The following is a 144,179-nucleotide window of genomic DNA, read 5'->3' on the forward strand; positions in this document are numbered from 1 at the left end:
CGTGCCTATTTCGCTCTTGCAACTTGGCAACCTGCATCCAAAGAAAATTTTGTAAGTTTGGGGAGGGGGTTGATTCGCGTTGACTTGGGGATCTGGCTCTTGCGCTTCGTGCCTCCAGCTTCGTATGAACTTGTAACCTCCGCTCATTTTAAGTCTTGGCCGACTAGTAAACAGTCTGATTAGAATCACATTATTTCGAGAAAATAGACATAGTAAACTATATGTATGGTGATAAATAATTTTGCTGAACTCGAAACTGTGACACATTGTGAAACAAAGCGAATGCCCCTTTTCCGAAGTTTTCTTCTGCCCGACGACTCTGTCGAACAATATTCTCCCGAGTTTGTCGATGTTGTCTTACGGTGATCCCTTTTAAAAAAAATTGTCCCAGTTTCTGGCGCAAGGGGTGTTGATCTTTTCAAAATGGCGAGACCGAGCCTACACAGGCTGCCTACGTATCCCACTAGGGGAATCAGGTCGAGCGTAGTTCAAATTACAAGCGGAAATGCAATTGGGGAGAATAAAATGATGTGACCGAGGCCTATGCGGGCCGCCTACGTATCCCCCATGGGAATCAGGTCAGGCGTAGTTCATAATACAAAAAGGATATTGAGGTTTTGTGAGAATGTGACCGAGGCCTATGCGGGCCGCCTACGTATCCCCCGTGGGAATCAGGTCAAGCGTAGTTCATATTACAAGCGAAAATAAAATTGGAATTTTGAAGTGATGTGACCGAGGCCTATGCGGGCCGCCTACGTATCCCCCATGGGAATCAGGTCAGGCGTAGTTCATATATTACAAGCAAAAATAAAATTGAGAGAATTTTGAAATGATGTGACCGAGGCCTATGCGTATCCCCCATGGGAATCAGGTCAAGCGTAGTTCATAACACAAGCGGAAAAAATATTTGAGAGAAATTCTATCTTAAAGACCTAACCCGATATAGGTTTGTCATGCGTCCCGCTACGGGAGAGTAGTGCTATTACATGGAAAAGTGTTGAAGAATATTTCATGCAAATAAAAGAAGGTTTCTAAATATAATATCTCTTGACGGCATCTGCGTTGATAGCTTTCGGCCAAATTTCGCCATCCATTTCTGCTAGGATTAATGCTCCTCCAGTCAATACCCGATGAACCATATAAGGTCCCTGCCAGTTAGGTGCAAATTTTCCTTTGGCTTCATCTTGACATGGGAATATGCGTTTCAGTACCAATTGCCCTGTTTTGAATTGCCTCGGTCTTACCTTCTTGTTGAAAGCTTTGGCCATTCTATTCTGATAAAGCTGTCCATGGCAAACGGCATTCAATCTCTTTCCGTCAATGAGCATCAATTGTTCGTATCGATTCTGCATCCACTTAGCGTCACTTAACTCAGCTTCTTGGATGATTCTCAAAGATGGTATTTCTACCTCAGCAGGTAACACCGCCTCTGTCCCATAGACCAAAAGATAAGGTGCTGCCCCCGTTGAAGTTCTCACAGTAATGCGATAACCGAGGAGAGCTAACGGCAGTTTTTCATGCCAATGCCTGTAATTATCGATCATCTTCCTCAGTATTCTTTTGATGTTTTTGTTGGCTGCTTCGACTGCCCCATTCATCTGAGGGCGATAAGGAGTGGAATTGCGATGAGTAATCTTAAATGTCTCGCAAATCTCCTGCATTAGATCACTGTTAAGATTAGCTCCATTATCTGTTATAATTGACTCTGGGATTCCGAATCGGCAAATAATGTTGCTCCGAATGAAATCTGCTACCACTTTCTTTGTTACCGACTTGTGCGAAGATGCTTCCACCCACTTTGTGAAATAATCAATGGCTACCAAAATGAACCTGTGTCCATTCGACGCGGCTGGCTCGATAGGACCAATGACATCCATACCCCAAGCTGCGAAAGGCCACGGAGAACTTGTCACATTTAATTCATTTGGCGGAACCCGAATCAAATCACCATGAATCTGACATCGATGACATTTCTGCACAAAACGGATACAATCTGATTCCATAGTCATCCAGAAATAGCCTGCGCGAAGGATTTTCTTGGCCAGATTAAAGCCATTCATATGAGGCCCACATGTACCGCCATGCACTTCTTCAATCAACCGAGTCGCTTCTTTAGCATCAACACATCTTAATAATCCTAAATCCGGAGTCCTCCTATACAGGATTTCTCCACTTAGGAAGAAATGGTTTGCTAATCTCCGAAGCGTTTTCTTCTGAACACTGGTTATGCCTTCCGGATAGTCTCTTGTCTTAAGATATTTGTTAATGTCGTAGTACCAAGGTTCTCCATCAGGCTCCTCATCTACATAGAAGCAATGTGCCTGTTGATCGTGCACATTTATCTTGATAGGATCTATGCGGTTCTTGTCCGGGTGCTGAATCATAGAAGACAGAGTGGCCAAAGCATCATCGAACTCGTTCTGTGTTCTTGGAACGTGTTTGAATTCCACCCTGATGAATCTCTTACACAAATCTTTCACGCAGCGCAAGTACGGAAGTATCTTCCCGTTCTTAGTGGTCCATTCGCCTCGTACTTGATGAACCAGTAAGTCTGAATCGCCTATAACCAAAAGTTCCTGTATATGCATATCAGCGGCCATTCTGAGGCCAAGAATACAAGCCTCATATTCTGCCATATTATTAGTACACGGGAACTTGATTTTGGCTGAAATGGGATAGTGCTGGCCTGACTCTGAAATCAAAACTGCTCCAATGCCGACCCCTTTAGCATTTGCCGCCCCATCGAAAAACAGTCTCCACCCTGGGTACTCTTCTGCGATATCTTCCCCGATGAACAACACTTCTTCATCCGGGAAATAGGTTTTAAGGGGTATGTATTCCTCGCCCACAGGATTTTCTGCAAGATGATCAGCTATCGCCTGCCCTTTGACAGCCTTTTGAGTAACATACACAATATCAAACTCGCTCAACAACATTTGCCACTTAGCTAGCTTCCCCGTAGGCATAGGCTTCTGGAAGATGTACTTGAGTGGGTCCATCCTTGAGATGAGGTAAGTAGTATATGCAGACAAATAATGTCTCAACTTCTGTGCAACCCAAGTCAAAGCACAACAGGTGCGTTCCAATAACGTATACCGTGCCTCGTAAGGTGTGAACTTTTTGCTCAAGTAATATATTGCTCGCTCTTTCCTTCCTGTTTCGTCATGTTGACCTAATACACATCCAAACGCGTTCTCCGATACGGACAAATACAATAGCAAAGGTCTTCCAGCTTCTGGAGGCACCAAAACAGGCGGGCTAGACAAATATTCTTTGATTTTGTCAAAGGCTCTTTGGCAATCTTCAGTCCATTTGGTAGGAGCGTCCTTCCTCAACAACTTAATTATTGGTTCGCATATCACCGTTGATTGCGCTATAAATCGACTGATGTAGTTGAGACGCCCGAGGAAACTCATCACATCTTTTCGACTTTTTGGGGCAGGCAACTCCTGAATAGCCTTTATCTTCGAGGGGTCTAACTCTATGCCTCTCCTGCTCACAATAAAACCCAACAACTTCCCTGCAGGAACACCGAATGCACATTTTGCGGGGTTCAACTTCAGATTGTATCGCCTCAACCTGTCGAAGAACTTTCTCAAATCCGTCAGATGGTCTGAGATCTTTCGCGACTTGATGATGATATCATCCACATAGACTTCAATCTCTTTATGGATCATATCATGAAAGATGGTGGTCATGGCTCTCATGTACGTGGCCCCTGCGTTTTTTAGCCCGAAAGGCATCACCCGATAATAATACACCCCCCAAGGTGTGATGAATGCTGTTTTCTCTGCATCTTCCTCGTCCATCAGGATTTGGTGATATCCCGCGTAGCAGTCAACGAAAGACTGCAACTCATGCTTTGCACAATTATCAATGAGCATATGGATATTTGGAAGGGGAAAGTCATCTTTTGGACTGGCTTTGTTGAGATCCCGATAATCCACGCATACCCTAACTTTGCCATCCTTCTTTGGCACGGGAACGATATTGGCTAGCCAAGTGGGGTACATCGTAGTTCGAATAACCTTCGCATCAAATTGTTTGGAGATCTCTTCCTTGATTTTTAAGCTCAAGTCTGATTTAATGTTCCTTTTCTTTTGCTTTATCGGAGGACAGGATGGATCAAGAGACAACTTATGCGAAACAATGTCAGTGCTCAATCCGGGCATATCATCGTAAGACCAAGCGAACACATCTATATATTCCTTCAGGAGTTTGATCAATTCTTCTTTCTGCGACGGGGTGAAATGGACACTGATTCTCACTTCCATCATGATTTTTGAATTACTCAAATTTATAATTTCCGTTTCATCCAAATTTGGTTTCGGCTTATTTTCAAAGTATTCAAAATCCTTAGTTAATCCCTCGGGTTGCATATCTCCTTCATATTCTTCAGAATCTTGCTCGGCATTTCCTACGGGCTTGCTTGTTTCATTTTGTGTCACATTCACAGTATCGGCAGATTTGTTAATTTGATTGCTGAAAAATAAAAGAAAATTAATTAAGGAAAGACTGAAAAAAATATAAATAAAAGCATGGCTTGAAAATTGCATTTGAACTTCAAAGTTTAGAGGCAAAAATAACAAAAGCATAGACACGATTCAGGCCTCAATTTCAAATCGTGTCTGTTTCATCAAATGCTGAATACAATTAGTCTACCAAGACTCCCGGAGGAACGGGGGCGGGTTACAAATCCAATTGTTCAAACGACATCCTGGCTCTGCATCCCGGATAGTCGGGTCTTCAGAATACCCATCCGAAACCATACTGCATTCAGTTTCTTCTTCGGTGATGAATAAGTGTTTAAAACTTTCCAGGAGGTTGTCTTCAAGCGTTTCCTCTGGTGCTTGGGCAGCGGAAGCCTTAAGAAATGACTGATTCAGGCAAGGAACAGGCTTTGGCAAGGGAATGTCACTTCTTCTTTTGAGACTAGCCGAAGCAATCTCTTCGGGGGTGGGCTCATATCCGAGACCGAAAGTATGCTTGTGCCCGGGCAGTTGAATTGGTTCCACAATTCCATTCAAGTTCGGACCAAGGCCTTGACCGGGTCGGAAGCCATTCTTCAGCATCTCCCACGCCACCATCATAAGTACTTGTGGCAATTCCATTCTCTTCGCTTGAGCAGCGCACACATTTTCCTTAATATGAAAAACCGATCCGTCTAGCCTTTCCACACTTTGAATAGGAGGAATTGAACATTCCGGGTATAAAGAATTGTTGCCTTCTCCGTGGATCACTATTTCTTGGTGATTCCACACAAACTTCAGGCTCTGATGCAAAGTGGAAGGAATCGCGCCAGCCATGTGGATCCATGGTCTCCCGATCAGCAGGTTGTAACAAGTAGATATGTCCATCACTTGGAACTTCACAATGAACTCCACAGGCCCAATCTCCAGAAACAAATCGATCTCTCCAACAACATCTCTTTGGGCTCCAGTCAAATCCTTTGACACTGACTTGACTGTCAGCGGAGTTTCCCGACGTCTATCCCTAATGCTCGTAGAGTAGCGACAGGACATATATTCACAGCTGAACCTCCGTCGATCAATACTTTGGAGATGAACTTATCCCTGCATCTGATGGTGATGTTCAATGCTCTGTTATGCCCCAAACCTTCAGGCTGGCAACTCGTCGTTATGAAAAGAGACCCGGTGGGCCTCAAGGATCTCCCCTACCATAGCTGATAAGTTTCTCACTGGAAGTCTGGGCCGGAACAGTAGGCTTCATTCAGTATTTTCACTAGAGCACTCCTATGAGCTTCAGAACTCATCAATAATGCGAATAAGGAAATCTGAGCTGGTGTTTTCTTCAGTTGTTCTACAACAGAGTATCTCTTCGTCGGCATTTTTCTCCAGAATTCTTCCACTTCAGCTTCCGTAACAGTTTCTTCGAGCCATTCTCCTTACTTGGCGCCCCTCGTGCTACCTCTTCGGGGGCATAGCATCGTCCAGACCTAGTCATTCCGGTGGCAATGGTTTCCACGACTACTCTTCCTTTCCCTTTGTCTCTTTCACCAGATTGATAATCCCAGGGGACTGCTTTGGTGTTGCGAGAAGGTGTTGGGGCAACAAAAGCCGTGATCCTGGGCCTTGGGGTGAGTACTTCAAATGGGGCCCTCTTTTGAACCGTGATTATTGGAGCAACACAAGCCGACGATTCAACCTCCTCCCTTTCTTTAATTGGCACGATAGTCCCCTCCAGATTGCAATCCTCGTCAACAGGTGATCATGTGCACATTTGCATCGCCGTGATTCGGCAGTGGATTGTTGTTTATGTTCGGGGGAGCTTCCTTAAGCTGTATGACCCCTTCCTTGATTAATGCCTCAACTCTATCCTTGAGAGCAAAACAGTTTCCGGTATCATGCCCTGCAATTCCTGAATGATATGCACAATGTTTAGTCCCGTCATACCATCCCTGGGATGGGATCAGGAGTTCTTCCTTGAATCGGTTGGAGTATCCCATGCCATTTTCAGCCTCTCGTACAGTTGGGCTAAAGGTTCGGCTAATGGTGTATAGTTCTGGTTGGTCTTCTTTCGACATTTGGGCGTGGTCTAGGGGTGTTTTGTAGGGCGGTTTGGTGAATGGTACTGGGGTTGCGTTGCGTAGGTTGGACGGTGTTGTGGTGGGTTTTGGTAGGAAGGTGACCGGGGTGAGTAGTATGTTGGTTGAGTATGATAGACCGGAAGGGGGGTAGGTGGGGGTTGGTAATAAGGCTGAGGTATTTGGGTGTACTGGCTGTAGTGCGAGGGCTGGGATGAAGAATATTGGCGGGTTGATTTCGGGGTGGGTCTTTGATCTTGGATGGCCATGACCGGGGATACTCCGTCTCTCTTCTTCTTAGTAGGGTCCGCCTGAATGGCCTTACTTGTGGCTTGCAAGGCCGCAAGATTTGTAACTCTTCCTGTTTTTATCCCTTCTTCTATGAAGTCCCCCATCCTGATGACTTCAGCAAACTTCTGCCCAATGACACTTAACATTCTCTCATAATATGTGGGGTTCTTTAGAGATTGTACGAAAAGCATCGTCATTTCACTCTCTGCCATTGGAGGCTGGACTTTTGCCTGCTTCTGCTCTCCAGCGCATAGCGTATTCCCGGAAAGTTTCTGTTGATTTTCTCTCCAGCTTCATCAAATAAAACCGGTCCGGGATAGTCTCAGTGTTGAACCTGAATCTGTCCATGAATTCCTGGGCCATATCTCCCCAACTGTGCCACCTCTGCGGGTCTTGGTATGTGTACCAATCGAGTGCCTCTCCAGTTAAGCTCCTTATAAATAGTTTCATTCTGATAGCTTGATTTTTACCCACTCCGACAAACTTATCGCAATATGATCTCAAATGAGCCCGAGGGTTTCCCTTCCCGTCGAACATGTCAAACTTCGGCACCTTATATCCAGCAGGTAACTCAATGTCCGGGTGAATGCACAGATCTTCATATTCAAGTCCTTCACATCCCCTGTTGGTTTGGATGTTCCTGACTGCTTCCCTCAGACTGCGAAGCTCTTTTGCCACATCTTCGTCCGCTCTTGCCCTAGCTTCCCTTTCCAACTCTTCATAGGGGTCAACTTCTGGATGTTGCAAGGCCTGTGCCTGGGTAGTGAAAGGATGAGCTTCTGCCGCATACTGTGTGTTATGGCTGGCAATATGCGCCAATGGTGTATGGTGAACTGCTTGGTAGTTTTGGGTATGTGGGTTAATTTGGGTAACTGCAGGTTGAGGAATGTAAGGAGTAGCGAAAGGTTGTGAATTGGTTTGTTGGAAGTTAATTTGCTGGAGGTTGGCTTGTTGCTAGGTCATTTGGTTGTGAAGTAGTTTGTTGTATGTTGGCTTGTTGCGGGATGGTTTGTTGTTGGATAGTTTGTTGCGGGATGGTTGGTTGCGGGTGGATCTGGTGTGGAATGGTTTGTTGTGGATTTGACTGTTGTGAGGCGGATTGTTGGTTAGTTTGTTGGGGGTTGGAGGTATTTGGATGGACTGTGTAAAGCGGAGGGTTTGAGGGAGAAGGTTGTGGAGCGGGTGAATCGACAGGCGAAAAGGATGGTGGAATTGTTGTGTTTGTTCTTTGCTCAGGGTGAGGGAGCGTTCAAGGTGATGGACAGATTGGTGAGATTCCGCAGTCGCTCAATTTCGGTCTGCATATTGGCCATTTGCTGCAACAATTGGGCAATGAATTCATCATTTCCCCCTCCTGAAGCCTCAGGTTCCTCTCTTGGAAGAGTGACGAGTCCCAAGCCAGTCTGTTCTGATGCCCCTGAATCATTCATATTGCCGGACGTTCGTGCTTTTGATCTCGTGAAGTATGGGTGGTCTGCCAGTTCACAGTCAACGCGAATCAACCTCTGGGGGATAGTAAAAAATAAACCTTTTAAGAATGAAGAAAGCTGTGTTAGTATGGTCCGAATGATTGCTGTTTAAAATAATATGGAGATTTAGCAGATAACGTTGAAATAAGCACGTGTTGCATAGCAAATAAGCACATATTGCGTAGCAAACATACATTGAATAGCAAACAAAACATATTGCAAACAAACATATATTGAATAGCAAACAAAACATATCGGAAGGAAATCAATGCGTCCTATTATGCAAGGGACCTTTGTGCCAAAGGTAGGCCTAGCGTGAATTTGAAGGATAACATATGTAGTCATGTGTCATTCCAGTGTGCTATTAATTGAAAACCCAAAACGAATACAATCCCAATGCAAAAGAAATTATTACAATCGCTATTGAACAAGTTAACTAAAATGAAGATGGCCCTTCGTCGCTCTTGAACCTCTTGGTTGCCCGAATTGACTGATCGATCTTTCGGCGATTTTGGGCAAGGTATGACATAGCTAGAACACCCCCTGTTTTGATGCCTTCTTTGATACAAGTATCGCCCTGTTCAGCCAGAAGTGTATCCAACTCTTGCATACTTTGCTCGTAACTAAGTGCTTGCTGCTTCCAATTCTCTGCTTCCCTTTCCTTTTCCTTAAGTTGCGCATGATGCTCGGCTTCAGAAACAAGACTTTTCTTACGCAATTGTCGGAGTAATATGCATGCTTCGGCTTCCCCATCCTTAATCCGATCTTTCAAACTAACACCGGGTTTGATTGATTCCTCCAAATCAGCGGCCAGCCATTCCACATAGTTGTCCTCGCACCCAGCTTGGTATCTATTTGGCTCAACTGAATCTGTTTTTGTGGTCTCTTTCAATTTCCACATGCGAATAACCTCTTTTGCAAAAGGAATTTTCCCTTCTTTGTAGTCAACACAGTAATGACTCATATCTGCCACTAAAGGTATGTTTTGCTTCCTCCCTGATTGTCTCAAAACTCTCAGCGGGGCGTAAGGCTGCAAACCTCGAAGTCCTATCAAGACCAAAAATGGTACGATCTTCGTTCGAAACACCAAAACCTCAGACGGAAACCAACTGAACATCCGTTGCATCGAGTCATCGTTCAAATGGCTAAGAAATTCTACCCACTCTTTCACACACTTTGGTTTCTCAAATGATTTTGCTGTCAAGATAGCGCCTGGAACATGACCCAGAATGTGATTCTCACCCGTCGGCTTCTGGAATGCTAGACCCCCGTTGACTTTCTGAAGATGTTTCATCAACCAAATTTGCAGAAGCAAGTTGCATCCTTCGAAATGTTTATACCCGTGTTTACAACGACCTAATGCTCGGTAGATATCTGCCACGACCATAGGGACCAGAGTGTAGTGTTTCCCGTCGATGCCACCAAAAAGAGCCTTAGTTACAATAACAAGATGTGTGTGAATGTCTTTTGTGGTTCCTTTAGGAAATACTATAGTCCCTAAAAAACATACTGCGAAAGCGAAGCACCGTTTCTGCTTCCAAGAGTCATATGAGAAGAATTCATCCTGATGATCGACGAAACTCCTTTGATAACCGAATCTGTGATACAAATACTCGAGTGGTATCATAGACTTCTGCAAACATTCCACACCTTTACCCTCTCTGAACCCGAAGCTGTCAGCAAATTCTTTTGGTAAAGGTTGCCTTGGAATAATCATGCCACAGTTCTGCCATTTTCTCGGTTTACGTAATAATGCCACATTTTCTATATAGCCTCCTATTTCCTCTAACAACGGAGTCATCTCAATGTTGCCAAATCTAAACACGACCCTCTTTTCATCCCAAAACACGGTTGCAGCCTCGATGATGTCTCTGCAAGGCTGGATATCCATCAAAGACGGTAAGTGTCCCAATGCTCCACGTACAACCCGCTGTCCGTAATCCCCCAAATCAACCCACCATGCTGTTAGTTGGGAAGGGACGCTCAAAACCATGCTGAATCTCGGGTAGGTATTGTGTTGACTCATGGTCACCTGCGTTCACAAATGGTTAGTTCTACCTAAATAGCATATGGTCCACATAACGCACATTCATCCTTCAAATCAATGCACATAACGTGATAACCGTCGCTCGGGGTCGTAGACCCACCTGGACATTTGGAAGAGGTTGACTAATGGACTTAATACACCCTGGGTATTAAGCCTCCTAGGTTCGTGCATGCCCTTAAAGGGTTTTGGCTTAGCTCTATCTTAGGCTGAGTAGGAGTTGTTTTCTTATGACGCAAGGCTCCCCCAAGCGGACAACTTGGGAGTGGAAAGTCCGTGGCCGTCGACTGCACCGCTGATCGACTAAATCCACTAGACCAATCCAACTAAAGGGGTAATTTAGTAGTGCACGGGCGCAAACTGCGAAGCCGCTTTAAGTGTGTGAATATGTGTGAGTTTTCCAGGAATGGAAGAAATATGAGCGGAATGCCAATTTAAGGAAAGCAATAACATACATATTACATAGGAAATTTGCATAATAAAACAATCACTTAAAAGAACATAAAAAATAAAGAAGCAATAAAGGCAAAAAATAAAGAAAACAACCAAACATCCAACAAATTTAATTATTAACCTAAGTTGTTATGGTTAAGAACCTAAACGTTCCCCAGCGGAGTCGCCAAGCTGTTATACCCCCTTTTAACCGGGTTAGAGCGGAGTATAACATATTGGTGATTCCTAAATTGCTTTGTTTTAAGGAGTCGCCACCTAATTAATTTTAACGGTGAATTAGGACACCTAGATATTAACTAAGGTAAAGTTAAAACTAAACCTCTGCTAATGATCTGCTTAACCAATGTGATTCTAGGTAAGAGTTCTATATTATCCTAAAGGGAAGGGGTTAGGCATCCTTTAGAATCCGCTAACTTACGGTTGTCCGGCCAAACTTAAGTTAATTAATTAATGTTAGATATAGTATTAAAGATTTAAAAAAAAATATAGCTTATAACTATTACTAAAGTTTTGAAGGAAATAATACTTAATAAGATATACAACAAATAGTATAAAAGAACTTTAAAATACGATTTATAAAAGTTGTTAAGATTTTGAAGAAAGAATATAAGAATGCTATTTAGGTAGAACTTGCAGAATAATTTGCACAAAAGAGGTTTCGAGTGCTATCTTAAAAATAAACTATGAATATTGCTAATATAATGTTATTTTTTTTATTGATTCGATACATAATGATTTGCATTATATGTAGAAGCTTTGAAAGAAGGTTTGGCCAATTTAAACTTGGAATGAAAAAGATTTGAAGTTATTTTTTTTTTTTTTTATAAATATCATGCAAAAGGTGATAGAGTTTCTTATTAACTCATTTAGCTACATTTATCTTAAGATGTGTATAGTTTAATGAACCTAAAATATTTATGAAAGTATACTTGAGTTTATTCTTGCGTATCAGTGATGTTGGAAACGTTTATGATGAAAGTATGATTTCTTTTATTTAAAATATATAGGCGCGCTATTTTGCAAATCAACTATTCCAATTAAAACATGAAAAAGCAAGACGATAATTTACGGAATTGACGATTAGTCTTCTTTAAAACTAAACTACCCCTCACTAAACTAAACTTACTAATCAATAGGATTTATATAACTAATAAAAAAAAAAAAAAAAACAAAGAATTAGTCGCACAATATAAATTAACGCACAGAAATATATAAAGGAGGAGATATTTCGAAATGGGCTCGGCCCATTTTAAAAGGGCTGCTGTCAAATGGGTCTGGCCCATCTGGACCATTGCTGCAATCTTTCCCGCCCCTGGGCTTCGGCCCAGAAACTTTAAATGCAGTCTCAAGTGGGCTGCAGCTCTGCTTTGGCTATATAAGTCTCGGCCCAAAATTCTTATTTTGCTGCAGATGGATTTGAATGAGGGATGACTCGAGAAGATTTCGTTGGGCTTTTAGCCCAACAACGCATGCAGGAGAAGAACGAGCCCCCTCGGACTCGTATGCGAGTTTCATGCGAAAGATAAAAGGGAAGAGATTAGTGTACGCCCAACGAATATGGTAAAGCATGTAAAAAAATATAAGCTCAAAATAGATTAATAGATGATATACGATATGTATATTTAAGTATATTTCATGTATGCACAATTCAGCCACTATATATTTATAACATGGGAAAGCAGGGCAACACTCAAAACGTAAGCAGCAGTATAATCGATAAGGTAACACATATAAAGTATAAATTCAAAACAATTCTGTAGGTTATATATATACTATGTATATCTAGGTATATGTCATGTATACATATTTACAAGAATGTATAGGAGGAACAAATCTAAAATTTAATGCCGGCGAGATAAAGGATTTAGAAATTAGAAACAAGACCAACAAAACAAGAAGAGGACCAAACCAAATATAAGCTATGATAGTGCAACATCCACAGTTGACATAAAATGCTTAAAACACTCAAACTGAACATACACATGTTGCATTTAACTCATTTTAGGCATGCATGGGGTATGGAAATCAGGTTCCTATTCTAAGGTATTCATTCATGCTTCTTTTATGCTTCTAGGACTCAGAACTCAATCTCAAAAGAATCATATAAGTATCAAGAGGCCAAAATTATTTGGGGATAAGGAAAGGTTTATACTGGACACACAATCCGCACAGAGATATGGGGACAAAATTCAAGGGCTGTAAGGAGATCTAGGTAATTCAACAGGGGGCAAACATGCTAAACAGTAGCATAGACAAACAAAGACCATCTCTTAAGTCGGCCAGATGCGACACAAAAAAAAGGGAACTTAGCAAAACTGTAGAAAGAACAAAGAGAAAATCTGCAGGGGTTCCTTCAATTCATGGCATTAAAGAAAACTCAAATCTTTTAGTTGCAATAGAATATTTTTTCAAAGACTGAGTTTAATATTCGCAGGGAGATTGTCCTAGGATAGGGACTGATCTCTAAGGTCTGCCAGGTAGAACATCACAATGGTGGTTGGCAAAACCAAAAGAAACATGCTAAACATGCCACACATAGCATATTTGATCAATACTGGAAAGGAATTTAGGCTGCATATTAGCATCATTTCAAACAGAAGCCGACACCACTGTCAATCGAACCAAACAATGACCTTAATACAGCACAGCTAAACTGACCAGAATAATAAGAATTAATGGTCGACACCAAAGTGTACAGCCTTGACTATAACACGTCAAATACATCACAATTGAAATAGGATCAAGCCATGTTAACATACTCTTCAATCAACAATTTGGGATCATGCTTAACAAGGATAAATTGCACAATGCTTTCATGCATATTTAAACTAACAGGTCGGCTATAAGTATAAAGTAAACTTAAAATTTAAAGTGAACTAACATATAATGCAGGCAAACTAACAACAGACAACTACATGAGGCAATGAAACTACATTTCATACGCATTTAAATACATCCTGGAGACACGTTGGGCTAAACAGCAAATCGAGCATAGAAATAGATTACATACCAGAATTGAAAGATAAAAAAAATGAAGTTACTGATATTTGCCTAAACCTTATCTGCAACACCCTAACAGACAGATTCTGATTTTTAGAATCTGAAGTAAAAAAAATGAATTTTGCCGAGCATGGTGCTTTATAACCTAAGCAAGACTCGGTTTGTTTTCTTTCCTTGTTCTCAAAAGATATGACAAAACTCAAGTAGTTTACTTAGTAAACCAGGATCTACTTGGTAAATCAAACTTAAGACAAACTTAGGCAATTGACGTCTTTTAACTTCGAAACCACACTACCAAAGCTATGCATCACAAAATTAGTAACTCAGCATACTTATTCGAACTAAACTAATCTAACCATAGGTTAAGGGCATTTGACACACGCAGATAATGAATCTCCAATACACATCGAAGATCAAATCGAACTAAAAGGGAGGAAAAAGATGATCGCACTAACCTTTTGCGAGTGCAGCGAAATGAGGTTTGAGTTTCCGATCTACCTCGAACTGCCAGATCCGAGTTTGCGAAGCTCGAATTCACAACAACAACGAAAAAAAAAAAACAGACAAAAGAAATTGTTTGAATATATTTTTTTTGATTCGGTATTTTTTGAACCGTCACAACAAGTTGCAAGTTCGATGTTTTTTTAAAACTTTAGATCCCTCCTCGATCGGTCCCCTCCTCTCCTTTTTCCGAACTTATTTTTTCTTTCTCTCTCAACTCTATGATTTCTCAGTTCGCAAGGGATTTTCAGGGGGGTTTGAGGAACACGAACTTGTTTTAGCGAGGCGATTTTGGTTTTTCTCCCCTTTCTCCTCCTGTTTTCGTTGTTCTTATACTAAAAAGGGAAGGAGGAGCGGGGGAGAGAGAGACAAGTGGGAGACAGGGGTGAGTGGGAAGCGGAGAAGAAGGTGGGAAAGGGGGAAGTGGGAGCGGCGTGAGGCGAAAGAAAAAGAGAGGGGCGGCTAGGGTTTGGAGGAAAATGAAGGAGAAGGGGAGAGGAAATGGAGCGGGCGGCGGAAGGAAAATGTGAAGGGAAACCCTAAAAGGGTTTCCCTTATTTCGCTGAGGAATGAATTGGACCCGGTCTATTTGTGGACCGGGTCAAATTTTAGACTGCGCATTTAAAAGAATGGGCTATTAAATTAAACATGGACTGATCTAAAAAATTGAGGTAAAAAATATGGTCTAGTCCAAAATATTGGGAATTAATCGGACTTTGATTTGGGGTTTGGTAAATCAAAATACGGACTGAGTGCAAGAAATAGTTTGGCTTCTAAATTTGAATAAGAGACGCATTTTGATTAACGATGTACTAAGGGTGCCAGAATATCACCTAATATAGAAATATGTAATTATAAAAAGACCCGGGTAAAAATTATATGATGTCGCAAATGACCGTGCAATAATATTTAATAACAAACGCTATCATTAAAATGTGCGAAGTAAATGCGATGCGTATGCGGAAGTTGGTAGAAACGTTGAGAAATGCAAGTTTGAATAATACTAAATAATGGCAGCAAATAAATAACGGTAGTAATACTGCTAATAACAATAATGATAATGGTAATAATGATAATATTGATGATAATGGTGATAAAAAATAATAATAGATATAATAATAATAGTAATAACAAATATTGATAATTAAAAATGATAATAATTAATAATAATAAAGATGATAATAATTAATAATAAAATAATGATAATAAATAACAATTATTGATAGTGGCAAAATGTTAATAAATTAATAATAATAACAATAATAGTGGTAATAATAAGATAATAATGATAATAATAAGAAATAATAATGATGATAATAATAATAATAAATAACAATTATTGATAAAACAATGATAATAATTATTAATAAAATAACGATGATAATGATGATTAATAATTGATAACAAAATAACGCTGATAATAATGATTAGTAATTAATAATAATAATAATAATAATAATAATAATAATAATAATAATAATAATAATAATAATAATAATAATAATAACTGTAGCGGAATAATAAAACGCGGGTGTTAATAAAAGACTAATAATTATAGTAAAATTTAAATGCATATTTTTTAATTTCTCAAAACACTAGAAGTATTAATAGGTATTTCGGGGGAGAGGCGGGACAAAATTGGGTGTCAACAAGGGGCAAATTTAGGTCATTCTGCGTAGCTCAAGGAAAAATCTGATGATTTTTCCTTGTGAAAAAGGCCCATGTGTTAGAATGCTTCCGCCATTAGTGAACAAGGACACATTTGGACCAACCTTATAATGAAAAAGGTATATTTGACTTCAACTACTAACAGAGGGTAAAGTTAGACTACTTCACAAAATTTAGAAGCGAATTTGGACTTTTCCCAAATTTAAAAGTGAGAGTGGATCTTCTATAATTTAGGAGATTCTAATATCTTTCCTTAAGTTTTTGTAATTATAATCCTTCACAAGATCATTTAATTACCAAAGACTTGGTCTATTCCTCCAAAATTTGGGTGTTTAAGCCCCAATTGAGTTTTTAGCCAAAATTGTTCCTTATCTATGGGAGTAAGACTATTGTGGTCCTTTAAATATGACTTTGAGCAGCTTTAGTCCCTTAAATTTGCTAATGTGGAGCACCTTTGGTCCAACTAACAAAATAGACTTAAAAACTTACGGTGTCTACCAAAACCACAACAAGGTCTATCGGAAAAAACCCACCGTCTTTCAAACCGACGGGAAAACCGATAGACTCAATCATTGTGATCCAAAAAGAAAAAAAATAAAACCAATTTTTTTTGAATTTTTAATAAAACTCGATTGGTTTTGTTTGCGCTAAAAATTGAGAAAATAAAAAATCAACTAAGCTTGATCGTTTAAATATTCTGCAAAAATATTTTTAGTCCAACCGACTGGGCTCGGTCGATTTTATTTAAAAATGAAAAAATTAATTTCGAGAAACCGACCGAGCTCAATCAATATTTTGGATAAAATTCCGATCAAAAGTTTTAAATAAACTGACTGAAGAACCGATCGAGCTCAGTCAGTTAATTTTTTATTTAAAATAATCTGTTTTCATCTTGGTCTATTTTTTTATTTTCTCCTTTTTTGGCATAAAAAAAAACCGATTGAGCTTGGTCAGTCAGTTTTTTCTGGTTGATTTTTGCCTTGTGTTTAGTACTTTTTTTTCCTGGTAATCCCCGTTAGTTTTTTTTAAGTCTATTTTGTTCGTTGGGCCAAAGGTGCTCTACTTTCACAAACTTAAGAGATTAAAATGCCCAGGGTCATATTTAAAGGACCAAAATAAACCTTGAAGGCACAGTTTTGGTCAAAAACTCTGCCCCAATCAGATAGAATCTTGTGTACTTGTAGCATCCGGGGCAACTACTTCACATTATGGCTACTCGCCTAAAAAGATTAGGTTCCATTAGTACACTTTCCTCTATAGTTGGACGAATCTGTAGAAAAACTCACACAAGGAACGTTGAAAATATGTTAGCCCCAAGAGTTGTATCAGAAATTATTTCTTCACATTGTTTCTCTATAGGCCAAACATCTTTGTATAAATTTATATAATTTTGTTTAACAGTATAACAATGTATATAAACACCTCTTATACATAAATATACACTTTTATACAAGATGGAGACATTGTTTACCGTAAGTGTATCATGTTGTATACTGTGTATAAGCACTATTGTGAAAAAAAATGGTTATGCAAATGTAAACTGAAATATGACTATCTAAGTGTAATATATTATGTTGGGTTGTATATTTTTGTAAAAATCTCTTAATTTTATACATGAATAACTTATCTTCTAAACAATTACCAAATGTGGTACTCCATCCGTTTCAATATATTTGTCTTACTTTTCTTTGCAGTCCATTTAAAATAGATATTTTTTTCCATTTCTGACAACTCTTTGATTCTAATTTTTCACATGACATGTTTAAAATCACAAGATTAAAAGACATTTTGATACATTTTACACATCTTTAAATTTAAAAACACAAGATTCAAAAGTGTATTTACTTTTTCTTATATTTCCTGTCACGTCAAAATCAGACAAATATTTTAAAACCGAACAAATATCACTTATGCATAATTTAATATGTCAATAACTTGTCTGCTAATTACTAGCTACCAAACAGACCCCTTATTTAATTACCAAATACTTGGTCAAGCCCCTTTTTTCTTTTTTCAAAATTTGGGTGTTCCCTAAGGCTGTCAACCGGTTCCAACCGGAACCGGACCGGGAACCGGTTAGGAAACCGGTCGGTTCCGGTTCCAAAACCGGAACCGCCTAACCGGTTCCGGTTTAACCGGTTCCGGTTAACCGGTTTTAAGATCCAAACCGGAACCGGTCCGGTTTGGATTCGTTAAAATATTTTTTTTTTTTGTTTTTTGTATTATATATATATATTATAGTATTTATTTGTATATTGTAGGTATATTTACATATGTTATACAATTTTATAATTAAAGTTTAAATATTTACTGACTAACAGCAAGTCAGCAATACAGAATAGTGCTTTTCGTACACATATATATGTATAACTTACATATACTTATATACTATATATACTTATATATATGTATAACTTAATATATATACTATATATATGTATAACTTAATGTATATACTAAATATATGTATAACTTAATATATATACTATATATATGTACTATATACTATATATAGGATAGCTTAATATATATATAGGTATAACTTAATATATATACTATATATACATATCTACTATATATACAATATATACTTAATATATATACTATATATATTTATATAATATATATACTATATATATTTATATAATATATATACTTATATACTATATATACTTATATATGTGTATAACTTAATATATATAGTATATATATATACTTACTTATATACTATATATAAGTAAGTATATATAGTAAGTATATATAGTATACTTACTTACTTATATATGTGTATAACTTAATATATATATAGTATATATACTATATATACTTGTATATATGTACTATATACTATATATACTTACTTATATACTATATATACTTACTTATATACTATATATACTATTTTTTCTATATATACTATTTTTTCTATATATACTATATATACTTATATACTATATATACTATTTTTTCTATATATACTTATATATGTTTAAGTATACTATATAACTTAAGTATATTCTTAGTATATTTTAGGTATATTCCTAACTTAATAAAAGTAAAAATATAAACACAAGTAAATAGAAGAAAGCTCAATGAGCCATATATTTTATTCATTCTTGGATAACATTTATTTGCAAGTTGTATTTTTTTTTAACTTGCAAATAATACATGAGTTATACAAAAATAGTAGAATAATAAAATCACCAATTTTGAACCATTTCGTTAATTTCCCCCACATCATATTCGGTCATGGAAATATCTTCAAAGTCTTCCATTTGGTCCGGTCCACTAGCTATCAAATCTTCAATTTCTTCCTCTTCGCCTTGCTCCGCTTCTGAGTTTTGGTTGTGTCGCTCCGATCTAATCCAATCTCGAATGCACACTAGTACTTGTAAGCTAAAGCCGGATAATGAATGTCTATGGTCTCCAATTTGCTGTCTTCCTTGGCTAAATGCGCTCTCCGAAGCCACGGTTGATACTTGAACCGTAAGGATATCTCGAGCCATTCTTGAAAGTATCGGATAACTTGCCTTGTACTTCTTCCACCATGCTAAGACGTCCACCTCATCCAGTTGGCTGATATCCACATTTGGCTGCATCAAATAAAAGTTAAATTCATCAAAGTTTGCAGTAGAAGAAGATGTAGGCTGTGAATGTAAAACTTTTAAACCCGACAAGCCCTTTTTGCTACTATGAGAAGTAGTAGGGCGTGGAGCAACTGGTGTAGCACGTTCTTCCAAACTAGAATAATGAGTAAAAACTCTTCTAAACTCATCATCAATAGCGAGATCGGCTTCAGCTAAAGATGGTTGAACTCCCTCTTCAATTTCTAAAAATGTATAAATTTGACTAACCAAATTTTTAGTATAAGACACTTTTAAACAAGGATTTAAAAGGGAACCCAATATAAATAAAGTTGGGATGGGAAAAAAATACTTCTTAAATTTGATTATCATTTCAAAAATAGCCACTTGATAATCGGGTTTATATTTATACTCTTGTAAAACTCTAGCTATTTCCGCTAAGTAGGCTAAAATTCCGGTTACCGTGGGATAGAATTGTCTAGAAAAAGCAAGAGTTGCATTATAAAAATTTTCTAAGAGTTCAATACATTCTTTAACATCTTCCCAATGCCTATAAGTTAACCAATCCTCACTATCAATATTATATTTGTTGTGAACTTGTTGTATGGGAATCCTATACTCATATGCTTGTTGTAGCATAATGTAAGTGTAGTTCCACCTAGCATATTGCAAAGTAACTATAATTGAGAGATTGAGATTTGAGAGAAAGATGAAGAAGAGTGAATTGAAATGAAAATGAAGAAGGGTTTATATAGGGGTGGGGGAGGGGTTAAAGTGTTAAAAAAAAATAATTTGGGGGCCAAAAATTAAGAAAATGACCGTTTGGCAACGGCCATTTTTGCAAATGGACCGTTGCCAACGGTCCGCGAGGCCCAACGGCTCTTTACTATTTTTTTTTTTTTTTTTTTTTATTTTAACCGGTTTAACCGGTCCGGTTCCGGTTAAAAAAAATTTGGAACCGGACCGGTTAACTAATATCCGGTTAACCGGAACCGGTTAACCGGTTATACCGGTTCCGGTTTAACCGGTCCGGTTACCGGTTAAAACCGGTTACACGGAACCGGTTGACACGTTTAGTGTTCCCCGAACTCCTATAATAAGTAAATGTTATTGCAAAACAGTGATTTGCTTAGACTATTACAAAACTTGTTTACTGGTGGATTAAGGTTAAACCTGGTAATTAGCCACTTCACATTATGGCTATTAGCTTAAAAAGATTAGCTTCCATTGGTACCTTTTCCTCAATATCTGGACTAATCTGTAACAAATCTCAAACAAGTAAGGTTGAAAATATGTTAGCCCCAAGACACGTGTCAGCAATTGCTTCTTCTCATTGTTCCTCTATAGGATAAAAAGCTTCAAAGCATAGCTCTACTGAGCCAGGTTAGCCCCAAGACACGTGTCAGCAATTGCTTCTTCTCATTGTTCCTTTATAGGATAAAAAGCTTCAAAGCATAGCTCTACTGAGCCAGGTAAGTTTGCCAGGTGTCATTTTCTGAATGTCGTTTTAAGCAGCTCAGGTGTTTGTGAAAATGCCGCTTAGACTTTGTTACTTGGAGTGTTAAATTGGTCGGGTCAAGAATTTGTATGGATGGGGTCCTAAATGAATTTAAATATTGATTTTCAATTTTTTCAATTTTTTTTTTCTTTCTAAAAATTTATACCGAAAATTGCAGTTCCAGTTAAAATGGCCATAGAAGCTAATTAAGCAAAGTTAATGACCGTAGTGATCGATTACTAAAAGTTGAGTGATCATAACTCTTCTTTTTCACGACTAATTTGTGTGTTATGGCGTAAATAAACAATAATAACTACGTCTCAGTTCTAAATATGTTGGGATTCGGAATCCCGGCTTCTTTATTTAAAAGTGAAAAATAAGTTAATTTTAGAATTTCTCTAACAAGTCTAAAACATATCCTTAGCTACTACCTGCCGTCCATTTTACTTATCATGTTTTTTTTTTTTCCACGCCCTTTATCATTTGATCTCAATTTAATACTACTTTCTTTTTCACTATATAAATTTCTCTCCACATTTATTGACTAAGGGCAAAGACGAAACTAATGGTTAATTATATCTTGGTTATCTTGGTTTTTGTAAAGTGACAATTATTTTAACCCTCAGGGTTTGGCCTGGTGGTAATTGGCTTGAGCCTTGGATGCTCCCTTTCAAGGTCTCAAGTTCGAAACCCACTGGGTGCAAACAATTTCTGAGGGCCATCGGACTGGGGTAAAACCCTGAATTACCCGTGGTGCACTTGCGGGAAACTCCTTGCCGAGGGCCTGTGCACCCCCGGGATTAGTCGGGGCTCAAAGAGACCCGGACACCCGGTGCTTAATCAAAAAAAAAGTGACAATTATTTTAGACCATCTGTTTTTAGCGAGGACTACAAGTAAAATGGATGGAGACAATAGCGGAGCCAGCATTTTCACCTATGGGGTTCAAAAATATAAAGAAGTAAATACATGAAGAAGGTAAGAGTTCAACATCTACTATATATACTTAAGAAAATAATTTTAACCTTATATATACACTATAATTTTTCGCCGAAGGGGTTCGGATGAACCCACTGGAGCCTACCTAGCTCCGCCCCTGGATGGAGGGAGTAGTAGTTATAGTTACCTATATGAATCTTTTTCTTTGATTGTGTCCTATTTTTAGCTAAGTCTGCATGGCATAAATGCTTTCTGGGAAAATGTCTCCCCTTTTTACCATGGTGGATATGTTGATTTTGTTGCCTTTCATAGTCAGAAGTATCATAAGAACACTGTCCTTGTTTGTTGTGGTCCATCTATTAAGCTTACACCATGTCACCTGCTTATACACCCAATAAATCATGAAAAATGAACAAAAGGTGATATTCAAGACTAAACATTTTTCTTGGAGAATATTTTCCTTCATAGTGTTGATTGTTTAACAATGATGATTCATATAGCAAACACCAACTTACTTGGGATTGAGGTGTAGTAATAGTAGTAGTAGTTGTTGTTGTTGTAGTGTTGGTTGTGGAAAATCATGTCCATCAATCACATGTTGATACTGCTTTTGTTCTGTTTCCTTTGTGGAAAGAAATGAGCTGTTATGATCTGAGTTCTCTTTTCTGGTTTAATATTTAGTGTAATTTTACATTCAAGATGACATTTTCCAGGTTCCATCAGGTACCACAGTGCACCTTAAATGTGCTTTGGATTCAAGACTTGAGAATGGTAGTGTGGATGACCAACAAGATTATCGCAGATGGGGCAATGGTGGTGGGACTTTTCACAAGTCGGCTAGCATTGATCCCTCGGCCTTTGTAGAAATTGGTGCTGCAGTACATTCAGAATGTGCAGTAGGTGCAGATTGTCACATTGGCTCTGGAGCAATCATTGGACCTACTGTCACAATAGGTCAATCGACGAAAATACGGTACATCATTTTGTCTATGTTGAAGGCAGTTGTTATTTGGCTTCATTTTGATGGGATATCTCTAGTAGGTAGCAACAAGACTTTGTTCTAAATATTGAGTTGAAATAAGTCTTGTCTTGCTCGGACTAACAAAAGGGCAGAGGTATAGTTAAAAAGATAATTGTTATTTCATTTCAGTTGGCAAAATAGTATCATTCTTCCTAGCACAATCTCATCAGGCTGTCTCTCATGATAATATCCGAAATTTATCAATTACCTATGCTTAAGCCTTTTCTCAATTAGTTAGGATGTTTGAGTTTTGTGCTGGATTCTCCTAAAGAAAAAAATCCAACTGTTTGGATTTGAAAAGGGTGGGTCGAATGCAGTAGCCGGGGGGGGGGGGGGGGGGGGGGGTAAAAGTTATACTCCCTCCGTTTCAATTTGTTTGTCTTACTTTGATTGGGGCACGGAGTTTAAAAAAGTAAAAAAGACGTTTGAATCTTTTGGTTGTTAACTAAATGTATGTAAAATGTACTAGATAGAGGCATTCTTTTTGACATGGACTAAAAAGGAAAGCAAGACAAACAGATTGAAATGGAGGGAGTATAAGAAGGCTATTGAAATGCAAGATGACCTATGTACTTTCTCGGCTGTTGGCAGTCTCAGATGGACTTGTTTTTGCAGCCTGAATTATATTCTGCACCATTTCTTACAAATGACTTTTGCTCTATGAATTATCTGCAAGTTATCTTCAACTGCAATGCTGCATTGGCTAATTGCATGATTGGTGACTTTTGCGTTATCCACAGCGGTGCATTGGTCAAGATGGAAAGGATGACTCTCACATGAAATTTTCCTTTTTTCAGTTGATTAAAAAGAAAACCAAGACTATTCCTTGTTTCTGGTGCATGTTTCGGAGTACCTGTCACTGACCTACTTTTTACTTTACATATCACTGCTAGTGTCAGATTTTAAATTAGCAGTATGGTGAAAAAGCCTCAAGTTAGTCAATACTATTTATCTAAGAGATAAAATTGTTACTTTTGTTTTTTATGATCGAGAAATCCGTCTAGGACCAACCCCTAGGACGAAACACAGTCGTTTCCTACCCTTCTCCACTTAATACCAGGCTTAGTTCGCATGGCTCGAACCTGTGACCTAAGTGAGAAGTCCTTCAACCTTTTCCACTTGTACTAAGCCCTGGGGCAAGAGATAAGATTGTTACTTATGATCCTTGGAATCATTTCTTTTACACCAGAATGTGTTTTTTATTTCTTTGTGGTTGTGGCCAATTCAGGAGTCAGGACCCCTAAATATTTTGGGGTCTTCATTGCAAGTGAGCAAGAGTATACAAGCAAAAAAAAAAAAGTAAGAGCGACCAGAGCTACCAAATGAGCTCCTCAGTGAAGTGAGCTAAAGTTTGAATAATTCTGGTAATAGTTAGAGTGCTACAATTAAGTCTGTTGTAATGCTAGTGGGTTGTGAAAATGTGCGAAATAGATAGTTAAATTAGAATTTGACTGAAAAAAATTTAAATATTCGTTAATCTTATATTGTTTGACAAGCAAAGTGTCAACGTTTGTGCTAGCCCATCACTTCACTTCTGCACAACATTTATATGTTCATATTACTTGTAAGTTCTCTTTCTCATTTCAGTATTTTTGGTCCTTCAAAATATCAGAATTAGAAGCTGGCCCCAAGGGATTGCTGATGTAGATATAGTAAAATGCTATATGGACCTGATACGCTAATCAGAAAAATGTCCTTGAGTTTGGTCCATGGTCATTTATGCTAATGGCTCATTTTTTGGCCTGAAGCTCAGTAAGCACTTGAGCCTAATTTAAATGTTTGGCCTATGCTCAGGCTAAACCGTTCTCTGGATGAAATCAAAGTTACTCGGACTCTTCACTTTTGGTGCCGCACCCATGTCGACACGACATGGGCGTGGGCGTGGGTGTGGAATCCGTACCTGATCTGGTCAATCGATTTTAGGTACTTTGACTAAAATCGACGGAGAAATTCCAAACGGATTCATGATTTGTCTAATCAAAACAAAAGCTAAGGTGAAATTGAAGAAAATGGAATACCTAGTACATAGAAATTTCTCTGTCACTCATTTCCTTTTATCTCCTTCTAGGGTTTCTTTCTTGATCAATATTTTCTTCTCAAGTGTTCCACATTATATCTCATAATTTAGGTTTTATAGCTCTATTTTTAGATATTTGAATTATTTTTAGCCAAATCCCCGCACCCGTATCCATACTTAGATCCGTATCCCCGAATCTTAAAATTTAGATCATGAAGGATCCGACCTCTAGATCCGCACCCGTATCGGACACCCGCACCCGAGTCCGAGCAACTTAGGGCCTGAGTGAACTTGAGCTAAAAGTTGTTAGTGTAAACCTAGGGTTGTCTTTCATTGTTATACTAGATCAACTACCTATAATTTGTTTTTTTAACAAAAAGAAGTTGATAGCAGATCAATTACATAAGCTTATCCTGAATTCTTCTTCATATAGTTGATGTTTTATGAGCTACAACTTTTTGTAATCTTCCAAGACTATTAATCCTTTTTTTTTTTTTGTACCTTCATATGCAGACCCTGAAGGTGAATAGAAAACCATGTAGAAATAGGTGCAAATATATGTATCGATAGGGGCAGGTGAGATCCGTGCTGTTTTTGAATTCTTCATTGCGGTTGTCTTATGTCTTTCCAAATTAAATCTCCTGCCCTAATGTTTCTGAGCTTAAACGTAAATTCCACATCATTCAGGGGCCATGCAGTTGGAGAACATACAAAGATAATTTGGTTCAAGTACTTCCCTACTTCTGAATTTTTGGAGAAAAAGTTGGTTTCGAGACGGTTCTTATGATCTGCGGTACAGATAGGCCACAATGTGGTGAGTGAGAGAAGCTTCCTCATTTGTGGACAAGTCAGCGTTGCGGGTTCAGTGACGTATGTTATCCTTTTTAACCCTGCTTTGATAAAGAATAGAAGTAAAAACACCTTTTTGGATTTGATCACCATTTTATTTAACTTTCTAGTTCAGTGAACTTTTGCCTTTCAAGATTATATATTTGTCCTTATTTGGATTAATCTACATATCTGTCCCTTTGTTTTCTTGGCATAGGTGACTATGTAACTTTAGGAGGAAGAGTTGGGATCCGTGAACCGTGATCATGTAAACATTGCCTCAAAGATATAATTTTCTATTTAACTGGCGATCTGTTCATTGACTAGCACCATTTGGTGTCATTCTATGTTAAACGCTTACTCCATAAAATACGTATCATTATGTTTTTGTTGATTTTATAGTAATTGGATATGATATTGCTCGGACCAAAATGCAAATCCTAGAACACTTTACTTCCACGCAACTGCGCAAGAAGAGAGCACGTGTTACCACTATATGCATCATAAGTTCTATTTGGCCCTGCTTTAGCTTGTCATTATCATGGTAATCCACTGGCTGGTCTTAATCTTGATGGACAAAGTTGATAAGCCAGAAATGATACGAACAAGATGGTTATAATAATTAATAAAAGGTTGCATTTTTGTGTACCTTTTCCTTTGCTTCAAGTTTGTACCTTTTCCCTATAGGGCTTGAGCTAACTGATATCAGAGATGAGAAAATGGTGGAGTAAACCATAGGTGTAGAATTCTATGGTCATACATCTTATTTTAGTTTGCTTGACAATGCTGCTTATTATCCTCTTAACTTTCTCCCAACATTAATCAGAATCAGAAAGTTATTACACTTTTTGGAGAAAAACCACAATGTTATTGTACATTCTATGCTTGTCATAGAATTCCTGTAGCATGTTCTCTGTTCATAAAGTCAATAGGTCTCCTTGTTTCTACTTCCAATGCCATCATTTTTGCTGTCCTAATTTGATGTGCCTCCACTCGGGATAAAGGATATTTTCAACATAATTGAGTTATTGGAATTAAAATTGGCTCCATATAGCTCTTGCAGTACTATACCATTAAAAAATAATGAATATGAAAGGGAAAATTTCCTGTTAAAGGAAAGCAGATGCATATTTTTGGGAGAAACTGAAAAGTAAAACAAGAGGACCTCTCTATAAAGCAAAGGGAATATTCTATTCTATTAAAAGTATATTAGTACTTTATTATAGTGTAATGTAAAGCTTTTCTAAGACAGAGGATAAGCCATAAAGTATTTGACTTATAATGAATCTGGATATTAAATTTCTCCCTGCATACACGTTCTATGTGATTATGCTTCTATTGATCAGGTTGTTATTTTATCTTGACCATCTATATATAACTATGCATGTAATTAATAATCAAACTAAGTAATAGCATTTGATGCTACAGGTAAGCTTAGCAGCTAATAGCTGTGTCAAGAAGGATATTAGTGAACCTGGAGATTATGGCGGCTTTCCTGCTGTAAGGACTCTACCGTTGTTCATGGTGTTACCTAGTCTCTTCCAAAAAATTCTGTTTTTTTTTTTTTCACAATAGTTTGATAATTCCCGTGGGTAACCGCAGATTCGTGCACGCAATTGGCGAAGGAAAATTGCTATACATCGTCGAGCCTTGAAGTAAGAATTCTGTTTGGATGCTAATCTTATCCAGGAACTCAAGATTTGAACAATTTATTCAAGACTTGAAGTAAGAATTCTGTTTGGATGCATGCCATTTGATGTGCACCCGGAGGACCATCTCAGGAACTATTGATTACTTAAATCTTCAACACCTACTGTTGTTTGTTGAATGAAATACTTAATAAATGCATCATGAACTAAGACTCCAATCGCATGGTAAATATAACCCTCTTAGCTAGTCTCATTCAGTCATCTTATTCCTCTATATTACATATAGAATATAAGACAACAATAACATACCCAGTGTAATTCCACAAAGTGGGAGCTGGAGAGGCTAGAGTGTACGCAGACCTTACATCTACCTTGAGAAGGCAGAGAGGTTGTTTCCAGAGAGACCCTTGGCTCAAAAAAAGAAGAAAAAGAAGCAGATATAGAATATAGACATTATATAAATTTCTTACACCATCAGTTTAAGTTGACCCATGTTAGGAGGTCCCACTAGATGGTAAACTTAAACTCCATCATCGTATCTATCTTGGCTCCAATTCTGTAATGGATACTTCATTCATGGACAATGGAACTGACTTGCTAGTAGATTGATCTGACTCTAGCCCATTTGGTGTCATCTTTAATCGACCACGAAAAACGAATGCCGGTTGTTGAGGTGCTCGCATGTTACGCGCTCTCATGGTGACAGAGTAAATGCTAAGCATGAGCACCACAAATGCCATTGTAGGTCTTTCATTAACATCTTCTTGAACACATAACAATCCGATATGTATGCATTGTATCACTTCATTACTAGAGTATGCCTCTCCACATGTTGGATCCATTATGTTCAATGGTGTGCCGTCCCTCTAATTCTTCCAAACCTACAAGATTTATGCATCAATGATCCAAAATTAGCATTAGTACAAATTTATCTAGCAAGAGCTGAATTTATAATAGTGAAAAAGTCCAAACATGCCCTTAAAATTTGCGATTTATCTTATACATGCCCCCGGTTTACCTTTCGACTAATAGCTTCCCCACTGTTACTTCTTCTCAAATATGCCCCTCCTAATAACGGTTTTCCATTGTGGAAAAGTTACTTGATTTGGCCAATATGGTGGAAATACATAGGACTATATTTGGACATTTTTAAATGTTTAGGGGTATAATTTTTTATCATTTTCAATTGTTCAAGGGCACGCTTCAAATGATTGTTGAAAGTATATTGAAAACAAGTAGACAATTTCTGGATAAACTTAGATATTTTATTTGTCGACGTGGCTCCACCGTGACAAATATTAGAGCCAAGCAGGACAACCGTTAGATGAAGGGGCAAATATGAGAAGAGATTAAGGATGTGGCGCTTTCATGGACCAAAAAGTAATAGAGGGAAAATGTACGTCAAATCAAATACCTTAGGAATAAATTTTAAACTTTTCCCTTTATAATAAGAATAATATGAGATAAAAGTTATAATCTAATGTAAACTTACATAGCTAAGAAGGTCCTCAGCACCATCTGATTGGTAAAATGAACTATTCTTCTTTCCACTTATTATCTCCAAATGCATAACACCAAAGCTGAAAACATCAAATTAAACAGAGTATTGTCCGTGCATATCATAATCCGATGACATGCAACCACTATAAAATAAGAAGGAAGCAGGAATGTTAGCGAGAAAAAAAGGAAAAAAGTCATTACAGCTTTCAAACTCTATATAGAAGTGTGCATATATTGAATTGATTCAATGGACAACACTAGATAATAGGATATATCAATATAGGTTTAAAACTTACTATGTCCCAGCAATCCTGTTTGTTATTTCGTCACTTTGATCAGTCCCAAATATTCTTACCATTCCAAAATCTGATATTTTGGGGTTCATTTGTGCATCTAATAGTATATTATTTGCTTTGAGATCACGGTGTATAATTCTAAAGCGAAAATCCTCGTGAAGGTAAAGTAGTCCACGCGCAGTCCCTCCAATAATCTTGTAACATCTCGACCAATCTAGCAGCTGTTGCTTTTCAGGATCTAAAAGTTTGTATGGATCATGGTTTTATTTAGGCAAAAAAGGTGTGAAATCCAACTTTATAAATATGGGAATTAACAAAATATGCAATGACAACTTGAACGGCCTCTTAAGGATTATTAAAACCCCCTCTATGTAAACTGTAATATGTAAGTTGCAGAAGTTAGGTATTCAATAGATTAAGAAAATGCCTATTTGTATAGGCTAAAAAACAGAAGCAGTCATGTATACTAAGCACCCACTATGTGCGCAGTCCAAGCACGGAAAGAGCTATACTCGTCCAAGGAGTCAGTTGACATCCTTTCGCTGGAATTGCATGGTATAGATAGGTCAAAAACGTTTCTTTAATGTTTAAATAATATATGTTGAATCCCCCTAACACTATGTATATATACTTGTTTATAGTTTGACTCTTCTTAGGAAATATTCTGGCTCTGCCACTAGTCTAAGAAAGGGCCGGACCACATATTGGATCTATTGTGTGCAACCTTACCTAGCATTTCTTCAAGAGTTGTTTCGACATAGGCAGTTATAAAAATAAGAAAAATATATAAAATGAATATTATCAGCTTTTGTCTTCATTGTATGCTGTTTTGGACCTCCGTTTTTTTTATTAGTAGAAAATAACCCCTCAGAGTTTTAATTTTTTTTAAAATGAAATATTTACAGATTGGAACAAACCAAATAAGAAATAGTCGAGGTTTTGTTAGGGACAAATTCATAGACAGGTATCTTTTCCTCTTCTCCAAAGCAGTATCCTAGTAGTCTCACTAAATTTCTGTGTTGAAACTTGGCGATCAATAGGATCTCATTCTTAAATTCTTCTACACCTTGTCCTGAGTTTCTTGATAGCCTCTTCACAGCTATCTCTTGTCCATTAGGAAGTTTACCCTCAGGACAATAAGATATATTAATACGAGTTAAGAATATAGTGGAAGATGGACTGAACTTAAGGGTGTGTTTGATACGGGGTAAATTGACTAAATAACCCTCTACAAAATATAACAGATCGCCTCTATGTTATTTCATAACCGTCCACGTATACAGAGGGTCATATACCTCTATTCATTTTTGTAAAAGAAATTAGTTTAAAGGGGTCTTTGCAAAAATGAATAGAGTATATGACCCTCTAAATACATGGACGATTATGAAATTACACAGAGGCGATCTGCTATATTTTGTAGAGGGTCATTTAATCAATTCACCCTCATTTTCCATGAAAAATGTTTTCCTGAAAAAGAGAATATTTTCCTTGAAAATGTTTCTGATACTTGGTGTGTCAGAAATATTTTTGAGAGTGTTTTAATTAAATGTATGGGTCCTAAAGACTAATAATAACGTCTCGGGATGTGTTTAGTACAAAGGAAAATGTTTTCAAGAAAATATTTTCAAGAAAATATTTTCTAGGAAAATAAGTGATTTTCCTGCTTATTTTCTTGTGTTTGGTACGCATGTTGGAAAATATCATTTTAAGAGCATTAACATATACTCAAAGAAAAACCAATGTGAAGTTTTTAAATTCGGTGCCACTTTTGGTGGTCAGAGTACACGGGGAGGGGGAGGGGGTGCTGGATGGTGTAAAATCCAAAAAACAATTTAGAAAAAATTAAAAACTTTTTTGGAGGGGTTGGTTTGGGGGGGGGGGGGGGGGGGGAATAAAAATCTGTTTCTTAAAAAATATTTGGAGGTGGTGTTGGAGGGGGGGGGGGGCGTGGGTTGGGTGGTAAGGAATTTTTTTTCGATTTCTTATAAAAATTTATAAAAGTAAAATAAAATGTATAAAAGGAAAATTCGGAGAGAGGAGGAGGTGGTGGAAGGTAGGGGTGGAGTGGAGTTTGGGATGGGTGTGTGGGTGGCTTGGGGAGGGGTGCGGTGGGGTTGGGGTGGTCGGTGGATTGGTGGGGTGGGGATGGGGGTGGGGGGGTATATAGCGCTGGGTTTGTTCTGTGCAGGGGTAGAGTTGGGGTGGTGGGGTGGGGTGTGTGGGGGTGGATTGAGGAATGCGTTTGTGTGTTTTTGTTAATCTGGAAAATGTTTTCCCTCAAATTTCTATGGAAAACATTTTCTTCTATTTGAAGGAAAACATTTTCCAAGATTTAAGTGCAACCAAACAAGAGAAAATAGGAAAAAAAATTCCATCATACCAAACACATCAGTGTTGGTAGGACAAGGAAGATGAGATTATAAGTTAAATATAGTACTTGTAAGAAAAATAAAGTCCACCAATAAGCGAGGGAACTCATTATCCCCCTTTTTACCTGGTAACCTGATAAGTTATACTGTGATTTTTATTGTTTTGATGATTTGACAAATATGTATAAAGAACCAGATACACTAGCAAGGGGAATATAGTTGTCTAGTTATTTCAGACTTTGTGGTATCATGAGAGATCAAGTCAGAGACCAGGTAAGGGATCAGATCTCTATCCGTACAAAGGTCAACATTACAGTTGTAAAGCTGTTGGCATAGCAACAACAGTATAGCAACGCAACAGCAGAGTTGCTGCGTCTTGACCAATGATCCAAGGTTTATGACTTATCACTCTCACCTTGCCTCTCCTCTTATATACACAACATATCCCAAGGGGAAAACGATTCTTGCAACATCCCAAAATTGTTCAGATCTTGAGTGCAAGTCTCCACTTATCAAGGTGCGTTCAAGAACAAAGCTTCAACTAATCCAAGGACCTATTCCCTACAATTGAAGATGTGTTAAGTCTTAGGAGTGTTAAGTCTTTTATTCCTTTGTGCTATAATTTGTAAACCTACTCTTCTCAAAAGGAAGTCGTGTGTAGGTAGCTTGAATTCTCAAAAGTTGTTAGTAGGCTATTTACCTACTTAAGCTCTTGAGTGGTGCAGTTTTCAATAGGAAGTCAAGGTGTATTAGTTGGTTTGGCTAGAGGTAGTCAAACTTTGTTGAGTGCTTGGCTAGAGGTAGTCAAGAGTTGTAGCTTACAATAGAGGTATTGTAAGGGTGAGGGATTAAGAGGTAAATTCCTAGGCTACAATAGGTTGTAATCTGAAAGTTGCTCAGCGTAGTAGAGTTTGAAATCCTATGTGGTAGGTCGTCGTTTTTAATCCCTTGAGTAAGGAGTTTTTCACGTAAATATTCTATGTCATTTACTTTCTGCACTGTATAAGGGAACTGGTAGATAACCAGGTCCCTTCATACATTGTTTGGTGGACGCATAGCTTCTAACATTACCTAATACTAAAAAATGACTTTCTCGTGGAAAACGTTTTCTTGCAAAGCAACTTCTGGCATATCAAACACACACACATCCCTTGTGTCTTAAAAACTGACTTCACCTTGTAGACAACACCAAATCCGCCTTTACCAATTTTGTTGTCAGATGAGAAGTTAGTCATGGCAGCTCAAATAATGTTCAATTGATATTGCGAGGATTCAGTAGTTGAAATTTCATCTGCATTTAGACAACAAAGAAACTCCGAAAGTTTCAGCAGATGCTACGCTAATACTATTGGTGACAATAACTTAGAAGTAATCAAATGAAAAATGCTTCCTTCTTTTTTTCTTTTCTTGTTGTAGTTATGGCACTTTACCTGTTATCTCTTCCATAACATTGAGTTCGCGCAAAGCTCTACTTCTTAGCCAACAGAAACCAAAAACGAAGAGTAAAATTGAAACAACAATTGGAACAAGTATGACAACAATTATACCATATGCAATTCCCCCTTTTCCTGCATCAGTTAAACAAAAAGTGTTTTCTGGACAGAAAAATACAGGGCTATAAGATATATCTTGGCCATAAATCAGGCTGAAAAAGAAAATTATACGACATAACAAAATATTGAAGTAGTTAAACATCATGGTATGCTAAAATCGTTGTTTAGTTTTTTGAATTATGTGACATCTTCTGATTATTATTTCTTTTGTTATTTAACAGAGTCATGTGTGAAGAAAGACTAAGAAGACTTAGTTGTTTCCAGTCAAGATTTGAACCTTTAGGCTTTATGAGGCAACAAATGTTTTGTTGAGAAGTAATGGCATACAGCGTGATTGGTCAAATTTTTAAAATTTGCCTGTTTAAAAAGTAATTTATTTCAAAAATGTTTTTCAAAAAAATATTTTTGCAAGGTAGCAGTTTGTGTTGCGCTACTCAATTCAAAAAGCACTTCTACAATATTAAAACAATAATTTGTCTTTGTCAAGGTTCCAGAAGTGCTTCGTTATATAAGCTATTTTTTCAGCTTTTGAAACTTTTGAAAAATAACTTCTGTTGCTATGTAAAAGCATTTATATTTCCCATAAAAGCTTGATCAAACTCCTAATCTTTCTAAAATGAGCATTTTTAGTTTCCGAAAAGCTTGCATAAACAGGCTTAGTATTGTCACATAGATTTAAACTTGGGTAAATTACGCATATATAAATATTAAGGAGAAATATTTACGAAACGTGACGATAGTTTTTTATTTACAAAACATAACATCACAATTCACAAACCCTATAACAAACATACTTTTTTTTTTCACTCAAAAATTTATGTATGAAAATTGTATGAAATGTGTATATCTCGCTCAAGGCTTAAAAAGTTCACTCAAAATTTAGTATATGAAAACTGTATGAAATGTGTATATCTCGTTCATGGCTTAAAAAATCACCTTAAAATTGTATGTATGAAAACGGTATGAAATTTGTATCTCGCTTAAGGCTTAGAATTTTGCTCACATTTTCGTGTATAAAGTTCATGTTAGATTTCTCTAAAATTAATACAACTACAACAACATTGTATACAACTTTGATACAACATTTAAGACTTAAAATGGTCGCTTAAATTTTTATATATGAAATGTGTATATCTTGCTCAAGACTTAAAAAATTCGCTCAAATTTTGTACATGAAAAACGTATGAATGTGTATATCTCGATCAAGACTTAAACATTACGCTAAAATTTTTAAGTATGGTATGAAATGTGTTTATCTCGCTCAAGACTTAGAATTTCATTCACATTTTGTGTATGAAAAACTATATTAAAAATTTCGCTTACACATACACATTTCATACATTTTTCATACAGCTTTCATACATAAAAATTTGAGGCAATTTTTTAAGCCTTTGAGCTAAAAAAAATTTAAAAAATTAATTTTTTTAAAAATATAATTTTTTTTTTAAATTTAAAATTATTATTTTAAATATTTTTTTAAAAAAATATTTTCTGAAAATAAAATTAAAAAACGAAAAATATATGAAAATCCATCATGTTTTGTCAAATATCGTTATGTTTTGCAAAAAAGAAAAATTATCGTCACATTTCGTAAATATATCTCCTTAACATATATATCCGTAGCTTTCCCTTTAAACTTTATGGATTCTCCATTCCGTGACCTCAAGTGCTAGTACTTAGATTCTGCATTATTATTTTTATATATTTAATAGATATCTTAATACATATACAAAATTTAGATCACGATTACTGAATTTTATTGACTCCATATTGTAAAAGCTATGTCCATGCGTAGGTATTTACGATCACGAGAGTGAGACGACGGCGATTTACTTGGAACTTTCCCTTGTACTTTTTTCCACCTTTAATTTTCCAAAACAATGGCCCACCTCTTCACAACTCACACCTTGTTGACTTTTATCATATATGTATACTAGTTATGTGAGGCTCGGGCTTACCCAAACTCAAGATATAAAAATAGATATTTTAACTAAAGAAATATAATTTGTGTTAGTACAAGTGTACAACAACAACAACAACAACCATATACCCGTTATAATCCCACAAGTGGGTAGTTATATGAAAGTAAAATTTTCATTTCACTCCTTTAATATTTTAACTTCCATTTTGATGAAATTATTTACTTCAAATCAAATGTGGAGCCAGAATTTGACATTTATAACTTATGTATCCTAATTTTTTGAAGTTATTTAGTTCTAAATAAATAATCTATACATAGTTAGTGAACTTTTAAGACAAATACATAATTTAACTTGTGCAGCGGATGGAGCTGCTCCTCTCTTAATTAGGAACTAGTATACGTACCCGCGCGATGCGCAGATTGTTTCAAAGGAAAAAAGAAGGGAGACATAGTAGAAACATATAAAATAATGATCTTATTACAAACATTTTATATGGTATGTATAACTGCTATTGCTTCATTACAAACCATTTCGTCAAACAGTATACAAACTTTTAGGTCAATTGACTAAATGGAAATAACAAAACAAATTGAATTAGAGACAATATCATTGATTATAATTCTACGCACTCATTAAACAACGTTTTAAGGTAAGGAAAAAAATTGAACATGAAAATAATATCTTGCATTTAGCTATCCAGACCCCAGAGGATATAAAAAAATGGAAAAAGCATAATAATTTTTTTATAATGAAATTACCTATTATATATGAAAGATTTAGAGGGAATACAAAACAAAAAAAGTAGAGTTCAAAAGGAGATTTGTAAACTTTTTTTTTTTTAAACTATGAAGGGTACATTCCACAACGTTTGCTTCGTTCTGCATTGATCTCCTGGCCAAGCTCTCAACTTGCACATAAATGGATTAGAATATAATGGAATTCTGATTAGTGTAGGCGCTTATTTTTAGGACAAAGTTGGAAGATGAAAATGATTTTTTTTACTTTTTATTTTAGAATTTTGCATGTAAATTTCAATAAATTTTCTCATCTGAAATTAAATTGGACTTACTATCTATATTTTTATGCTCAACATTTTTTTATTTTTTTTTGCGTTTCTTGTTCTTTAAATAAAGTCACTATCAAAATTGACATAAATACATTTTTTTAAAAAAAATTTAGCATGTGGAATTCAGATTTATCATCAAGCATCTCAAATTTTGATTTTTAATTTCTATTTTTTTGTTTCATTTTCTTTTAGAAAAAATTAATACTAAATTAAGTTTGGGAATCAAGAGAAGAGACTTCAAATTGATCCTTTCTTGGTGATCCAAAGCCAAATTAGTAAGGAGGAAATGCATTAGAAATATTTAACAATTTTAAAGCAATAAACTCACTTTTTTTAAACTCTAAAAATCAACGTTCTTGTGTCCTAGGAAGGAAAGGAAAAGAAAAGAATGTTGAGTAGATAGCTAAATTCATTTCTATTAGGTCTAAACCATTAGTATCATCTATGACTGTAAATAAATTATTTCTTTTATCCACTTCATCTATTTAAATCTCAATCACCATTTAGTACTGAATTTTCAACCTTGATGAAAAGAAACTTGACTATTCAACTTACATTAAACCTACAGAACATAAGCATAAAAAATTATCACTGAGGCCTAACCAAAACACTAACTACAACTCAAAAAGATTTATTTGCTATTCGGAAACCACCTGAAAACTATTGTAGCCTAATGGTAGGAATTAGGAGAAAGGCATCAACTCTCATTATAATTACAATAAGCTAAAAAAATACTTTAGGTTTTATCTTGAAACTAATACCTAACTTCAATTTAGATTCCAAAATTTTAATTATTCCACTATTAATTATTTTACCCCAATAGACACTTCCTAAATATCCTTCTCCCTGCCTTTTTTCGTAATAAAATCATTTGTCGCTGCATACGACTCCTTGTTTGTGGATATTAAGTATGAGTTGCCACCAACTACTTATTTTCTTGGCCTATAAAATTCCAATCGATTAAAACATAGTGTGATTCGTACAAAAATGTTTTTCAAGCACTAATAGGAAAAAAATTGGGAATGTTGCTTTTTTTTTTTTAAACCAAACTAAAATTATTTCATCAAAAAGTAAAAATATAAGAAACGTGCACACTTAATCTTATTTAATTATGACATGAGATTGTTGATATAAATCAAAGTGGGAGGAACCATGACAAGCGGTAAATAAATCAAAACTTTAAACCTGCTAAAAGTTGTTCCTTCATGATACTATATAAAAAAAAAATTATATATATATATACACACACAAAACAAACTTTCTTGGAAAAAAGATGAAACATTAAACATACCATAGGAGCCTTCCTTACGGACAAAAGTTTCCAAGTCCTACCGGTAAGGAATTGGATCTCCATATCTAGTATATACCTGCACAAAGAAATCAGATGAATAATCTTTAAATTAAATTAAATAAATAACTTCACATCTATAAGAAAACTATTTGTTGAACACCAACTTTCAGTATTGATGATGAGACTATAAATTTCAGACATATAAGAGAATTACCTGCCAAAACTTCGTGTAGTTTCCCCTTTGTATTTCCTTCTCTGAATTCTTTGAATAGCTCATCATTAATCTCAGCAGAGTTACGTTGTTGTGCCACAAATTTAAGCCTTCCACACGTATGACTTCTAAATTTGCCATAGAAGTGAAATTTAGTGCATATTACATATTTCTACTGTTTAAAAAATTCACAAGGAGGAAAGGATACATTATACACAACCTGATCCAACATCCAAGATCAAGATAAAGACAAGAAACAAATAGAAAATGAGGCAATAATCAGGGTGTAGAAGAAAGAAAACTCACGAAATGCCATCGGCAATTGTTTCAAAATCAGTATATGATTTTGGTTCACACGAATCTATGAACATCTTCCCAGCCACACCCACCAAAACTCACAAATTAAATTTTAAAAAAGGAGAAGTCCCAGTCCTGACTCTGCATGCACTCGCCAAGTATCTTCATTCTTTTTCTTTTCTTTTTTAATATGAGAAAGTGCAATGAGCAGTTGTGATTAGAAAATTAGAATATACTTCTCAAAAGTGAGGAGTGGGGGACGTGTATGTGAAAATGGGGAACGTGAATGTGCATTTGCATTTTTTCAGAAAAATTCGAATTCGCATTTTTCCTAATAACAATTAGGGCTCAATATATATCTTTTAGCCTAAATTCAAATAAGTTAGTTAGTTAGAATTTACATTTTGATTAAATAGTTAATTTAAAAAATCTGGTAACTTCCAAAAAAAAAAAAAAGTCCTAAAACGTGCCTTAAATTTAAATTATGGCTGCACGGTTTTAGGGGTCCATTGTGCATAAATAGAGCAGTTGTTTTAACCGTATTTTTCCTAAAAAATATAAGATATTTAATTATTTTTACTTCAAATTAAAAAATAGTACTAACTAATTATTAACTAATTAACTATTATTTGTCCTAAAACTGCCACTTGTCACAATCTTAGGCCAAACTATCCTCTTTTTAATAATATATAGATTGGCCTTTCCTAATTTGCTATCAAGCTGATATCTTTTTGTGTGATTGCTAGTTTACTGTATTCCTTATTTGCTTTTTCGTGGAAATTTTGAGTTTACTCGTAAAGGGCTTGTGTACATTTGTGGAGAGTTCATTTGAAAAGTCTGTAGAAAATAGAAAATAATTTAATTAAGAAGCAGGTTGCCAGTTTATTGTTCTTATTTGGTTTTTATGTTTATGTTTTCAGGCTTCAAACAGGCCAATTTCCCCAAGGTTCAGACCATCTTCCTCATCCAAATATTGAAACCCATCGCGACGCTGATCATGCTATTCAACGTGGATTTTGCTTGTGATGTCTTTTAGTTGCTTATTTTATTAATAGTGAATTTTGTTTTCCTAGAATCACGAAGTACAAATCAATACATTTGTTGAAAGTTTGAATGTTGTATTTTATCTGAATGTGCGAACTGGTTGAATACTTTGAAAAGTTTTTTTGCTATTTAATTGCTTTGTTGCTAAAGGTTGGAATATGTTAAAATTACTTTTTTCAATAGTGCTTGAAATGCAGCTAGAATAAATAGCTAGCAAATTCATTAAAAGAATTGGGTTAAACTAATGCGAATTGAAATACAAACTGCCTCGGTTGTATTTTCTATTTTACAGGTTAAACAGCCGTAAATGAACATAAATCGTTGCTAAGCAAGTGCTGTTAGATGGGGGTAAAAGCGTCGCTAAATGAAAAAAATTGTTATTAGAGAGGATTCTTGGTTAGAGCTTTAAGAAATTTTTGGTCAAATACAAATAGCCATTAAATAAAATTGAACCGCCTCGAATTTGCAGTGGTTATTCCAGCGGTTTTTCTAAACCGTCTGGAAACGGTTTAACAACAGCTTATCAAGCGACAGGTCTAAATTGTCGCTAATTTTATACTGCGGCAGTTCACGCAAAGAAGGAACCAACCGCCATAAATAAACGTTTTTTGTGTAGCGAGGCTCTTCTGCTGAGTGAAGCAGTGATAACACTTCTAAATATATGTTTTCATTGATGTAGATTTAGATAGATTTGCCACCAGCAAACCATCCAACAGAATTTAAATCTTCAATGCCTACTACTGTTTGTTGAATGAAATACTTAATAAATGGATCATGAACTAATTCCAATCGCATGGGAAATTAGGAATATAACCCTCTTACCTAGTCTCATTCAATCACCTTATTCCTCTATATTACATATAGAATATAAGACATATATAAATTTCTTACACCATCAGGTCAAGTTGACCCGTATCACTAGGTGTTCCCACTAGATGGTAAACTTAAACTCCATCATTGTATCCATCTATCTTGGCTCCAATTCTGTAATGGATACGTCATTCTCGGACAATGGAATTGACTTGCTTGTAGATTGATCTGATTTTAGCCCTTTTGGTATCATCTCTGATCGTCTATGAAAAAAGAATGCAGGCTGTTGAGGCGCTGGCATGGTAACAGAATAACTACTAAGCATGAGCACCACAGATGCCATTGTAGGTCTTTCATTAGCATCTTCTTGAACACATAACAATCCAATATGTATACACTGTATGACTTCATTTTTTGAGTATGATTCTCCAAATGTTGGATCCATTATATTCAATGGCGTGCCGTCCCTCCAATGCTTCCAAACCTACAAATTTTTTCCATCAATGACTCAAAAAAAGCATCAACAAGGACTTACCTTTTAGCAAGATACATCTAGTGTTTGCAGTTTATCTCATATATGCCCTCCAGTTAGCTTTCAACTCATAGGAGTCCTACTATTATCTTTCATCTCAAATAAGCTCCTCCCAGTAACGGTTTCTATTGTGCTAAAATTGGCAGGATTTGGGAGATATGGTGGAAGTCTCATAGAGGTATATTTGGAACTTTTCAATAATATTCAATGGCACGCCTCAAATTATTGCAGAGGGATATATAAACCAAGCTAATAGTTTAGGGTATATTCAGACATTTTGTTTGTCTACATGGCTCCACCATAAAATAAAAGTCAAGAGTTAAGCTGGAAAGATATTAAAGGGAGGGGCTAATATATGGAGGATCGAATTCTTCAAGGAGAAATTCGAACCTTTTCCCTCTATGGCATGACAAACATGACAAAAATTGAGGACCTTTTTTATTTTTAATAAAACGCCGCTAGACAATATGTCTAGAGGGAAAAAAAAAGAAGATAAAAATAGTATTTATAAATGTAAAGGCAAAAGACATAAATTGATCCTTAAACTATACCCCAAAATTCATTTTCACACTTAAACTATGCTGGCGACCCATTACACACCTGATATATTTAAAAGTGATATTTTTTACTCCCCGATACAATATGACCAGTTGCACTAGGGGAGAGTGTACACACTCTCTCCCCACATCAATGCCACGTTAGTCTACGTCAGTGCCACGTCGAAAAATTCTCTAATTTTTAATTTTATATTTTTTTCCTTTCCCCTCCTCCCGCACCCTCCCTTTCTTCTTCATCCCTACTCCCTTTCTTATTGTATAACCACCATTGTTTCCAATGAGCTTTAATATTTTCCGGTAAAATAAATTTTATTATTTTTTATTATGTGTGATATTAAACTCATCAAGCTATTTTCAAAGAAACAAAAATAAAAAAAAAAGAAAAAAAAGAGAATGGCGCTGCTCTGCAAGGAGGAACCACTGCTCCGCCTACACTACTCTTTTTTATTTTTTTTAATTGTTATGTATCCTTTTTTTTTTTTTAATATGGTGGCTGCTGGGTTTATGAAATGAAAACGAAGAAGAAGAATAAGGGTTTTGGGGGGTGGGGGTGGCGTGAAGGCGGTGATGGTGACGGTGAAATGAAGAAGAAAAAAGGTTTGGGAAGTGGGGATAGGGGTGGAGGTGGCGTGAAAGTGGCAGAAGAGAGGGGTGGGGTGGCAGTGAGAGGAGGAAGAAGAAGGGTTTTGGGGGCCGGCGGGAAGGTGGAGGAGAAGGGGGTGGGGTTGGGGGTGGTCGAATAAAGAGTGGAGGAGAAGGAGGAGGGGTTGGGGGGGTGGTCGAATAAAGAAGAAGAAGTTGCAATTTTGTTTTTAATAATAATTTTAAAAAAAAATTGACCTCACTCTCCTATTATTTAAATATAATTATTTTTTATGCCACATCAGCTCTGGAGGGGTAAAAAATATCACTTTTAAATATATTAGGTGTGTAATGGGTCGCTAGAATAGTTTAAGTGTGAAAATGAATTTTGGGGTATGATTTAAGGGTCAATTTATGTCTTTTGCCTAAATGTAAACTTACATAGCTAAGAAGGTCTTCAGCACTATCTGATTGGTAAAATGAACTATTCTTCTTTCCACTTATGATCTCCAGGAGTAGAACACCAAAGCTGAAAACATCAGATTTAACAGAGTATCGTCCATGCATAGCATACTCCGGTGCCATATAACCGCTATAAAACAACAAACAAGCACGAAGGTTAGCTAGAAAAAAAAGATAATTTTTAACGAAAATGATAGTTAATAGCTTTCAGATTCTAAGTAGAAGTCTCAAGTGTGACTATATTGAGTGATTTAATGGACAAGTTGTAACAGTTGAGGCCCAACTATCAAGGTATTGTCCGCTTTGACCTAACATTTAAAGTCTCATAGTTTTGTCTCCTTGAACTTTTACCTAAAATGTCACCTCAAAAGTTGAATATTGAACCAAACCTTTTATAGCTCCTGACATTTCCTTCCCATATCGATGAGGGAATCTCGCCTAAGGCAAACTTCATAGAGAATTCCCTTTCAAATTCAATCGCTAGACAGTAATGGTACATGAGCTATTACACTTACCTCCCTTAAGGACTCAACATTCTTGCTATGATTTATCGTACAACCATTTTAGTGGAAATGGGGATTTTGGGGGTGGGGGTGGGATGGGTTTACCTGCTCGCTACCACTTCCAATGGCCTAGGTACAACTATAAAGGTATTGTCCGCTCTAGCCAACCTTTGAGGTCTCACAATTTTGTCACATTGCAACTCAATAGTTGAATCCTAAACTCATTCTTTTATGGCCCCATTCAAGTTCATCCCAATAGTCCATAGATTGTTAGAAATTTAGAACATAACATGTGTAAAGGTGAAAATGTGGAAAATAAAAGAGGAAAAGGGGGAAATAGACATTAGTACAATATGTGTAACTGAGGTCAACCAAGACAAGAATTTAAGATATATCGACACAGATCCAAAACTTACCAAGTCCCAACAATCCTTCTTGTAATTTCTGAAGTTTGATCACCAAATAGTCTTGCCATTCCAAAATCTGATATTTTGGGATTCATTTCTGCATCCAACAGTATGTTGCTTTCTTTGAGATCACGGTGTATAATTCTTAGACGAGAATCCTCGTGGAGGTAAAGTAGTCCCCGCGCAATTCCTCCTATAATCTTGTAACGTCTCGACCAATCCAGTAGTTGTTGCTTTTCAGGATCTAAAAATTTATCAAAAAGAGAGTTTAATAAATTATAGTCAATTATAGCAACAAGAACAATAAAATGAATAAAGTTTAGCAGATTGAAACCAACCAAATAAGAAATAGTCAAGGCTTTTGTTGGGGACAAATTCATAGACAAGTATCTTTTCGTCTCCTTCAAAGCAGTATCCCAATAGTCTCACTAAATTTCTGTGTTGAAGCTTCGCGATCAATACGATCTCGTTCTTAAATTCCTCTCTACCTTGCCCTGAGCTTCCTGATAGCCTCTTCACAGCTATGTCTTGCCCATCAGGAAGTATACCCTGAGAATTTAGTAAGATATCAATGCAAGTCAACAACACATGGGAATATGACTAGAAATGTACCGTCAAACTTCTCTAAAACAGCCTCTTTTCTTCTGACATTTTCTTGGCTTTTATAGCGATTCACTGTTGTACACCTATAACAACATTTGACGTTTATATTTTCTTTGGCTGTTAAAGATACTTGGTATCCAATAGCTTTCCCTTGAAGGAACTCTAAGAGCTTAACAATTGAATTTCTATATCAGTTCAAGTAGTCGTAGGCATTCTTTGTAAGTATTATTTAAATCTTGAATTTTATTTTAGATGGAAAACTTCTGCCAAATGGAATAAAAATATGTGTGCATATCTTTTAACGGAATAAAATCTTTAATTAAGGAAGTCTGTACTCACGTAATGTTCTTTGTCATAAGTGGTGTATCAAAAGTTTCAAAATATTTGTCAAAATCTTTAGATGTATTATCAGTTATCTTAGAGATTCTATTTCCATAAAGATGGTTGTCATAGAGGGATAATTTTACAAATAATGTATTGTTATAAAGATGGATGTTATTGTTATAGGTAAAAGTTGTTATGAGAGGTGTGACTGTACGACATCTATTTTGTTCTTTTGGCAACTGAGAAATTTCCGTGGCCAGTGGCGCAAGGTTAAGAACTCACTAGGTAACCCCTCTACCCTTCTCTACTTAAATACTAGGTTTTTGTATGTGACAGGGCTCGAACCTGTGATATGCACATTAGCGACACATAACGCGTTGGACTCTTACCACTAGACTTGAGCCCGCGGCAAATTGTGCAACATCTTGCATTCTCTTAAATTAAACTTTACCTTGTAGACAACACCAAATCCACCTTCAGCAATTCTGTTGTCAGTAGAGAAGTTTGTCGTGGCAGCTCGAATAGTGTTCAAGTGATATTGCAAGGATTCAACTGTTGAAATCTCATCTGCATCTAGACAACGAATAAAGTCCGAAAGTTTCAGCAGCTTCTACTTGAATACTATTTTTGGCAATAACTTAAGAAGTATTTAACTCGAATAATGTTTGAGTTATGGAAGGCATAATATTTAATAGACCCTCAAACTTGACCTCAGCGGGCAAGTATGCCCTCCAACTTTTGGTGTGCATAGGGAGGCACCTCAACTTGTCTCCACTTTGTCAATTGAACACTCCAACTTACAAAATGATCATCTAGACACTTTCAAAATACATGTGCCACATTAGGATTTTTGTTTACCTGTGCAACTTTATACAAGTCGAGGTGTCTACTTGTGCACACCCGAAGTTGGAGGGCATACTTGCCAGCTAAGGCCAAATTTAAGGGCCTTCTTATGTATGATGCCGTTATGGAAATTTATAATCTTTACCTGTGATCTCTTCTACTACATTGAGTTCTTGCGAAGCTCTACTTCTTATCCAGCAAAAACCAAAAATGAACAGGAGAATTGAAACAGCAATTGGAACAACTATGGAAATGATTGCTCCAGATGCAATTCCCCTTTTTCCTGCATCAGTTGAACATTGTGTTGTTCAAAAACATTAAAGTGGAGAAAATACTCAAAATACCCCCCAACGTTTGACCAAAATCCCAACTACACACCTAACCTTTGCGGGGGCCCTATTACCCCCCTGGACAAATTTTTTCACTATCAAAATGCCCCTTTTTTGCTGATGTGGCAGTCCAATATGACAACCCCAATTTAGGACAGGCGCTTGTCTACACGCGCCTGGCCCACCTGCCACGTCATCATCGTCTTCATTAGGAGTTGAAAAAAAAAATCACACCAAATCAACTCAAAAAAAAAAATCTCTCAATTTTCCATACTCCATTTTTAGTAAGGATCCGAAAACCCATACCTAATTCTCCTTCATCTTCATCAACATTATCATCATCATCTTTATTAGGAGTTGAAAAAAAAAAAATCACACCAACTTCCTCAAATCTAATCCAAACAAACCCAAATGTGAAATGAAGTTTCCTAACACCAAATAGAACAAAGTTCATCCATTAATTTGATCAAACAATCAAGAATTTAAAGAAACTCATTTGGTGACATAGCTTTCTCCAAATTCCTAGCAATGGAGTTTAATTTTCTCTTCAAATCAACTCAAAAAATTAGTGCTTAAACAACTCCAACCAAGCAACAAGTAGCAACTCCAAACAAGTAACTTCCAAACATATTTTCTTTAACAAGATTAGATTTTTCAACCTTGTTTTTTTTTCCAGATTTTTCATTTTTTTTCTTCAAATTTTTCATTTTTTTTCTTCAGATTTTCGTTTTTTGTTTAACAAGATTAGATTTTCGTGGGGGGGTATTATTTTTTATGTTTTATGAATTTATAATGGATATTATGTTGACAAAAAAAAATGGGGGTGGGTATTAAATAGGGTGAAGAAGAAGAAGAAGTAGCCTAAAAATGGAGGGAGTTCAAAATTAATCCATGTGGCATCTATGTGGCAGCTGAGTTGGCGCTCAAAAACACCTCAAATGCTATTTTTTAAAGGCTGTCACGCGCCACTGGGCGGTGCAGTCACGCTCTCTGCCACATCAGCAAAAAAGGGCCATTTTGACACTGAAAAAATTTGTCCAGGGGGGTAATAGGACCCCCGCAAAGGTTAGGTGTGTAGTTGGGATTTTGGTCAAACGTTGGGGGGTATTTTGAGTATTTACTCCATTAAAGTGTGAATATATTTTCTAGTCATTTTGATTTTATGAGAATATAGGGATAGTTAGTATAACTTGTTACAACATTTAGGGTTTATTATTTTGCTGGAAAGACCCATAGTTTGATGACCATCCGTGGAATTAACTTGGTCCACCCAGGAACGGAGCTAGGGGGCAAGGGTTCATCTAAACCCCGGCCCCCACCCTGGAAAATCACACTATATATATAAGGTCATTTCTTCATATATATATGGTATATGTTGAACCCACTTAGTGAAAATTCTGTCTCCGACATTGTTTAACATATTCATTGCTTTCTATTCGAATATATATATTTGGGCATGTGTATTTTTTCTTTTTCTTCTGAGCCGAAGGTCTATTGGAAATAACATCTTTAACCCACAAAGGTTGGATTAAGGGTTGCGTATACTTTACCCTCTCCAGACCTCACTTATGGAAGTACACTGGGTGTGTTGCTTTTGTTGGTGGCGGTGGTGGTGTTGTGGTATGCTAATTTAAAAAAATAAAAATAGTATGGACTTATTACAAATACTTGTCACAAAGTAGTGGATAGTGGTACTAGCCTAATAGACTGAAAAATATTAACCTTTGAGAACAAAACTATTACCACAGGTAACTCACTAAATGTTTCAAAAGCAAATTGAGTTCAACCAGTCAATTAGAGAACAGCATGCAAAGAAATTACCTCTATCGTTGCTTGTCGAATTGGACATTGAAGAAGGAGGAGGAGAACGGAGAACTGGTGGTGGAGGTGGTGGCGCGACAGCAGTAATGTTATAAAAAGGGTACATCTCATAACGAATATTACAGCTCGGTAAGATAACCCTACCGCCTTTCCTGCCATTACTCTGTAAATTCCCAATCGCAAATCTCAGGCAAGTATAACAAGAAAATTCAGAGAGATCCGGAGTGCACTGCGCAAGTGAATAAACTCTCTCAAGTGACGAAAAATTGGCTTCTTTAGTAGCAAACTTTTTCCCTGAACGATCATTTTCCTTTGCAGCCACAGTTGCTATTTCATCCATCGTGTTTCCGAGTAGTGGCAAGAACCTCTTCGGTTCACTAACATTTTGCATGTTGTACAAAGTTTTTACAACTGATTCATCCACAGTGCCAAAAATAGATCGATTTGAGCAAAGATCAAATATTTAACAAACTCTGGCCAGTGTATTTAAAGAGTCATGAAAATAAAAGATTTAACTAAAAATATCAGGAAATCTCAGAACTCGACACTAAAAATGCACTCCCTCCATCCCAAAAAAAATTATCATTCTTTACTTTTTAATATGTTACAAAAAGATTGACACATTTTTAAATTTAGTAATCCTCCTACTTTTGAGTTCCATCCTTTCCTTTTAAAAACTGACATGACCCATAAAAACTTAAAGTAAACAATGTGGGGTTATTATATTAGATTGATAAGTCCATTGTTAAAAAGTAAATGGAATTGTCAAACCTTTTTGACTATTCTTTTATTTTAACGTGTTTTCCATTCAATGCTAATCAGTGGGCCCTTGAGGGTATAATTGAAACTTTGTTTATATTTGTATGATATGGCAAAAGTCTTCTACCAAAAATTAAACTCAGTATCAAATTAAATTAGGATAATTTTTTTGGATGGAGGGAGTAACAAACGCCAGAAATAGACCAAAATATAACAAACACCGTGTTGGGATCAGAACAAAAAGTGTCATGTTGAAGCTAACAGAGCAAACCTTAAACAACCATACTAAAAGAAGCATAATATTTTTTTAGGGCAAAGGTGCATTTATACCCCTTAATTTTGCGATTTAGGACGAAAGCTAACACACTGCAGCTCAAAAAGCTACGCCAAACTACTGAAATAGACATATAATAGCAGAAACAACGGTACAAAATGGATCCACCTGATACATCCTCTGTGGCAAAGATGGATCGATTCGAGTAACGCAACAAGCATTCGTCGTAACAAATGACAGCAATTTTTCTTTTTGGACATCTTTCCAAGATATCTTTAACAGCTCTTGACACACAATTTTGACAAACATCAGGGGAAAGATCTCCTTTGCATAAAAACAGGCCATAAGCTACATCAGACCCCGTGTGACCAGCTGTTGAGTTGTAAAATCCACTAGGCCTAGAAGCATTAGAGGACAAAGATGATAGGAGAACTTTGAGATTAGAGTTGTAAGTGCTGTTGGGACTGTAAGAAGTTGTGCTTGGGCAGATATATTGAAGGGGAGTAGTAATAACTTGGCTGAAAATCAAGAAGATATTGCCACATATTACTAGAAGAAATATGAGAATATTGAAGTTCATCACCATGGTATGTTAGTATAACTGGGGAACAAGCTCGGATTATTTATTTATTTATTATTTAACGGAGGCACAGAGCCATGTGAAGATACGGTATTGACAAAGTTGGTGTAACAAAGGGTAAGAAGACTTGGTTTTTCCAAGTCAACAGATTGTGTTTATGAGGTTGAGAAGTAATGGTGTATTGATGATGATGATGGCTGAAGTGAGATGGCGACCATTGTTACCGTTCACTTTTACGCATTTACATAAAAGCTACTAATAGTTTGTTTGGTCAAGCTTTTAAAATCAGCTTATTTTAAAAAGTACTTTTTTTTTTAAAATACTTTTCAAAAAAGCACTTTTAACGAAAATCACTATTAATTAATTAATAGTGTTTGACCAATTAATTAAAAAAATACTTTTGAGCAGTCATTAGTGTTTGGCCAAGCTTTTAAAGAGTGCTTCTATTTGTATTTTTCTCAAAAGTACTTTTCAAAAAAGTGCTTTTTGGGCAAAAATTATTTTTTTTAGCTTCTGAAAAACTGCTTCTGCTACTTCCCCAAAGTACTTATTTTCTCCCAAAAGCTTGGCTAAACACCTCGCTTTTTTTTTCAAATAAGCACTTATTAAAAAAAAAAAAAACTTTTTTGGGGAAAAATAAGCTTAGCCAAACAGGCTATAAGAGGTTGTTGGTGCTCTAATTGGATTTTATGTTTTTAGAGTCGCCACCTAATTTTATAATAGAAATTAGAAAAACTGGGTAAAAAGAGTTTATCAAAACAAGAGAAAAAACCTTTTTAAACCAGAGTTCGAAGTAAGGGTTCTGGTGATCCCCTATGGAAGATTTTAAACACCATAGTATTAAGGATTCGCAGAATACAGTTGACTTACGAGTTTCAATGTGTGATTATTGTATTTATTTGCGAAAAAATGTTTCTTTCTTGCAAAAAGTATCATGCTTATCATCAATCCTATTTTTTTTTTGGCAAAAATGTCCCTTTTAAAAAATGATTTAGTTTAAAATGCTTATAAGGGTTATGTCACTTCATTTGCGGACCAAAGCACACTCGGGATTTCTCTCAAGTAGAGTTGCTACTAACTTGGTCCTAATGATATGAGTTTAGTTCTATAAGTTTTTATTACTTATATAGAAAATAAATGGAGTATATCCCCTTTATAGTAATATCATAGGTATGGAAAAAAAGAGTTTATTGTTTTCATTTCTTTAGTCCATTGAAGCTCATATGTTTAACCATATTCTAACACCAAAGCCAGCTTATCTCAAATTTGGTCCAAGTTATTTCCTCTTGTTTTTAGCCCAGAAATGAGAAAATTATTAAGTCCAATTCATTTTTTAGAAGTGTTCAGATTATACTTGTAAAAGAATCTGAGTTTTTGTTTCAAATTTGTACTCCAAATCAGTCTTAAGTCCTTTTCAAAACAAAAACATTTCTAGTCCAAATTGTCCAAATCTTTTGAAACAGAACAATTTGTTTTTCTAGTCTTAAAGTGGGCTTGTGGCCCAAACAAAAATCTTTGTTTCTTTCCAGATTCCTTGCCAAGGGCGTGAGGCCCAAAAAATAATCTTTGTTTCTTTCCAGATTCCTAGCCAAGAGCGTGAGGCCCAAATCACCTCAAATTTGATTTCCAAAGTCCCTTTATATTAACCATATTATCAATTCCAGTTTTTAACTTTGAAAAGATTTATAACATATTCAAATTTACCAGTTTCATGCTCGTGATAAGAATTAACCGAGTTTGAAAATCAGTTGAGGCGATTACCTAACGACTACGCGTATTTCTTAAGTTCTAATCATATAGGGTCAATATTTACAAGTGTATTTACATATACTTACAAATTATACAAATATATACATGAAAGTGAAGAAAAGATTAGGCTAGTGGGCCTACCTAAGCCCACTAGTTATCATTTTCACCCATGGTTAGGTCTTCAAACATCTCTATCATTGCACGGACTCAATCAAGAAGAAGGTTGGGCCTCAGGCCCAATAACTTTAAATGGAGGAAAACGGCCCAAGAGGCCACGGTATTTTCACATGCAAACGCAAAGGGGAAAAAGGAAATTTATGGTTAGAGGGTATCTAGAACTTAATTACTTGTTCAACATAGACTAATTACACACATATACCAATTATGTACACAAACATGCCAAAAAAAAACATACTTATGCAGTTAACATATACAAAGAAATGCCTAGCTCAAATTATAAATATAAAGAAAGGACTTGAACAGGCAGGCCCAGATTTGAAGTAAAATGGCGAGAGATGCAGCCCAAATATAAACCAACTCACAACATACAAAGGAAAGGCCCAACACATCAAACAAACAAAGAACCAGGCCCAAATCAATACTATTATGATGCACAAGCTGGCAATTCTAAGCCCACATAGATGATATATCATATTTATACCAAATATACAAGTTCATATATACCTAAGGTATATAGAGATTGTATATGCCTAGTATATTTAAGTATGACATCAGTGTGCCCAACTTATTCTTAAGCAAGATAAGCACTCATTCAGAGATACTACATATCTACAGGTGACTGCAGTTAAATTCAGATTCTCATTAACCCTATTTAGACTTATCAGACCCCATTTGAAACTTATTTAGCTAAGTGAATCAGGTAAGCTCATACTAATGCCAACACTTGTCAAAATTAACTCATAAATCAAACAGGGACCTTAGTGATATCATATTAGGCTAAAATGGACAAACTTTGTTATTTAAAGTCATTAATTATTCCATTTTAATCAACTAAGCCATATTTAGGTATGAACTCATATCTAAAGGGTGCAAACGGTATAGACACAAGTTGACATTTTAATTAAAATCAAGGGATGCACACAGACAAGTTCTTATACCTGTCTTAGACATGATGAACTTATGCTAGGTTTAATAAAGAATTTCAAGCAGCAAATTGATATCATATTAACAGTAAACCAAATAGGCAAACAAAAGGCTGAATGAATTTCCTAGGCATACCACACTACAAACCAAACTAAACCATTCAGAATGTCACTAACAACATGATTTGATCAATAAGAGCAATACTGGTCCCATTAAACTAAGCAAGATCCAACAATAAGTGAAACATATGCTATATCAGGCTATTACTAACAAGGCATTAACTAGACAGTAAGCAAAGACACTATAATCATGTTGAGCCACTATTAACAGGAAATAAACTAAAGCAACTTATGAAAAGCATACTAAGCCATATGATGTTAATACTAACAAGCAACTAACCTAAAACAAGTAGTTTAAAGAACCTAATCATGCTAAATTACTAACAACTAGAAATTTAGCTAATAATAGCTACTAATGCCTATTAATCATGCTTAAGTCATTATTAACATAAAAGGTAACTAGAAATAGCAACTAATGCATATTAATTATGCTTAAACTATCATTAATAGGAAATTAAACTAAACAACAACCAAAACATACAACAAATTAACTACAACAACTAAGGCATGACAGAAACTAACAACTAAGACTAAACAGAAAGAAAAACAACTAAAGGAAGAAAATTTACCTTTCTTTGGTGTAGCCTGGTCAAGAATGGATTCAAGAAGACCTCCTTGCTCCCCCACACTCAAGCACAAACAAAGAACAATTAAAATTTTAACTACAAAAACTCGAATAAGTAAAGGTCTTTAGCTAAAATAACAGAAAACCCTAGTTAATTCGATTTTGTGAGTATATCTGATATTCAGTATTCTCAAGGTCTGTGTAACAATGTAAATAATAGAACCCCCAAAAATCCCAAACCCTAGCTCATTTTCAATATGGGAGTTTTGCAATTCTCAGAATTGCATCTCTCAATACCACATCTAATGATTGAGATTCAGTATAAATAAGCAAGCAAAGGTCGGATTTGACCCAATGTTATACCCCATTTTAACCGGGTCAAAGCGGAGTACAACATATTGGTAATTCCTAATTATTTAACTTAAGGAGTCGCCACCTAATTATTTTAACGGTGAATTAGGACACCTATTTTAACTAAGTAAATGCCTAAAATAAACTCCAATTTTAAAGGTCTTACTAACCTAATAAATTCTAGGTAAGGGTTCTAAATATCCTAATGGGAAGGTTTTAGGCATCCATTAGAATCTATTAAATACGGTTACAGACCAACCTTAGGTTAATTAATCTAAAGCCGATTATACGAGAGTTATATAAAGTATATAAAACTATAATATATAAAATGAATAGTACTTCTTCAGCTAAATTAGGACAGTAGTTAAACATTACTTTCAAAAGTAATCAGTCATGAATGAGTTTGAAAATCAGAGTTGCATTTAAACGAAAATTAATTCTAGCTAGCAAAATGTCATTTTAAAGATTGCTTCCCATACTGCTTAGAAAAGAAAATCTCGAGTACATATTTACGTGAAAATAATTAGGACTACAAGTATTCACTAGAACACTAGTTTTAAAGCCTTTAAAGAAAAAGGGTACCATATTATACGTGATGTAGATTACTAATAGCTAAACATAATTTCATTACTAATCTAGTGGCCAAACTTTAGATTAATACGAAATGGTGTTAGTGATGAATTGATTAAAAACCAAATGACTCACAAATATTATTATTTTTGAAAAAAAAACTCACATTTACAAATGCTTAAGACGTCTTTATACTCCCCTTTTTTTATTTTTTAAAAGGAAACCATGTATCAAGTTATGATTGAAATTTTGATCTTTTTAAACAATGTGAAAAGGACTAACTAAATTATTGGTTGAAAGTTAGGCCAAACAAAATCACTTTCTGGACATTGAGATCGTCTTTAAACTTGAGACCAAGAATTCCATGCTAGTTTAAATTATGAATGCAAAATGTGACTTAAATCACCTATGAGAAAATCTTCCGAACTTGTCTAAAGAGCTAAACGAATACATGTAGAATAGGTGATACTAACTAATTAATTCCTTATAACCTCTAAATGATTAAGCTCTTGAATTATATCTTAACTGTAACAATAATTCTAGGTGAACAGACTGTGAATAAGCTACCCACTACACACTCAAAGGTCCCATAACAGACAAGGCAAATAAAGCAATTAAAAGAGATCGAAACAAAGTTGCAGGAAGGCCTTTGTATAGGCTGTCCCAAAATAAGAGCCTTGGATATCTAAGATGTGATCCATTAGAGACACGAATTTGAACACAAGAGGAAATGCAGTGGTTGTGTCCCGATATAGCGGCCTCGTCAAGTCTCTCGTGAGACTCTTCATTGCTCCGATAATTCATGCCAGATAGAAAAAGGAGAAAATAATGAGTTAGAAGATATTCTATTACCCCTCAATAGTAGCGAGATGTCAAAAATATAACAGCAAATCCGTAAGCATTCATGATACAATTTTACAAATCCTCTAATAGAGTGCATAAATATTTTCTTCACTTGAAGTATAAATATTCTCCTTAGAACTACTATGTATTTCAAAGATTCCATTACTTAAAATAAAAATAAAAATCATAACCAGGATCTTCCATGAGAATAAAGTAAACAAAAACACATGATAGAATTATATTATTGGCTAACAGTAAAGATTTAACACCCTATTATGGCAAGCTCTAAACAATGCATCACCCCCCCCGCCCCCCCCCCCCCCCCCCCCACCTTTTTTTTTCACTAATAATAACATAGACATTTTAAGCCACAAGTACACAACATATATATAAGGGATAACAACCATTAGTGCAATATTAAAGTAGCTTGCAGGGAATTAGAAAAATATAAGAATTTAAGATAGAACTTGTAATACGAGTAGAAATCAAAATGGGATTCAATTTCATTTCTTGCCACGAAGATCACAGATATAGCTTTTTCATCATCTTGTTGTTATTTTCTTCATTTTCACCAATTAACTTAGAAATGCCCCATGCAGCAAAAGCCACACCAACTGCAACAACATCTAATGTTGTTACTATTTCACTTGTTTTCTCATTTTCTTCTTTTTCTAACACTTGCTTGTTCTTTGACGACCAAGAATCGTCGCCTTCTTTGCTCATTTTGTGTTAACAATTTTTTTTCTGAGTAGGATTTTTTTTTTTGCCAAAAAGTATATGAAATCAGTCTTCAGGTACATTTATGATCTTATTTCTAGTTCTTCTTTATTTTACTTCACTTAAATTGTACACACATTCAAGCAGGTAGGAAAGTCGCATATTTTAACATATTCAACGACGAAACAAATCCCAAATTATACTCATCTCGAACAAAGAACAAATAAACAAGAATAGCAGGAAACGAATATATCTAACGTGAGCTTCCGTAAAAGAAAATAACAGCCCATACTTTGAGTTAATCTTCTTAGATTAAAATCATTTTGAAGAGATAAAAGGTACCTAAAGTTGTAAATGATTCATGCCTTGCAACTTCACACACCAGAATCAAAGTTAAGCTAAAATACTTAGAAAATGACATCAACTAAGCCATGTTGCACTTTGAACAAAGCAGAAAGCAGAGCCACAAATATTAAGCACAGAGAACAGCAACATAACAAAAAAAATAGAAAGACTAAGCGAATTACTAAACATAAAAGCCACATCTCTAGTAGTGAAAAAATAATAATTTCAATCGCATAAACAGAGACGAAAAGGATCAGATTTTACCTGCTTTAGGTGCAGTAAACTAAGGCTTTTAAGTCTTCAGATCTACTCCTCTTTGAACGAGATGGAAACGGACAGACCAAAACTAAACTAAAGAGAAACTAGGATTTCAACTTTTGAGTAAAAAAAAAAAAAATAAGATTGACCAAGGTTAAAGAAGTGACTTTCAGATGCGACTAAAAACTTAGGGTAAAGAGGAGGCGGCTCTCCAAGAAAACTTGTTCAAATGAACTCCAAATGCTAGTATATATAGGACGAAAATAGGGTTTTAGATTTTTGAGCGGGATTTTGAAACGTTAAGGTTGGGAAATTCAAACAAAAATTTTGACCTCTTCTGCTAAGGCCAGCGACGATTACAGAAATATTCACCAAAAAGGTGGAGCAAACTTTGGCAATTTTGATTTTATCTATCAAACTAGCATGAGAAGTTTGAAAAAGTCAAGGCTGTTGGAATAGTCCAAAACTCTTGACAGTGGGTTAAATAAGAATGGAATGGAATTCAGAGAGTGAATTGGAGCTTTAGGAACCTTACTCGTAATGGTGGGAGAGCGATGAAGATATTGCACCGAAATGAAGTAGTAATTCTGACTTTGAAAATATTGAGGGAAGGTCTTTATCAAAAATGGAGGAAGGTTGCTGAACGACGTCTTTTGTGGAGACAAATACGCTTAGTTATAGTCTTAATTCAAGAGAAAGAATTAAATGGGCTAATTTGGTTGATGGGCTGGTCATTTGAGTTGGGCTAGCCGAATTTGAATGGAGGCAGATGGGCCGTTTTTTTAAGGGTTGAAATTTGAATAGGTAAAGCTTATTGGCCTTTGCTGCATTCTTCCTTTAATTTCTAGGCCTCTAAATTTAAAAATAAAAAGATGCTCTCTAGTACACTATACATTAACGCGTGCTAAAATATTACTTAATATAAAAATATATTACTAATACTCAAATAAAAATAAAATTATATGATATCGTAATGATTGCGCGATAACATTTATAAAGTTTAGAAGTAAGTAAATGCTATCGTCTAATTGTATAAAATAAATGCGATGCATAAGATGTTAAAAGTAATCATGACAATTATAATTAAGTGATGGCAAAATAATAATAATAAAAAATAATAACGGTAATAATAATGATAATAGGCAGTGACTATAGTTGGATAATGAAAAATGACGATATTAATAGAAAGCAAATAATTGTAATAAAATATAAATAAATATTTTGGAAGAAAGGCGGGACAAAATTTGGTGTCAACAACTTGTCCCTCTTTGGCCGGTAATGATGAAAGAATTTTCGGGCAAAGAAGTTGACTTAGTAGCCTATTTTGTCCTGACTAAAAGAATTTGGGAGACTATAAGGATAAAGAAAATTTAAGAGAATTGTGGCCGAACTCCAGTCTCCGAGTTGCCTATATATCCCGGGTTGCACGAGAATCAGGCCGTGTGTGGTTCTAGAAAAACTATGACACCTATGAATAACGAGTCACGATTGGTGCGAATATTTGAAAAATATTGTCCCAGTGTCGAATTATAATGACACTGGGTATTATGATCGAGGAATATATCAGACTTGAGAATTCTGAAATATGAATATGAGTGAACTCGATGATCGGGTTATGGATGTAAGCAGAATATTCGGGGGTAGAGACGGGCGTTCGAGGTAGACCCTTGACCTTTGTCGGGAAGTCTAATTATCCTTCCCAACAAATTGCCCCAGTTCACTGCCGAAGAAATAGTTCCACGTTGCACTAAAGCTCATGCGAAACTTGAGCTAGATAAAAAGTTAATACATAAATATTGAAGGCAAAGCGATGTAAAATAAACGCGTGAAAATGACACATCTCAAGTTTTAACTTACGAGAATGCAGCCATGTGAGATGCAATGATTTAATAAAATGATAGCCTTAGCTAAGACTAATCCAAATGAGGTTTTAGGCATATGATTCATGAGAATGATGCCCTTGGGTGATGATTAATGAAAATGAGGCCTCAAACCGGATATGAAGATGAGGCTATTTAAGCCAAATGATTTATGAAAATTAGGCTTTCTAAGCCGGCATAATGAGGTTTTTCTTTAAAACCCAATGATTAATGTAACATTCCAGTATTGTTCCAAGTGTCTCGAATTACTTCCTTATTCATAGTTTATTTAATTTTAGCGGTCTTATACCAAAGCAGATAATTATGAAATATATTCATATAATATATATGTAGATATATTTAGTTGTATATATAATTTATAGGATATATTTTATGAAAAGACAGTTAAGTGAATAAGTGGGTTAGGCCATTACTTTGGTTGCTGGCCACGTTAATAATAGAGAAGACAAGAAAAGTTTAGATGTGAGTTAATAATTCCCCAATGGTTAGAGGGACCCACGATTATGATTAGTGGTAGATTGATTGATGGTGGGATTTTAAATAAGACAAGATAGGGTTTAAGTGGGAAAAAAAGTGGGGCAAGCCCACTCCCTTTTTCTTCTGTCACGTCTTAGACTGTTACTAGGTATTAATATAATATTCTGATATTGAGGGGAATAACATGAAACATCAGACGAGAGGTTTTGCTGTGAAAGTGAGGAAGATTAGAATTTCCAACCGTCAAGTTCAGGTACTGCACTTAGTTCCTTCTATATCCATGTTTCATGAATTGAATTAGGATCTGTAGCACAATTTGTTCTTTATGAGATAATGACGAGAATTCATCTTTGGGGACGTAATGATTATGGGTGTCATGATTGTGTTCATTAGGCTTTGGGAGTAGAAATATTATTTAATAATAAACAATACCTTTTTAGATCTTATTTCAACATTGTACAGAGGAATTTGCACCAAATTTTTCAACCCACAAAGCATATGCTTCTGTTAACTTTTTTTTTTCTTTCCTTGATCGGATAAAGAATTGCCATTTAGTTCTACTCTCTTCTAGTTTTAATGATAAGAGAAGATTTATAAATTATAACATTAACAGCATAGTGGAAACGTTTTTCAACCAATTGAGTTGTGGAACATAATGGTGATTAAAGGGATTAGTCTACTAATAGCGTGATAGTTATTGGACTTTGACCCAGGGTTATCTAAAATTATGGAATCAGTTCCCTAGACTAATTTGAACCCATTATTTATGTTATTAAATAGATTGAGGCTATTGGAGATCGTTTGAAGAGAATTTGGCGTTTCAAGAGAGGTTTGCATTCCGGTTATAAGGCAAGTGAGGCTTAAACTCTTAGTTTACTTGCTTTTCATAAAAAGCATATGGTTTGTGTTGTATGTATGCATTTAAACCATTTAGTTCTTGTGAGTGGGCAAGCATGATCTAAATTGGATAATTTCTAAGTTTCTAAAGTAATGACCGTATGAGTCCTTTAGCGTAATTTCGCTTAAATAGATACTATTTATATAAATGTAAAGTTTAGAAGTGGTATTGATTAGATGTATGTTCCACTTATCATATCTTCATAGGGGCATACTTCCACAGGTCCCATTGATGTTCGGTGAGAGATAGATGCTAGAATTTTAAGTAACCCGGGTAAGATGGGGGTAAATAATGCCCTCTCCGGAAGACGGGGTAAGACATAGACAAATACGTACTATGTCCCGTGAGCATACATTCAGATTCAGTGTATTTCATGTATTGCTCGTCCGGGTAAGATGGGGGTAAATAATGCCCTCTCCGGAAAACGGGGTAAGACATAGATAAATACGTACTATGTCCTGTGAGCATAGATTCAGATTTAGAGTATTTCATGTTTTGCTTGGTTGTGCTCCATGATTTTAGGTTAGCTTCAGTGTTTGTATATATTTAATATACTTGTACTGTGTAATTGCTTTTATGCATTATCAGGGATTTCAAAGACTTGCCCCAAGGGTAAGCTGAGAGTGTCGATGATCTTGCTGGGTCTTTTAGACTCACACTTGTCGATGTTGTATGTGTGCAGGTGTGGTTAACGGTGACCAGGTAGCCGATACTTGATTCATTCCAGCTTTGTTCAGTCCAGTTCAGTAGAGGTGAGCCACCAGTAGATCATGGCGGCCTCTTCTTCTTTAGTTGACTTAGTAGTATTTCGAGCTTTGTCGCGTACTTTTCTATTCAGACTAGTAGTTCCATGACTTAGACATTTTATGGGGTTTATGGGCAAGACTCAGTATTTGTATATCGCTTCCGCACTTTTCGTTATATTATGAGACTTTGCGTATTATTCATTTTATTCGTTAATTTTCGCATGATTTGCTTAGAGGGTTCGCCTTATGGGTAGAAGCTCGTCAGGTGCCCGGTCACGGCCTGAGTGTCAGATTTGGGGTGTGACAATTAATGAAAACGAGATTTTTCAAACCAACATGATTCATGGTGTAAAGCATTTATGCAGTGCATTTTAAAGCATTTGTGCGGTGCATGTGCGTTTGAAAGCATTTACGCGAAACGGTTGAAAGCATTTGTGCAGTGCGTGTGCAGTGTTTCTTAAACCGGGCATGCAAGGCATTTGAAAGTAGTTATGCAATGCATGTGCAGTGCATTTGAAAGCAGTATTGCAATACATGTGCGGTGCATTTGAAAGCATTTATGCAGAGCATTTGAAAGTAGTGGTGCAATGCATGTGCAGTGCATTTGGAAGCATTTATGCAGAGCATTTGAAAGCGATAGTGCAATGCATGTGCAGTGCATTTGAAAGCATTTATGCAGAGCATTTGAAAGCAGTAGTGTGATTCATGTGCAGCGCGTTTGAAAGCATTTATGCAGAGCATTTGAAAGCAGTAGTGCGATGCATGTGCAGTGCATTTGAAAGCATTTATGCGGAGCATTTGAAAGCAGTAGAAAATATTTGTGCATCGATACATTTGAAAATCTTTGTAAGACTTAAGAATTAATTTATCGTAAATTGACACTTGAGAGGCATAATTTCTCTTAAATGTTACAAGAAAACTCAAACCGTTCAATGCATAGTCCTTGCAAGGCTGTAAACATTACAGATTTTCAGTTTCCGCAATTTTAAAAACCTGCACTCAAAGAAAATTTGTAAGTTTCGGGGGTGGTTGATTCGCATTGACTTTGAAGATCCAGTTCTTGATGCTTCGTGCTTCCCGCTTTGTCTGGACTTGTAACCTCCGCCTATTTCTAAGTCTTGGCCAATTAATAAAACTATTTGATTAAAAATCATATTATTTCAAAACGAAATATGCATAAATTTATGGTAAATATGTATATAGTGATAAATAATTTCTGCCGAACTTTGAACCGTGACACGCTGTGAAACAAAGCGAACGTCCTTTCTCCAAAGTCTTTCCTTTGTCTGATGACTCTGTTGACCATATACTCTTTCATGTCTCTCGATATCGTTTTGCAATGATGCCCTTAAAAAATGTTCCAGTTTCTGGCATAGGAGGATATTGAACTTTCATCATGACGAGACCGAGCCTTATATAGGCTTCCTACGTATCCCACCAAGGGAATTAGGTCAAGCGTAGTTCAAAACATACAAGGCAATATAAAATTGAAATTTTCTAATAATGTGAACGAAGCCGATGTAGGCCGCCTACGTATCCCACCACGGGAATCAGGTCAGGCGTAGTTCATGTTACAAGCAAATGGAAATTTTAGAAATTTCTATCTTAAAGAGATCAAACCTGATATAGGTTTCTTACGTATCCCACCGAGGGAACGTAGTTTTCATTACATAGAAAGACATTACAAGATATTACATATAAAATAAACGAAAAGCTCCTAAAGGTAGTATCTCTTGATGGCATCTGCATTGATAGCTTTCGGCCACACTTCGCCATCCATTTCTGCTAGAATTAGTGCTCCTCCAGTCAGTACTCGGTGAACCATGTAAGGCCCTTGCCAGTTAAGTGTAAATTTTCCCTTAGCTTCATTTTGGTGTGGGAATATGCGCTTCAACACCAATTGCCCCGGTTTGAATTGTCTCGGTCTTACCTTCTTGTTGAAAGTTTTGGCCATTCTGTTCTGATAAAGTTGTACATGACAAACTGCATTCATCCTCTTTTCATCAATGAGCATCAATTGTTCATATCGATTTTGTATCCACTTGACATCACTCAACTCAGCTTCTTAGATAATTCTCAAGGATGGTATCTCTACCTCTGCTGGTAACATAGCCTCTGTTCCATAGACCAAAAGATAAGGCGTTACCCCGGTTGAAGTCCTAACAATGGTGCGATAGCCGAGAAGGGCTAATGGCAATTTTTTTTGCCAATGTCTGTAATTATCAATCATCTTCCGCAATATTCTCTTGATGTTTTTGTTGGTTGCTTCAACTGCTCCATTCATCTGAGGTCGATAAGGGGTGGAATTGCGGTGAGTAATCTTAAATGTTTCGCATATCTCACGCATCAGACCACTATTAAGATTAGCCCCATTATCTATTATAATTGACTCAGGGATTCCGAATCGACAAATGATATTATTGCGAACAAAGTCTATCACTACCTTCTTCGTCACTGACTTATACGAAGATGCTTCTACCCATTTTGTGAAGTAGTCGATGGCTAACAAAATGAACCTATGTCCATTGACGGGGCCGGCTCAATAGGACCAATGACATTCGTGCCCCAAGCTGCAAATGGCCAAGGAGAACTCGTCACATTTAACTCATTTTGTGGGACTCGAATCAAATCGCCATGAATCTGACATTGGTGACATTTTTGCACAAAACGAATGCAGTCTGTTTCCATAGTCATCTAGAAATAGCCAGCTCGTAGAATATTCTTAGCCAGAGTGAAGCCAGTCATATGAGGCCCGCATGTACCGCCATGTACTTCTTCAATCAGCTTGACCGCCACTTTGGCATCAACACACCTTAACAATCCTAAATCTGGAGTCCTCCTATAAAGGATTTCTCCATTTAGGAAAAAGTGGTTTTCTAATCTTCGAAGTGTTCTCTTCTGGACACTGGTTATGCCTTCTGGATAGTCTCTTGCCTTGAGATACTTCTTAATGTCGTAGTACCAAGGTTCTCCATCCGGCTTTTCATCTACATGGAAATAATAGACTTGTTGATCTTACACATTCACCTTGATAGGATCTACGTAATTCTTGTCCGGGTGCTGAATCATAGAGGACAAGGTTGCCAAAGCATCAGCGAACTCATTTTGAGCCCTTGGGACATGTTTGAATTCCACCTTGATAAATCTCTTACACAAATCCTTCACATAATGCAGGTACGGAAGTATCTTCATGTTCTTAGTGGTCCATTCGCCTTGTACTTGATGAACCAATAAGTCAGAATAGCCTATAACCAATAATTCTTGTATGTTCATATCAACGGCCATTCTGAGTTCAAGAATACAAGCCTCATACTCTGCCATATTGTTGGTGCACGAATACCTGGCCTTTGCTAAAATTGGATAATGCTGGCCTGACTCCGAAACTAAAACTGCTCCAACGCTGACTCTTTTGGAGTTTGCAGCTAAAGAACATTTTCCACCCTGGATATTCCTCTGAGATATCTTCTCCGACAAACAACACCTTTTCATCTGGGAAATAAGTCTTAAGAGGCATGTATTCTTCATCTACGGGATTTTCAGCAAAATGATCCGCTATTGCTTGCCCTTTGACAGCCTTTTGGGTAACATATACAATATCTAACTCACTTAGCAAAATTTTCCATTTAGCTAACTTCCCAGTAGGCATAGGCTTCTGAAAGATGTACTTGAGATGAGATAAGTAGTGTATGTAGACAGGTAATGTCTCAACTTTTGTGCAACCCAAGTCAAGGCACAACAGGTGCGTTCCAACAAAGTATATCGGGCCTCATAAGGCGTGAACTTCTTGCTCAAATAGTATATTGCTTGCTCCTTCTTTCCTGTTTCATCATGCTGTCCCAACAAGCATCCAAATGCATTCGCTGACACAGACAAATACAACAACAAAGGTCTTCTGGATTCTGGAGGCACCAAAACAGGCAGATTAGACAGATACCCTTTGATGCTATCAAAAGCTTGTTGGCAATCTTCCGTCCATTTGGTGGCAGCATCTTTCTTCAATAACTTGATTATTGGCTCATATATTACTATTGATTGTGCTATGAACCGACTGATGTAGTTGAGATGACCAAGGAAACTCATCACGTCCTTTCGACTCTTTGGGGCGGGCAAATCTTGAATAGCCTTTATGTTTGAAGGATCCAATTCTATGCCCCTCCTAATCACAATAAAACCTAACAGCTTCCCTACAGGAACACCGAATGCACACTTTACGGGATTTAATTTCAAATTGTATCGCATCAACCTGTCAAAGAACTTATTCAAATCCGTCAAGTGATCTGAACTCTTTCGTGACTTGATGATGATATCGTCTATATAGACTTCAATATCCTTATGGATCATGTCATGAAAAATGGTGGTCATGGCTCTTATATAGATGGCACCTGCGTTCTTGAGTCCAAAAGGCATCACTCGATAATAATATACTCCCCAAGGTGTGATGAATGTCGTTTTCTCAGCATCTTCTTCATCCATCAGAATTTGGTAGTAGCCTGCGAAGCAATCAACGAATGACTGTAGCTCATGCTTCGTACAATTATCAATAAGTATGTGAATATTTGAGAGGGGGAAATCATCTTTCGGGCTAACCTTATTGAGATCCCGATAATCCACGCATACTCTGACTTTGCCATCCTTCTTTTGTACAGGCACAGTATTGGCTAGCCAAGTGGGATACCTTGTAGCTCGAATGACCTTTGCATTAAATTGCTTGGAGACTTCTTTCTTGACTTTTAAACTCAAATTCGGTTTAATATTTCTTTTCTTTTGTTTCACTAGAGGACAAGATGGATCAATAAGCAACTTGTGTGAAACAATGTCCGTGCTTAGACCCAACATATCATCATAAGACCAAGCGAACACGTCTATATATTTTCTCAAAAGGTTGATCAATTCTTCCCTTTGTGACAGAGTTAAATGGACGCTAATTCTTGTTTCCCTCACTGTTTCTGAATCTCCTAAGTTTATGGTCTCTGTTTCATCCAAATTTGATTTTGGCTTATTCTCAAAATGTTCAAAATCTTTAGTTAACTCTTCAGGTTGCATGTCCTCTTCATATTCTTCAGAATCTTGTTCGGCATTTAGGATTGGTTCGCTTGTTTCATTACGTGTCACATTCACAGTATCAGCAGATATACTAGTTTGATTGCTGAAAAAGAAAAGAGAAATTAATTAAATGAAGACGAAATTAAAAATAGAAAAACATAGTTTGGATTTGGCATTTAAGCTTTCAAAAGATGGAGGCAAAACATAACAAAAGCATAAACACAATTCAAGCCTCAATTTGAATTGCATTATTTCATTAAATACTAATACAAATCATCTACCAAGACTCCCAGAGAACCGGGGGCTGGGGTACAAGTCCAATTGTTTAAAGCATCTCCAGGCTCAGCATCCCAGATTGTAAGAGAGTCAGGGCAATCATCCAGAATCACATTGCATTCAACTTCTTCCTCGGTAATGAATAGATTCTTTAGACCTTCCACGAGGTTGTCTTCAGCGGCTTCCTCTGATACTTGGGTGACAAACGCCTTGAAAAATGACTGATTCAGGAGAGGGATAGGCTTTGACAAAGGAATATCACCTTTCCTTTTGAGACTAGCCAATGAGATTTCTTCAAGAGTGGGCTCATATCCAAGACCAAAAGTATCCTTCTGACCAGGCAATTGGATTGGTTCTACTATTCCATCCTAGTTCACTCCGATACCTCGACCAGGCTTAAAACCATTCTTCAACATTTCCTAGGCCACCATCATAAGCACACGTGGCAATTTTGCCCTTTCAACTTGAGTAGTACACATAATTTCCTTAATATGGAAAATAGATCCATCTAGCCTTTCTACACTTTCAATAACAGGAATTGAGTTTTCGGGATAGATCGAATTGTTGCCTTCTCTATGGATCATAATTTTCTGATGATTCCAGACAAATTTCAAATTTTGGTGTAGGGTAGAAGGGACTGCTCCAGCCATGTGGATCCATGGCCTTCCTATCAACAAGTTATAACTAGCAGATATACACCATAAACTCCATGGGTCCAATTTCTAGTGCTAAATCCATTTCCCCTATGACACCCCTCTGAGCTCTATCAAAACCTTTAACTCTCACGTGACTGTCGCGATGTTTTCCGATATCAATTCCTAAAGCTCGAAGAGTAGTGAAAGGACATATGTTAACGGCTGAACCCCCATCAATCAACACTTTAGAAATGAATTTATCCCTGCATTTGACTGTAATGTTCAATGCCTTGTTGTGCCCCAAACCTTCAGGCGGCAATTCATCATCATGAAAAGAGACTTTGTAGGCTTCTAGAACTTCTCCAACCATGGCTGAAAATTTCTCGCTGGAGGTATCGGCTGGAACATAAGCTTTATTTAGTACCTTCACTAAATCACTCCTATGAATTTCAGAATTCATCAACAATGACCATAAAGAAATTTGGGCTGGTGTTTTCTTTAGTTGTTCTACAACAGAATATTCCTTAGTCGGCATTTTCCTCTAAAATTCTTCTACTTCAGTGTCTGTCACAGCCTTCTTTTGGTTGTTTTCCTTACTCGATGCTCCTTATGCTACCTCTTCGGGGCCATAACATCACCCAGATCTTGTCATTCCAGCAGCAATAGTTTTTACAACCACTTTTCCTTTTCCTTTGTTCCTTTCATCAGATGAGTAATTTCAAGGAATTGCTTTGGTGTTGAAAGAAGGTGCCTGAGAAACTAAGGCTGTGATCCTAGGCCTCGGAGTGAGCACTTCCACTTCAATTGGTGCTCTCATTTGGACAGTGATTATGGGAGAAATAATGGCTGATGATTCAATCTTTTCTTCTTTTTTGACCGGTACAATTGTCCCTTCCAAGTTACAGTCCTCATCAATGGTGATCATGTTCACATTTGCATCATCATGATTTGGTAGAGGGTTGTTGTTTGTATTTGGGGGAGCTCCTTTGAGCTGGATGACTCCTTCTTTGATCAACGCCTCGATTTTGTCTTTGAGAGTAAGACAATTTTCAGTATCATGTCCGGCAACTCCTGAGTGATACGCACAATGCTTAGTCCCATCATACCATCCTGGAAGGGGGTTAGAAACTCTTCCTTGAATCGGTTACAGTATCCCTGCGGTTCTCAATCTTTCATATAATTGGGCTAAGGGTTCGGCTAATGGTGTATAAGTTTTGGTTGGCTTTCTTTCAAAGTTTGGGCGGGGTCTGGGTGCATTTTGTGGTTGGTTTTGGGTTTGAGGCGGGTAGGTTGGTTGGTATTATGATGGGCTTTGATGGGTAGGTGCTCGAGGTGGGAAATATGTTGGCTGGGTGTGGTAAATAGGATAAGGAGCGGGTGAAGGTTGGTAATAAGGCTGAGGGATTTGGGCGTATTGGCTGTAATATAAAGGCTGGGATGAAGGGTATTAGTAGGTTAACATCTGGTTTGGTCTACGTTCCTGGATGGTCATGACCGCGGATACTCCGTCCTTTTTCTTCTTGACTGTTCCCCCAATTGAATGTGATTGAATTGCCTTACTTATCGCTTGCAAGGATGCCAAATTTGTGATTCTTCCCGTCTTGATACCTTTTTCTATGAAATCTCCCATCCTAATAACTTCAGAAAACTTTTCCCCGATGACACTTATCAACCTTTCATAGTATGTTACATCTTTTAGAGATTGTACAAAGAGCGTCGTCATCTCACTTTTCGCCATTGGTGGTTGGACCTTTGCGGCTTCTGCCCTCCACCGCATAGCATACTCCCTGAAAGTTTCTGTTGACTTTCTCTCTAACTTCATCAAATAGAATCTATTTGGGACGGTTTCAGTGTTAAACCTGAATCTATCCATGAATTCTTGCGCCATCTCCCCCCAGCTACGCCATTTCTGTGGATCTTGGCATATATACCAATCGAGTGCCTCTCCCGTCAAGCTCCTTATAAACAGCTTCATCCTAATAGCTTGATCTTTGCCTACTCCAACAAGCTTTTCGCAGTACGATCTCAAATGAGCCCGAGGGTTTCCTTTTCCATCAAACATATCAAATTTTGGCACCTTATATCCGGCAGACAACTCAATATCGGGATGAATACAAAGATCCTCGTATTCAAGTCCTTCACATCCCTTGTGGGTCTGGATGCTTTTAAACGCTTCCTTCAGACTACGAATCTCCTTTGCAACATTCTCATCCATTTTTGCCCTTGCTTCCCTTTCTATCTCCTCATAAGGATCAACCTCTGGATGCTGCATGGCTTGCAATGGGGTAGTGAAAGGTTGAGCTTCCGCTACATATACTGGTGGCACATACTGCGTGTTATGGTTAGCAGTGTGTGGCAACGGTATGTGTTGGGTTTCTTGGTAGCTTCGGTTAAGTGGAGTGGTCTGGTTGAGTGGGATAGTTTGGATAACAGAAGGCTGAGGAATATATGGAGTGGAGAAGGGTAACGAATCGGCTTGTTGAAAGTTAACTTGTTGTGGGTTGGCTTGTTGCAGGTTATTTTGTTGCGGGATGGCTTGTTGTGGGTTAGTTAGTTGTGCGATGGCTTGTTGTGGATTACATTGTTGTGAGATGGTTTGTTGTAGGTTAGTGTGTTGTGGGATGGGGGGCGAATTAGTATTACTTGGATTGATTGTGTGAAGTGCAGGGTTTGAGGGAAAGGGTTGAGGGGCAGGCGAGTCAACAGGCGAAAAGGATGGTGGGATTGTCGCACTTGTTCTCTGTTCATGGGGAGGAGTGTAATGGACAGGTTGGTGAGATTTTGAAGTCGCTTAATTTCACTTTGCATGTTAGCCATTTGTTGCATCAATTGGGCAATGAGTTCATCAGCATTCCTTCCCTCCGAAGCCTCAGGTTCGTCTCTCGGAACGGTGATAAGTCTCAAGCCAGTCTGTTCAGATGCACATGAATCATTCATGTCGTTGGATGCTTGTGCCTTTGATCTTGTGAAGTATGGGTGATCCGCCAGTTCGCAGTCAACACGAATCAACCTTTGGGGAAATAGTCAAAATAAAAGAAAACCTTCAAAAATGACGAAAACTACGTTAGTATATTGTGCATGATTGCTACTTTAATAAAACAATATTAACATTTGACAAATAATGTTGAAAGAAACATATATTATATAGCAACAAATCACATAATAAAAGAGAAATCTAGCAATCATAGCGCAACCTATTATGCAGGGGACCTCTTTTGTGCCAGAGGTAGGCCTAACGCCAAATATTGGAGATTATGATAGAGTAATCCAAGCCATTAAATTGAGACACTTGAGTTTGGAAATAAAAGGTCAAGTTTCATTGAAATAACAAAAGCTAGTATATTGATGAGACAATAAACTGAAATACATAAAATATGACATAATGTAAAAACAATCCTAAGACTTGGCCTAGATCTTTTGCACTTGATCACGCTGGCAGCGGAAATGAAGATGATGGCCCGTCATTGCTAGGCCCTGCTCCCACATTCCCCAAATACTACATTATATTCGCCATTTAAGCCCATATCTCAGGAGTGACAACCATGGTCCCCAAGCGAGAATGTCTTATCCAAATTGTCTTCCCAATATCCTCGAAGCCTGGTTTACCTGCTGGGCTAGGATCTATGTTACCATAGTCTTATTGAAGCCACGCATGATATTCCGGGATACCTCCTGCCGGTCCAACCCCAATACTTATTGGATTAGATTAATATTATCCCATTTATTAAGAATCTGGCCAGCTCTAGGAACTCTAAAGTCTGGCCCAAAGAGGATTTCAGAACCACTCATATTAGCTTGGAGAGGTATTACTTGATCTAGACCGAACTGTCAAAGTACGCGTACTGGAGCGTATGGCTGGAGGCCCTTCAACCCAATAAGCTCGATATAGTAAAGTCTTCTACCTCTTATGTAGGCCGTGGTACATGATAGCAATGGGTATTTCCATTGGATTTGATCACCAGTGCGGGAAATCAAGAACTCATACCAATCATTAGTGTCGACTGGAGATACAAACAGTTTCATTCTTTCATAAAAACTATCAATTTTATTTGATTCACTGAAACATATGTCTGCCATATTTGGACGTTGGTAAAAATGCTCCATTGCCCACATCTGGAAGAGAAGATTGCAATCCTCAAAAAAATTTGTTTCACCTCTTTTACACTTTCCTAGAGCCCGAAGTATTTATGCTAAAATCATGGGAACCAAGGTGAGTTGCGCACCGCAACTCCTTCAAAAAGTGCTCGAGCCACAGAACATATGCAAGTACTGATCTTCCCGTATTCACGTGGGAATACCAAAGTCCCAAGTAAGGCAACAACAAATATAATGGGACGTCTAACTTGCCAATGGGCGGGAGTGCATGAGAATTCCTTCTTGAACAGGTTGTGACCATCTTGACGACCGTACCTCTCATACAAATAATCCAAAGAGACCCAGTTATTCTCGAAGCATCGGAGTTTCTTAGCGTTCTTCAACCCCAAGTAGCGGAGAAATTTCTTCCCTGATTGACTGTGTGGGATAATCTGACCTCTCCCTTGTTATTTCAAATTAGTGAAATAATTGATTTCTTCCAATGTGGGTGTGAGTTTAAAGTCCTTAAATTTGAAGACAACTCGATTTGGATCCCAAAATTGAAGTAATGCTCTAATCACATGTTTGTCGGGAGTGATCTAAAACAGTGAAGTGAGGAACCTCAACCTCCTCGTAACAGCCAGTCTACTACCAAGGTCCAAATCTTCTCACCACATCCTCAGCTTGCTTGGGACGCCACTGACCATCTTAATCTTGGGGATTTGGGGGACGAAATCCATCTTACCAAAAAAAAAAAGAAATGACTCCTAAACTCGACATGTCATGGTTAGGCTTGGATCCTTCTATCATTATCACGTTACACATAATATGCTTGTTGGTCGTTGTGTTATGAAACCCGTCGACAATTTGGTGGGCTTCCTAATTGTGGAGTCGATACCAAGGACCGACCCACCTAAGGTTTATGCATGCATGACTTAGATGGAATTGGTGGCATAGCTCTATCCTAAGTCTTCTAAGATTTGGCTTACTAGACACAAGGTTCCCGAGCGGACTACTCAAGTGAGAAGGCTACGCGGTCACCAGGAATTCGGACACCTCGCGCATATGCCAACTCTCCTAAATTTTGGGATTTTGAAAGAAATTTGCAGCTGCGCAAAACACACCTCGCGTGCACGTGTGATAGTGTGAATTTTCTGTAATTGGAGGAAATATGACCGGGATGACAGTTTTTTTAAAGAATGCAATAACATGTAATTACAAGAATTTACATAACAAAAATAGTTAAAGTAAATAACAAAAATTATCACACAAAAGAAATAGTTAAAGTAAATAACAAAAATTATCACATAAAAGAAATAGTTAAAGCAAATAAAGAGATAAATTGAAAAAATCACTTTTTTTTTTGTCATAAAACACATAAGAAGAACAACTAAAGCACAATAACTTAATTAACCTATGTTTGTTATGGTTAAGAACCTAAATGTCCCCAATGGAGTCGCCAAGCTATTATACCTCATGTTAAACGGGTCAAAGCGGAGTACAACATATTGGTAATTCCTAATTATTTAACTTAAGGAGTCGCCACCTAATTATTTTAACGGTGAATTAGGACACCTATTTTAACTAAGTAAATGCCCAAAATAAACTCCAATTTTAAAGGTCTTACTAACCTAATAAATTCTAGGTAAGGGCTCTAAATATCCTAATGGGAAGGTTTTAGGCATCTATTAGAATCCGTTAAATACGGTTACCGACCAAACTTAGGTTAATTAATTTAAAGCCGAATATACGAGAGTTATATAAAGTATATAAGACTATAATATATAAAATGAATAGTACCTCTTCAGTTAAATTAGTACAATAGTTAAACATTACTTTCAAAAGTAATCAGTCATGAATGAGTTTGAAAATCAGAGTTGCGCTAAACGAAAATTAAATCTAGCTAGCAAAATGTCATTTTAAAGATTGCTTCCCATACTGCTTAGAAAAGAAAACCTTGAGTACATATTTACATGAAAATCATTAGGACTACAAGTATTCACTAGAACACTAGTTTTAAAGCCTTTAAAGAAAAAGGGTACCATATTATACGTGATGTAGATTACTAATAGCTAAACATAATTTCATTACTAATCTAGTGGCCAAACTTTAGATTAATACAAAATGGTGTTAGTGATGAATTGATTAAAAACCAAATGACTCACAAATATTATTATTATTTTTAAAAAACTCACATTTACAAATGCTTAAGACGTCTTTATACTCCCCTTTTTTTATTTTTTAAAAGGAAACCATGTATCAAGTTGTGATTGAAATTTTGATCTTTTTAAACAATGCGAAAAGGACTAACTAAATTATTGGTTGAAAGTTAGGCCAAACAAAATCACTTTCTGGACATTGAGATCATCTTTAAACTTGAGACCAAGAATTCCATGCTAGTTAAAATTATGAATGCAAAATGTGACTTAAATCACCTATGAGAAAATCTTCCGAACTTGTCTAAAGAGCTAAACGAATACATGTAGAATAGGTGATACTAACTAATTAATTCCTTATTACCTCTAACTGATTAAGCTCTTGAATTATATCTTAACCGTAACAATAATTCTAGGTGAACAGACTGTGAATAAGCTACCCACTACACACTCAAAGGTCCCATAACAGATAGGGCAAATAAAGCAATTAAAAGAGATCGAAACAAAATAGCAGGAAGGCCTTTGTATAGGCTGTCCCAAAATAAGAGCCTTGGATATCTAAGATGTGATCCATTAGAGACACGAATTTGAACACGAGAGGAAATGCGGTGGTTGTGTCCTGATATAGCGGCCTCGTCGAGTCTTTTGTGAGACTCTTCATTGCTCCGGTAATTCATGCAAGATAGAAAAAGGAGAAAATAACGAGTTAGAAGATATTCTGTTACCCCTCAATAGTAGCGAGATGTCAAAAATATAACAGCAAATCCGTAAGCATTCATGATACAATTTTACAAATCCTCTAACGGAGTGCATAAATATTTTCTTCACTTGAAGTATAAATATTCTCCTTAGAACTACTATGTATTTCAAAGATTCCATTACTTAAAATAAGAAAAATCATAACCAGGATCTTCCATGAGAATAAAGTAAACAAAAACACATGATAGAATTATATTATTGGCTAACCGTAGCGATTTAACACCCTATTATGGCAAAGCTCTAAGCAATGCATCACCCCCCCCCCCCCCCCCCCCCACCTTTTTTTTTTTGATCGAAAGGATTATCACATATTTTTCACTAATAATAACATAGACATTTTAAGCCACAAGTACACAACATATATATAAGAAAAGGGATAACAACCATTAGTGCTATTTACCCCGGATTCGGGTAATCAATTTAATTTATAGGTGGGTATAGGATATGTGTTTTGTTCTTGATGTGTACTAGACAAGGAAAACAAAATATTTGAAGGTTAGTGATATATAGAGGTTAGTGAGAAACGTATGATACTTGATAGATGAAATGCACTAATCACAATGACAGGCGGCCTTGGCCGAATTAAATGATGGAAGAATTAGTATACAAGAGTTCCTCTATTACAAATGTTCTTGGAAAGTAAGAAGAGCCCAACCTCCTTAAGGGAGGTGGATATGCCCTATTTATAGCAGTGAGCCCATGGGCCTCATACAATATACATCTGATAAAATAACAATAAAAAGGACAGCCCCTGCACGGATTTGGTGGGATTGGACTGACGGCGCCGTCTGACACACGCATAGTTGGTGGCCGACCATGACGTGACACCACTGGTGCGCTTCAGCAACGGTCGTAACGGACCAACGGATACACGGGCAAACGGTGTCCGGATCAACGGTGATGAACCCTCGGGAAGAGTCCCCGAACCATCGGTGGGATAGAGACCGGACCAAAGGGCGCCTTTGCTCAGCTTCGATTAAAGCGCTTATCCGGGAAGGTGCGACGCCCACCATGCGAACTCCCGGCCCTTTTCTTCCTCCGATCCATAGTTTCTCCGGATATGACTCATATCCGGTTTTTACCGTAGACAGATAGCCCCCACACTTCCCGGGTCAACGATCCATCGGAGTAACGGGAAGTGGATGAATCATACAACCGACCTCCCGGATGGCCTACTCTTGTCTCCTTATTTTGGCGGGAATAGTTGCGTCATGCCTTTTCCTTCGACGGCCACGTGTCCTGCTCCGGATGGTCCGCTCCTGCCAACCGCCTTTTGCACGTCGTTTCGGGTCACTTCGCATTAATGATGGGGCACGTGGCGATCCCCGATTGGCCCTCCTCGATAACCGTTCCCCTCCTTATGCCTATATAAAGCCCCTCATCTCCTCATTTTTTCACTTTTACGATCTTCTCTTTTGTTTCTTCTCTCCTCTGCGTTCTACCTTAATCCTTTCTACAACAAATCTACTACCAAATCTTCGCTTATTTTTACGCGAAAGGGAGATTAATTCTGTCATCATTCTCGCCAACTGCCTTTTGCTCCAGTTGCTCTTCAAATCACCATTTCCTCCGTTTCCTTTGCATTATCTTCCGAAATTCCCTTCCCTTCATTTCTAAAATATGTTTGAAACCACTTCTCCTGAAATTCCCTCGATTTCATCCCCGAGGGCCGAGACTGTGTCTCCGACTAAACAAAGGAGCAACCCCGAGACCACGGCCTCAGATATTATACCGGCCAAATTTAACTTCAATAAAGACCTCAAGGCGGAAAAGCCCTCTGCCGTCTCAGACCGGGGTTACGACGTGAGGCGATATCCTTCTTCCATAACCGAGGATAAGCTTGACACAGTCCGGGCAGACTGCGGGTGGAACACACGCCCAGTGAGGGTTTTTGCACCCGGGCCGGACGAATCCATTACCGACCACCGGGAAGGGTTCTTGTACGTGTACTCTTATCCCTTTACCCTTAAACTCGACCCCCCGATTGATCCGGTCATACTGGATATATGCCGGACCTATGGTGTGACTTTGGCACAGATCGGCCCAATCGTTTGGAGGGTCGTTGCTTGCCTCCGGCTGCTGGCCAACAGAGCCGAGAAGGAATTCTCGCTGGGCCACCTAATACGTCTGTATTCTCCGAGAATATTCCGGGGCGGTGTCATAAAACTAACCAAGCGTAGCCGGAACCCGTTCTTCTCGAAGATGGATGAAGACCGGGACAGGGGATGGCTAGAAAGCTATGTCCGGGTAAAAACCGAGGACATAATCCCGGCCGCCCATCTACCTTTTCTGGAGAAGTGGAACGATAAGTGTAAGTTCGATCTTTGAGCAATCGTCCTTACTTGTTTAGCCGTTTTTAGTGTTGTTTCCTTATTGCCCTTTCCTTTTTTTTTTTGCAGCAAACAGATTTGTCCCCCCGGTCATTCGTGATCTGAGTGAATGGGTCACGACACTCCTCGGCCAGCTTCCCTATGAGGACCGAACATGGGCCCATTTGTCACGTGGTCGATGGATTGCTCAAAATCATGGTAACGTTTGACTTTTCCTCCGTTTTTATTGCATCTTTAGCCATTCGCGGTCGTCAGTTTTCTCAGCCCTGCCTATGCCTTTGTCGTTCAGGTTTGCCGAAGGGCTCGGTGGCATCCAGATCGGAGTCGGGGGTCGTTTCCCCTACTCCGGCGTCCGCGTTCGACACGGCGGGTTCTTCCCGTGTTCTTGCCGAAGTTGCCAAAAGGAAACGACCCTCCGAAAAGGGGGAGCCGCCCAAATGGAAGAAGGCAAAAGGTGTTTGCCCGGCCCCCGAGAGAAGGAGCGGAGCCCGACATCATAGTTCGGAGGGTCGACCCGGCTCCGTCAACGGCTTCAGTACCCGAGGAGACCGCCTCCGTTCCGCCTTTGCCTTCTGTCAACGAAGGTCTCTTGATTTCCGTTTTTCCTTCAGGTGCGGAAGAAATCCTTTCCCCGGCTCCTCTCCGGTCGGTTGACTTTGTCAACATTTCAGGCGAAACTTCTCCGGAAGATACTCCCCTGCAGAGGAGGAAAGGACCGGGGGAAACGGCTGTCACTGCAGCCGATCAAAGGATTGCCCCAGTCCCGGAGACCGAAGCCCCCATTCACGCACATCCGTCTCCCGACCATGAACCTGTTTCGACTGCGGAGCCCCCGGTCTTTGCCAGAAACATTGAGTCCACGCCATGTTCATCTACCCCGGCTCCGAAAGCTGAAGATTTTAAAGATATGTTTTCAACCACTCCTCCTGCTACCGGTGAAACTGCGGGTTTCGGACATCTGCCAATTCCTCGAGCCACGAGGCCGGCTAACTGACAGGCAGAATCTGGCTCTAGAGATAACCTGGTGACCATCTTCCCAGCCTCGAGCGTAGAACCAAGAAGGACTAGATCGGCCGTAATCACCGTCCCTGAGGATTGCGGCTTTCTATCGCGCCTGGTGGGAGTAGCAAGCTACTTACGGCCTCTTGTCTCCGACTCGGACAAGCGTAAAATGACCGGGGTCACCTGGCAGTGCCTTATGAACGAAGGCATGCACGCGGGCAACCGGGTAAGACCCTCAGCCACCCTTATACATCATCAGACTTTATGCTCACTTTGTTTGATTCTTCATGTTTGTTTTTCTTACAGAGTGTGATACTGGTCAATGAGGCCTTCTTCCGTGCCCAACACGAGATGGACGATCTTCGAGGCCAACTAGATGCCCAAGGCCGAGAAATGGAGAAATATAAGCATCTTCTCCGAGAAAGAGAGGAAGAGTTGGGTCGGGCGGCTGTTCTTGCCAACCTTCGTCCCGAGCTCGATGCGGCCAAGGACGAAAATCGTCGTTTGAAGAGCGAATTGGTCGCCATGACCGATTATAACCGAAGCCTCGAGACTGAGAAGATTGGCCTTAGCCGAGACAAAGCCCATTTTTCGTCGAGGCTGGACGAGCTGGAGACCACCGTATCCCAACTCCGGGGGGAACTGGATTTGGTGAAGGCCGATGCAGTGGGCCTAGCCGAGAGGAACCGGCTACTGGAATCTGACACCGCCCTGTATAAAGAACGTATGGGAGTTTTTGAAGGGAAAGCCGAGGAGCGGTCTCGGATATGTGAGGGCTTGAAAGCCGAGCTGGAGGAGGCGGTGAGCGCCAACGATGTTCTTAAGGCTGAGCTAGAAGCTGCTGTTCACATGAGGAATATTGCTGTGGCGAACCGAGCCGAGCTGGAGACTAAGTCAGCTAAAGCCGAGGCTGATTTAGAAGAAGCCTGGAAAGGCGTGGAGGCGGCCGAGGCTCATACTGCCATCGTCGCCGAGTACGAGAAGTGGAAGTCTCGACGGCTCACCCTCGAAGAAGCCGAGCACGGATTCTCCGATCTTCCGGCCCTGATAAAGCAGGCCAAAGGAATGGAGGAGGAGGCAAACCACGCCCTCGGGTCCGATTCAGACGATTCCGAGAGAACCGAGTCCGATCATTCTGTCTCCAGTCATCTAACATAGGATTTTTACTTGGCTTTTGCCTTTGCTGGCTTTTTGACCTTTGATGTGAAAGTGTTCTTTGTAAAAGTACCTTTTGTATATATGAAAGTTGCACTTTTCTTGTTTCTTTATTTGTGTGCTCGTTTTTATTTTGGTTTGAATTATCGGTCCGTTTTTCGGACAAGATGACCCGTAGTCATTGATTAATTCTGCCCGTAGGGCCTACTAAGATGTTTTGTGACGTCGGATCTTTCCGTGCCCGTGATAGGCGCCTCTTTAGGACCGGCATTTTTGTGACCGGTTCGTAATGACCTCGTTGACCTTGTCGAATTTCGACCACAGTGCCTGGTGTAGGGCGTATAAATTGAACAACGCCGAAATACGACCAATGCCATGGTCTTTGTATTGTAAATGTTCGTACATATGAGAATTTTTATTTCTTGTATCTTTGCCGTAGCAAACACTAAATGGGACACGATTCATTATGATCGTTTGGTCCTTACATCGAAGGCGATGACCGGTGGCCAGCCTTTATTTTTGCCGTGGCAAATGCTGAATGGGACACGATTCATTATGATCGTTAGGTCCTTACATCGAAGGCGATGACCGGTGGTCAGCCTTCGTTTTTGTCGTGGAAAATGCTGAGCTTCTTCGTTTCTCTTTATCGTGGCGTGCTTCGATGTGGGTGTTGTGCCCCCCCCCCCCCTAACACTTATCCGAGCTTCGAGGTCGGGTGAGTGTTATCAAGCCCCCACTCGGAAGGTGTGACCTCGTGTGTCCGAGTGCTGGCCCTTTATCTTTGTTGCGTAGCACGTTGTACTTGTTGCCTCATTAAAAACCTCATCGGAAAATCCATTTCGGGACAAAACCGCACTAAGGAAAAGAGTGCAACACGTGCTTTCAATCCTAAATTTCTAATTTTGTGCTGTCCTTGATTTCCTGCAAAAGAAAGATACGGTTAACAAAAAGCATGTGGGAAGATCATACCTTAGCAGTAATATCTTTTTAGATGGGCTATGTTCCAGTTGTTGCGCAGGCATCGCCCATCCATGGACTCCAGCTGGTATGATCCTTTGCCCGTTACACCGGTTACCCTGTACGGTCCTTCCCAGTTTGGTCCTAGCTTTCCTTCGTTGGGGTTCTTTGTATGTAATGTGATTTTTCGAAGCACCAAGTCCCCCACTTGAAAATGCCGAAAGTTGGCTCTTCGGTTGTAATACCTTTCCATCCTCTGTTTTTGTTCCGCTATGCGGACCGACGCTCCTTCGCGTAGCTCATCCGCGAGGTCGAGCTTTACAGCCATAACCTCCCCGTTTGATTCTTCGGTGGCATATCTGAAGCGGAGGGTCGGTTCGCCAACCTCCACGGGGATGAGGGCTTCGGCTCCGTAAACCAATAAGAACGGGGTTTCCCCCGTGCTTGATTTGGATGTGGTTCTGTAAGCCCAGAGCACCTCCGGGAGTATTTCCCTCCAATTATGCTTCGATGCCTCAAGTCTCTTCCTCAGATTTTGGATTATAGTTTTGTTCGTTGATTCTGCCTGCCCGTTTGCACATGGGTGATACGGGGTTGACACGATTTTCTTGATCTTCAACCCTTCGAGGAAACTGTTGACCTTGCCACCCACGAACTGGGGGCCATTATCACAGGTTATTTCAGACGGGATGCCGAAGCGGCAGATGATGTGGTCCCATATAAAGTCGATGAATTCCTTTTCTCTTATCTTTTCGAAGGCCTGCGCTTCAACCCATTTAGAAAAATAGTCAGTCATAAACAAAATGAAACGGGCCTTACCTGGTGCCCGAGGTAATGGACCAACAATGTCCATTCCCCACTTCATGAAAGGCCAAGGTGAGATGACCGAATGCAGCAACTCCCCAGGCCGATGAATCATCGGAGCATGCTTCTGACACCCGTCACATTTTTGGACAAAATTTTTCGTGTCCTCGTCCATCCGGTTCCAGTAATAACTGGCCCTGACGATTTTCCGAACCAAAGCTTCTGCACCGGAGTGGTTTCCGCAGGTCCCCTCGTGCACCTCTCTTATCACATATTCCGTTTCACCGGGGCCCAAACACTTAGCTAAAGGGCCGAGGAAGGACCGTCGATACAGTTGACTATCCACCAAGCAAAAGCGGGCAGCCTTGGTCCGCAGCGATCGTGACTCCTTCGGGTCCTTTGGGAGCTTCCCCTCACGCAGGTAGTCGATGTACTTATTGCTCCAATCCCAGGTCAAGCCCATTGTGTATATTTCGGCGTGCCCGGTTTCTATGGCCGTGTTTGATAAGTGCACCGTTGCCCAGAGGTTGATTTCCTCCCCCTCAACCGAGGAACCCAAGTTTGCTAATGCATCGACTTCGCTGTTCTGCTCCCTCGGTATGTGCTGCATGGTCCACTCTTTAAATTGATGAAGCACCACCTGCGTTTTTTCGAGGTACCGCTGCATCCGTTCGTCCTTTACCTCGAATACGCCGTTCACCTGGTTCACGACCAGAAGCGAGTCGCACTTTGCCTCTATTGTTTCGGCTCCCATGCTTCGAGCCAATTCCAAACCTGCAATCATAGCCTCATACTCGGCTTCATTGTTAGTCAATCTAGCAGTTCTAATGGACTGTCGGATGACCTCCTCGGCCGGGGTCCTAAGGACAACCCCAAGGCCGGAACCTCTAAGATTCGAGGCCCCGTCCGTATGTAGAGACCAAATGCCCGCGGTCTTTCCCGAGGTCAGCAAAAGTTATTTCTCGACCTCGGGGACCATGGCCGGGGTAAATTCTGCCACAAAATCGGCTAAGATTTGGGATTTGATGGTCGTCCGAGGTTTGTACTCGATATCGTAACCGCTAATTTCTATAGCCCATTTTGTTAACCTACCGGATAACTCAGGTTTATGCATGATGCTTTTTAAAGGGTAAGTGGTTACCACACATATGGGGTGACATTGAAAATAAGGTTTGAGCTTTCTGGAAGCGCTTACCAATGCTAAGGCCAGTTTTTCCAAATGGGGATAACGGGTCTCCGCATCCCCCAAAGTTCTACTTACATATTAGATAGGGAATTGCGTACCTGATTCTTCTCGGACTAAAACGCCGCTTACCGCCATTTCGGAGACTGCTAAATAGAGGAAGAGTGGCTCATCGGACTTCGGCGTGTGCAGCAACGGGGGGCTGGATAAAAATACTTCTTCAATTCCCTCAGGGCTTCTTGGCACTCCGACGTCCAAACGAAGTCGTTCTTCTTTCTGAGCAAAGAGAAGAAACGGTGACTCCTGTCCGAGGACCTCGAAATGAAGCGACTCAGCGCCGCTATCCGCCCGGTGAGCTTCTGTACCCCCTTTATGTTGTTCACGACCTCGATGTCCTCGATGGCCCTGATCGTATCCGGGTTGATTTCAATTCCCCGGTTTGACACCATGAATCCCAGGAACTTACCAGACCTGACGCTGAAGGCACATTTCTCGGGGTTGAGCTTCATGTTGTATCTTCGGAGTACATCGAAGGTTTCCTGCAAATGCTTTAAATGGTCCTCTGTTTCCAGGGACTTAACAACCATATCGTCAACATAAACTTCCATCGTGTTTCCTATTTGTTCTTCGAACATCCCATTAACTAGGCGTTGGTAAGTTGCACCGGCGTTTTTTAATCCGAAAGGCATGACGTTATAACAGTAAGTCCCATAACGGGTGATGAAGGATGTTTTCTCTTGGTCCTCCAGGTGCATCCGGATCTGGTTGTACCCGGAGTAAGCATCGAGAAAACTTAACATTTCGTGCCCGGCCGTCGCATCGATCATTCTGTCGATGTGAGGCAATGGAAATGAATCCTTCGGGCATGCCTTGTTTAAATCCTTATAATCGACACACATTCGAAATTTATTACCTTTTTTGGGCACCACCACCACGTTAGCAAGCCAATCCGGGTATTTCACTTCCCGGATGGAACCTATATTCAAAAGCTTCATTACCTCGTTTTTCACGAAGGCGTGCTTTGGCTCTGACATGGGCCTCCTTTTTTGCTTGACCGGGGGAAACTTCCCATCCAAGCTGAGTTTGTGTCATGCTATTTCCGGTGATATACCTGTCATATCTATATGCGACCATGCAAAGCAATCGGCGTTAGCTCGAAGAAATTCAATTAACTTACGCCTGAGCTCCGGGGTGAGCCCCGTGCCCAGGTATACCTTTCTGTCCGGTAAGAACTCAAACAAGATGATCTGCTCCAGCTCCTCCACGGTTGACTTGGTCGCGTCCGAGTCATCCGGCATGACAAAGGATCTGGGCATCCCGAAGTCGTCCTCCTCGTGCACTGGACCCGGTCCAGTGTACTTCAGTTGCTATTGGGGGACCTCCCCTCTGGTTGTACCCTTCTCTTCCTGAGCCGGCTTCTCGGGCGCGGAAGCCGCCTCATCTACTGCGAACATTTCCTTTGCTGCGGGCTGCTCGACCCGGATGGTTTTCACCCCCTCCGGAGTGGGGAATTTCAACAACTGATGCAGTGTTGAGGGAACCGCCTTCATACCATGTATCCAAGTTCTGCCCAATAACGCGTTATATTTCATGTCCCCTTCGATCACATAGAACATCGTTTGTTGAATGGTGCCATCCACATTTACGGGCAACGAGATCTCTCCCCTCGTGGTTTCACTTGCCATATTGAACCCGCTTAACACTCGGGCCACTGGTACGATCTGACCGAGCAGTCCCAGCTGTTCAACCACTCTCCATCGGATGATGTTGGCCGAGCTACCTGGGTCAACCAAAATACGTTTGACCTTAGTTTTAAAGACAAGTACAGAAATTACCAACGCATCATTGTGGGGTTGGATGACGCCCTCCGCGTCTTCGTCATTAAAGAAGATAGATCCCTCGGTCGAATGACCTCGAGTGCGCTTCTCACGAACAATAGAAATCTTCGTCCGCTTCATTACCGGCCCTCGAGGGGCGTCAATCCCCCCCACTATCATGTTGATTGTATGTTGGGGTTGATAGGTTCGGGCCTTTGATGAGATTCTCTTTCCTTATAATGATTTTTGGCCCGCTCGCTCAGCAGATCTCGGAGGTGGCCATTTTTCAATAACCGGGCTACCTCCTCTCTCAATTGGCGGCAATCCTCGGTTCTATGACCGTGGGTTCCGTGATATTCACACACTACGGTCGAATCCCGCTCACCCGGGTCCGACCTCAATGGTTTAGGCCATCTTACATCGGGGACACACCCAATAGCCGAGACAAGTCCCGAAGTACTAACGTTGAAGTTGTACTCCGAAATTTTTGGCGGAACCTTATTACTGGCGGAACTTCCGGCATCGCTCCTAAACGAGAGTCCCCGACTGTTCGACGGGCGTTCAACCCGCTTGCTGCCCCGTCCAGAGAAATGGCTTGGACTCTCGACTAATTTTTCTGACCTGACATTTTGCCTCTCCGAATGTGGATATGGCCGGAATCTTTCTTTCGATGATTCAGACTTCATTTCGTATCCCTTCCTTGGTGCCTCGAAACCTTTATTTACTTTGATCCTTACCGGTGGGAGCTCGAATTGATCATCCTCCACCCGAATCTTTGACTCATACCGATTGTGGACGTCGGCCCATGTTACGGCCTCGTATTCTAGCAAACTTTCTTTCAATTTGGCCGAAGCCACCGAACTTAGCATGTTGAGGCCCTTTGTGAAAGCCTGCGCGGCCCACTCTTCTGGCACCGGGGGGAGTTCCATCCGCTCCCTCAGGAACCGGGTGACGAACTCCCGCAGTAGCTCGTTGTCCCTTTGGGTTATCCGGAAAATATCAGCCTTACGGGCTTGCACCTTTATGGCACCGGCATGGGCTTTGACGAAGGTGTCGGCGAGCATTTCAAAAGAAGTGATCGAATGCTCGGGTAGATGGTCGTACCACGTTAATGCCCCCTTCGATAGAGTCTCTCCAAATTTTTTCAACAATACCGACTCTATCTCATCTTCTTCCATATTGTTTCCCTTTATAGCACAGGTGTATGAGGTCACATGCTCATGCGGGTCCGTGGTGCCGTCGTATTTCTGAATATCCGACATCTTGAATCTCTTCGGGATCAACTTGGGGGCCGCACTCGGAGGAAAATGCCTTTGAATATACCTTTTTGAGTTTGGCCCTTTTAGCAAAAGTGGAGCCCCCGGTATCTAATCCACCCGAGAGTTGTACGTCTCGACCCTCTTTTCGGTGGAATCCACTCGCTGCGCCAAAGTTTCGAGCATCCTCAGAACCTCGGTGGAGGAACCGGCCCCAGAATCATTACTCTCGACCACCCGTGGCTCGTTCCTTCCGATTTCCGCTGTACCCTTAGCTTTTTCAGGCCCAGCTTCACCCTTTCTGCTCTGCAGTTGGGCAATCGCTAATCCTTGCTCGGCGATTGCCGCCCTTTGTTCCTGCAACATTTCAAAGATTAATCGCAGGTTAATGCCATCGTTTGGTGCGTCCGGTTCTCTCCGGCCCCTATCCCGGGACAATGTAACGGAATGATGAGTGTTTAGGGGGTCGGTTGCCGGTGGGAGGGCGTTCTCTTGATCTACGGTATTTTGCCGGTTGAGTCCTTTCCTTGAATCAACGGGGTTCGGATCAGCGGGGTTCGGCAATGCCCGCAGTCCGCTCCCTTCGTTTTCCGCCACGATCTCGACATTATTGACATGACCGGATTGCTCGACATCAGCCATTTGGACCGTTTTCACAGAGATGGGTAGGGACGTTTTTGGCTTTGATGAATATGGTAGAAATCAAGGCCAAAGACCACTATTATCCTAGCCCCACGGTGGGCGCCAAACTGTTTACCCCGGATTCGGGTAATCAATTTAATTTATAGGTGGGTATAGGATATGTGTTTTGTTCTTGATGTGTACTAGACAAGGAAAACAAAATATTTGAAGGTTAGCGATATATAGAGGTTAGTGAGCAATGTATGATACTTGATAGATGAAATGCACTAATCACAATGACAGGCGGCCTTGGCCGAATTAAATGATGGAAGAATTAGTATACAAGAGTTCCTCTATTAAAAATGTTCTTGGAAAGTAAGAAGAGCCCAACCTCCTTAAGGGAGGTGGATATGCCCTATTTATAGCAGTGAGCCCATGGGCCTCATACAATATACATCTGATAAAATAACAATAAAAAGGACAGCCCCTGCACGGATTTGGTGGGATTGGACTGACGGCGTCGTCTGACACACGCATAGTTGGTGGCCGACCATGACGTGACACCACTGGTGCACTTCAGCAACGGTCGTAACGGACCAACGGATACACGGGCAAACGGTGTCCGGATCAACGGTGATGAACCCTCGGGAAGAGTCCCCGAACCATCGGTGGCATAGAGACCGGACCAAAGGGCGCCTTTGCTCAGCTTCGATTAAAGCGCTTATCCGGGAAGGTGCGACGCCCCCCATGGGAACTCCCGGCCCTTTTCTTCCTCCGATCCATAGTTTCTCCGGATCTGACTCATATCCGATTTTTACCGTATACAAGTGCAATATTAAAGCAGCTTGCAGGGAATTAGAAAAATATAAGAAATTAAGATAGAACTTGAAATACGAGTAGAAATCAAAATGGGATTCAATTTCATTTCTTGCCACGAAGATCACAGATATAGCTTTTTCATCATCTTGTTGTTATTTTCTTCATTTTCACCAATTAACTTAGAAATGCCCCATGCAGCAAAAGCCACACCAACTGCAACAACATCTAATGTTGTTACTATTTCACTTGTTTTCTCATTTTCTTCTTTTTCTAACACTTGCTTGTTCTTTGACGACCAAGAATCGTCGCCTTCTTTGCTCATTTTGTGTTAACAATTTTTTTTCTGAGTAGGATTTTTTTTTTTGCCAAAAAGTATATGAAATCAGTCTTCAGGTACATTTATGATCTTATTTCTAGTTCTTCTTTATTTTACTTCACTTAAATTGTACACACATTCAAGCAGGTAGGAAAGTCGCATATTTTAACATATTCAACGACGAAACAAATCCCAAATTATACTCATCTCGAACAAAGAACAAATAAACAAGAATAGCAGGAAACGAATATATCTAACGTGAGCTTCCGTAAAAGAAAATAACAGCCCATACTTTGAGTTAATCTTCTTAGATTAAAATCATTTTGAAGAGATAAAAGGTACCTAAAGTTGTAAATGATTCATGCCTTGCAACTTCACACACCAGAATCAAAGTTAAGCTAAAATACTTAGAAAATGACATCAACTAAGCCATGTTGCACTTTGAACAAAGCAGAAAGCAGAGCCACAAATATTAAGCACAGAGAACAGCAACATAACAAAAAAAATAGAAAGACTAAGCGAATTACTAAACATAAAAGCCACATCTCTAGTAGTGAAAAAATAATAATTTCAATCGCATAAACAGAGACGAAAAGGATCAGATTTTACCTGCTTTAGGTGCAGTGAACTAAGGCTTTTAAGTCTTCAGATCTACTCCTCTTTGAACGAGATGGAAACAGACAGACCAAAACTAAACTAAAGAGAAACTAGGATTTCAACTTTTGAGTAAAAAAAAAAAAATTGAGATTGAGCAAGGTTAAAAAAGTGACTTTCAGATGCGACTAAAAACTTAGGGTAAAGAGGAGGTGGCTCTCCAAGAAACATTGTTCAAATGAACTCCAAATGCTAGTATATATAGGACGAAAATAGGGTTTTAGATTTTTGGGCAGGATTTTGAAACGTTAAGGTTGGGAAATTCAAATAAAAATTTTGACCTCTTCTGCTAAGGCCAGCGACGATTACAGAAATATTCACCAAAAAGGTGGAGCAAACTTTGGCAATTCTGATTTTATCTATCAAAATAGCATGAGAATTTTGAAAAAGTCAAGGTTGCTGGAATAGTCCAAAATTGTTGACAGTGGGTTAAATAAGAATGGAATGGAATTCAGAGAGTGAATTGGAGCTTTAAGAACCTTACTCGTAATGGTGGGAGAGCGATGAAGATATTGCACCGAAATGGAGTAGCAATTCTGACTTTGAAAATATTGAGGGAAGGTCTTTATCAAAAATAGAGGAAGGTTGCTGAACGACATCTTTTGTGGAGACAAATACGCTTAGGTATAGTCTTAATTCAAGAGAAAGAATTAAATGGGCTAATTTGGTTGATGGGCTGGTCATTTGAGTTGGGCTAGCCGAATTTGAATGGAGGCAGATGGGCCATTCTTTTAAGGGTTGAAATTTGAATAGGTATTGCTTGTTGGCCTTCGCTCCATTCTTCCTTTAATTTCTAGGCCTCTAAATGTAAAAATGAAAAGATGCTCTCTAGTTCACTATACATTAACACGTGCTAAAATATTACTTAATATAAAAATATATTACTAGTACTCAAATAAAAATAAAATTATATTATATCGTAATGATTGCGCGATAACATTTATAAAGTTTAGAAGTAAGTAAATGCTATCGTCTAATTGTATAAAATAAATGTGATGCGTAAGATGTTAAAAGTAATCATGACGATTATGATTAAGTGATGGCAAAATAATAATAATAAAAAATAATAACGGTAATAATAATGATAATAGGCGGTGACTATAGTTGGATAATAAAAATGACGATATTAATAGAAAGCATATAATTGTAATAAAATATAAATAAATATTTTGGAAGAAAGGCGAGACACAATTTGGTGTCAACACCCAATACTAGGTCAATCTGCATGGTTCTTCGCGAACCAATAACATTTGTGGATTCAAAATCACAACACAACAAAAACAATTAAGGAATTACAATACATGACCGTTGAAATGTAGAAAAAGTACGAAAAGGGGGAAGATAATACCTCGTTTGGGTTGAACCGTGGTGGGTTTGGTTGAGAAATGGAAGAGCAATAAATGCTCTTGCCATTCTCAGCCATGCCGAGTCAACACCAAGCATCGAGGGCCCGCAATCTTTGCCGTTTTAGGCATATAACTTAATGAGAGAGAGAGAGAGAGAGAGAGAGGAGTAAGGCGCGTCTAGGGTTTCCCCAAAGAGAAACCCTCTTTCTCTTTCTTAAGGGTCATTTGTTTGTAAAAAATGAAAATGAAAAGAGGGGTTCTCCCTTTTTTACACATAATTGGGCCGGGTCAGTCCTTATCGGACTGGGCCTAGTCAAATTAAAAAAAGAAAAGGGAGGGGGATTTTATATATACACTCGTATATACATGATATACATATACACATGATACACATGTATACACATGTATATCTGTGTGTGTGTATATATATATATATATATATATATATATATATATATATATATATATATGTGGTCTTAACACTTGTTTTAATAAATGGTCATAATTAAGAAAGCTAATTAATTTTACCCTTCAATCATAGCCAAATACCATTTAATTAACCAAATAGACAAACTAATGAACACTATTAATTACGCCACAAACTCAAGTTTGCAATTATGACCTCAATTGGTTCAGACCATGAAATTGGTTATTTCTATTGCGGCCATAATTAACTAATTGTCCACTTGATTGAATTAAAGGCATGCCTAATTACATAAGGAGTTTTAATTGCAATTATGACCTTAATTGACTTAAACCATGAAATTGAACGTTTCAATTATGGCCATATTTAATCTAATCAACCAATTTAAGGTTTAGTTTTACAAAAATGATCTCAATTGACTTAAGCCATGAAATTAGGTATTTCGATTAAGGCCATAATTAACCAACAATTGATTATTTCAATTGTAGCCGCAATTAATCATACAACAAACAATTTATGAATATAGCCACAACTAAGCATTTAATTAACTATGATTAGGCTAAAAATTGCACAAATGCTAATTGATTATGCAGGATCGAGAATTGAGAGGTAAAATGAATAACTTATTTAATTAATCAAATTTCTTGAATTAAATGGAGTGAAATACTTGCTAATTAAACCTTCAATAATTTTAACAATTAATTAAATAATTGTTTTAAATTATTTTTTGACTGAACTTGGCAAATGCTTCATGTTAATTATTAAAATATGCAAATTATTTTCTAGATGATTTATAACATATATTTGAAGATATTTTGCCAAATGACATGGCAAAATATTATCGAAACAATTTTGTAAAATCATTTTGACTTACAGAAAGAGCATATTTCACTCCGTTTGATATCCACGAACTCTGAGTAATTAAAATAAATTATGGGAGATCAAAAATTAGGTGTCAACAACTGCCCCTTCAGTGCTCGGGGATGGCGGGACCACTCCTAAGCAACGAAATTTGACCAACCCTGATTTTTGACTGACCAATCTTCAAATTACCTCTCTTTTTTATGCGATTTTCAAAATATATGGACGGACCCTAGTCGATGGGTTGCATACATATCTCAGATTACATGAGAATTCAGGCTAGTTGTAGTTCAATTCGATTAGACTTCTCAATGCAAATCTAAGCAAATTTCGAATTTCTCGGTTGTTGAAACTGAGAAGTCCGGAGTAATTGGTTGGAGTGTGACTGACTCTCTGGTATTGAGTCTGGCTACATATCCCTAGTCATAAAAATCAAGTTACTTGTAGTTCAACTCGATAGGAGGAAAAGGGTATCCCTTATGTGGGAATGCCTTTGTGTGTGCCGGTGTGCGCCTGAATGGTTGTAGGAAAATTCAAAAGAAAGCAAGTTTGTATGGTTGAGCATAAGGTGGAGCGATCTTCCAAATACTGGCCGGATAGCTTGACTCTCATGGCACCCTATGTCGACCGGCTGCGTAAGAAAAAATTCCACATTTACTCCGCATGCGTCTGAATTTGGTCTGATGAGCCTGCTCTTCTTCCTGAGGGCTACTAAACCTGCATTTCATTTACTGGGTAAAATTTTGGTGGACTCCTTGGTCCTGTTTTCACTTTTTACCATTCGGTGTGTTTTTGCTGACATCTGCTTGGTATTGTTTGTAAAGTGCGACCTTCGTGGCGCTGCTTGAAATTAAATGACCATCTTGGTCCTGTGTTATTATCTTTGACCACTTTACATGGTTTTATGGCCCTCGCGCCAACTTTATATGAATGGCCCTTATGGCAGTTTGATATGAATTGCCCTCGCAGCATGTTTAAATGAATGACCCTCGGGGCAGTTTGTACGAATGGCCCTCACGGCATGTTTGAATAAATATCCCTTATGGCAGTTTGCATGAGTGGCCCTCACAGCAATGTTTGTATGAATGGCCCTTGTGGCATGTTTGTATGAATGGCCCTCGCGGAAGTTTATATGAATGGCCCTCGCGGCATGTTTGCATGAGTGGCCCTCGCAGCAATGTTTGTATGAATGGCCCTCTCGGCAGTTTGTATGAATAGTTCTCACGGCATGTTTGTATGAACGGCCCTTGCGACAATGTTTGTATGAATGGCCTTCGTGGCATATTTGTATGGATGGCCCTCGCGGCAATGTTTGTATGGATGGCCCTCGCGGCAATGTTTGTATGGATGGCCCTCGCGGCAATATTTGTATGAATAGTCGTCGCGGCAGTTTGTATGAATGGCCCTCGCGGCATGTTTGAATGAATGACCCTCGTGGTATATTTGTGTGAATGGCCCTCGCAACAATATTTGTATGAATGAACCTCGTGACAATATTTGTATGAACGACCCTCACAGAAATGTTTGTATGAATGGCCCTCGCGGCATGTTTGTATGAATGGCCCTCACAGCAGTACAAATGACAGACATGGCCCCTTTGGCTAAATCATCTTTCTTTCGATATTTATGTTCGGCTATGACCCTCACGGTCAAATGTGCTATTTGCTCTATTATGACCTTTTGGCCTGATGTTTTCCCTTGTGGCATTTTGGTCATTTTGTAGCCGTTGTGGCTAGATATTTTCCCTTGTGGCGTTTTGACCCTTTTGTAGCCCTCGTGGCTTGATATTCACCCTTTTAGATCCCTTTATAGCCCTTGTGGCTAGATATTTACCCTTTTAAATACTTTTATAGTCCTCGTGGCTATATATTTGCCCTTGTGTAATTTTGATCCTTTTATAACCCTCGTGGTTAGATATTTGCGCTTGTGGAATTCTGATCCTTTTATAACCCTCGTGGTTAGATATTTTCCCTTGTGGCATTTTGATCCTTTTATAAACCTCGTGGTTAGACATTTGCCCTTGTGGCATTTTGATCCTTTTGTAGCCCTCGTGTCCTTTGGGCCGCTGTAAACCCTTTCTCCAGTGACAGCTACGATCTCGTTGGTGACTTTATCTTTTCCTGCATACAAAAATAAGGTTAGAAAAGTGGGTCATCCTCTTGACGACATGGAGACCTGCATCAACAAGGTGTTAGTTTCCTATAAAGTTGATCCATGTCACTACCCCTGGCTACATCTTTGGTCTCGCTAACTCCCTTGGGTTCAATCCTCTCGGATTCGGTATCGAAAGATGAATTTATCTTATCATAGAAAAAGCATTTTTCGTAATTTGTTGATCATGAGTTGTTTATTTGTGAAAGAAATACATATTTTTTTCAAAATTGTTTAAGTTAATTGTCATGACTTATGCTTGTGAATGAGAAAGCATTCCCTTCTCCGCTACTTTTGATAGCTAACACTCCCTGTTTCTTGCGTGGAATTTTTTAGATTCTCTAAAAAATTCTTCCCCAGTTTACCTATTTGCTTGGCGAACTCTCATGCCGAGTCTTGAATGTAGTCTAATTGATTAATCCTTTTTGACTTGTTAGGAGTGAGAAATTTTGAGATCTTCTCAAAATATCTGCCTCAGTTTGAGACTCTGGATTGACCGACTCTTGCGACGGACTTGTTGGAGGAATTTACTCTAGTTGGGCATGTATGGCAATCTCTTCATGCCAATTCTAAGTTCTCCTTAGAATCCTATCTCTGAGGGTTCCTATGGCTTTCTTGGTTTTTCATTTGGTACGACCGAACTCAAAGAGCGCCTACGTATCCTATCACAGCGTGAATCAGGTCAAGCGTAGTTCGGAATAAAGTAATTGAGTTTTGAGTTTTACTAATAATGCAACCGGGTCCTAAATGGACTGCCTTCGTATCCCACTGTGGGGAAGTCGGGTCATCGCGTAGTTCATATTACCAGGAAATCAGCTAGTTTTTTCTGTCTATTACAAACGATTACAAGCAAATAAATAACTTATACAATTTGAAAAGCGTGCCTTCACACGTAGTATCACTTGATTGTGTCTGAGTTGATTGTCTGGGGCCACTTCTTCCGGTCCATTTCTGATAGCACCACTTGTAACACCTCGTATCTTAGAACTCATGTTAGACTCGTATCGTTAGAGTTTTAGCGAAAAATTTGAAAGTTTGTACGTCTTACGAAAGTGGTTGACCAGCCTACTTCGGGTACCCGTAACTCCTTGATTAGTTGATAATTTAAGAAAACTTAAAGCATTAAACTTGTAGTCCTTTGAAATATCTTTCCAACAGTATCTTGTGGAGCTCAAACGGAGCTCTGTGCTAAGATTTATCCCTGTTTTACTAATGCTGGTCGGAACAAAATTTTCAGATTTTGAGTTACGTTTTTTAGCCTTTTCCTACTCTAATTGGGACTCCCTATTTATTATTTTATGATGCAAAAACGTCCATAACACTATTATAAACCCTAATAGACTATTATTTTTCTCTCTACCTCCATCCCTAAAGAACCTAGACACTTCAATCTTTCAAGAAACTCATTCTTGCCTTCAAGAATTTGGTTTGACAATCTAGTTTCCAAAGGTTTCCTCCAAGGTAAATATTCTAATCAAGAACCTTTGTATTCTACAAGATTTATCATTTATAAAGACTAGAATAAATTCATCCATCCCGTTACCCTATAAAAATCAAGAGTGGTAAAAAGTTGGAGAAAACTCTAGTATTTTTCTGTTGAGTTTCATTCCAACCAGCCATATTAATTTGGTGTTTTCTGATAATCTAACCGTTGGATTGAGCCCAAATTTTAACTGAGTGTTCATAACACATAAGTATAAAATATGAAAGGTAAAGATTGGATTTGGAGGTCCGGAGAAGTACCCTTTGAGCCACGAGCAGTAGCTATAAAAATTAGTGAAAACTCTTCTCAAGGTTTCAAATTCAAAGCTTTTGGAATTATTCTTCAAAGATTCAGAATTTTCTTCAAGTTTTGGAGAGATTAAGGTATGTAGAGTTACTATCTACATGTGGAAACATCATTGTTCTTCCCCACGCCTCATAATCCATAAATTATGATTCTTTACGAAAACTAGGGTTTCTATACCATGCTCATGATAGCCCTAGGTTCATGTCCATGATTATATTATGTATGAATTGTTATAATTCCATCATTTAGTTCTTAATATTTCTTTATGATTATTAAGAATCTGTCTGTAATCTATGAAAAACCCATATATCTCATTCCATTGGTTCATGCATGCTAGTTTATGATATATTATGCTATTTTCAAGAAAATACTATACATGTTTTACAAGTTCATGAAAGCAAGCTATAATTTATGATATCCATGTACAAGCAAGCTATATTCATGAAAACCATGGGCAGCAAGTGCCACTTATTTTACATGTTCATGTTATTGGGAGTTGCTTTAATTACCGAAGAGGGCTTCAGATAGCCTGAAACTACGTAGCCACCGTAGGATGAGGATCGCTCCACCCATGTCCCGGACAATCTCTCATAATGACTGGATCCTTTCATGTTTTATTAAATCTCATGTTCCCTGGCAAGGACTGAGTGTTCTGCTGGCGGGACGCATACACCAGACCATGTATCGGTTATAAGTTATTGCTCTCCCTACTTATGATATTTTTACCATGTTTTATACATATACATATATATATATATATATATATATGTGTGTGTGTGTGTGTGTGTGTGTGTGTGTGTGTGTATGTATTCATGTTCATGACCAAGTTTCAGTTTCACTTTTAGTTCTTATCATTATTATCTTATGTCCCATGTTATTTCATTCAGTTGCTTTACATACCAGTACATTCAAAGTGCTGACGTCCCCTTTCTATTGCCCGGGGGCCAGCATTTCACGATGCAGGTACGGACTTACAGGACGACAAATGTACTCTATAGGATCATCGACGTATCAGCTTTTGGTGAGCCCCATCTTATTCGGGATTTAGTCATTATTTACTTTTATGACAATTATATATTTAAGGTATGCTGTGGGCCTTGTCCCAGTAAGTATGTTTAGCATTTCAGACTCATGTTAGAGGTTTCATAGACTAGTCAGTGTGTCATGTCAGATACCCAGAGTCGTGTATCCATCTTTGGCTCAATTTATGATATTTCCGCATTAATGTTTTAAACAAGTATTTCATTAAATATTATGACATATCGTGTTTTATAAATGCTCATCACATTACATGTTATATTCCGCTCATGTTATGCTTCATGATGATTCATCAAGCCATGTGGTTCGCTCGATCACATGCAGTAAGGCACCGAGTGTCGTGTTTCGCCCAGGCCATGGTTCGGGGCGTGACACCACTGCTCATCTAGAGAGAACTTTGCGGACCACATATGGGCCTTGCCAGCTGGGCGAGAATTTCCCTTTATACTCATTTTGGTACCGAAATACTCTCTTGAGTACCATTTGCCCTATTTGAAAGAGTCGAGCTCTGACTCGCTTGTTGAAGGCTCGTGCCATCCTTTGCTGGTATAGTTGGCCATGACATACGACAACCATCTTATTTTTATCAATCAAATCCAACTGCTCATATCGAGTCTGAACCCACTCTGCATCGTCCAATTCCTCTTCTTGAATGATTCTCAATGATGATATTTCAATTTTGGCAGGTATGACTGCTTTAGTACCATAGACAAGCAAGTACAGAGTTGCCCTGGTTGAAGTTCGAGCTATTGTACGTATCCCTATAAAGCATATTGTTGTTGTTCGTGCCAGCACTTGTAATTGTCTGTCATCTTCCTCAGAATCTTCTTAATGTTCTTGTTAGCCGCTTCTACATCTCTATTCATTTGTGGCCGGTAAGCAGTTGAATTCTGATGAGTGATTCAGAATTGTTCACAGATATCCTTCATCAGGTAACTGTTTAGATTCACTCCATTGTCCGTCATGATGGACTCGGGTATGCCAAAGCGGCATATGATGTTGTTTTGCACGAAATTAGCTACTACTTTCTTTGTCTCTGATTTGTGTGATGTTTCTTTTACCCATTTGGTGAAGTAGTCTATGGCGACCAAAATGAATCGATTCCCATTCGAGGCTGTAAGATCGATAGGTCTAATGACATCTATTCCCCAGGCGACGAATGGCTAGGGTGAGCTCATGGCGTTAAGTTCACTTGGTGGGACCCTGATTAGATCTCCATGAATCTGGCGTTGATGGCACCTTTACATAAATTTACAACAGTCTTCTTCCATTGTCATCCAGTAATATCTTGCTCGGAGGATTTTCTTGGACAACACAAAACCATTCATATAGGGCCTACAGGTCCCTACATATATTTCTTCTAGGAGTTTCGAGGCTTCAGCAGCGTCCACACATCGGAGCAAGCCCAGAACTGGCATCCCTTTGTAAAGTATTTCCTTGTTTTGGAAGAATCCATTCGCCATTCTTTGGACAGTTTTTCTTTGATTACTTGTGGTACCTTCGGGGTACTCTCCCTTCTCCAAATACAACTTGATGTCGGCGTACCATAGTTTGCCGTCTGGTTTCGCTTTCACATGGGAGCAGTAGGCGTGCTCTTCCCTAAGACTTATTTCCAGTGGGTCAATGTAACTGCTTTCAGGATGCTGAATCATTCAAGCCATAGTGGCCAAAGCGTCAGCAAATTCATTTTGAGCCCTTCGCGTATGCTTGAATTCAATCTTTTTGAACCTTTAGTACAACCTCTGTGCGAGATTTATGTATGGTAAGATCTTATCATTCTTGGTGGCCCATTCACCCTGTACTTGGTAGATCAACAGATCTGAGTCCCCTATGACCAATAATTCAATGATGTTTATGTCAAATGCCATTCTGAGACTCAAGATGCAAGCCTCATATTCTGGCATGTTGTTGGTACATCGAAATTTGAGTTTTGTGGCCATCGGGTAATGCTACCCAGTTTCTGATATTAAGACCGCCTCAATCCCGAAACCTTTGTAATTAACGGCACCATCGAAGAATAATCTCCATCCCCAGTAGGGTTCTACTGTTTCTTCTTCTATGGCCAGTACTCTCTCATTCGGGAAATGAATTCGAAGTGGTTCGAGGTCCTCATCCACGGGACTTTCAGCCAGCAGGTCGGCTAATGCTTGCCCCTTGACGAACTTTTGTGTTATGTATACAATGTCGAATTCACTTAATAATATTTTCAACTTGGCAAACTTCCCGATAGGCATGGGCTGACGAAAGATATATCTCAATGGATCCATCTTGGATATGAGGTGGATGGTATATTATGACAAGTAGTTTCTCAATTTCTAGGCTACCCGTGTTAGGGCGCAACAAGTCTTTTCTACCAGTGTATAACTTGCTTCGCAGGAGCTGAATTTCTTGCTTAAGTAGTAGATGGCACACTCTTTTTTTCCTATCTCTTCGTGTTTCATTAACACACACCCAAAGGAGTTTTCCGAGACAGACAAGTATAACAAAAGTGGGCTCCCAGGTCTGGGAGGTACCAAAACTGGTGGATTGGACAAATACTTCTTGATGGTGTAGAAGGCTTTCTGACACTCTTCAGTCCATTTTGTGGGTGCGTCTTTCTTTAGGAGCTTGAGTACAGGCTCCACGATGATGGTGGACTAGGCTATGAACCGTCCAATGTAATTCAATCTTCCTAAAAAGATCATAACCTCTTTCTTAGTCCTCAGAGGAGGCTCTTGGATTGCTTTAATCTTTGCTGGATCTAGCTCTATGCTCCTTCGGTTTACTATGAATCCCAGTACTTTTCGAGCAGGCACTTCGAACGCGCACTTGGTCGGGTTTAATTTCAGATTGAACTTTCAGAGTCTATCAAAGAACTTCCGCAAGTTTCTGGTATGCTCTGAGCTTTCTCTTGACTTAATGATGACATCGTCCATGTGTAAACTTTAATTTCCCTGTGGATCATGTCGTGAAATATGGTGGTCACAGCCCTCATATAAGTGGCGCCAGCATTCTTGAGACCGAATGGAATTACTTTGTAGTGATACACTCCCTATGGAGTGATGAAGGCTGTCTTTTCCGCATCTTCTTTGTCCATCAGGATTTGATGGTATCCCGCGTAGCAATCTACAAATGACTGTAGCTCGTTCTTGGCGCAATTATCTATGAGTATATGGATGTTTGGCAATGGGAAGTTTTCTTTGGGGATGGCTCAGTTGAGGTCCCGATAATCCACACATATTTGTATTTTCCCATTCTTTTTGGGCACCGGCACTATATTAGCCAATCATGTAGGGGACGCGACTACTTCTACCACCCCTGATTTGATCTGTTTTTCTACCTCGTCCTTGATACGGATACTGAGATCTGGCTTGAACTACTTGATTTTCTGTTTTACGGGGTTAAAACCAGCATTGATAGGTAGCCTGTGAGATACTACTTTGGCACTCAAACCCGGCATGTCAGCATATGACCATCCGAAAATGTCCACATATTCCTTCAGTAGACTTATCAATTCTTCCTTTTGGGGTGCCTCTAGGTGTTCACCTATCCTAGGTTCCTTGATATTCTCTTCATCCCCTAAATTGATGGCTTCCGTTTCATCCATATTCGGTTTTTACTCATTTTCCAACTATTCTACCTCATCTATGAGACCCTCAAGTAGCATTGTTTCCTCGTCATACTCTTCGTACTCCTCCTCCTCTATGTCGTTTGACTCATTTGTTTTGCAACATGTCATGACATTTAGGGTTGTTTTATTGTTTTTATTACTGAAAAATCAAGGCAAAGTGATGTTAGTCTCACTAAATGTCTGTGTTGAAGCTTTGCAATCAATACGATCTCATTCTTAAATTCTTCCGGACCTTGCCCTAGCTCCCTGATAGTCGCTTCACAACTATTTCTTGTCCATCTGGAAGTTTGCCCTGAGATTGTAATAAGATATCATGCGAGTTAACCATACATGGTAATATGACTAAAAATTTACAACATCTATTTTTCTTTGACAACTGAGAAATGTCGTGACCAGTAGCGCACGGTTAAGAACTGTAGATAATGATCCGTGTTATGATTTTTTTTAGAGAGATGTAAGCAACAGGTAGAAATATGAACGAAAATCCGTCATAAATTTCATTTATTGTAGACCTTTATATTGATACATAAACAAAATTGTGGAATCCTTGTACAAATAAAGTATTAGACTCTTACTAGAACTATGGGAGCCTGGGAGAGTAGTGGGGAGGCGACCGACATGTGGGATAGGATGGCCAGTTGCATTAGGGAAACAGTTAGAGAGGTGCTGGGGGTCTCGAAGGGTAGCCGTGGTCGGCACCGAGGGGACTGGTGGTGGAATGGAGGAGTTCAAGAGAAGGTGGAAGAAAAAAAGGTGGCGTATACGAAGTTGGTAGACAGCAAGGATGATGAGGAGAAGCGAACGAATAGGGAATTGTACAAGAGGGCGAGGAAAGAGGCAAAGTTAGCAGTTACGGCGGCAAAGACAACAGCTTTTGAACGCCTGTATGCAGAACTAGAAGACAAAGGCGGGGATAAGAAGTTGTACAGTCTAGCCAAGGCGAGGGAGAGGAGGGCTCGTGACTTGGATCAGGTGAAGTGCATCAAGGACGAGGATGGCAGGGTACTAGTGGAGGACGCTCTCATTAGACGGAGATGGCAGTCATACTTCCACAAACTCTTGAACGATGGTGGGAACAGAGATATTGTGTTGGGAGATTTGGAGTACTCTGAGAAGTGTCGTGATTTTGGATATTGTAGGAGTATAAAGGTTGAGGAAGTTAAGGGTGCTGTCCGTAGGATGAGTAGGGGTCGAGCGATCGGGCCCGATGAGATTCCTGGGGAATTTTGGAAGACTGCAGGCAGGGCAGGTTTAGAGTGGTTGACCCGACTCTTTAATGTCATCTTTAAGACGGCTAAGATGCCCGAAGAATGGCGATGCAGTAAAATGATTCCATTGTACAAGAACAAGGGAGGCATTCAAAGTTGCAACAACTACAGAGGGATCAAGCTGCTAAGCCACACTATGAAAGTGTGGGAAAGGGTGGTGGAGATGAGGGTGAGGAGAGGCGTGTCTATCTCAGAGAACCAGTTCGGATTCATGCCGGGGCGCTCAAATACAGAAGCTATTCATCTTGTACGGAGCCTGGTGGAGCAGTATAGGGAGACGAAGAGGGACCTACACATGGTATTTATCGACCTCGAAAAGGCATACGACAAAGTGCCGAGAGAGGTTCTATGGAGATGATTGGAGGCTAAAGGTGTGCCTGTGGCGTACATTAGGGCGATCAAGGACATGTATGATGGGGCTAAGACCAGGGTAAATACTATGGGAGGAGACTCAGAGCACTTCCCAGTGATGATGGGGTTACACCAGGGATCAGCTCTTAGCCCATTTTTATTCTCCTTGGTGATGGATGGGTTGACGCGGCAAATTCAAGGTGAGGTGCCATGGTGTATGTTATTTGCGGATGACATAGTCCTGATTGACGAGTCTCGCAGTGGGGTTAACGCTAAGCTGGAGGTTTGGAGAAAAACTCTGGAGTCTAAAGGGTTCAAGTTGAGTAGGACCAAGACGGAGTACTTGGAGTGCAAGTTCAGTGAGATAGTGCATGAGGCTGATGTGGAAGTGAAGCTTGGCACCCAGGTTATACAGAAGAAAGATAGTTTCAAGTATTTTGGGTCTGTTATGCAAGGAAATGGGGAGATTGATGATGACGTCACACACCGTATTGGTGCAGGATGGATGAAATGGAGGTTTGCCTCTGGAGTGTTTTGTGACAAGAAGGTGCCACCGAAACTTAAAGGCAAGTTCTACAAAGTGGTGGTTGGACCGACTATGTTGTATGGGGCGGAGTGTTGGCCAGTCAAGAAATCTCATGTTCAGAAGATGAAAGTGGTGGAAATGAGAATGCTGCGACGGATGTGTGGGAACACTAGGAGCGATAGGATTAGGAATGAAGTCATCCGAGACAAGGTTAGGGTAGCCTCAGTGGAAGACAAGATGCGGGAAGCGAGGCTGAGATGGTTTGGGCACGTGATGCGGAGAGATGCAAATGCCCCAGTGCGGAGGTGCGAGAGGTTGGCCAGTGATGGTTTCAGAAGAGGTAGAGGTAGGCCGAAGAAGTATTGGGGGGAAGTGATTAGACAGGACATGGCGCATTTCCTGCTTACCGAGGACATGACCTTAGATAGGAGGGTATGGAGGACTCATATTAGGGTAGAAGGCTAGTAAGTAGTTGCGTTTATCCTTTCTTACGAGTAGCTATGCTGATCTATAGTTTTTTGTCTCTTGATTTCTGCGAGTATCTGTTGGTTTATAATGACTTATTTACTTTCACTGTTTTCATTTTCATAACTGCTTTGATGTGTTTGCCTGTATCTGACCTTTCTTATGCTTTCTCTTGAGCCAAGGGTCTTCCGGAAACAGCCTCCCTACCTAAGGTGGGGGTAAGGTCTGCGTACACTCTACCCTCCCCAGACCCCACGTTGTGGGATTAACTGGGTATCTTGTTGTTGTTGTTGTTGTACTCTTACTAGAACTAAGAAACAAATATTCTACTAAATCAACTATTAGACTCCCCCTACAACTAAACAACTAATTATCCAAGAAAAGGTAGTGTAATAGATGCAATATTCAACAGTCCGGCAGTCCGCCCCTCCACCCTACTCCACTTATATACTAGGCTTTTGTCTATGGAAGGGTTCCAACCTGTGATGTGCAGCTAACCCGCACACCACATTGTTGCCCTCTTACCGCTAGACAAAGCCCAGGGGGAAAAAATGTGCAACATCTTGCATTCTATTAAATTAAACTGTACCTTGTATACAATTGATGTGCCGCGTATTTACGTCAAATTTAATGCTTTTAATGGCGGTTTTTTACTTGTGTTTCAAGCAAGTTTGTGTTATTTTTACGTGTTTTTATTATGTTTCAGGTAATACGAGATCCCTAGAGCCTAAGTGTGGAAAACAAACGAAAAAGAGTTGATCACTGAAACAACTAGGGATTCTGGATATTTAGTTGGGAATTAAGCCTACGCGTTCGCGCAGCTAGGGCACGCGATCGCGCCCCCGCGCATCAATGACTCCACGCGTTCGTGTGAGTGTGTAACACGATAGCGCTGAAGAAGAACGTTGGTGCTGACATCATTCACGCATTCGCGCTGCCATGTGGCGCGTTCGCACTGAAGGTCTTCAGGCCCATTCTGAGCAAAACTTGGATTTTGACGATTTTTTCTATTCCAGATCATTTAAAAGCCAACGGGGAGCATTGTAAACTTTGGCATAAAATACAAGTTTGGAGGCTAGGGTTCCTAAGTATATTTTCTTTGTTTTATTCAAACCTTGTTTATGGGAATTTCTTGGTGACAATTGATATTGAAGCTCTTGTTGTGCTTATTTATTGATCGACATTATTTTTAATCAAGTAAGTTATTGTTATTTTAATTATTCTTGTTCTTCAACATTTTTCAAGGGACTAGTTAACCCTAGGACTCGCCCATTTACTTTGTTTGATACTCGGAAGAGGAAGAACGGGGTTGGGACAGAATAATTAACATGAATTTGGGGCGTTAAACCTCATCTAATGGAAATTGACCTAGGAATAGGCGATACCACTTGTAGCCATAGTTGGGTGTCTTAATGTTCCTAATTGCTTTAGGGATATTCAATTGGGTAGTCTAGTTAATCTTCGGGAGAAGTTAATTTAGAGTCATTATCCGAGGCTAATTAACATAACATTACCATTATCTGTAATTAGTGAAATATATTGGATCGTTACTTGAGAAGTAGTTTCCTTTATTCCATTCTTGTGGCCTAGCTGTTGTTAGTGATAATTCCTAATTTTCTTAAATGCCTACATATTGTTCTCTGTGGGATTCGACCCCAACCTTGTTGGGTTACTATATTTGACAACGTCCGCGTTATGCCATTAAAAGGTGTAATTTTAGCGTATCAAATTTTGGCGCCATTGCCGGGGAACAATTAGCGTATTTTGGCTAATTTAGGAAATAAGCGAACTTGCTTTGAACCCAGCCTGTGAATATTTGTATAGTTGTTTTCTGTGTTTTATTTTATTTTTAGAAAACAAAAATGGCATCTTTCCATCAAAACTTATTTAGCAGTGATTTTTATTGTAAGCATGGCCAAATTGGTGAGTTCAAACTCTTGATGGAGTGTCTGCTAGGTGAGGGTAACCAAAATCAAAAAGCCTTGGAAGAATACTTGGAAACTAGTCTCCAACATGGTTTGATGACAAAAGAAGAAAATCCACCATGGGCATTCGATCCAGATCAGATTCAATATGAACTAGCCAATGCTCAAGTCGAAAGAGCAATCCCTTTGTTGAGGGTCAATCATAAAGATGAGTATATTGGGGATGCCAAAGAAAAAAATATATCGGACTCAACCTTTTCTCTAAAAAATATGGTTGATGTTGAATCCAATTCGGGGGAAGGAGAGGATGTCATAATTCAAGAAGTTCAACTGCCATGTATTTTTCAATATGCAAGCTCAAGACGGCAAAACGACATTCCTCACTTGAAAGGCAAGAAGTGTAAGATGAAAAATATTATGCTTGGCTTGTTCATCTATTTACCACCCCTCGCCGCTCGTGGTCACAAACTTGAATCTAAGTTGGGTGCCCAATTCATAAGCTCCAAATGGCGAGAAAGCGGTAAAGTTGGTAACCTTCGTGCCGCGATAAATCAAGCGCTTGGTGGGAGGCAACCCATCATTTATGAATTTTTAGAATATTTTATTTTATTGTTTTTGACTAACCTACAGAGTTTCAGAATTTTAGGAGTTAATTTGAGCAGGGCAACAATTTTCACACCATACTCCTAAAAACTGCGTTCTGAAAAAAAGAGGTCTCAAATACCTCTACACAAACGCGTTTAAAAAAAAGAGAAAAATTGGTCAGCGCGAACGTGCTTTTTGACCACGCAAACGCGTCAATGCGGAGGTCCCAGGTAAGCGAACAAAAAACAGAAGTAAGGAGTGAGAAAAATAAAATGGCGCCCATTTCTCTCCCTTTTCTCTAAAACGCAACTTCAAATCTTTAAGAATTCTTCGACTTGCAACCACAAGGTATGTGATTCTCTCATTCTCTTATTCTTGTCATGAAAATTTTTGTGAGTTGTTGAGTGATGTGAGTTGAGAGTTGGGTGTTGATTTGTTGCAATATGAATATCATGAAATCGATGCCCTAAAATCATGCCCATAACCTATTTGTAAAAATGCCTTCTGAAATTATGGACTGACAACAACTCAGCGCGATCGCGCTGGTCCTCTGCGCGAACGCGCAGAAAGAAAAAGTAAACTAGCATGATCGCCCCCCTGTACTGCGCGAACGCGCTGAAGAAAAATATGCACTGCAAAAACAGAATGCTCGCACAGAGTTGCCCAAAACTTTTGTGACCCAGTTCTTTGACCTAACTGCCTCATTATACATTGTTTTACGTATCCATACTTATGTTTGACATGTGTGTTCAATTTGTACATATTTAAGCTTGAAAAATGGCTATAACATCCAATGTTGACCAAGTGCCCCCGATTGAATACTATGATGCCATCACCTTTCAGTCAGCAAAATGTTCTAAGCTATATGATAGATGATGTGTCGGGAATTTTGGCACATCTAATGCTTTTTAACTCTAAGTTTTACTTGTTTTCGAGCAAGTTTGTGTTAGTTTGATGTGTTTTGTGTGTTGTGCAAGTATTTTGAAGTTAGAATGCTCGGAAAGCGAAAAAAATGAGGAAAAGAAACAATTTGTTTTGATAAGCATAAGGACGGACCATCAACATGCTCGAGGGCCCGTCGAGTTGCCTCGTCGATAAGTTCCTGCGAAGTGACAATTCATCATATCATCATCAGATTGTCGACTTGGACCGTCGACAAGATCGACGGTCCGTCGAAGTGCTTCGACGGTGGAGTTCCTGCCAAGTAATAAAAGTATACTCAGATCGTCGATTAGGTCGTCGAGCATGTCGACGACCGTTGAAGTGCAAAGACGACCCGTCGAAGTGCAAGCCGAGATGGACCAGGACTGGGATTGATTATTCCGAGTTTTGACTTGTATAAATACCTGTTTAGGTTTTATTTTTCAGACATCTGGAGTTTTAGACTTGTAGTAATTACTTTTGAGTTATTATTGCTTTTGAAGATTTCCAGAAAACTACATTCATTACTTTCAAGTTTTATTCGTAAGTTCAATACAATAATTCAATTATGCAATCTTCAATGTTTTATTGTTTTCTTGTTGGCATGAGTAGCTAAACACCTTTACTAAGGTTGTGAACCCAAGGATGCGTGTGTTGTGATTGGGAATCGTGAAAGATATACACATAATGAATTGTTAGGGTTTATTTGTTCTTCGTTTTCAGCATATAGTTAGTGGTTTCAAACATTAGCTAACGCCTTAAACTTTAGTTTATTTGGGAAAATAGCTAGGTTAGGTAAGAACAAATAACAAGAACTCAGGGCTTTAAACCTTGTTTAATAAATTCACTTAGGAATAAGAGGAATTTACTTGGCATAATTAACCGTTCTTCATGCATACTTTCGTATCTTTGGAAAAAGCACAGAAAGAAATAATCTTTTCTTATTGGAAAATAGTTCAGATTCACATAGAGATTAAGTGTATCCATACAAACAGTCCATTAGAAGTATATCAAGATTGATACCCATGATCATACACTTTATTTGACGGGGACACAACCTTAGTTCTTTTTACCCATATATTTACAACTTTAAATTTTCAGTCACTTTAAATTAGTCCACAAACCAAATCAAGTATAAAACCCTTTTCTGGAATACACCAGGACCACAAGATTAGTACAATACTTGTTTAGTAAACTTTTCACACCATATTCTCTGTGGGATTCGACCCCAACCTCGTTGAGTTACTATATTTGACAACATCCGCGTTATACCAATAGGTGTAATTTAAGCGTATCAATAGACTACTGGGAAAGAGCTTTGTCGAAGAAAAGGGCATCGTAACGGAAAATTTGGAAGAAAAGATGCCCAAGTTCTATGAAAGGCTAGTAACAAGCGGATGGATACGCTTTGCGAATGAACCAATCAAGGCAAATTATACCCTTCTGAGGGAATTCTATGCAAATGCTGCAGAGGCTAACATTACAGATTAGGTGATTGTCAAAGTGAGAGGTGTGGATGTCCTATGCAATGCTTCTCGAATCAATGCCTACTACGATCTGCAAGATGGTGATAACAGTGAGATGGCGCAGAGGTACAAACAAATGCGGCAACAATGGTTTGTGACCCACCTTCATGGTGGGGAGGAACCAAAGTGGTTGACTACCATGCGAAAAAAAATTGATTCCACAGAGTTCACTGCTGAGGCCAAAACTTGGCTAGATATTGTGACATCCAGGGTGCTACCTTCTAACCATGATTCAGAGGTGCCCCTTGAGAGGGCTAAACTAATTTGTGCTATGATGGAAGGGTTGCCCGTGGTTGTGGGGAGGCCTATTGTGCAAGAAATACGGGAGGTGGTGCTTGAAAGGACTAAGAGTCTATTCTTCCCTCCATTGATCACCTATTTATGCTCCCATGATGGGGTGCCCACGAGGCCAGGTGACAAAGAAAAGGGGCCCGGTGGACCGATTCATCCATTAAAGAATAGAGGGCCCGATAATGTGTAGAAGAAAAGGAAGATTGACGTAGCAGCCCCGTCATTTGGCCAGTTCACCTCTACTGCATCGGATTTGACTTCCACCCCTTTCACTGATGAGGCGCCTGCTCCTACTCCAGCTATACAATCCTTACCGCCACTGTAAGAGGCCGCCAAGCCCTTTCAGTATATCTCCACCCAAGTCCATGGGGTGGACACTCGAATTCAGCTACTAGTGGTTAGTCTCCCTTCGAGCCCATCTGGAGAGGGCTCATTTACAGCTCCTTCTGGATCTGGTGGTCCGACATTAACAAGTGTAGTAGAGGAGCTGAAGCATATAAAGGAAAAACATGGTAAGATGGAGAGGCGGCAGAAAAAGGAAAGAGAGCACGCCAAAAAGCAGAGCAAGTTTTTGAACAAGATGATGAGTATTCTGAGGGGTGTATGCGGAACACAGAATAAGGAGGATAATGTGGAAGATTTGGTCTTGCCAGAGCCCAATAGCTCCAGCTCCGAGGGTGAGCAGAGTTGATTCCAGCACTCAGTGCGAGCAGGTATGTCTAGTATTGTTGTATTGTAAATATGTGTTTAGGAACCCCCTCGGCTTTTCTTTGCCAGAGTTCTTTTCCTGAGGATTTTTATTTTGTTGAAACTGGCATGTTTAGATTGTTGCTTAGGTTAAGTAGAGTAGTTTTTACTTATTTGGTATTGTTCTGTAACTATGGCATGTTGGAAATTTAGGAACCCTCAAAAAATTTGAAAAATTTGAAAAAATACATACTCATAACTAGCTATTAGTTGACATGACTTGAATCTTTGTATGACATTATTATATTATTGGGGTATTGTGTGCAACGAATGAATACCTAGGAGGTCAAAATTGTATATGATCGTCCTTATGCCAGTGTGTGTGTGAGCTGTTAGTTTTGTTCTATTTACGCATGTATAATCTAGAACTTACCCGGTTAGTCATGTTTGAATCCGACAGTTTGTTTGGTTATGAGATGATCTTAGGCTTTCTTTGTGAATAGTCACTTTGCCTATATAAGCCTGACCATGTGATTGTTAATATCCCTTGTTTCCCTTTTTGAGCCTGTTGACCTTTTTCTTGGCTAGCCAATAATGAAACCTTACCCTTTGTGAAATCAATCCATCTTCGCACCCGTTCCCTCATTAATGCTACTAGATAGATGAGGCAAAATGCTTAAGTTGGGGGTGAAATAAATGTGAAGTAGATGTTAAAAACATAAGCGGGGGTGGTGGAGTTTTCTAGTTGGGATTCGATGTGGTGGTTGCATATATGAAAAGAAAAAAGAAAAAAAAATAGAAAAGTGTAACACAAAAAGAATTGTAAGTTTATTAGGAATAAAACCACATCGAGATCGAAAACTGAAAAGAAACAAGAGGGGTTGAATAAAAGGAGAATTAAGGTGAGGCGTTGTTGTAGTGTTTGAGGAGGGTTAGTCACTAATATCTAAAAAGTATCCTCCCTGTACCTAATCCTACATTACAATCCAGAAACAAGTCCTAATGTGATCACAACTGAATGAACCTAGGATGAAAGCATAGAAAATAAGGGCAAGCTTATGGTATTTGCATGTATAGATATGAACTTCTTTGTGAGTGTGAGTGTTCTTCTCTTTTCTTTGATCTTCGTCCCATTATTGTTGTATATATGTGAGTTAGGACATTCCTTGGTCAATGTGAGGGTATAAGGATGAGAATTGATCAAAATCAAGTGACCACTGAAAGTTCCGCTTGTGTGCATCATAATATGTCCAATAATGTAATGTCATGCATTGAAGCATCATTGTTAGTCGTAGCATTCTTGAGTTGTGCATATTGTTTGAAAATAGAAAAATGGGGTGGTCCTTGGAAGAAGAAAAACGTGCATGACGGTAGTTCAGAATCAAAACCAATGTAGACATTATTACTCTGTGATATCAAGGTGGTAGATTGAGTCGTTGTGCTGTATGGCTTGCTTGAGGACAAGCAAAGACTTTAAGTTGGGGATATTGATGTGTCGCGTATTTATGTCACATTTAATGCTTTCAATGGCAGTTCTTACTTGTGTTTCAAGCAAGTTTGTGTTATTTTTACGTGTTTTTATTATGTTTCAGGTAATACGAGGTCCCTAGAGCCTAAGTGTGGAAAACAAGCGAAAAAGAGGAAAAAGAGTTGATCAATGAAACAACTCAGGATTCTGGAAATTTTTGTTGGGAATTAAGCCTACGCGTTCGCGCAGGTAGGGCACGCGATCTCGCCCATGCGCATCAGTGACTCTACGCGTTCGCGCGAGTGTGTAACGCAATAGCGCTGAAGAAGAACACTGGTGCTGACGTCATCCATGCGTTCACACTGCCATGTGGCGAGTTCGCGCTGAAGGTCTTCAGGTCCATTCCGAGCGGAACTTGGATTTTAACGATTTTTTCTATTCCAGTTCATTTAAAAGCCAACGGGGAGCATTGTAAAATTATCTATGGCATAAAACACAAGTTTGGAGGCTAGGGTTCCTACGTATGTTTTCTTTCTTTTATTCAAACCTTGTTTATGGGAATTTGTTGGTGACAATTGAGATTAAAAATCTTGTTGTGCTTATTTATTGATCGACATTATTTTTAATCAAGTAAGTTATTGTTATTTTAATTATTCTTGTTCTTCAACGTTTCTTAAGGGAGTAGCTAACCCTAGGACTCGCCCATTTACTTTGTTTCATACTCGGAAGAGGAAGAACGGGATTGGGATAGAATAATTAACATGAATTTGGGGCGTTAAACCTCATATACTGGAAATTGACCTAGGAATAGGTGATACCACTTGTAGCCATAGCCGGTTGTTCTTAATGCTCTTAATTGCTTTAGAGATATTCAATTAGGTAGTCTAGTTAATCTTCGGGAGAAGTTAATTTAGAGTCATTATCCGAGGCTAATTAACCTAACATTACCATTATCTGTAATTCGTGAAATATATTGGATCGTTACTTGAGAAGTAGTTTCCTTTATTCCATTGGTTTGGCCATTGATCAATTTACTTGCTTTCTAGATTATATTTTATATTTTCATATTTTATTAAAATCATATCTAAAAACCACCATTGATGCATTCGGCCTAGCTGGTGTTGGTGATAATTCCTAATATGCTTAAACGCCAATATATTGTTCTCTGTGAGATTTGACCCCAACCTTGTTTGGTTACTATATTTGACAACGTCCTCGTTATGCCATTAAAAGGTGTAATTTGAGCGTATCAACAATACCAAGTCCACCTTCACCAATTCTATTATCGGCTGAGAAGTTGGTCGTGGCAACTCGAATAGTGTTCTAGTGATATTGCAAGGATTCAGTAGTTAAAATGTCATTTCCATCTAGGCAACAAAGAAAAGTCCGAAAGTTTCCGCAGATGCTACTTGAATACTATTAGTTGCAACAATGACTTATAAGTATTGATGAGTTATGATATTTCATAGTTTTGATAATTTGAAAAACATTCCAAGGACCAGGTCCTTGATCAGGTCCCCTGGGCAATGTACGTTACATGACAGTTATAAAGCTGTGACACTGTTCCGACAGGCTGTACCACAGAAGCACCGCTGCAAGCATGCTAAAAGCAAAAGACTAGTATAACGTCTCTATCCAAGTCACATGCCTATCACATGATCCTCACATGCTCTCATTTGAGTCCCTATTTAAACAACATGTTGCCATTGTTTAACCCAACACTTGAAAACCTAAAAATCCATATCTATACAAGTGCAACCGCCACAGTATTCTTGGTGCTTTCAAGAACAAATCTAAGACAAGTTCAAGGACCAGATCTCAACAACGGAAGATAATGACCCTCACCAACACATAACGAACTTTCTGGATGTGTGCTCTCAACATATCCAACAGGGTGTGACTCAAGAAGTTGTTCGGCTGAAACTCTTCAAATATTCGTTAGCCGGAGAAGCGAGAAAATGGTTCACAAAGCTGTCCCGAAACTCTATTGCTACATGGGAAGAGATGGTCAGAGTGTTCCTCAGGAAGTGGTATCCTCTGAGTAAAAGAGCTGAAATTCGCGATCAGATCTTTGAGTTCAAACAACGTAATGGGGAACAACTTTTCGAAGCTTGGGAGAGGTACAAAGAATATTTGGATAGGAGTCCAAACCATGATTTTCCAGATCAGATTCTGAAGGAGAAATTCTATAGAGGGTTGGATCCTATGACCCAAGCAATAGCCAATAATGCTGCCAACGGGCGTTTCATGAATAAGTTCTATGCTATTATTACTGATATACTTGATCGATTGACTACACATAGCCAAGCACGGAATTCAAGTAATTCTGATGGGCTATTACTTGGAACACCGTTGATTCAAAATATTATGAAAGACAGCCAGGAAACGCAGTAGACATTGGCACAATTATCCACTAGTCTCTCTTTACTGACAAAGAGGCTTGATAAGTAGGGGTGGGCGTTCGATTTTTCGGTTCGGTTTTATCAAACTTGGTTTGGCTATTTCGGGTTCGGTTTTTTGAAGGTGGACACCGAACACCGAACCAAACTAGTTCAGTTCGGTTCGATTCTTTCAGTTTCGGTTTTTTAAAGTTCGGTTCGGTTTCAGTTTTTTCAATTCGGTTTTTTTGATATGATATTAGAAGCGATTCCCTTGACACTAATTCATATTATCAAAAGCAATAAAACATAAAACTGATAAATTGAAATCAAAATCAAACAAACAGGATATACAAGAATAGAAAACTATAACCATGATATAGGATTACTAGGTGTTATATACATACCGTAAGAATAATTAAGAAAACACATAAAGGACATACATTAATCCTAAAGACACATCCTAGTTGCCTTCCTTAACATATTTGATTTTCTCAACTGAAGTAGAAAATTAGGGATACAAATGCAAAAGAGGGCTTGTTACAATTGGGTTTTTTTGTCTTTAAACTTAATGGGCCTGGACTATTTTAATTTTTTTGGGAAATGTATTAAATTTCGGTGTGTGTTCGGTTTTTCGGTTCGGTTTTATCAAACTTCGGTTCGGCTATTTCGGTTTCGGTTTTTTGAAGGTGGACACCAAACACCGAACCAAACTAGTTCGGTTCGGTTCGGTTTGTTGAAGTTTCGATTTGGTTCGGTTCGGTTTTACGATTTTCGGTATTTATGTCCAGCCCTATTGATAAGAAAGAAGCGAAGAAAGTGAATGTTTGTGAAGATATCTCAGGCATGCCGCCTAGAATGTACCAAGTCCATGAGGGTCCGTATCAGGAGGGCCCCCCCTCCGTAAGTTAAGAATGTACAGTATGCAGATTACATAGTGAAGGGGGATATCCCCGGGCCAATTCAGAGATACTGGCGACCCCAACAAGGGCAGGGGTCATACAATCAAGGGAACTATAACAACAACCAAGGGAACTACAACAACAACTATGATGGACCAAAACAAAAGAGATACAACAACAATAACGGAAATTTTGGGAACAAAAGTTCCAAGCCTTATATTCCACCAAAAGGGCAATCTAATGATCAAAGTAGTTTGAGGTTGGAGTCAATGCTTGAAAAAGTGTTGGCGAGTCAAACAAACACTGAAAAGACATTATTTGGGCTATCAGAGACGGTGGTCTCTTATTCAGCAGCTATTTAGAATCTTGAACAACAGATGCGTGATCTTTCCAGAGAACAGCACCCTGCTAGAAAATGAGGGCTTCCTAGTGATACTATTCCAAATTCTAAGAATGGTGGGGGAGTGGAACGTACTTTTGCTATTAGCACGAGGAGTGGTAAAATACTTTAAGGCGCTGACAAGAAAGTGGTTGATCTAGAACATATTATTGAGGAAGAAGAGGTGCGTTTAGAAGTGCCTATTATTGATGAGGAACTCCGTAGTGAAGAAAAAGTTGCTGATATTCCAGAAGTTGCTGCTGATGTAGGGAATCACTCGATAAAAGGGGCGCTTCGCCCTTTGACTCAGATGTACAAAGCAAAGCCTCCCTTTCCTCAGAGGTTGGCAAAGAAGAATGACGATGCTAAGTGTCAGAAGTTCTATGATCAGTTGAAGTAGTTAACAGTGAATTTTCCATTCTTAGATGCTGTCAAAGAGATGCCCGGATTTGCTAAGTTTGTGACAAACCTGCTTACAAAGAAAAGGTCTGTTCAACATGAGACAGTGAATTTAACTCATCGTATGAGTTCAATTATTGCGTCCACCACAGTTCAGAAGAAGGGATACCCAGAGGCATTCACTATTCCGTGCAATATTAGGCTTCATGCATTCGCCCATGCTTTGTGTGATAATGGGGCAAGTATTAACTTAATGCCCCTTGCTATTTTCAAACAATCTGGATTGGGGACTCCTAGATCGACTTCGATGCGATTAGAAATGGCAGACAAATCTATCAAGAAGCCAATTGGGGTTATAGATGACATGTTGGTGCAAGTGGGTAAGTTCATGTTGCCAGCTGATTTCGTGATTCTGGATTGTGCGGTGGATAGAGATATTCCCATTATCTTGGGAAGACCGTTCCTTGCTACAGGAAGAGCTCTTATGGACTCTGAAAAGAATGAAATTAAGTTCCGTGTGAATGATGAAGAAGTAACTTTCCAAGCAATCAAGTGGATGAAGTTGCCAAGCGCTTATGAGAGTATCTCGGTTATTAATTTGTTTGATGGGATTGATGATGCTGTCGAACATAAAATAGAAGAAGAAATTCTGGGAGAAGCTCTCGTAGCAGTTCTGATAAATTTTGATGCATGTGATATGGAGGGCTACGTGGAAACTATAAATGCACTTGAGGGTCTAGGTTCCTATACTTACCACCCAAGAAAGCTTGATCTTGATCTCGCAAATAGAACTACTCTACCAGCTAAGCCTTCTATTGTCGAGCCACCAAAGCTTGAGCTTAAGCAGCTCCCAGTGCACTTGAGGTATGAGTTCCTTGGTCCGAACAAGACATTGCCAGTGATCATTTCAGCATTACTGACTGAGGAACGGATTGAGCGGTTAGTGGAGATTTTACGCGAGTACAGACGTGCTATTGGTTGGACCATAGCAGACATTCGGGGTATTCCTTCTGGCATCTGTGAGCATAAAATTTAGCTAGAGGAGGACAACAAGCTGAGTATTGAGCATCAGCAGAGATTGAACCAGAACATGCAAAAGGTCGTGAAAAAGGAGATCATAAAGTGGTTAAACGCTGGGGTAGTGTATCCGATTGCAGACAGCAAGTGGGTAAGTCCTGTTCAATGTGTACCAAAGAAAGGAGGCATCACCGTGGTTCCTGATGCAATGAATGAGCTGATTCCCACTTGTACAGTTACTGGATAGCATGTTTGCATGGACTATAGGAAGCTGAATACTGCCACTTGTAAAGACCATTTTCCCATGCCATTTATTGATCAGATGCTGGATAGGCTGGCTGGGAGGTCTTACTATTGCTTCCTAGATGGATACTCGGGCTATAATCAGATCAAAATTGCCTTGGAAGATCAAGAGAAGATGACTTTTACTTGTCCTTATGGGACGTTTGCGTTCAGCCGAATGCCCTTTGGGTTGTGTAATGCACCAGCCACTTTTAAGAGGTGCATGATGTCGATGGTTGATGTGCCATGAATTTCGGCACATTTTATGGCTTTGTAACTAGAGGTGTTGCTTGTTTTTAAGTGTTTTTACATCATTCTTATGTTATTTTTGTGTTTTATAGGGTTGGTTGAATAAGGATCGGAAATGATAAGAAATGCTGAAAAAACGAACAACTTGGAGCCAAATGATGGTCACAGGTTACGCCCCAGAAGCTGAGGAAAATTTTAAGCTGAGGAAAATTTCCAGAAAGTTGCCAAGTAGTGTCACAGGTTACGCCCCAGAAGGACGGTCCGTAACTTGAGTTACGGGGCGTAACCTCGTGGCGTACCGCAGTGGCCACTAAGACTGAGGCCATGATACGCTGGGAGATACGGACCGTAACCTGAGTTACGGTCCGTCGCATAATGACCGTGACATCAGCATGACAAAGGGGCGAACCAAAGGACGGACCGTAACCTGTGTTACGGTCCGTAACGACGCCGCGTAAGGGTGTTTTTGTCCAGAAAATTGGCGCGATTTTTGTCCCTATAAATACTTAAAGTAGGGTTTTAATTTCATTATTCATATTTCTTTTGAGAGCATTAAATCTAGGTCTTAAATATTAGAAGTGGTTGGAGCATTCAAAGCAACAACTTCACTTTCATTCCATATCGTATTCGCATCGTAAGTATAGTATGTTAACTTGTAAGCTTTCTTTGTTAGCCAAAATTATGAGTAGCTAATTTTAACGCTAAGGTTGTGGGTCCCATGATGGATATTATGTGAATGGGTTTCTACTATTGATATATGCATAATGGTTGTTATTATTTATTCTATCTTTGTGCGTTAGCGTTGGGTAATGATTGCAAGCATTAACCGAAGCCATTATATTAACTTTTCTTGGGAAAGAGAATTAATATTGGTAAGATTGAATAACAATGACTCGAGGCATTAACCCTCGTTTAATAGACTAACTTAGGAATAAGAACAAGTCTAAATTGGCATTATTGATCGCTCTTCGATTGCAACTCTTTTATATTCGGAAGAATCATAAAGAGGAAATACTGCTTAACTGTTGGGAAACATTAGGAAGTCCTCAAGAGATCAAGTGCATATTCATAGAACAACCATTAGAAATATATCACATTGAAACCTGAAGCATAATATCTAATCAAGTTGGGGAACACAACCTTAGTCTCTCTCTAGCATTAATTACATTTCAAGTTAAAGTATTCAATTACATTATTCAACAAACATTTCAAACTATCAGGAATAGGATAAAAGTCTTTAAGGACTAGTATCGCATACGATTAGTAACCTTTTCTCTCCATATTCCCGGTGGGATTCGACCCCAACCTTGTTTGGGTTACTATATTTGACAACGCCCGCTTTTCGCCATTAATAGGTGTAATTTGAGCGTATCAAATTTTGGCGCCGTTGCCGGGGAATACGGTTTCGAAATTACTAATTGTTGTGTACTCTTCTTTAAAACTTTTTCTACTCCATCACACCTTGTTTGTTGTTGTAGTGAACCAGGTGAACATGGCAGGAAGACCAAATCGCAATCAAGGAAACCAAGGGGGACTCCAAGTGAACCCTCCTACACCAGAAGAGGAGGAGGATGAGAATGTATTTGCAGAATTCATCAATGAAGCTGATTATGCTTCTCTGTGGTTCCTCCTAGAACGGGAAATGCTAATTTCAAAATTGATAGTTCTATCTATCAGCTATTGAAACTTGAAGGCTATTTCCACAATTCTTCGGAGGATTGTCCACTCCGACACCTGAAGAACTTCCTGCATGTATGTTCTCAACAATCCCAAGGTGTTGTTCCTGTTGATGCACTGAGGTTAAGAGTCTTCAAATATTCCTTGGCTGGCCAAGCAAGGGAATGGTATGAAAAGCTCCCCAACAATACTATTCATACCTGGAACGAGCTAGCCAATATATTCTTGAAAAAGGTTCCCACCAAGCAAAAAGGCTGAGCTTCAGGACAAGATCTTTGAGTTCAAACAACTTCCGAGGGAACAATTATATGCAGCATGGGAGCGTTTCAAATACTATCTAGCCCAATCTCCGACTCATGGATTTCCGGATGCTATCCTCACCGAAAAGTTCTACAAGGGGTTAGATACCATGAATCAAATTGCTGTCAACACTGCAGCTGGGGGATGCTTCATGGACAAATCATTTGTCAACATCACCAGGTTGCTCGACAAGCTTACTACCCACAACCAAGCTTGGCATTCTAGTGATAGTGAAATCTTGTCATATGGTAGTCCCTCTGCTGCCGCGGTGACCAAAGAAAATCATGAGCGAGATCATGCTTTTGCTCAATTGCAAACCACCGTGAATTTATTATCGAAGAGGCTTACAGAGAAAGAAGCGAAAGGTGTGAATGTTGTCGAGGAGATGCCACCACATGCTCCCGGAATGTACCAAGTCTCTGAAGAAGCTTATCTAGAGGGGCATCCACAATATGAAGATGCGAATTATGTTAACAACTCGCAAGGGGGTTATCAACGGCAAAATTTTCAAGGTCCCGTAATCACCCATGGCAAAAGCCTCAACAACAATTTCAAGGGAACAATTATGGCAGAAATGATCAGGGCAATCCAAATCAAGGGAATTACAACAACAATAATTATGGCAACAAGAGCTCGAACCCCTACATTCCGCCTAGGGGGCAAGCATCCAATTCCCAACAGTGGAGAGATAATTCAGCTAGCAACTCTGCTGGCAACACGTCTAATGATTCTGCGGAACTGAAAAGTATGATGCCAAAAATGCTAATGAATCAAGACAGAACAGAGAGCACAATCAAGGGAATGTCTCAGGTCCAACTATCTCATTCAGCTTCCATTCAGAAGCTTGAAGCGCAATTCAGAGACCTTTCCCGAGAAGTGCATACTCCTCAACGGGGACAACTACCAAGTGATACAGTTCCAAATCCAAAAGGTAGTGGAGTAAACTCTGTGGAGCATGCAGCTGCTATTAGCACCAGAAGTGGAAAAATACTTCAAGGTGCTAATAAAAAGGTGATTGATCTTGAGCAAATTGTTGAAGAAGCAGCGCAGCCTGATGTACCTGATGAAATTGTAGAGGAAGAAGCAGAGGAGGAAGTCCCTATTACAGCTGAAGAGGATCAAAACCTTGATAATCTTAAGGCACAAGAAGAAAAACAGGAAAAGGGGAAGGCACAACTTTCTGGCGCTCTCCGCCCTTTGAGCCAATTTTTCAAATCTTCACCGCCCTTTCCTCAAAGGCTAGTGAGAAAAATAGAAGATGACAAGTGCTTGTGATTCTATGATCAACTCAAGCAGTTGACGATGAACATTCCTTTCATGGACGCTTTCCAAGAAATGCCTGGCTTTGCTAAGTATTTGAAGGATCTCTTAACAAAGAAGAAGAAGCCATTGAAACACGACACTGTGGGTATCACTCATCGCGTTAATGCTATTCTTTCCAAGACCACAGTGCAAAATAGGGAAGATCCTGGAGCATTCACAATTCCATGCACCATAGGGCAGCAGGATTTTGCCAGGGCTTTGTGTGATAACGGGGATAGCATAAATCTTATGCCCCTGGAAATTTTCAAGAGATCGGGATTAGCGATGCCAAGGCCAACTACCATGAGGTTGCAGATGGCTGACAAATCGATAAAAAGGCCAGTGGGGGTAGTTGATGATGTGCTTGTTCAAATAGGGGAATTCCTACTGCCGGCAGATTTCGTGATTCTTGATTGTGCTATTGATCAGGAAATTCCTATTATTCTGGGAAGACCTTTCCTTGCGACAGGGAGGGCTCTTATGGATTCCGAGAAGCACGAGATCAAGTTCCGGGTGAACGATGAGGAGGTGACTTTTCACGCTAGCAAAGGCATGAAATTACCTAGTCCTTATCAAAGTATTTCAGTCATAAATTCTGTTGATGAGGTGGATGAAGCAGTGGAATTTAAAATGGAGGAAGAATGCTTGAGTAAAGCATTATTGGCCATTTTGGTGAATTTTGATGCCGAACAAATGGAGGGATATATTGAGACAGTGAATTCACTTACCGGTCTGGGGTCTTACTCTTATGAGCCCAAGAAACTGTCTCTTGATTTAGAGAAACGAACAACTCCTCCAGCAAAACCATCAATTATTGAGCCACCGAAGTTGGAACTCAAGAAACTTCCATCCCATCTTAAATATGTGTTTCTTGGAGAAATACCACCCTCCCAGTTATTGTGTCATCACTTCTGAATGAGGGCCAAGTTCAAAGACTCATCGCAGTCTTGAGGAAGAATTTAAGAGCTTTGGGTTGGACTATTACAGACATCCGGGGGATTCCCTCATGAATTTGTGAGCACAGAATACAATTGGAGGAGGAAAGTTCGCCAAGTGTTGAGCATCAGAGAAGATTAAATGCACCGATGCAAGAGGTGGTGAAGAAAGAGATTATTAAGTGGCTAGATGCGGGGGTGGTTTACCCTATTGCCAACAGTCCATGGGTAAGCCCGGTCCAGTGTGTGCCGAAGAAAGGGGGCATCACTGTTGTCCCTAACTCTAAAAATGAGTTGATTCTAACAAGAACTGTCACCGGTTGGAGAGTGTATGGATTACCGGAAGCTGAATATCGCATCTTGCAAGGATCACTTCCCTATGCCTTTTATTGATCAAATGCTTGATCGGCTAGCTGGAAGGTCTTATTATTGTTTTTTGGATGGGTACTCAGGGTACAACCAAATCAACATTGCATTGGAAGACCAAGAAAAGACTACTTTCACTTGTCCCTATGGGACATTCGCTTTCAGCCGGATGCCATTTGGTCTTTGCAATGCCCCGGCTACTTTCCAATGATGCATGATGTCCATATTGTCCGACATGGTGGAAAACTTTCTTGAAGTATTCATGGATGACTTCTCTGTGGTGGGAGATTCATTCGATGAATGTTTAGACCATCTTGATCGGGTGTTACAAAGGTGTGAGGAGACAAACCTCGTCCTCAACTAGGAGAAGTGTCATTTTATGGTAAATGAGGGAATTGTCCTTGGCCATAAGATTTCAGAAAGAGGGATTGAGGTTGATCAAGCCAAAATCGATGTGATTTCACAACTCCCTCCACCCATTTCAGTAAAAGGAGTTCGGAGTTTCTTGGGACACGCCAGATTCTATAGGAGGTTTATCAAAGACTTCTCAAAAATTGCAAACCCAATGTGCAAACTCTTGGAAAAAGAGTCCAAATTCAATTTTGATGAGAAATGCATCAAGGCTTTCGACGAGTTGAAGCTGAAGTTAACATCCGCACCTATTGTTGTTTCCCCGGATTGGTCACTGCCCTTTGAATTAATGTGTGACACCAGTGGTCTTGCAATTGGCGCTGTTTTTGGTCAGCGGCTAAACAAGATCCTGCACCCAATTTATTATGCCAACAAAACACTGAATGGAGCTCAATTGAACTAAACAGTGACGGAGCAGGAACTACTTGCCATTGTTTATGCCTTTGAAAAGTTCCGAGCTTATTTGTTGGGTGCTAAGGTAGTGGTTCACACTGACCATGTTGCATTGCGCTATTTGATGGCGAAGAAGGATGCTAAGCCTCGGTTGATAAGATGGGTCTTGTTGCTACAGGAATTCGACTTTGAAGTCAAAGATCGAAAAGGGTCAGAAAATCAAGTAGCTGACCATCTCTCCAGACTGGAAGCACCCGGGAGACCGATTGATGTGCTGGATATTAATGACACTTTTCCGGATGAAAGAGTCTTGGTCATCTCCAATGATGTGGCACCAGGGTATGTCGATATTGCCAATTATCTGGTAACTGGCCTCGTTCCTGAAGAGTTGAAGGCATATCAAAAGAAGAAATTCTTAAGAGATTGCCGACAATATTATTGGGATGAGCCTTACTTATTCAGGACTTGTGCTAACAATATGATCAGAAGATGTGTGGCTGAATCTGAGGTGATGAAGATTTTGAAGGCGTGCCATGATTCTCCTGTTGGTGGGCATCACAGTGGAAATAGAACCGCAGCCAAGGTGCTAGAGTGTGGCTACTATTGGCCGGCCATTTATCGTGATGCAAATATGTTGGCACACTCTTGTGATAAATGCCAACGCGAGGGCACAATAGGTCGGAGGCATGAAACTCCGATGAATATTGTTGTTGAGGTGGAGCAGTTTGATGTATGGGGGATTCATTTTATGGGGCCCTTCGTGAGCTCCTACGGCCTGAAATACATTCTTGTCGCAGTGGATTATGTCTCCAAATGGGTGGAGGCAGTGTCCTTGCCTAACAACGATGGTAGGAGAGTCAATGCCTTTCTAAAAAACAACATCTTTACTAGATTTGGCACTCCTAGAGCTATTATTAGTGATAGTGGCTCTCATTTCTGCAACAAACCATTTGCCGATCTTGAAAAATATGGCGTGCATCACAGGGTTGCCACTCCATATCATCCTCAGACGAGTGGTCAGGTTGAGGTCTCAAACAGAGAGATAAAAAGCATCTTGGCGAAGACGGTCAATGTAAATCGCACTGACTGGTCCAAAAAGTTGGATGATGCTTTATGGACATATCGCACGGCGTTCAAAACGCCTATTGGGACTTCACCGTATAATTTGGTATTTGGGAAGGCATGTCATTTGCCTATTGAGCTTGAGCATAAAGCCCTTTGGGCATTGAAAAAGATGAATATGGATTGGCATGAAACAACAAAGCTGCAGTTGTTTCAAATCAACGAGATGGATGAATTTAGGTACAATGCCTATGAAAGTGCAACACTGTACAAGGAGAAGATGAAATACTATCATGACTCGAAGATCCTAAAAAGGGATTTTCAGTCAAAGGACTTGGTCTTGTTGTACAATTCACGCCTAAAGTTCTTTCCAGGCAAGTTAAAGTCTCAGTGGTCTGGTCCTTTTGAAATTGTAAATGTGTCCCCAAATGGAAGCGTCATTGAGGTGAAATCCGAGGATGGCACTTGGACTTTTAAGGTGAATGCACAAAGAGTGAAGCATTAACATTGGTGTATTGATGATGGTAAGGTCGTTGATAGGTATCGCTTGAAATACGGTTCCTGAACTCGAAAATAAGGTATCACGTCGAGTTGTGACGTTAAACCAAGCGTTGTGTGGGAGGCAACCCACATTTACCGCGTTGTAAGTAGTTTAAATTTTGTAGTTCCTTTGTGTTCTGTTGTGTTTTTGATGTGCTAATGTGGTAGGATTTTGAGAACTGAAAAGGCCAAATAACTGTTGAGTTTTCTCAGACGAGACGCTCCACGTTACGGTCCGTATCATGTAGCGTAACAGGCGAAAAGAAAAGCAGAAATCACTGAAGGATGGAGGAAGAATGCTACGGTATGAGTTACGGACCGTCGTACATGTTACGAACCGTAACACATGATCGTAACTTTGACAAAAATCTGGGCATTCACTGGAAAATTTGCACACGTTACGCCAGGTAAGACGGACCGTAACACGTGTTACGGTCCGTCGGCTGTCGTGCCAGGTCATTAATGAATAACGAAAACAGGGTCGTTTGGTTGACCGTAACACGTGATATGTCTTGTATCTCATGTTAGGGTTCGTAACAGGGAACGTAACCGTCGGGCAACGTTTAAATACATAACCCGACGGTTACAAAATTTTAAAAACCAACAGGTGCCTTCACACTTTTTAATTCCCTCTCCCTCATAACTCCTCTCATCTTTTCTTTATCTCCCCCTCTCTTCATCTCCCACTCTCCCTTATCTTTCTTACACCATAGTTGCTGCGTTATTGTTCAAAAATCCTTTCTTTGCATTTCGAGATTCGTCTAATCATCGCCAACGATCAGATATTACCATGTCTTGACTCTCTTCTTTTAACTATCGACGCGATTGCTATGATCTTCATGAGTAAATTTGTATGTCATGCGTTGAAATTAGTACATTGATTGTCTTGAATGAGTTTCAATTCCCATTGATAAATTTTGCGGGATTTGACAATGGTTGGGGGTTAGGATTGGTATGTGTGCTGTTTGTGAGACTCGTGGGCACAAGCGCATTGTTTCCCATTGAGTCGGAGGGCATGCCGATTGAAGGTTTCATTCGTGAAATTCCTAAATTGGTTTGCCCACCAACTGTTAGATAAAAGGTCCCAATGAAAACTTTGGTAAAACCGGGCGAAGTCTGAGTAACCCGAGGTATGTGAGGGGATAAAATGTTGTTTTACACCATACCCCAAGAAGCATAAAGTCGAAAATCTTGGCGTCATGCTTAAAATGAAAAAAATTTGGCCAAGCAATTTGCCTGTTAACTTTTTGTCCGTCGTTCAATGTTACGGGCCGTAATGTGTGTTACGGACTGTAACACCGAGGATTTCCATGAAAACTTTCTGGAAATTTGAAAGATGTTACGGTGAAGTGTTACGGACCATAACACGTGTGACGGTCCGTAACCTCGTACCGTAACTCCTATGATTTCCAGAAAACTTTCTGGAAATTTTGGTTACGTTACGGTACCATGTTACGGACCGTAACACGTATGACGGACCGTCGAATGTGTGACGTTCCCTGTGTTAGAAATGAACAAACTACGTTACGGTTGGAAGATACGGCCCGTAACACTATCGACGGTTCGTCGACTGTGTTACGATGCCTGAGCTCAATGAAGTCATAACTTGAACCCATAAACTGTAGCATTGAACAGCTTCTCGTGTATTATATCTAACTTTACCTTCCACAGGTATGGGTAAACCACGACAATCAACGAAGGTTTCACCTAAGGTTGCGGGAAAATGAAAAGGTCGTGTTGCCAGCAAAGTAACCTCACGGCTGCGCGACGACGATCTAATCAAAGACGCCAGGGCTACAAAGCGGCCAGTCGCACCCAGCAGGCCAGCCACACCATCAGAAAGTTCCTCCTCGGCTGAGGAGGAGAGTTCGTCTAGTTCGTCGAGCCAGAGTCAACCCAGGCAGGCTGTCACCCCACCACACCGACCTCAACCATCCATTAGACAGCCTACTGCAGAGGAGCGCGAAAAAGAGCGCGAGCAGGAAATGAGAGAAACTGACATTCGGATGCAGGCTATGTATGAGCAGGACCTCCGGTTTTCTATTGAGGGATGTGAAGACTTGTACAACAAGGGGTGTGAGCTGGCAAAGAATGAGGGGAAGGACCCAAGGCGGATTATTTTCGAGGAGAGGAACGTCAGTTTCGATGGTCTTGATGGTTATCCAGGCATTCGTGACATTATCCGCTTCCATAAGTTAGAGTTTCTGAAAAACTCTGTGGGGTCCTACATCCCGGTTCTTTTCGGGAATTCTACGCTTCTTATGGGGCTGCTGTATTCAAAGCACTAAAAAAAGGGCAGCGCGCAACTCAAGTGCCGGCCATGACCGAGGTAGTAGTGCGGAAAAAGAAGATCAACATCTCTCCGACGGCCATCAATAGAATACTATTCGGGGAGGATTATATAGAGCCTACAGCAGCGGAAGAAGGGGAGTTTGTATACAAAATTGAACAGAAAGATACAATCTCCGTCCGAAAATGGGTGGCTTCAGTTATTGTACGGACAGCAGATCCCGAATGGGCCATAGTGCCAAAGTTGACAGCCACCACGCGAATTTGGAAAAACACCCTCACGCTAGAGGCAAAGTTTTGGTGGCAGATTATTCTATTCCGCATCCGTCCTACCCAGTCAGATAATTATTTAACTCGGGACAGGTCTGTTCTTGTGGCTTCCATTATGTCGAGGTATAAAATCAACTTCGGACGACTGGTAGCAGCAGATCTCCGGGAAAGAGCCACCCAGCCAGCCACTTCCCTCATTCATCCATGTCTGCTTACGCTATTATGCTTGCGTGAGGAACCAGAACCCCTCCCCCTTATCAATCATAGTGTGATCGCTAGGAGTATCTATGACATCACAAAGGGGAGGGATGATATGTTGAGCCAGGGTTCAATGCCATCTGCCTCGTCTTCTGATGTGCCGGAGGGGCCAACGAGATCAGATGTTTTACCCTTGGCTATCATGGGTGCTGAGGAAGTTGCTGTGGGTCCGCCCACAGATTCTGAGGCTCCACCGGCTGCTTATGCTACACAGCCCATGCCAGCTCTAGCCGCACCTACTTCGGGTGGTCCTACCTCTTCCACTGGAGCGAGCCCAGCACCAGCTCAGCCAATAACGAGAGTCCCACCCGATCTTGCAAGAAAAATGATGTTCAACCGGGAGAATTTTGGGGCAGTGATCCTGCAAGCAGATCGAACAGATTGGCAGGTCAAGCAACTCATGACTGAGCTGAAATTGTACACGAAAAGAGCTATTGATGCAGCGTTGCGGCCAATAAAAGAACAGATGGCTGATCACCTACGGATCCACTCTCGGATAGATGGTATTGAAAATAGAATGACTGAGCTGACTAGGACACACCCTGCTATGGAGTTGGGCACTATTCGGAGTGAGTTGCGGTCTGTCAAGGATGATGTGCAGAAATCGAAGGCACAGGACGTGGCTGTTATGAGGACCAACTTCTGAAAGTACACACAGAGTTGGTACAGAACTTCTACCAGCCGGTTCAGAGTCTACTTGGGGATGATGAGATCGAGGACACGGTTGAGGAGAAGCACGACGAGGAGTTGGAAGAGGATACCCACTCTTTGGCCAAAGGGAAGCGCAGGAGAGCCTCGCCAGATGATGAAAACCTCGAGCCCATTCTCCAGAGTCTTGATCCATTTCCTGCTTTGCGCCCACAGAATGAGGAGGAGCGGCGTACTTTGAAGAAGATCCGCCATGAGTCCAGGCTGAGTTCTGACACCACAGGAGCTACTTCTAGCTCAGCCCATCCCATTGAGCCGGCTCACCATACTTCTCCCCCACCTACTGTGACTGGGACATCCAGCGTTGGCCAGCCTGACACTACCACTGCTCCACCTCATGATGCTGTTGCAGATCCGAGCGCCTAGCGCGCTCCAGGGAGGCCCTCCGTTCTTTTGATGCATTATATTGATGTCTTGAGGGCAATGCATGTTTTTCAGTTGGGGGTGTGGGTAATTGCTGTTTTTGTTTTTTGTTGGGATTGTTGTTTTGGTATACTGGATATTGTTTTTTATTGTTTTTATTTTTGGTGGGTATTTTATCCCAAATTGTGATAGTAAGTATGTGTTTAGGACAATTGTTATTGTTTTTTTGTTTTTGTTGGTATTGTTTTTATCATGAAGAATGTCATTTTTATGTTGAATCTGGCATGTTTATATCTTTGTGATAGTTAGGAATAAAGTAATAATGACTTAAGTGGTTGTGGTCCGTGTTTCTAGCATAGTGGTTTTTACAGTTCAATGATATCCCTCCGAAAAATAATTTGTGATGTACATCAAGAATGAGTTGTTGATATTGACATGTATGGTTATTTTAATGACATTGCAAATAAAGGGTGTTCATGCATGTGAAATCTTCAAATGGAAATGAAGTCAGAGTATTTAAACAATCCTTATGCCATTGTGTTGTGAGTTCTTAGTTTCTATTTGCATAAGATGCTTGTAATCTAGAACTTGCCCGGTTGGTCGTGCGTGAATTCTAAGGAGAGTTTGATTGTGAAGTGATCTTAGGCTTTTTTTGTATTAACCCCAAAGCCTGTTTATCTTAAATGAGCCTAGCCCGTACAGAAAATGATCCCTAGTCTCCCATTTTGAGCCTATAGACTTTTTTTTTCGATTAACCGTGAACTAACCTCTTTTCCTTCTGTAAATAAACCCATTTGGCACCAAGTCCCTCATTGACACTGAAGAATGGAAAATGAGGCTAAAAGCCTAAGTTGGGGGTGACAAGTGAAAAATGCGGAAAATGAGGCTAAAAGCCTAAGTTGGGGGTGATTAGTAAAAGATGCGGAAAATGAGGCCAAAAGCCTGTTGGGGGTGAGCGCGAATATTAAGGGGCATGATTCAGCGTGGATATATATATATATAGCTGAAGATGGAGGGTCAGAAATAATAGGAAGAATGGTCAATGAAGTCAAAAAGAAGTGTCGAGGAGGGTGAGTCACCGCTATCCAAATATTCATCCTACCCGTCCCTAAGCCAATGTTACAAGCCCAAAAAGTCCTAATGTGATCACAATCAAATTGTTCAAAGTTGAAGGCATGGAAAATAAAGGCAAGCCTATGGTATGTGCACGCATGGTATGCAAATTTCTTTGTGAGTATGAGTGTCCTTCTGTCTCTATAGTCTTCTATCTCATTTATGTTGTAAATGTGTGTTGGGACATTCTTTGGTCTATGTGAGGGCGTAAGGATTGTAGGTTTCAAAGTAGCTGGCTTTCCGGAAGTTGAAATTCATGTGCATAGAGACTCCCATACTATGATTGTGTCATTAATTGAGGTTGCATAGTGAATTACAATTTTTCTGAAATGTGCGTCTTGTGTCACAAATAGGAGATGGATAAGAGCTTAAATATTTTTCTTGGATTGAAGAGTCCGTGCTAGAAACACATGCCAAAACCACCGTAGTCATTCTTATTTTACTAAGATGTCGTGTGTTAGTAGTGAGTCTTGTTGTAGTTGCTCGAGGACAAGCAAAAGCTTAAGTTGGGGGTGTTGATGTGCCGTGAATTTCGGTACATTTTATGCCTTTGTAACTAGAGGTGTTGCTTGTTTTTAAGTGTTTTTACATCATTCTTAGGTTATTTTTGTGTTTTATAGGGTTGGTTGAATAAGGATCGGAAATGATAAGAAATGCTGAAAAAACGGACAACTTGGAGCCAAATGACGGTCCGTAACTCGTGCTACGGACTGTAACGTGATCCGTACCAAAGAGGATACGTGCCGCTACGAAGGACGGTCCATAACTCATGTTACGGGCCGTAACGTGTACCGTAAGCTGAGGAAAATTTCCAGAAAGTTGCCAAGTAGTGTCACAGGTTACGCCCCAGAAGGACGGTCCGTAAATTGAGTTACGGGGCGTAACGTCGTGGCGTACCGCAGTGGTCACTAAGACTGAAGCCATGATACGCTGGGAGATACGGACCGTAACCTGAGTTACGGTCCGTTGCATAATGACCGTGACATCAACATGACAAAGGGGCGAACCAAAGGACGGACCGTAACCTGTGTTACGGTCCGTAACGACGCCGCGTAAGGGTGTTTTTGTCCAGAAACTTGGCGCGATTTTTGTCCCTATAAATACTTAAAGTAGGGTTTTAATTTCATTATTCAGATTTCTTTTGAGAGCATTAATTCTAGGTCTTAAATATTAGAAGTGGTTGGAGCATTCAAAGCAACAACTTCACTTTCATTCCATATCGTATTCACATCGCAAGTATAGTATGTTAACTTGTAAGCTTTCTTTGTTAGCCAAAATTATGAGTAGCTAATTTTAACGCTAAGGTTGTGGGTCCTATGATGGATATATGTGAATGGGTTTCTACTATTGATATATGCATAATGGTTGTTATTATTTATTCTATCTTTGTGCGTTAGCGTTGGGTAATGATTGCAAGCATTAACCGAAGCCATTATATTAACTTTTCTTGGGAAAGAGAGTTAATATTGGTAAGATTGAATAACAATGACTCGAGGCATTAACCCTCGTTTAATAGACTAACTTAGGAATAAGAACAAGTCTAAATTGGCATTATTGGTCGCTTTACGCCATTAATAGGTGTAATTTGAGCGTATCAATGGTCATAGGACTTCTTGGAGGTATTTATGGATGATTTCTCTGTTGTTGGTGATTCATTTGATGATTGTCTTGACCATCTGGGTCAAGTGCTGAAAAGATGTGAGGAGACGAATCTCGTGCTAAATTGGGAGAAGTACCACTTTATGGTGAAGGAAGGGATCGTCCTCGGTCACAAAATCTCTGAAAAGGGAATTGAGGTCGATCAAGTGAAGATAGATGTGATTGCAAAACTTCCTCCACCCATCTCAGTCAAAGGTGTCTGAAGTTTCTTGGGACATGCTGGGTTTTACAAGATTGCTAACCAGATGCGCAAGCTTCTTGAAAAATAGGCTACGTTTGTGTTTGATGACAAGTGCCGAAAGGCATTTGATGAATTGAAGGAGCGCCTCACTACTGCTCTTGTGATTGTTACTCCGGATTGGTCCTTACCTTTTGAGCTGATGTGTGATGCTAGTGGGTTTGCAATAGGTGTTGTGCTTGGTCAGAGGCACAATAAAATTATGCACTCGATCTACTATGATAGTAGGACACTTAATGCGGCGCAGATGAACTACACGGTGTCTGAGCAAGAACTGCTTGCAATAGTTTAAGCTTTTGAGAAGTTTCGGTCCGATTTGCTGGGGTCCAAGGTTGTGGTGTACACTGACCATGCTGTGTTGAGGTATTTGATGGAAAAGAAGGAAGCTAAGCCTCAACTAATTCGTTAGGTCCTTCTATTACAAGAGTTTGATTTCGAAGTAAAAGATCGAAAGGGATCCGAAAATCAAGTCGCAGATCATCTCTCTAGGCTTGAAGAAACTGGAGTGCCAGCAGAAGAACTTGACATTAAAGATGCGTTTCCAAATGATCAAGTTTTGGCGGTGTTTATGCAGGTGGCACCTTGGTTTGCGGATTTTGCTAACTACTTGGTAACTGGTAGCATTCCCGACGAGATAAAATCGTATCAGAAGAATAAATTTTTGCGGGATGTTCGTCAGTACTATTGGGATGAACCATACTTATTCAGAACTGGCGCTGATAACATTATTCGGTGTTGTGTCCCAGAGAGTGAGGTAGTGGAGATTCTGAAGGCTTGCCACGACTCTCCAGTTGGGGGACATCATAGTGGTACGAGGACTGCTGCAAAGGTCCTTGAATGTGGTTATTATTGGCCTACTCTCTTTCATGATACTAATCTGATGGCACGTTCTTGTGATCAGTGCCAAAGGCAGGGGAATATTGGTAGGAGGCAAGAGATGCCTATGAACTTTGTAATGGAAGCGGAAATGTTCGATGTTTGGGGAATTGATTTTATGGGTCCCTTTGTAAGCTCTTGTGGCATGAAATACATCTTGGTGGCTATTGATTATGTCTCCAAATGGGTAGAAGCGGTGGATTTACCTAATAATGAAGCCAAGAGAGTCATGGGATTCTTGAAAAAGAACATATTTACTCGCTTTGGTACCCCAAGGGCAATAATCAGGGATGGTGGTTCTCACTTTTGCAATAAAGCCTTTGCGGGATTGATGGAGAATTATGGAGTCAAGCATAGGGTGGCGACCCCGTATCATCCTTGTTGCACCTCATTTTTACCAAAGGCTAAACAAAGCACAACTTATGAAGCTCTGAAATAATTAATTATGTACAGAGTCGCCACCTAGCATTTAAGGTATACTAGGGTACCTATAAATTATTAATATATGCAGCTTAACATGATCTACGAAAATAAGTGAGATTCTAGGTAAGGGTTCAAATTATTCCAAAGGGAAGGTATTAGGCATCCTTCAGAATCCACAAATGTGGTTCCCGGCTGGACCAATATAACTATACGAGGGATGTGTAAAAAGGCTTTATTATTTACAAAAATTAATAGAATTTAGACTAAAGAATAATATGAATATTCACATAAATAATCATGCAATACGTATTTTATACATATGTATTATAATAATTATTAAAAAAAAAGTTATGTGCAACTTAGAAGCTTGGGTATGTGACAAAGGTATAAAAAATGGGCATGAAATTATTTTGCACTCGAAGTGAGTTAACTAATTTAACTAGCTAAGTATGTACGCCTAATCAATTAATTATGAAAGTATATTATAAATCCTAAATATTGAGGAAAATCACCCTATTTATTCACTTAAGTGTGCTAAGCTATTGAATTAAAACTCTAGCAAAACATGATAACTATAGGAATATTAGCTACAAAAATAATAACTGCCTAATATTAATTTGTCTAAAACACATAAAATTTAAATCACCTAAGCAGATCATAAATAAATACCACTAACCTACACCCTAAAAAGTAAAGTTTCACTATATTTTATGCTTGCATAACTTAAGAATGTAAAAAACAAATATATAAACAAAGAATTTAAGAAGGTATTTGAACTTCTTTTGAGTGTCATCTTCAAAAAGTAACTCCGGATACCTGCATGAGACTTAATAAAAATGTTAGTAAGAAAATAAATAACTAGCGGATGAATTAAAGAAATAATGAATAAACTTAAAATAAAAAACCCGTCTTTGTACATGGAAGGCCTTGGAAATCGACGGAAATTTCTTCATCGGCCATATTCATGGAGGAGGATCTCCTTAGTTGCAGAATGTAGCTCAGAATTGCCAAAAAATGAAAGTGCATTTGAGGCTGTATTTCCACACCTAAAGTATGGCCATTTTGCTAGATTTTTGGTGCATTTGAGGCTGCACTTTCAGCACTCTAATGCAACAGCAGATTGGCCATTTCTTTGTGCATTTTGCTGTATTTTCGGGGGGTTATTTAAGTTGTATTTCAGCACAAAATGCAGCAGCAAATTGGTCACTGTGTAGGCATTTCTTTTGCTGCATTTCAGCACATAATGCAACAACAAATTACTTGCAAAACTGGTCCATTTTAGCTGTTTTTTTTTCAGCAGCTAATGCAGCTATAGATCAAATCATTTTCAGCACAATTTTAGACCAGTTTCACCGTAATTTTAGACCAGTTTCAGCACCATTTTAGCACAATTTCAGCACCATTTTCAGCACTATTTCAGCACCATTTTAGCACCATTTCAGCACCATTTTCAGCACCATTTCAGCATTATTTTAGCACCATTTCAGCACCATTTTCAGCACACTATTTCTGCACCATTTCAGCACCATTTCAGCACCATTTTCAGCACATTTTCAGCACTATTTCAGCACCATTTTAGCACTATTGCAGCACCATTTTCAGCACCATTTCTGCACCATTTTAACACCATTTCAGCACCATTTTCAGCACCATTTTAGCACCAAATTGACCAATTTTTTGGTGCATTCTCAGCACTATATTCAGAGCAAGAAGATCGACGTCAAATCTCAACTTTGAGGATTAAATCTCCACAGAAGCACCATCGACGCTAAATCCCAAATTAGACCCACTTCCAGAAGAAAAAGAGATACTGATTACATGTGTAACTCCATTGATGTTGTGTATCTGCCCAAGACTACCCCAAAATATTTAAACAAAATGCAAGAGAAGAAATGGAGTTTCATAAAATAGATTGTGGTTTCAAAACTGAAAAACATTTCTAGTTATTAGACATTATGAACATGGTATCTTTTAACTTTACAGATCGAGATGAATCTATGAATGGCAGAAAGGGTGGAGAAGAGGGGGAAGGGAATGAGGTTGCGCGGCTGCTCCGGTTCACCGGAGATGGAGCTCCTCGCCAGAGCAGCGGGAGGGGGAGGACGAAGCGGGGTGTTGTGGGCTGGTTTCGTGGCTGTTTGGTGGATGTGTGGTGAGGAAGATGAAGGCGGGAGCGAAGGGGGTAGTTTGGCGCGTCGCCGGAGCTCCGACGGCGGCGGCGGCGGCGTGTAAAAAGGATGGAGAGAAAATAAAGTGTTTAGGGCTTTGTTTTGTTGGAAGAGAGAGAGAGAGAGAGAGAGGGAGAGAGAAATCTGATATGTGCTCGTGTGAGTTGTGTTGGATCCCATCATTAAATTAACCCCCCCTTTTCTTATAATATAAACAAACACCCCTTTTTATACCCAAAAATAATGAAGCCATACCCATTTGTCCCCAACCCATCATCTCAATTAACTCTTTTTAAAAAAAAAAAAAAAAAAGAAGTGATGAGATCTTGACTTGACCAAATTTTACTCTGCGTTTAAAAATTAATTACTCCGATTTTCTCTGCACTGTCAGACTGTACTAAAATATAGTTAATTAATACATGTATAAATAATAACGCAAGTATAAAATATAAACATTAATGTCTATGATATGAAAATGTATTGCTATAAAATTAAGAAACAATTATTAATTGCACAAAAAATGGTAGTATTACGCTGTACATGTGCAAAATAATGATTCTTGAAAAAATGAATAAATTGAGAAAATTCCTAAAATAAGGATAATCATCAATAAATTGTTGAAAAAATGTAAAAATGTATTTCGTGCTTTTTAACTAATCAGGGCCCCCCAAAACGTTAATTTTAAGCACGTCGAGCCAAAATTAGGTATCAACAACTTGTCCCTCTTCGACCGGAGACGAGGAAAGAGTTTTCGGACGAAGACGTTGACATTTAGCCTATTTTGGCTCGACAAAGAATTGCTAAAAGGATATGTACGGAGAAAGAGGCCAGACGTTGGTAGAGCTTTGACAATACTCTCAGTTTGTCGGCAGGGTTGCGATAAAAAGAAAAATGATAAAAAGGGAAGGATTGTATACTTGTTGGGGAAAGAATGATTCTCGCCCCGATGTGACCGAACTCTGCATAGAACTTCCTACATATCTCGTCAATCACGAGAATCAGATCAATGTAGTTCGAAAGCTGATAACTAATGGATGCTGTGGCAAATTTTGATCGTCCGATCAAAATTTTGCCCCAGTGTTGTTAGAATGGTCCTGGCAAGTGTAGCATGAAGAACGGTCGTGCTATGTAACGCCTTTGCTTCGGCGAAGAATGCAGGTGCAGTGCAATACGGCTGCGAGCATACGCAGGGGCATTTGAAAATAATTAAGCAATGCAGGTGCGGTGCAATACGGCTGCGAGCATACGCAGGGGCATTTGAAAATAATAAAGCAATGCAGGTGCAGTGCGATGCCTTATGCAGAAATTTTCAAGGGGGCGGTGCGCAGCCCATGCAACATGAAAGGCGGTGCGCAACCTTATGTAGAGATTTCCAAGGGCGGTGCGCAGCCCATGAAATATATGAAAGCGATGCAAAGGGCGGTGCGCAACCCATGCATCATATGAAAGGCGGTGCGCAGCCTTATGCAGAAATTTTCAAAAGGGCGGTGCATGGCTCATGCAACATGAAAGGCGGTGCGCAGCCTTATGCAGAGATTTCCAAGGGCGGTGCGCAACCCATGAAATATATGAAAGTGATGCAAAGGGCGGTACGCAGCCCATGCATCATATGAAAGGCGGTGCGCAGCCTTATGCAGAAATTTTCAAAAGGGCGGTGCATGGCTCATGCAACATGAAAGGCGGTGCGCGGCCTTATGTAGAGATTTCCAAGGGCGGTGCACAGCCCATGAAATATATGAAAGCGATGCAAAGGGCGGTGCGCAGCCCATGCATCATATGAAAGGCGGTGCGCAGCCTTATGCAGAAATTTTCAAAAGGGCGGTGCATGGCCCATGCAACATGAAAGGCGGTGCGCAGCCTTATGCAGAGATTTCCAAGGGCGGTGCGCAGCCCATGAAATATATGAAAGCGATGCAAAGGGCGGTGCGCAGCCCATGCATCATATGAAAGGCGGTGCGCAGCCTTATGCAGAAATTTTCAAAAGGGCGGTGCATGGCCCATGCAACATGAAAGGCGGTGCGCAGCCTTATGCAGAAATTTTCAAAAGGGCGGTGCATGGCCCATGCAACATGAAAGGCGGTGCGCGGCCTTATGTAGAGATTTCCAATGGCGGTGCATGGCCCATGAAATATATGAAAGCGATGCAAAGGGCGGTGCGCAGCCCATGCATCATATGAAAGGCGGTGCGCAGCCTTATGCAGAAATTTTCAAAAGGGCGGTGCATGGCCCATGCAACATGAAAGGCGGTGCGCGGCCTTATGTAGAGATTTTCCAAGGGCGGTGCGCAGCTCATGAAATATATGAAAGCGATGCAAAGGGCGGTGCGCAGCCCATGCATCATATGAAAGGCGGTGCGCAGCCTTATGCAAAAATTTTCAAAAGGACGGTGCATGGCCCATGCAACATGAAAGGCGGTGCGCAGCCTTATGCAGAGATTTTCAAGGGCGGTGCGCAGCCCATGAAAAATATGAAAATGATGCAAAGGGCGGTGCGCAGCCCATGCATCATATGAAAGGCGGTGCGCAGCCTTATGCAGAAATTTTCAAAAGGGCGGTGCATGGCCCATGCAACATGAAAGGCGGTGCGCAGCCTTACGCAGATGCAGTGCAATGCGGCCGCGAGCATACGCAGGGGCATTTGAAAAATAAATAAAGCAGTGCAGGTGTGGAAGATAACGCCTTTGCTTCGGCGCGAATGAAATGCAGAAGGTAAGGTCCTTGGGCCATGAAATGGTGCCTTTAAGCGATAAGAATGATGCCTTTAGACTATGACGCCCTCGATGTCCTATTGTGGGGCTGGACGAGCCAATGCAGTGTCCTACTGTGGTGCTGGGCGAGCCCGTGCCTTTTCTCTCGAAACGCGCCATTGGTGGAATTTTTGAGGGCCCCCTCAAAAATTTTGTCCCAGTTTAGAAAACAAACAAAAATTCGCATACTTCCCGCGAAATGCGATTTGCACTTGCGGTTTTTTTTTTTTTTTTTTTAGCTACTCAAAAATGTTCTCCCAATTTCATGCTTCAGCGGAGAAATACGAGGATCTTTCATGGTAAGACCAGATGTCGATACATCGTAGAGTTAGTAACAACAGAACAACATTGAACTATATTTACTGTGCAACAATAAAAAACAAAATCAAGAAAAATAGCAAAATCATGAGAGCAAAATCTAGCAAAAATGATTTTTTTTTAATAACAATGATTTATGTAACATGCCTCAACTTCAATTGGTACGAACAATTAGTATTGTGCATAAGAATTCACCATTATTTATCGCCCAACAAACCAAGATCGACTTATTGGTAATTCCTATAGCTTCAAGTGGTACCTCAGACATACCTAAAGATCGACAAGATTGGTTCATTTTGCTTCAAACAAGGATTATAAACTATACCTATCCTCATGTTTCAAGTGCCCTCACCAGAAAGAAAGTCCCTTTTCACACATATTCAGTATTTTTGAACTTTGAGACATCTAGAGAAGTACACTCAAACTCATAAAGATGTTCAATGCTTGCAATTGTAATACCATAAGCTTGGTCGTCATGTAAGTATCCACTAATGAGAGAAACCTTAGCATAGAATCACGTAGGGCTTGTTATGGTGTTGTAATGTAGGCTTGGGAAAAGGGTGGGATATTATTTGGGTAAGGAGTGACCAATCCTTCCCTAAGCGTTGCACTATGTCTGTGCTCAGTATTTATGTGCTCTGACACTGTGTTTTATTGTCCCTTTCTTTTGTACTTGTGCGACCTCTTTTGCAAGTTAAAGCCCTTTTTTCATTTTTTTTTTTTTGACTTTAGTGTTGCATGCCCGAAACTCTGTGGGGATTAAGAGAATTGACCTGGGTTGCATGCCCGAGGTCTTGATAGTAATTCCAGGTTGTATGCCTGAGTGTGAAAAAAAAAAATAACGAGTTGTATGTCCGAGATTCTGAATGACTAAATTTTTTTTATTTTGTTTTTGTTTGAGCTCTTTCTTGCTTTGGAGGTCGTTCTTAGCCTTTGTTTTTCTGGGACGGTCGAATCCCTTTTTTTTTTTTTTGAAGCTTCAGCTCAAATCTCTATCCGCAGTTGCACGTTTTTTTAGTACGCTCAGGGAGGTTGGGCCAAGAGAGAGATAGTGCATGTAAGCACTCAGAAATGGTATAGGCTTATGATGTGGTGGTAAAAGAAAAGGCTTTAGGCTCAAAGGGGAAATGCTAGGGATAATGTCATTTGGTAGGCTAGAAAGGCTCAAACGGGTCAAAGAAGGCCTACGATCCTTTTCTATGCTGGGTGTTACTCATAATTTCACCTCAACAGACATTCAGGTCAAGTTCTAGATCACAATGCAATGCAATTGAACGCTATATAAAGCTCACCACACAATGCACATGAAACAATGAGGTTTGTTTTATTCTTGTCTTACGAGCATGCAAGAGAATTTTTCAAGTGTCGCTTAAAGTGTGAATGAGAGGTACCAAAAGAATCTATAGTTTACCACGAAGTCAGTCCTCTCCATCATATTGATTGTTACTTGTTTCTTTCCTATGCACATCCTAACTGTGTTGGTACCAACCAAGTAAAAGATATGAATCTAAAAAATATTTTTTGTATTTTTTGAATAGGGGTACCGAACCCAAAAAGGGTTGCCTACGTATCTCATCTTTGATGAGAATCAGGTGCGCGTAGTTCGTTCAGAAAGGATAGAAAGAAATAAAATATTTTTGTGATTTTTCAAAATAAAGGATTTTTTTTTTTGTGATTTTTTGAATAATGAATACCGAACCCAAAAGGGCTGCCTACGTATCTCATCAAAGAAGAGAATCAGGTGTGCGTAGTTCTTGCAGATAGGATAGAAAGAGAAAAAAAATATTTTTGTGATTTTTCAAAATAAAGAATTTTTTTTTTGCAATTTTTTGAATAATGAATAATGAATACTGAACCCAAAAGGGCTGCCTACGTATCTCATCAAAGAAGAGAATCAGGTGCGCGTAGTTCTTGCAGATAGGGTATAAAATGCATGATTGAAGAAAAAATATTTTACAAAATGCAGGGTTCAACACAAGTCAACTAAAAATAGTTGGATAAAGTGCTAAGGTAGTGCAAAGAAAATAACAACAATATTTATTTAAAAACAAAAACATGTAACAAATAAAGAGTATGTGAAAAATGAAAAGAATGTTCGAAATAAAGGATAAAATTAAACCTAGCTAAAAACAACTGCAAAATGGAATGTACAGTAACCTAGGAATTCTAAGAGTTGGTTTTATCTAAACACAAGGCTCCCCCAAGCGGACAACTTGGGAGTGGAAAGTCCGTGGCCGTCGACTGCACCGCCGATCGACTAAATCCACAAGATCGATCCAACTAAAAGGGTAATTTAGTAGTGCACGGGCGCAAACCGCGAAGCCGCTTTAAGTGTGTGAATATGTGTGAGTTTTCCAGGAGTGGAAGAAGTATGAACGGATTAACAATTTATATAAACCGATAACACATATGAATATTAATATGAAACCACAAAAAGATAGCAATTAAAGAGAAACAGTAAAAGCAAGATGCATAATTTACAATAAATAAAACTTGTTAGTAAAAAGAAAAAAGGACAATAATACGGTGTATGAAAAAAAAACAGATATGTACGTAAGCAATTAAAGGGAACAAAAGGAAGGATATACATGACGAATAAATACAGGCAAGTAAAATAATAAACAAAAACTCAAATAAAGATAACATACCTCGAATAACAAATTGAGTTCATATGGTTAGAACCTAAGTGTCCCCAGCAGAGTCGCCATGTTGTTGCACCTCATTTTTACCAAAGGCTAAACAAAGCACAACTTATGGAGCTCTGAAATAATTAATTATGTACAGAGTCGCCACCTAGCATTTAAGGTATACTAGGGTACCTATAAATTATTAATATATGCAGCTTAACATGATCTACGAAAATAAGTGAGATTCTAGGTAAGGGTTCAAATTATTCCGAAGGGAAGGTGTTAGGCATCCTTCAGAATCCACAAATGTGGTTCCCGGCTGGACCAATTTAACTATACGAGGGATGTGTAAAAAGGCTTTATTATTTACAAAAATTAATAGAATTTAGACTAAAGAATAATATGAATATTCACATAAATAATCATGCAATACGTATTTTATACATATGTGTTATAATAATTATTAAAAAAAAAATTATGTGCAACTTAGAAGCTTGGGTATGTGACAAAGGTATAAAAAATGGGCATGAAATTATTTTGCACTCGAAGTGAGTTAACTAATTTAACTAGCTAAGTATGTACGCCTAATCAATTAATTATGAAAGTATATTATAAATCCTAAATATTGAGGCAAATCACCCTATTTATTCACTTAAGTGTGCTAAGCTATTGAATTAAAACTCTAGCAAAACATGATAACTATAGGAATATTAGCTACAAAAATAATAACTGCCTAATATTAATTTGTCTAAAACACATAAAATTTAAATCACCTAAGCAGATCATAAATAAATACCACTAACCTACACCCTAAAAAGTAAAGTTTCACTATATTTTATGCTTGCATAACTTAAGAATGTAAAAAAAATATATATATAAACAAAAAATTTAAGAAGCTATTTGAACTTCTTTTGAGTGTCATCTTCAAAAAGTAACTCCGGATACCTGCATGAGACTTAATAAAAACGTTAGTAAGAAAATAAATAACTAGCGGATGAATTAAAGAAATAATGAATAAACTTAAAATAAAAAACCCGTCTTTGTACATGAAAGGCCTTGGAAATCGACGGAAATTTCTTCATCGGCCATATTCATGGAGGAGGATCTCCTTAGTTGCAGAATGTAGCTCAGAATTGCCAAAAAATGAAAGTGCATTTGAGGCTGTATTTCAACACCTAAAGTATGGCCATTTTGCTAGATTTTTGGTTCATTTGAGGCTGCATTTTCAGCACTCTAATGCAACAGCAGATTGGCCATTTCTTTGTGCATTTTGCTGTATTTTCGGGGGGTTATTTAAGTTGTATTTCAGCACAAAATGCAGCAGCAAATTGGTCACTGTGTAGGCATTTCTTTTGCTGCATTTCAGCACATAATGCAACAACAAATTACTTGCAAAACTGGTCCATTTTAGCTGTTTTTTTTTCAGCAGCTAATGCAGCTATAGATCAAATCATTTTCAGCACAATTTTAGACCAGTTTCACCGTAATTTTAGACCAGTTTCAGCACCATTTTAGCACAATTTCAGCACCATTTTCAGCACTATTTCAGCACCATTTTAGCACCATTTCAGCACCATTTTCAGCACCATTTCAGCATTATTTCAGCACCATTTCAGCACCATTTTCAGCACACTATTTCTGCACCATTTCAGCACCATTTCAGCACCATTTTCAGCACATTTTCAGCACTATTTCAGCACCATTTTAGCACTATTGCAGCACCATTTTCAGCACCATTTCTGCACCATTTTAACACCATTTCAGCACCATTTTCAGCACCATTTTAGCACCAAATTGACCAATTTTTTGGTGCATTCTCAGCACTATTTTCAGAGCAAGAAGATCGACGTCAAATTTCAACTTTGAGGATTAAATCTCCACAGAAGCACCATCGACGCTAAATCCCAAATTAGACCCACTTCCAGAAGAAAAAGAGATACTGATTACATGTGTAACTCCATTGATGTTGTGTATCTGCCCAAGACTACCCCAAAATATTTAAACAAAATGCAAGAGAAGAAATGGAGTTTCATAAAATAGATTGTGGTTTCAAAACTGAAAAACATTTCTAGTTATTAGACATTATGACCATGGTATCTTTTAATTTTACAGATCGAGATGAATCTATGAATGGTAGAAAGGGTGGAGAAGAGGGGGAAGGGAATGAGGTTGCGCGTTGGTGGTCGCGCGGCTGCTCCGGTTCACCGGAGATGGAGCTCCTCGCCGGAGCAGCGGGAGGGGGAGGACGAAGCGGGGTGTTGTGGGCTGGTTTCGTGGCTGTTTGGTGGAGGTGTGGTGAGGAAGATGAAGGCGGGAGCGAAGGGGGTAGTTTGGCACGTCGCCGGAGCTCCGACGGCGGCGGTGGCGGCGTGTAAAAAGGATGGAGAGAAAATAAAGTGTTTAGGGATTTGTTTTGTTGGAAGAGAAAGAGAGAGAGAGAAAAATCTGATATGTGCTCGTGTGAGTTGTGTTGGATCCCATCATTAAATTAACCCCCCTTTTCTTATAATATAAACAAACACCCCTTTTTATGCCCAAAAATAATGAAGCCATGCCCCTTTGTCCCCAACCCATCATCTCAATTAACTCTTTTTTTTAAAAAAAAAAAAAAAAAAAGTGATGAGATCTTGACTTGACCAAATTTTACTCTGCGTTTAAAAATTAATTACTCTGATTTTCTCTGCACTGTCAGACTGTACTAAAATATAGTTAATTAATACATGTATAAATAATAACGCAAGTATAAAATATAAACATTAATGTCTATGATATGAAAATGTATTGCTATAAAATTAAGAAACAATTATTAATTGCACAAAAAATGGTAGTATTACGCTGTACATGTGCAAAATAATGATTCTTGAAAAAATGACAATAAATTGAGAAAAATCCTAAAATAAGGATAATCATCAATAAATTGTTGAAAAAATGTAAAAATGTATTTCGTGCTCTTTAACGAATCAGGGCCCCCCAAAACGTTAATTTTAATCACGTCGAGCCAAAATTAGGTGTCAACAATCCTCAGACAAGCGGGCAAATTGAAGTCTCTAATTGGGAGATAAAGAGTATTTTAGCAAAGACGATGAATGGAAAAAGAACTGATTGGGCCCGCAAGCTCAATAATGCTCTATGGGCTTACCGGACTGCCTTCAAGACTCCGATTGGGACTTCACCCTTCAAGCTAGTTTTTGGGAAGGCATGTCACCTACCAATTGAACTTGAACATAAAGCCATGTGGGCCTTGATAAAATTGAACATGAATTGGGAAGAAGCGACCAAACTCAGGTTGTTTCAACTCAATGAGATGGATGAGTTCTGCTATCAGGCATATGAAAACGCAGCACTATACAAAGAGGGGATGAAGCTATATCATGATAAGAAAATCCTGTAGCGGGAATTCTACAACGATGACCCCGTCTTGTTGTTTAATTCTAGATTGAAGCTGCTTCTGGGCAAATTGAAATCACGGTGGTCAGGTCCCTTTGAAGTGGTAAGTGTCTCACCCCATGGAGCTATTGAATTGAAGTCCGAAGATGGAACTCGGACATTTAAGGTGAACAGGAAGAGGGTGAATCACTGCCATGGTATGATTGCGGGAGACAGAATTGTGGACCGATATCGGTTGAAACACCTTGGGACAAATGCTGAAGCGGCGAGTCTCGACCAAGAATAAACTGATAACACCATCGTGTTGCGACGTTAAATTAAACGCTTCTTGGGAGGCAACCCAATTTTAAAATCCTGTAATTTTGTTTCTGTAGGTTTTAGATTTTTATTTTTTTTAAAGGTGTCGAAAAAAAAACACAGCAAAGTTACACCAGAGCACAAAGGCAGGCCGTCGACATGTCGACGGACCGTCAATGTGCAATGACGGTATACAGAGCTGAGATTCTGAAGCTTAGAAATTTCTCATCGGCAGGTAAATAAATCGACGAGCATGTCGACAGACCTTCGACACGTTCGACGACGCCGTCGAACTGCTCGTCAACAGGTCAGCCCTTTTCTTTAATTTTCTTGTCGTTTTTACACTTTGAGAAGTCGTCGACATGTCGACGACTCGTCCATAAACTTCGAAATAATATAGGGCAAACAGTCAGCTTTTAAAACAAAAATAACAGGCAGTGCTATCAAATACTACTCCCAACCGATTCAAATCCATCTTCTCCCTCCATAATGCTACAGCCAGTCAATAAATTGTTAAAGCTTCCATAAAAGCTAGACTAAGCAATAGCATACCTCGTATTTTTCCCTCTGCCTCAGGCCGTCTCGCGATACCCTCTACAGCTTGACCCGCAGCAGTCCCTTGATCAATTCCAGGTCCAATAGAAGCAAGCCCTACAGCCAATCCAGCAGCAATAACGGAAGCGGCAGAAATCAGTGGATTTATGATAAGTTCCCCGTACCAAAAAAAGAATGGTTGGAGATACACATACAAGGTTTGCTTGTTACTAATATAGTCTAGCCTCTCTTCTTCTTTAGATTCCTTGTTTAACTCCGATAGTAGTATTGATCGTGTCAATGCAGAGGAAATGAATGCATTTACATACTATTAAATCTTATAAGTGAACTAGATAAAGCGAAATCAAGATTCCGTTTTATCTAGTTCACTTATACTGGATCTTACGGATCCTGCTCATGTACAACATGATTCGGATTCCCTCCATAACTCCCATAAATTCCTCCATAAAATCAGCACCCACTACACTGAGCAACCCTAAAACAACAATACCCACTGATTTTTCATTGTTACTGCCCTAGTTGCTCTGTCTTTCTCTGTATTTTCTTAAATTTTGAGTCAAGTTTTCTTCAAAGTCTCTTTCTATATCAGGTATGTGCATGAATTTCAGCCTTTTCTTGGATTTACTGTTGGCATTTGTTCGAAAATTGCTAAAAGAGCTACCTACGGTTCCTAAATTAATTGCAAAATTTGATTTTGGGACCTAGGCTGTATTTGATGGCATTGAAATAAAGTGGGTGTGTTGTTAACTGGGATACATGGGTGACATATGTGAATGCTAAGGGTAGAGATTATGACTTAGGGTTTGTATTTATTGAATGAAATCTATTCTTGAATTGGCAAAATTATGAAATTGTGGTTGGGGAAACGGAATTTTGATATGATTGTTGTTAGATGGACTCGTGGGGATGAGAATATGGTGCTCCCATTGAGTCGGCGGGCATTTTGATCAACTTGTTGGTTCATTATGCCCGCCAATGGTCCGAAAAAGAGAAAGTCTATCGAAACATGGTGCTTAAGGAGTGAAGTCTGAGTAACCCCAATGGGTCGGAGGGTATTTCGATTAAAAATCTCAATTTGGAATCGTTATTGTCACGACCCAACTCCGTGGGCCATGATTAGTGCCCGAGCTAGACACTTGTATACGCATCTGTTAGATATAGTCAAACTGGACCTAAGGACAATATGGAAACATACAAAAGAACTCCAAAGGTTCATAACGTCATCATATATATATATATATATATATATATCCCGATAACCTGTCTCCTGAGGAGTCACAACTAATCAAAACATAATATGATACGCAAGCCGACAAGGCTGCCACTACATGTCAATATGATACGCACGCCGACGAGGCTGCAACTACATATCAATACCATACGCAGGCCGACAAGGCTGCCATTACCGACGAACATATCCATAGCACATCGTATAGACACAGCTGAACAAAACTTATACACAACCCACACATATGTCTACAGACCTCTAAGAGTATCGATAGTAAAATATGACGGGACAGGGCCCCGCCGTACCTCTGGATAAACATATATATACATCAAAAGATTTGTACCAAAAGTTTAGGCTCCGGAACAATGGAGCTCTCCAAGACAGCTGAATAGAAATCCTAAGCTGGAGGATCACCAAATCGAGTATCTGTACCTGCGGGCATGAAACGCAGCCCCCTCCCCCCCCCCCCCCCCCCCCCCCCCCCCCCGGAGAAAGGGGGTCAGTACGAGATATGTACTGAGTATATAAAGCATGAAATACAATAAAGAGGATCATGACTGAAATAGAGATCACATGAGACAAGTATGACATTCAAAATACCAATACACTTGCCTTATGAAATGTAAATCATGCATATCAATATCATATATCATACCCGGTGATGAGTCGTGAAATTACGCGATATTCGACGCTAATTCCTTAAGCTTTTGTGACTCCTTAAGCACTTTTGTTGTTACTTTTTGTGTTTTTATGTTGTTTTGTAGGAAAAGATGCCCGGAGAGCATAACGGAGCAAAACGGATTAAAATAGAGCAAAAATAGAACAAATTAACGTTTCTGGCACCACATGCTAATAGCATGTGGTGCAGCATGTTGAGCATGCTAGCAGCATCTGCTGCCAGTGAAAATGGCACCATATGCTACTCGCAGAGTGCAGCATATGGTGCAGCATGGGCAACATGCGAGCAGCATGTGGTGCAGCATGTGGTGACAGAGGAAATTGTCACCACATGCTACGGTTTTGGCACCACATGCGATTAGCATGTTGAACATGCGAATAGCATGTGGTGCAGCATGTTGTGCAAGAGGGTATTTTGGTCCAGATTTTGTTCCCGTTTTTTGGAATGATATAAATACTCTTTTAGGGTTTGTAATATTTATCTTTGGCAGTTTTTCATCAAGTTTGGAGATTAGGTTTCTACACCACACTTTGGGGTTGAAGATTTGAAGATTTGGTTGAGTATTTCTTAAACCTTTAATTCATTTCTTTAATTCCTTGCTTTGTATTGTATATCTAAGTGTGTAGCTTTCTATTCCATTACTTGAATCTCGTTTATAAACATATTCTTGATTAAAGTTTGGTTTGAAACTCTTGTTATGCTTATGTATTGAATGATTCGTATTGCTATTGAAGTGGGTCTTTGTTGATTTAATTAATCTCGTTCTTGAATGTTTCCAAAGGGATTAGCTAACCCTAGGACTCACCCATTTACTTAGATTGAGCTCGGAAGAGGAAATATAGGTTGGGAAAGATTAATTAACAAGAATTTGGGTCATTAAACTCATCTAATAACTTGAGCTCGGAAGAGGATAGTTACTTGAGGTTAAATTGATTGTACCTAATATCACACTCTAAGGCTTGGAAAAGCTTAGAGTGAAATTCATTGATTTGGTTGGAAGACTTTCAATGAGATTTTAGATATCATTATCTATCAACACAAACCTGCTCTTAGTTGTAAAATCGTAAAATACGTTGGATCGTTACTTGAGTGTAATCTCCTATTATCCATGCTTGTGGCCATTGATCATTTTACTCGCTTTCTAGGATAGTTCACATTTCCACATTAGTTATAATTTTCTCAAACAAAAACCAATATACCATTTATCGTTTGGCTTTAGCTTAGTTGGTGAAAATTCCTTACTTTCTTAATCGCCTAGCATATTGTTCCCTGTGGGATCGACCCCGACTCATAGTTGGGTAAATATATTGCATACGACCGTGTACACTTTCTCTTTGAGGAGTGTATTTGGACGTTATCACCCGGCCCATTATGGGACTCGGTGAATAAAGTCATCACATGCCATCCTTGGCGCCATAATCACATCATCATATCATCATATCATCATATCATACTATATATATATATATATATATATATATATATATATATATATATATATATATAGCGTACCCGGCCCTCTAGTGAGGGACTCGGTGAACAATACAGTGATACTGTGCACGAAAACATACCCGGCCCGGGACTCGGTGAAAGATATATTGAGGCATGTACGAGCAGAGTAGTGAGCAACCATATGCAAACTAAGTCATATCTGAGACTCAATAGAATAACCAAAATGAACCATCATTTGATAATCGAAACGATAGTCATATCAAGTATCCTTCGAATGTCACTATGGATTATATCAAAATAGAACTTCTGGAATCATGGACACGTATTAAGACGTAATAAAATAAGTTCTGGGAATCAAGAACATTAGCCATCCTAGTATCTCTAAGAATAGGAGCTTCTTTGGAGTCATATACACGTCGTCTGTTTGTTTCATAAAGATCATGCCAAAAAGAAGGAAGGGTTAGCTTTACATACCTTATCCGCTCCAAGCTAAACACAAATCAGATCCCGAGCTCCCCGATCTACAACAACAATATTGATATCAAGTATTAACTATATTACACTTAGAATCGAAAGTCTAAGCTAGTACGTTACTTAACAAAATTCGGGCAGCACTTCCCCTATGTTACCCACTCCAATCCAACTTTAAACAACTCCCAATCGATGGTAACAACATTAGCAACAATCGTACGTATAAATCGCCATATCAAACCAAGTAAGAATTATGCCACACTCTTTTTTCAACTAATTCAACAACACAAAATCTCTTTCCTCGAGTTTTAGTCCAAATCTATGTAGACAAATCTTTCATTAATTCTATTCACAAACACATAACTCATTCATTCTATTTACCATAATTTCCATCCATAACCACATCCACATAACCCACAAATCAGTCCAACAAACAACCCATAAGTCAACAACAACATCAAATACGATTTACGGCATACTTTTCGTATTTCTCGTCCCACGATATATTATAGCCTGGATGAATTTAAATATACCTAGGTGAGGAGAATTATTACCATATATGCCAAGAAATAATCTTCTTCCTCTTTACTTCGCTTCGAAGAAAGCCCGGATTCAACAACACGATAAGATGGAACAACGAGATTGAAGCGATGTGCAAAACCCGAAAAAAATCAAATAACGTTGTTGCTTAAACTTCCAAGAACTGAATGTATTAGTACGTTTCTGCCCACATTAAGAATCACGATGCAGCTATAAAAATTTAGCTGCTTCCCCTATGCTTCTTCTCAAGATAAAATCCATCAATTAACAATGTATATAGGTATAGTCACCATATAAACTACTATAATATTTTTCCCTTCCTTTACACGTGTATACCTTAAGTCCACCTCTATCCTCTCTTTAATTTTGTGAATGCCACATTGTTAACAAAGGTACATAGTCACCAACTTTGCTGCCTTACGTGACATGTGGATGCTATCCACTTCTCCATTTAATTCAATTAATACCAAAATCAACTCCTTATTCTCTCACTTTATTCCAATGTTTAACCAATTAATCATATAATTAATTCCTTGATCATGATTTACTTAAACATGAACCACTTTTAACACACTTCATATACTCATTATCATAATAATGTGGTAGAACTCTAGTCCATAGCCTCTTTATACATACACCAAATATTATTCTCAATCACCGTTGTCACACTTGTTAAGTCCTAAATTATTTTAGGACCTCATCTTAATATACACCGATCTCGTTATTTGCATACTTGAATATGATCAAAAATCTGCGATGCGAGCGGTTCAAA

The 144,179-nt window shown here is 39.2% G+C and overlaps 3 protein-coding genes, 1 non-coding gene and 1 pseudogene across 13 annotated transcripts; 2 read left to right on the forward strand and 3 right to left on the reverse strand.

Moving 5' to 3' along the window:
• The first annotated feature begins 20,688 nt into the window (after positions 1-20,688).
• On the forward strand, positions 20,689-27,765 carry LOC132625615 (probable UDP-3-O-acylglucosamine N-acyltransferase 2, mitochondrial). Of its 7 annotated transcripts, XR_009576925.1 has the most exons (7): positions 20,695-21,026; positions 22,703-22,962; positions 25,541-25,603; positions 25,715-25,897; positions 26,073-26,123; positions 27,284-27,355; positions 27,458-27,765. XR_009576925.1 is itself a non-coding variant. In XM_060340231.1 (4 exons), exons 1-3 carry the CDS (start codon positions 22,020-22,022, stop codon positions 25,545-25,547), a joined length of 276 nt encoding a protein of 91 aa, XP_060196214.1. In that variant the 5' UTR covers positions 21,034-22,019; the 3' UTR covers positions 25,548-25,603; positions 25,715-26,159. The 7 variants fall into 7 exon arrangements, 1 of the variants encoding a protein (XP_060196214.1); XR_009576928.1 differs by having other exon boundaries at positions 20,689-21,026; positions 25,726-26,123; XR_009576924.1 differs by having other exon boundaries at positions 22,713-22,962; positions 25,715-26,123.
• Positions 27,766-27,896: 131 nt separating this feature from the next.
• LOC132625614 (cysteine-rich receptor-like protein kinase 10) lies at positions 27,897-38,083 on the reverse strand (annotated as a pseudogene).
• Positions 38,084-39,695: 1,612 nt separating this feature from the next.
• Positions 39,696-48,633, reverse strand: LOC132625616 (cysteine-rich receptor-like protein kinase 10). 4 transcript variants are annotated; one of them, XM_060340233.1, is made up of 8 exons: positions 48,028-48,633; positions 46,827-47,237; positions 44,822-44,959; positions 44,285-44,400; positions 43,245-43,455; positions 42,916-43,150; positions 41,976-42,126; positions 39,696-40,347 (listed from the first exon to the last, which is right to left on the reverse strand). In XM_060340233.1, exons 1-8 carry the CDS (start codon positions 48,443-48,445, stop codon positions 40,021-40,023), a joined length of 2,007 nt encoding a protein of 668 aa, XP_060196216.1. In that variant the 5' UTR covers positions 48,446-48,633; the 3' UTR covers positions 39,696-40,020. The 4 variants fall into 4 exon arrangements, with proteins under 4 accessions (XP_060196216.1, XP_060196215.1, XP_060196217.1 ...); XM_060340232.1 differs by having other exon boundaries at positions 44,285-44,406; positions 48,028-48,632; XM_060340234.1 differs by lacking the exon at positions 44,822-44,959 and having other exon boundaries at positions 44,285-44,406; positions 48,028-48,632.
• A 27,096-nt stretch (positions 48,634-75,729) lies between these two features.
• On the forward strand, positions 75,730-76,494 carry LOC132625617 (uncharacterized). The gene has a single exon (XM_060340237.1). It carries the CDS (start codon positions 75,730-75,732, stop codon positions 76,492-76,494), a length of 765 nt encoding a protein of 254 aa, XP_060196220.1.
• A 37,196-nt stretch (positions 76,495-113,690) lies between these two features.
• Positions 113,691-113,796, reverse strand: LOC132625618 (small nucleolar RNA R71). The gene has a single exon (XR_009576929.1). It is a non-coding gene; the product is annotated as a small nucleolar RNA R71 (small nucleolar RNA).
• Positions 113,797-144,179: the final 30,383 nt, after the last annotated feature.

This window comes from Lycium barbarum, unplaced genomic scaffold (genome assembly GCF_019175385.1).
Source record: "Lycium barbarum isolate Lr01 unplaced genomic scaffold, ASM1917538v2 unchr_scaffold_11, whole genome shotgun sequence".
Taxonomy (NCBI): Eukaryota; Viridiplantae; Streptophyta; class Magnoliopsida; order Solanales; family Solanaceae; genus Lycium; species Lycium barbarum.

What these genes read in the sequence shown, in the direction of transcription:
- LOC132625616 (XM_060340232.1), bottom strand. Translation starts at nt 48,445, where the DNA reads ATGGTGATGAACTTCAATATTCTCATATTTCTTCTAGTAATATGTGGC. An exon ending in GATTTGGTGTTGTCTACAAG is followed by an intron (nt 43,456 to 44,284) that starts GTAAAGTTTAAT and finishes CTAAATTCTCAG; the next exon opens with GGTATACTTCCTGATGGGCA. An exon ending in AGAAGGATTGTTGGGACTTG is followed by an intron (nt 42,127 to 42,915) that starts GTAAGTTTTGGA and finishes GTTGTTTTATAG; the next exon opens with CGGTTATATGGCACCGGAGT.
- LOC132625617 (XM_060340237.1), top strand. Translation starts at nt 75,730, where the DNA reads ATGGAGAAATATAAGCATCTTCTCCGAGAAAGAGAGGAAGAGTTGGGT.